Source organism: Tachypleus tridentatus, chromosome 3, assembly GCF_004210375.1.
Source record: "Tachypleus tridentatus isolate NWPU-2018 chromosome 3, ASM421037v1, whole genome shotgun sequence".
Lineage (NCBI taxonomy): Eukaryota > Metazoa > Arthropoda > Merostomata > Xiphosura > Limulidae > Tachypleus > Tachypleus tridentatus.
Window position 1 is genome coordinate 27,154,243 of NC_134827.1, and position 104,351 is coordinate 27,258,593.

General features: G+C 34.2%; 2 protein-coding genes and 1 pseudogene across 10 annotated transcripts; all 3 read left to right on the forward strand.

Moving 5' to 3' along the window:
- The first annotated feature begins 48,819 nt into the window (after positions 1-48,819).
- Positions 48,820-52,682, forward strand: LOC143247952 (histone-lysine N-methyltransferase SETMAR pseudogene; annotated as a pseudogene).
- Positions 52,683-57,260: 4,578 nt separating this feature from the next.
- LOC143246589 (uncharacterized) lies at positions 57,261-68,094 on the forward strand. 2 transcript variants are annotated; one of them, XM_076493554.1, is made up of 2 exons: positions 57,261-57,380; positions 64,757-68,094. In XM_076493554.1, the coding sequence occupies exon 2, from the start codon at positions 64,924-64,926 to the stop codon at positions 66,472-66,474; it is 1,551 nt and encodes a 516-aa protein (XP_076349669.1). In that variant the 5' UTR covers positions 57,261-57,380; positions 64,757-64,923; the 3' UTR covers positions 66,475-68,094. The 2 variants fall into 2 exon arrangements, with proteins under 2 accessions (XP_076349669.1, XP_076349670.1); XM_076493555.1 differs by having other exon boundaries at positions 57,343-57,431.
- A 5,402-nt stretch (positions 68,095-73,496) lies between these two features.
- LOC143246590 (pyrroline-5-carboxylate reductase 3-like) lies at positions 73,497-97,513 on the forward strand. 8 transcript variants are annotated; one of them, XM_076493556.1, is made up of 8 exons: positions 73,512-73,743; positions 76,189-76,313; positions 79,180-79,286; positions 81,730-81,794; positions 84,253-84,438; positions 87,671-87,883; positions 90,557-90,649; positions 94,641-97,513. In XM_076493556.1, the coding sequence occupies exons 1-8, from the start codon at positions 73,729-73,731 to the stop codon at positions 94,839-94,841; spliced, it is 1,005 nt and encodes a 334-aa protein (XP_076349671.1). In that variant the 5' UTR covers positions 73,512-73,728; the 3' UTR covers positions 94,842-97,513. The 8 variants fall into 8 exon arrangements, with proteins under 8 accessions (XP_076349678.1, XP_076349671.1, XP_076349676.1 ...); XM_076493559.1 differs by having other exon boundaries at positions 73,526-73,743; positions 76,268-76,313; XM_076493557.1 differs by having other exon boundaries at positions 73,529-73,726.
- The last annotated feature ends 6,838 nt before the right edge of the window (positions 97,514-104,351 follow it).

Below are 104,351 nucleotides of genomic sequence, written 5' to 3' on the forward strand. Positions count from 1 at the left end.
ATAAAGCGAAAATAGCTTTTTACGTATCGTTTCCCTAAAACATATAAATAAATAAACTTAAGTATTTTAATGCCTTTTGTTTCTCTATAACATTTGTTTCAAGTTTATCAGATTGAATTTATTGTTTATATTCTTCATAATTTACTGTTCAGTCCCCTGTTTCTTTGTTTTAATTTCGTGCAGAGCTACTAGAGGGCTATCTGTGCTAGCTGTCCCTAATTTAGTAGTGTAAGCCTAGAGGGAAGGCAGCTAGTCATCACCACCCACCGCCAACTCTTGGGCTACTCTTTTATCAACGAATAGTGGGATTGACAGTGATCACCATCACTGATTTTGTTGCGTTACCTATGTTCGACGTAAGTGTCTCAAATTCCGCTAGGGGTCCAGTGTCCTATAGTGAAAGTGCGTAACAGGAAAGCCGGAGTAGCACGTTGACCCATGGGGGAGAACGTACAAGCGAGAAAGAAAGTGGCTTTTTTTATATATATACCAGTTCGACTCAGTTTCTACGAAAACCTGAGCCATTCTATCTTCAATATTTATAAGCCACTAAAACAAAATGACAACAACTCAGTTGGATTTTTGTTCTATAATTTTAAGCAGTTTGGTTGCAAGTTCCTTTATGTGGCACTTAAATTTTGATAAAACAGTAATTGGCGGTTGGTAAAGCATAACGAATACGGGCATGAAAAAAAAAATCCACTATATCATTATTTCATGAATAATATTAGTAACACTGGTTTTACTGTTTTAACCTGTTTTTCGTGTGTGTAACACTAGGTTTCTTACAGCTTACACAATACCATTTCAAGTGGACTTTAAGACTTCTATCACGTTCCAGTCCTGTTGACAAATACTCTGTACAAGTCTTCCTGAGTAGCCATTTGAGGTAGACGAAACGCAGGTATCCGAAATGGATTAGTAAAGAGAAATATTGGGGGAAAAAATAACATGCTGTCTGGAGTGATTTTTAACATTAAGTGTTAACAGTCTCTCACCGATCTTTTTGAAATAACAAATACTAGCAACATTTTAACGGTTACTGTCATAATAAATATGTTGCATAGATGTTGTTTAAAATGGCTTGCCAGAAACAGTAGAAATATAACTGTAATATAACAATTAAAGGGATCATCTAGAATTCTAGGTTCAATTCCCTTTGGTTTATAAAGCGAAAATAGCTTTTTACGTATCGTTTCCCTAAAACATATAAATAAATAAACTTAAGTATTTTAATGCCTTTTGTTTCTCTATAACATTTGTTTCAAGTTTATCAGATTGAATTTATTGTTTATATTCTTCATAATTTACTGTTCAGTCCCCTGTTTCTTTGTTTTAATTTCGTGCAGAGCTACTAGAGGGCTATCTGTGCTAGCTGTCCCTAATTTAGTAGTGTAAGCCTAGAGGGAAGGCAGCTAGTCATCACCACCCACCGCCAACTCTTGGGCTACTCTTTTATCAACGAATAGTGGGATTGACAGTCACATTATGATGCCCCACAGCTGAAAGGGCGAGCGTGTTTGGTGCGACGGGGATTCGAACTCGCGACCCTCAGATTACGCGTCTTTTTTACTCCTGCTATTTTTCTTTCACACGAAAACATTTATCTGACTTCTTGTCATATTTAAATCATTCACAAATATTTTTCACTGGAAGAAAGTGAAACAAACAATAAGTTAAAATTAACTAGGTTTTTGCTACGCTAGTCATTAAGAAACCCCATATTTTTTTTAAAGATATTAAAGGCCTATTCAAAGGTCAATATCGTGTTCAAAGTTAAACAACGGTTAAAGATGAACAAGAAAAGTCTTTGTTTGTTCTTTACGAACTGTCGGTTGTTCTGTCCTTAGACCAAAGATGGTCAGTAGGCTAAAATGTAGCTTTTGAATCTCTAGGCAAAGACAATAAAATTCGTGCGCATTACAAGTGAACGAACTTAGCTTGACTAGTAAGACCTGTTCTATTATGTTTAAAACAGCTGGCGACGTCTTGCCTATTGCCAAATGTAGGCTTATGGGTTATTACTGTCTATAGATATGTAACGTACAAATCTTTGTAACCTTAATGGGTGGGGTCTTCGCATTGCCAATGGTAGTAACGAAATAAACAAATATAGTGTGTTGTAAGCAAAAAATAATAATAATAATAAAAAAATCCACGAATCTCTCACTTTGTAAAACAGTTTCAAAACTTCACATAACATTCTTTACTGTCGTGTGTTCTTATAACACAGCCACATGGAGCTCTATCTACCGAGTCCACCGAGGGGAGCTTTATTGTACGAAAAACAACAACAAAACGACGATACAATGAATACTAGTGAATAAAAATAAACTTATTATTCTAATCTTCAAGCTATTTACGTTTATCGCGTTGGGAAGAATAGCTGAGGTTTACATGAAAAGCGAGTACCAGACGGTGAGCTTCAGGGCTAACAACGTCAACATTCAAGGTTTAGGTTCTTGTAAGGAGCGCGACACAGACAGCCAGCGGTGCAAGTTTGTTCTTAGAAATTCTAACACTCAGTACTAGGCAAGAGGGTATTTGCATTATACTAACAGAAATAAGCATCTCTCTTAAAACGCTTTGGTTGTTTTAAGTTAGTAATTTCTCCGTGGTCACTGAACTGGCAAAACTTACTTGTTTAGTGAATAATTCATAGAGTCGTTAACACTTGTCCGCCTGTGGAACTGTGGTAAGTATACGCCCTTATAACGCTAAATCCGAAATTCGATGGCTTTTGGAGGTTGCAGCATGTAACTCAATGTGGCTATACTTTATAAACACAAACAAACTTTCGTATAGTATAGCTGTATTTTATATAGTTGTTTAAATCAAGACACAAGGTAGTGTATAGTACGGCCACTAGAGGACCCTCCATCATATTCCAAGTTGAACAAAAAACTCATTAGGGTTAACTAGTGAATGAATGTTTGCTGTAACATTTTTTATCAGTGTTATAAGTGTAACTATCAGTTTTGCCACCAGCTTTGATTTCATTCCTTTAACTCGCACGTTTAATTTTTTTTGGTCGCATCTTTTTCTATACCTAAGGTATTTTTCATTATACATACATACATATCGGTAAAATTCGTTATGAATTACACTTTTTTCTCAGAATATATTTTGCCAAAAACTTTATGCTTGACAGTTAATTTAATATAGAAATAAATAAATAAAATGAGAATTTAAAAACCTGTAAATAGGAATCGCAAAAAGAATATAATAAAACAAGGCTGAAAAAAAACCGTATACATCATTTATTCAAACTACAAACTATTCTGACTCTATGCTGGTACCTAGAATTATACTTTTTATGCTCAACTACTGGCAAAAAAAATTACTTGATATGATAGCTAACCTTATACATTGTAATAATAATAAACATAGCTAGTAGCTTATACGGTTCATGATGATTTACTGTATCTATTGGCTATTTGATCACATTATTTCGAGATGTAAAGTGTTAAGTTGCATTTAAAGATTTGTTTGAGAACAGCGAGTATTTATAGTTTCTGTGTAATTAAATTATCTCTATATAATGCATAGCAATGGGTAAATGTATGCCTAAACTAGCATACAGCCTCCACTAAGTGAGTAAAATTTTACCGGTAGAAAAGCAGTCTTTTCAAATAAGATATACAAGTCTGAAACATCAGTTTGAATAAACCTTTGTCTTCCAAAGTACTTATCCTTTGAATGTGCGTACAAGAATTTAACATTATGTGTATTAGTTTTTTTTCCACTCCTTCACTTCGTACATAATATAGGGGTCGGCTCCTTAAAGACACTGATTGTATAGTGTACAAAGCATTAAATGTTTGTTTGTTATTCATCTCACGCACATCTATTGTCGGTTGGTAATTCTCGTTTCACCCTGCACGGAAACCTTTTACAACAACACCAAATATTTGTCAGAAAGCTGACTTCAAGGGGCAGTGATAACACTGTTTTACATTACAATTGTGATTTGTTTTAGCTTATCTGAAATACAGAAGAACAAATCGACTTTTCAATACCTTTACGACCTTCACAGTGTGTTGTTTAGTATTTTACAAAATGTTTAAGTGCAATGCAACAAGTTGTTTTTGTTGTAGGCTGGCAAGTGTTTGTTTGTTTTTCTTATAGCAAAGCCACATCGGCTATCTGCTCAGCCCACCGAGGGGAATCGAACCCCTGATTTTAGCGTTATAAATTCGTAGACATACCGCTGTACTAGCGGGGGTCACTGGCAAGTGAATTATAATAATTACAAACTGGTCATTTTCAGCGGATTTTCTTTTCCTTGTATATTTAGCCCATATGCTTTTTTGTGCATTTTTTATATACAGCTTTATTAGTCAATAGTAAAGGTTTTAAAATGTTGTTTGAACTAAATCTTTACCGTTTAATGTGCTTTTTTGTCCGAACGTTCTATTACAGTGTTATACAATTCCTTCCAATCCTTATTATGAACCACTATATATAAATATTATTTATATACACCCTTATAACCTCTTGTGGACCAGCAGTAAGTTGAAGGTCTTAAAATATTAAAATCTAGAGTTCGATTCTCCAATGTGGCTTTGCTCTATAACAAATACACACTTACAATATATATCATATATTACATTTTAAATGCTCAAAATAGTTCCGTTTCAAATAATCTTTATTTAAAACCAGCATTTTTAATCCATATATAATGGTTTCATTTAATAATAATAAAATATTAATGACAGTTTTTGTTTTTGTTTGTTGCTTACGAGAAATTGATTAGCTCGTGTTCGAAGACATGAAAACCCTCTTTTCGTGATATGCTGCAAAAAAAGAAATTAGAAGTGTTACGTTCTTTAGAAACTTTATTATTTTCGACAATAAAGTTTGAAGGAAACGATTTTGCTCACTAGATAATAATAACAAAACTTCTTATTTCAGCCACCAGGGCGGGGTCATAAAATCTAGTAGTGTTCTCCCCTCTTTTTTTCTTTTTTTTTGCAGGACCTGGATGTTCAAATTATCTTTAAAAAAAAAACTCACATTTCTTTCCACACCCCTCAACAGGAATCCAGAACTTTCTTTTTCGACACTTTCTTAGAGTTTCACTAAGAGCTTCTATTTGTTGTTCCTCTTAAAGATAAAATTAGAAACAAAAACGTTCTAGTACTGTTTAATCTTAAAGCTCTCAGTAATAAATCTTCCACTAAACCCTCACAAAGGTGCTGTTCATAACCAAATCTGGTGAAATATTTTACCATTTAGAATAATTAAGATATCTCAACACGAGAGGAGCTTTGTACAGAAGTGCACGATTTATTGTAATACCCGACAATGTTGTTTACGTTCCATCTAAACGCTTGGTCCTTGGTGGTCACTCTCCGACTTTCACCTGTTCGACCAACAGAGCATTAGTTTCTAACCAGTGGACCTCAGGGTGAAACTGAACAGTTCAAGTCGCCGCTAGGTGTCTCCCGGAGCGTATAACAAAAACGGTCATTGAACTCGGCTGATGAATCTGAGCACCGAGGCCGGTAACAAATGTTTTAATTAACTAAATAACAGTTTTCAAAGAAGCACTTCAGTAGTTAGGTGTAAATTACATAGACGCTTCTTCGCCTACAAGTAAAAGTAGTCATCTTAATTAAACGTTTCGTGAAGTAAGCTCAACCTCTCTCAGTATCATTACAAAAAGAAACGGTACTGTGTTTACAGCTAAAAATACCAAGTGTAACGAATGTGGTAATTTTATTCTTGTTGTTGCAAGCACACATGTGTAAACTGTATCTGTGAATATCTACATAGTGTGTGTATACATATTTCGATCCCTAGTTTAGCAGTTTCTTAAGTATGTGTATGTATGTACAAATCTGATCAGCATAACTGTGTAAATTTACGTTCCTAGTACAGAATCTCTTATGTGTGTGTATTTAAGTATATTAATAGTTAAGAATATTTCTGAAAATAAGTTCCTTCACTGATTTAAATGTTGTTTGTTTTAGTCTACACAAAAATGTTGTTTGTTTCTTTTCGAATTTTGCACAAAGCTACTCGAGAGCTATCTGTGCTAGCCGTCCCTAATTTAGTAGTGTAAGACTAGAGGGAAGGCAGCTACTCATCACCACCCACCGCCAACTCTTGGGCTACTATTTTACCAATGAATACGGAGATTGACCATCACAATATAGCGCCCTCACAACTGAAAGGGTGAGCATGTTTGATGTGATGGAGATTCGAACCCACGACCTGCAGATTACAAGTCGAGTGCCTTAGCCACCTGGTCATGCCTGGCCTGGTTTCAGAAACTATCAGTTCAATAATTGTTGAATTTCCCGTAAAACTAGACGAGGGCTATCTATGCTAGCCATCCCTAATTTAGCAGTGTAAAACTAGAGGGAAGGCATCTAGTCATCACCACCCACCGCCAGCTCTTGGGCTACTCTGTTACTAACGAATAGTTGAATTGACCGTTAGGTCATAACGCCCGCATCGCTGAAAAAGCGAGCATGTTTGGTGTGATAGGGATTCTAACCCGCGACCCTCAGATTACGATTTGAGTGCCTTAACTACCTGGCCATGCCGCGCTACACAGAAATAACGTGAACATTTTCACACAAAAGAAGTTATATTATTATTTTAAGATTTCTGCACAGCAACAGCAGAAAGGTCGTTACTGGGAGAAAATTACATAATTTCCCTGTGGTTTTCAGAACAGCAATAACGAGATGAATATAATAAAGAAATAATTATTTTCGTACATTTCTAGTTTTCGCTTTGTCCACCATTCAACTGAAGTATTCTTTAGTTTAGAATAATGTTTGTAGGGGCGTAATTTTTTTTGTCAACTATAAAGAATTAATAATTTTTCGTCGTCTGTTTGTTTATAAATAAGCACAAAACTGCATTATGAGATATCTGTGCTCTGCCCACCTCAGATGTCGAAACTCGGTTTTTACTGTTTTAAGTCCGCAGACATTCCGCTGAGCCACGGGGGTATTAATAACAAAGAAATTAACATTATTTTTTATATATATACAACACTAAGAAGTTAATTACCGGCGAGATTAACTGATGAGTTTGAATTGTTGCTTGTGTAACTTGTTTATTTGTTTGAAGCTAAGAACAAAAGCAAAACAACGTGCGATCTGTGTTCTGCCAACCACATTTACGACCGCAGACATCCCGTTGTGCCGCTAGGGGCGCTTTTCCTCTATCAAAAAAAAAATTGTTTGTTTAAAATTAAGCACAAAGCTACACAATGGACTATCTGTGCTCTACCTCCCACGGGTATCGAAACCCGGTTTCTAGAGGTGTTAATCCGTAGACATACTGCTGTGCTACTGGGGAGGGGAGAGGCTATGATTATACAAGATGCATACAATTTCTTTTTAACAATTCACAGTTATGCAACATTCAAGAAGTTTCCATTTTTCCTAGTTTCAGAACTTTCTAGACACTTTTGTTGCATGAGACGCCGATAGCTTTTGAAAATGATTTTGGATTACTTTCCTGAAGGAGCAGAATTTGAGCTAGAAAATATAGTCCCAACTTATTGATTGTTTCGTATATTTCTATAATCTCTCGGGGGGTCAACAGTATATTTCCGTATTTAAAACGCCAAATCCGGAGTTCGATTCCCAATGATAGAAAAAGTGCAAAAAAAGGTTTGTAAAATAAAACAAAAAAGAACAAATCATATTTTATGTAAGGGTGTAACCTACAACGCATGAGCAGTAATTTTATGTAAGAGTGTAACCTACAACGCATGAGCAGTAATTTTATGTTATCTTTATGCGAAGTGTTTCTTACCAGTTCTTTGACTTAAAAAATGTTTCAATGATTGAGTATAATTATAAAATACGAATTTGAAGTTCTTTTGAGTTGTATTGCTAATGACAGAGTTACCTAAGCTCCCTCATGCAGTGCTAGTTTTATTTAAGCCTAAATTGTTATAATTTTATCTGCTTTTTAAAATGATATGCTGAGTTCACATATTCATAAATATGTTTGTCAAATTTTGTATATTTTTTCCCATTTGTAAAAACGATACATATTGATATATCGGGAAAACAAAACTTCCAAAAAAAAACTACTTTTAAAATTACGAAACCACCAGCACCTGATATCGTGCTTCTTATTATGATGACGTTACTGTTCATGTGATAAGATTCAACCTTGTATATTTTTAAACAGCGCCACACCTAGGCTAATAACATCAGAATTTACTTGAATTTTACACAAATTTAGCTGGAAGCGTTTCGTTTAAGTTCCACCCATTTAATATTCTGTAACCTTCGTTTCGTGATCTGGAGGAGTCATTTAACCGCTTAATGCTCTATAACCTACGTTTCGTGGTCTGGAGTAGTCATGTAACCACTTAATGCTCTATAACCTTCGTTTCGTGGTCTGGAGGAGTCATTTAACCGCTTAATACTCCATAACCTTCGTTTCGTGATCTGGAGGAGTCATGTAACCCCTTAATGCTCTATAGCCTTCGTTTCGTGGTCTGGTGGAGTCATTTAACCACTTCATGCTCTATAACCTTCGTTTCGTGGACTGGAGAGTCATTTAACCACTTCATGCTCTGTAACCTTCGTTTCGTGGTCTGGAGGAGTCATGTAACCACTTAATTTACTCATCTCATTGCTTTGTTTATCCTCTCCAATTCTGCTGGTTAGATAGTACTATAACGTGATACCTGGTATTTAAGATAACTCTTTTTCAATCACATTACTTCGGTCAGTAATAACAGAACAAACAGAGACTAACTTTGTATTGTCACGTTAAGTATGGAATAATTCTACTACAAAAAAATAGTTTGTTTCCCAGGGTAATAGCAGCTGGATCAGTTTAGTTACAACTGGAATTAAAAGCTTAAGTTGTTGTATAAATAAACAGAACGTTACAATAGAAAACACCCAAATACCAAATAAAGAAACAAACATAAACAAACGCAAAATTAAAGAAGCCTTACTTATACAACTCAAGCCCAAAATAAACCAATACAAAGGAACACCTTTATACCTATATTAATAAATATAATCAAACATCTAAGCACTCCCTCTACATTCTTGCACTCAAGTACACAACCGCCTTCAAACATGTGGTCAGCTACCGGTCAGTAACCCTTTCTTTCTTTTTAACCTGACGATAGCCGAAGAAGGTCGAAACGTTGTTCGCTCCTCCACATACATATTTCGCTATCCATACCAGTTGTTTTTACACATATAATGCCTGTATCACTTTCACCACTAAACGAATTATAAACGAATCAGATTACAAGTTCTTTGAGATTTTGAAAATTTTTCTTCTAGTTATAAAAGTTCTTCATATTAACTGCGAAATTTTGGGAGCATCTTCACGCAAGCATTCGTAATATATCTACACTCGTCTTCATAAACCGCGTTTAATAAACTTATGAAAGCACGTTACCCTAATGTAGACTGATGCAATAACTGAACATCTGATTATTTAATAATAATTGAACTTTTAACACCGTGAAGTCTTTTCAATGTGCATATTAATGTTTTTTTTTTTGTTTTGTTTGTTTGTTTTGAATTTTGCACAAAGCTACTCGAGGGCTATCTGCGCTAGCCGTCCCTAATTTAGCAGTGTAAGACTAGAGGAAAGGCAGCTAGTCATCACCACCCACCGCTAACTATTGGGCTACTCTTTTATCAACGAATAGTGGGATTGACCGTCACATTATAACGCCCCCACGGCTGAAAGGGTGAGCATGTTTGGTGTGACGGGAATTCGATCCCACGATCCTCAGATTACGAGTCCTTAACCCACCTGGCTATGCGGGGCCTGTGTATATTAATAAATGTACGCTGTGACTATACATGGTCCAAAACGTCCGTCACTTCTCTCTGATTCTAATGAAACATCAAATATCGTTTTACCAATAGGTAACGTATTTCTTATTGTCCTATGGACTGACTTCAGTAGAAACTTTAAAAATAAAACATTAAGATCACCGATACATGTGGTGTAGGAATATTGGTATAATAAAATATTTTCCATTCTGAGAAGCGTCTAATGAACAAGTCTATACCATCTGGGTTCTTTTTAGTGTGAAAAAATAATATGTTTATTAGAAGGCAATAAAACCCATGACCTCGTTTCACCTTTACGAAAATAACCAACCACGAAGTAGCTTTTTAATTTTTTTTCTAAATGTAATAAAGTTCCAAATTATTAGGTAAGATAAAAATGTTTAATTATTAGTTCATAATGTTTTTTTATGGGATATAATCCTACAACTGTTGCTCTCTATGTTTTATTCTTTCTTTCGTGTGTGTTTACAGTAATCGATCAGATATCGACAACACTTATTATTGTTGTTGTTGTCTTCATTGTGGAAATCTGTATAATGGGCTACATCTCCACCGTGTTTACCACGGAGAATCGAGTCCTGAGTTTTATCGTTGTAAGTCTGTAAACTTACCGGTCAACCACCAGGTGACAGCAAAATATTCTTTGAAAAGCGCGAGCACAAACTTGGGTATCGAGTTCTTCTTACAAAGAACGTTTTGCAAGCCAAATTTCGAACGCCTTTGGCTGCTTCAGTTTACTATTATTCTGGGACTCTTTCAAATGGATTGAATGAAAAATATCCCAGTCCAATGAGCTGTAAAAAACACTAATCTACCTTTTGTACCCCTAGCACAAAATAGAAAATGTTGAGCAGGGGTTGAGAATTCCGCGACTTTCATTTTTTTTTCCATGACCCATTTGTTCAACGTTTGAGTAAACATCGCTTTTCCTTTCATCTGAGGACGCTCAACTCTCCACTGAAAAATAACTAAACACTTTTACTTACTGAGAAGAAATAAGGAAACTGATCAAAACTTGAAGTTCGTTATTGTGTTGCATAAAAACTCCACAGGGAGGCTGACAATGTCAGATATGACATCTCTATAACGTGTAAATCATTTATTTCAAACTTAAATGGCTGAAACAATCAATGATATGTTTGTATCTCGAAAAAAACACCCCCCCCCCAAATGCATGAGAAATTAAAAAGCAAAACGTTTTTGCTGCTCTGTTAAATGAAGGAAATACAAATTTTACATCGAAAAGTCAAACAAGTTGTTTGACAAAACCTAGACTAATAATAACCACAAGGCCCGGCATGGCCAGGTGGTTAGGGATTTCGACTCGTTATCTGAGGGTTACGGGTTCGAATCCCCGTGACAAACATGCACGACCTTTCAGCCGTGAAAGCGTTATAATGTGACGGTCAAAGTCGCTATTCGATGGTAAAAGAGTAGCCCAAGAATTGGCGGTGAGCGGTGATGACTAGCTGTCTTCCCTCTAGTCTTACATTGCTAAACTAGGAACAGATAGTCCTCGTGCATCTTTGCGCCAGAATAAAAGAAAACAACAAAGAGTTAATAACTGTAACCATATTTAATGGTTTCTGGTCTGTAACGAAAACGCTGAAGGCTTAACCACAAAGTTAACCATTCATGATGTGCCCAACATAAACGTTACGTAATTTGTTATATAGACGATTACGAGCACGCAAAATGTTTGTTTAATCTTAATACTAGATTATTTATACTGTGCTCATCAAGAGTATCTAACCCCAAATTTTTTTGCCTCATAGGTACAAGGAAGTCCCGCAGAGAGGTCACGTAAAATTAACCACGCTACCGCTATCATATTTTACTCTATAAAGTGTATTAAAATGTTTTATGAAACTACAAACATTGTAAGCATGTACATATTAACTATAATTTGAAATGTTTTATAAAGGCCCGGCATGGCCAAGCGTGTTAAGGCGTGCGACTCGTCTTGCACTACTAAATTAGGGACGGCTAACACAGATAGCCCTCGAGTAGCTTTGTGCGAAATTCAAAAACAAACAAACAAAAACAGTGTTTTAAGACACTTAAAATGAACAACTCTGTTCGTTTTGGAGAAATGTGTTCAGCGATATTTGTGTTAAGAATAAACATTTCATAAAATAAACATAGCAATTTGTACTAAAATACTTAAAGAATGACTTAAACATTTGATGCGTTACATCTACGTACTGATCATGCGCGTTAAAAAGAACGTTACTTTGAAGTTCCCTTTCAAATATTACTAGGCAGGGTGTGACCCGGTAATTAGCGTTTCCAGACTGTGAAGCCAAGGATACGTAGTTCACGACCCGTTATCACAAAACTGAGAGTGCGCTATAAGTGTGACAGTTAGTTCCGTTATTTATTCTGGCAAGAAGAGACCACGAACTGGCAGTGGGTACTACTGGCTAAGTACTCTACCTCTAATCAAGTACTGTCCACTTTTATGCAAATTACGGGTCACGTGGTACTCACGGTTTTATTCAAGTTTATTAGCATTCAATGGCTAAGGAATACAACAGTACCTAGAAAATATATTTAGAAATTAAGTAAGAGAGTGAAAGAAGACATGGAAGCGAACCCAATGTTTTGTTTTTATTCATTAATTTATTTATTGTCGCTTTTTCGTGGGGGGAGCTCCAATTGATCACCCCAGTACTTATTTCTTGCTGCGGATGAAGCTATACAATAAACTGTCTGTACTATGCCCACCACGGGTATCAAAACCCAGTTTTTTTAATCGTTGTAAACCTTAAGTCTTTCTGCTAAACCACAAGGAAACATCCCAGTACTAGTCTATTATAAGTCCGAAATTTTAGACGGCCACACGCAGATAGCTCTCGTGTAGGGCCCGGCATGGCCAAGCGTGTTAAGGCGTTCGACTCGTAATCCGAGGGTCGCGGGTTCGAATCCCGGTCGCATCAAACATGTTCGCCCTCCCAGCTGTGGGTGCGTTATAATGTGACGGTCAATCCCACTAATCGTTGGTAAAAGAGTAGTCCAAGGGTTGGCGGTGGGTGGTGATGACTAGCTGCCTTCCCTCTAGTCTTACGCTGCTAAATTAGGGACGGCTAGCGCAGATAGCCCTCGAGTAGCTTTGTGCGAAATTCAAAACAAACAAACAAGCTCTCGTGTAGCTTCGCGTAAATTTCAAAGCAAGTCAAATATTTTCTTTCTAGAATCAAAAGCGCTTTAATACATAGACCGCTTTCCTACCAAGTTGATCGCTTTCCAGCCCTCCTCTCCCTCCATACGTCACACAGCTTGATCCCTTTAGCTAGAAGTGGCATCACTATTATGATAATGTGAAACACTAATTAGCGTGGGTTTGAAAACACAAAACGTTCTGAAGTTTCAGTCTTTGGTTATATTGATTAACTAATATACTGTCAATCAGAGTTTGAATCTTGACTCGAGAAAAAAGTAGGCCCGGCATGACCAGGTGGGTCAAGGCGTTCGACTCGTAATCAAACCGTCGCGGATTCGCATCCCCGTCGCACTAAACATGCTCGCCTTTTCAGCCGTGGGGCGTTTATAATGTTACGGTCAATCCCACTATTCGTTGGTAAAAGAGTAGCTTAAGAGTTGGTGGGGGTGGTGACGACTAGCTGCTTTCCCTCTAGTCTTACACTGCTAAATTAGGGACGTCTAGCGCAGATAGCCCTCGAGTAGCTTTGTGCGGTCCCCAGTGGCACAGTGGTATGTCTGCGGACTTACACACTAAAAACCGGGTTTCGATACCCGTGGTGGGCAGAGCACAGATAGCCCATTGTGTAGCTTTGTGCTTAATTCAAAACAAACAAAAGCTTTGTACGAAATTTAAAAAAAATAAACAGAATTTCTAAATAAAAATAAAAAAAAAGTCTGTAAACATAATATATTTTATTCGGTACTGTTAGTCTATGTTGCTTGTTTGGAGGGGTGGAAGATATTAAGATAAAAATATTATTTCAAACTACACATTATTTAAAGTCTTAAACATTATCACGGTAAAATAAATTGAGACTGAGAGACTAATATGAAAGATCTTAACACACGGAGAAGTAAAGAAACCTAATCTAATACTCTACCTAACATGTGAGACGTTAATACTTCGAGTATCGTGTTATTTTTCTGTCCATGCCATTCGTATTATACGAAATTTCCTATAAATCTATTAAAACTTTCGTGCAGCTAAAACACGGTTGTGAAAGCTAAAGTTACTTCATGGAGTAGGTTTAGTCATTCTGGTTAATTCTGAGTTAATATCTTTTCGGGTGCGGCTTTGGGAGACATACCGATTTTTGTTTTTCTTAGAATTTGAATCGCACAAACACAGTGTACTTTCCACACCAATCACATTACATAACCGCCGAAATAATATGCTAGCAAAATGAGGCTTAGGATTCCTGTAAAATGTGAAATATCACACGAAAGCGTTTCCGAAAAAAACCAGATGTGCCCTTGTCTCTACAATCACGTTACACTCGTGAATCAAATAAGTAGAAACAAGGTGTTAGGAAAACAAGTCTCAATACCAGAACCCTCCACTCCTTGTGTTACACAACTTTGCACAACTTGCTTTCCGTTCAAGTGTTGAGTTAAATCACGTTTACGCTTTAGAATCCCTACGTTCAGAAGCAAGTGTAAAGGCTTACAACGTTAAAAGTCAGGTTTCGACACCAATTATTGAAGGTCGAATTAAGCCTACTGAGGGTTAAAGGTGTAATTTATGTTTAGAAGCCTATCGATAGGAATGTTTGTGTATTTTAAAACTCTTTCATAATTGGTAACATTCTCAAAGCTTTAAGTCCTTCCCGTTGTGGGTAGAGCACAGATAGCCCATTGTGTAAATTTGTGCTTAAAAATAACTAACTAGAACAATTTCTAATGGAAAAAAGGAAAAAGCGTGAAGCATATTTTGAGATTGTTTGTTTTAGAACGAAACCGGATTGGGATATCTGCCTTGTCCACCGTAAGGAATCAAACTTCGGATTTTATTGTTACAAGTCCGTCATATTTGCCGCTGTTCACCAAAAGAATATATTTTATGTATTTTAATGGCATTGACGTTCAGATTTTTTGAAAATTCATGAGGGCAAACATCGACGGGTACAAACGAACTCGATTTCTCCCCCAAAACTGAGTCGTTACAAACTTTATCTTTGTTTTTAAGTCACGAACCGAAGTCGAAAAATTAAACCTTTCCGAAACTATCCGACATATTCCATCATTTAGTTTTGTTTCGTTCATTTAAATTACTTAGCAGAGACAACTCAAATAACTTTTAAGTTTGTTATTGTACTCCACATTAAATTAACTGGTATAAAATGCCAATATTTTGTATTATTCCGTTACCCCAAGGCCCGGCATGGCCAGGTGGGTTAAGGCATTTGACTGATGTTAAGGAAAATGTGTTAATGTGGAGGCGCAACAAGTTACAACGCTAAAAACCGGGTTTCGATGCCCGTGGTGGACACAGCACAGAGAGCCCATTGAGTAGCTTTGTGCTAAATTCAGAACAACAACAACAACAAATTGTTTGTAATTAAGCACAGAACTAGACAATGTGCTATCTATACATGTAGAAACGGCTTGTTTTTATGTTTGTGTTACGACCCCTTTCAAACATGTGGTCAGCTTCCGGTCAGTTACCTCTCTCTTTCTTTATGAACCTGACGATGACCGAAGAAGGTCGAAACGTTCTTCACTCCTCTACGTAAAATATTTTCTCAACCCAAACGACTGTTTTTACATAAATATATCTCTACAAGTGGGTTTCTCGACATCACTAATGTGCTATCTGTGCTGTTCCCACTACGGGTATCGAAATCAGGTTTCTTACATCTGATAAGACAATAGTGTTAGCGTTATTATATTATTTAATCACCACGTTCGTTATTCTATTTAAGATTTTTCGGGTAAGAGAAGTGTATGACAGAATTTCAACCACACAACCCCACCCCAAATATCACATTTTTATGTCTGCGAACTTGCACTGCTAGAAACTGGGTTTAGATACCCGTGATGGACAGAGCACAGATTGTGTAGCTTTATAAATAACAGAAACACAATCAAAACACACTATATCTGTCATATCCATTTCCAACAAAGAATTTCGCTCACTTACAGAGTTTATCAGGTCGGTTGGTTTATAACAAATATGTTAGTGTTAGGACTGCTATTTACACAAGCCATGGATTTGGTATACATAGTGTGGTTGAAATACTGTTATGTGCTCTTCTTCATGGAAGCACCTTAAGAGAACAAATAAAGATTGTATTTGAAACAATACGATAAGCCGAATACAATTATTGTCTTCTGACAAATATAATCATTATTGTAGATTTTTTTCACTGTATATAAATGAATTGGATTAAATGTATAACATCTTTGGAATTATAAGCATTCTATTTCTTATGACAACTGATGACTTGACCTCCCAACATTTACAGAGAAATTTTGACGCATCACAACTTAACCCATTAGAGTCGATGACAGTTAGCCCTTCTTTGAAGGTTAATATATTTTGTCAACTTAATAAACAGTAACAAGGAAAAATATTTAATTGGAAAAAAAAAGTCACATTTTAAATAAATAAATATTTCTACATTTAGGGACAAAACTTTGCTAGAGGAGTTACAAGGCACACTATATAATTTATAATGCTAGAGGAGTTACAAGGCACACTATATAATTTATAATTCTAGAGGAGTTACAAGGCACACTATATAATTTATAATGCTAGAGGAGTTACAAGGCACACTATATAATTTATAATGCTAGAGGAGTTACAGACACACTATATAATTTATAATGCTAGAGGAGTTACAAGGCACACTATATAATTTATAATGCTAGAGGAGTTACAAGACACACTATATAATTTATAATGCTAGAGGAGTTACAAGGCACACTATATAACTTATAATGCTAGAGGAGTTACAAGGCACACTATATAATTTATAATGCTAGAGGAGTTACAAGACACACTATATAATTTATAATGCTAGAGGAGTTACAAGGCACACTATATAACTTATAATGCTAGAGGAGTTACAAGGCACACTATATAATTTATAATGCTAGAGGAGTTACAAGGCACACTATATAATTTATAATGCTAGGAGTTACAAGGCACACTATATAATTTATAATGCTAGAGGAGTTACAAGGCACACTATATAATTTATAATGCTAGAGGAGTTACAAGGCACACTATATAATTTATAAGACCTTGTGAGTGAAATCAAATGATATAAAATATAAACTACATCTGCCATTTGCAATGCCGATAAGACTTTTCGCCCAATGCCAAGATTCGTTAGAGCAACTGGTATACTGCAGACGTAATGGTAGTCTATGCACTATTTACGTGAAAATAAACTTATGGTATAAAATAGATTAGGTGAATGAATTGTAATTATCAATTTTAAGTAGTTTTCAAGTCTGATTTTAGGGTAAGTATTGGTCACAGAATATCAATAATTTATTTTACTTAAATTCAAGTTTCTTTTTACAATTCATTCAGAAAAGTTAAGCCTTTTATTCATTAGATTTTATTAAGTTCATAAACCGAATTCTCCGACAAACAAAATCCCCTTATTATGTACTTTTTCTAGAAAGAAGTCATCCTTGCTTAAAATATTCTTTGTGGATTCTGTGTGGCGCTGGCGTCGCTGTTGCGCTCAGACAACCCAAAAAAGGATACATAATACCATCAGCTAGAAGACATATTTCAACTAGTCACTGCCACTGTTCTCCATGGTGCTTCAATAGCAACATTGTATTATCTAGTATTGCAACTGACCGTTACAGAATCGGTTTATTAGCTACATGTAAAGTGTGCAGACAAAAATAGTATTTTATTATAAATATTTTTTTTAAAGTAGCAAATTCACTACGGCTTGTATACGAAATGTCTACAGTGAATAATTTTGAGAACTGTATGTCCTTCATCAAGTAAACTACATCTGTACCAAAAATAACTACAGGTTTACAACAACTCCATTACAATAAACGTGGGACAAACAGTTTATAGATGTATTCGTATAGTGTTATGTATGTTTGTGTAGTTTTAATATTTTAATATAATACATTAAACACCGTAATTGTCTTAAATCATAAGACACTGAAATTTATTTTCTTACTAATGATTGCAAGTTACACCTTCCAAACTAGCAGGCATGCACGCCCTTGTGACCTAACGCAGGCTGACCATGTAGGCTATTTGTCTAGATAAACATCGACCACGTGATAACGAAGGAACGTCTTCATGTATGAAAGAGTTTTGTTTTTGGAAATGCAATCGGATTATTTAGACTCCAGAAAATCAAGTAGAATTAAATATATGGAATTTCAGAGAATAAAAACAAATGACTTACAACAAGTATGAATATTTAATGATAACTGAAATGAAGCCAATTGATAAATAATCAGAAAACAACAGTTATAGTTCACTTGTGTAACCACTTTACAAGTTAGTTTGTTTGGTTTTTTTTTTATTTCACGCAAACCTACACGGGGCTCTCTGCGCTAGCCGTTCCTAATTTAGCAATGTAAGACTAGAGGGAAGGCAGCTAGTCATCACCACCCACCGCCAACTCTTGGACTACTTTTTTTACCAACGAATAGTGAGATTGACCGTCACATTATAACGCCCCCACGGCTGAAAGGGCGAGCATCTTTGGTGCGATTGCGACCCTCAGATTACGAATCGAACGCCTTAACCCACCTGGCCATGCCGGGCCTACAAGTTAGTACACACGTCAGGATACATATAATACAAGTTAATTTGTTCGGTTCTTATTAAGTACAAGACTCCACAATTGGCTATCTGTGCTGTACCCACCACGGGTATCAAAACCCAATTTTTAGTAGCATTAGAAACTTTCTGCATTATCACATCACCGAACCACAGAAGGAAGATATATCTTTCCACTATCCTCTGGTTGTGAATTTACACGTTTCTGACGAACGAGTTTCACACTACAAATATTTTTTTCATTCGTTGACAGAATAAATTTTAACCTCAGAGCTCATAAGTTAGTCTCGTAATTTTTAAACCGGTTTGAAAACATTTTTTCAAAATATCGTTGATAGAATAAATTTTAACCTCAGAGCTCATGAGTTAGTCTCGTAATTTTTAAACCGGTTTGAAAACCTTTTTTCAAAATAGCTGAATACATTCCCTAAAGTATCTTATTTAATTATTTAGTAATTAAAACATGTAAAATGTTGCGCTTAGAACTAATTTAATATGTATTTATTATTTAATAATCATATCGCCAACAGACGGAAAAACATTAAGTTATTGTTACTGTCAAGCTCATCTCGAAATTTATTTTGTTAAAACAATGAATGAAAACAATGTTAAGGTTTTATTGTATTTTATACAACAATCATCTTGGTTATTCGCCAGTGTTTGGCCTAACACCAAACATGCTCGCCGTTTCAGCTGTTGGCCGTTACAATGTGACGGTCAATGCAACTATTTGTTGCTAAAAGAGTAACCCAAGAGTCGGCGATGCGTGGTAATGACAGGCTTCCTTTCCTCCAGTCTTTCCTCGTCACACCAAACATGCTCGTCCTTTCACTCGTGGGGGTGTTATAATGTTACGATCAATCCCACTATTCCTTGGTAAAAGTAGCCCAAGAGTTCGCGCTGGATGGTGATGACTAGTTGCCTTCCCTCTTGTCTTACACTGCTAAATTAGGGACGGCTAGTGCTGATAGTCCTCGTGCAGCTTTGAGTGAAATTAAAAGAAACCCAACATGAAACAATAAGCTAAAGAAATACTTCGGTTAAGCCTTCCGTGATTTGTCTTCTTAATTGTCACAGACAAAACACTTCTCGTTTTCTTCAATAATTTGCAAATTTACGTTATCGTAGTTCTAGTTATATGTAAATAAGAAAGTTAAGTACGCTATTAATGTACTATTAATAAACCAACGTTGGTCTATACTAATGTACTATTAATAAACCAACGTTGGTCCATACTAATGTACTATTAATAAACCAACGTTGGTCCATATTAATGTACTGCTAATAAACCAACGTTGGTCCATACTAATGTACTATTAATAAACCAACGTTGGTCCATACTAATGTACTATTAATAAACCAACGTTGGTCCATATTAATGTACTGTTAATAAACCAACGTTGGTCCATACTATTGTACTGTCCATATCAATGTACTGTTAATAAACCAACGTTGGTCCATATTGATTTAGGAATAACATCAGACAACCCTATACATTGGTTTATCGCTTTATTTTCTGCAAATTACAAAATTCTGTATTTATTTTGTGATCTTGTATTGTGATAAGACAGCAATCTTGAAATATTTAGTTGCAAAGATTTGTTCGTTTTCTGTTAAGTGTAAACCTACACAGTGCATTGTCAAAACTGCCTTCCGCAGCTGTTGAAATCCATGTTTCTTAGTGTTATGTGCCTTCTAGACTTACTGCTGGGCTACCGACAAGTTAGCTGCAAGGAATATTTTAGAATATATGCATCATAAATAGTATTTTCAACCTGAGCAACATCTCGTGTAAAACACGGATAAAACCATGCATATTTCAGAGCTGCTGATCAGAGCGAGGTAAACCGGTCGATAACATCTGGTCAATCATTCAGTAGCATTTCCCATCTATTATACAACTATCTTTAACCAAATAGATTAATTTGCTGTCATGGTTATAAAGCTCGTTTCCCTTAGCTAAAAGTGCGAGACTCGATCAGTAGCATACCGAGAATCGAATCTTGGACCTCTCGGCATACTGACACGCCCAACCCGGTTTATTCTTGTTAAGTATGGCAGACTGAAGGAATCACCATAAAGGGTGATACGGCCCGGCATGGCCAGGTGGGTTAAGGCGTTCGACTCGTAATCTGAGGGTCGCTGGTTCGAATCCCCGTCACACCAAACATGCTCGCCCTTTCAGCAGTGGGGGCGTTATAACGTTACGGTCATTCCCACTATTCGTTGGTAAAAAGAGTAGCCCAAGAGTTGGCGGTGGATGGTGATGACTAGCTGCCTTTCCTCTAGTCTTACACTGCTAAGTTAGGGACGGCTAACGCAGATAGCTCTCGTGTAGCTTTGCACCAAATTTAAAACAAACAAACAAACAAGGTTGATACAAATTACTTTCCATTTTTGGTAGAAATTCGCGTTCGTCAGATGACGCTAGTTCATTTGACTATCGATAACAAAATAACGTAATTAATAATATTCGCATCTGTTTGATTACAGTACTGAAAGAGGATAATTATCTTATCTTCACGACGTTAGGAATTCCAAAAACTGCCACAAAGTTATAGTGTGAAAACTCTAAACGTAATCGTATTTCGAGCAATCTTTTGGTGCTGTTTTTGTTATATATGTCGATAGATTTGACGTCATAGTGTGACGTGTCTCAGTAGAATTTCAACAGTTACATTCCCTCATGACTCTTCCAACTTTCATCCCAGCTTTCGTGCTCTAACCCTCGTGAAGGCAGAACAAAGTTCAAACTATTAACAATGTCTGCGAGATACTTACGCACTTAATTCAGAGCTTGAACCTGACCTTTCAAATGGTCCTATTGCCAGACACGTGGGAGAATAACCACTTTTTCTTTGTCCGAGAAGTCAAACAAATGCGAACTGTTTAAAAGGTAAAATCAGACGAACTTGTTTTCAAGTCTTACTTTTCTCAGAATGACACGCACACGTGCGTTTCTCGAATTTTAAACTCAACGTAATTTATTAAAGTTAACATTTCAGTATGATTACACGTACCACGAAAACGTTTCAAACTTTGTAGAATAATTAAAGTGTTAGTATAGTGTTAACCGTTCTGGTAAATAACATTATTTTAACGCATTTTTATATTTGCTAACATTTTTTTTTTCATCACTGCTGAATGGCGTAGCTAGGGTTTTCAGTGCCCGGGGAGAAGAAAGTCAGTTTTCGCGCCCCCTCGTGACAAAATGTAAGCCATAATTCCTAGTTATGTAACATCAATTTGGCGTCCCCCCACCTCCGATGCTGCGCCCGGGAACAGATGTACCCCCTTGCCCCTTCCCCTAGCTACGCCACTGCTGAATGGAATTATTTGGATAATTATTACTCGGTTAAATGTTAAATCACAGGACATGTCTGTGTGTATGTATCTGTGGAAAACAATATTTTGTCACTCTTTTCGAGATGTTAACATCTGAATGAACCAAGCTGAGAATACTTGTTTTTTAGAACTCCCATACACTTGTACCAAGGACATATCAAAGATTCTGCTTGAATGAACGTACTGAGCAAATTTAGAGTCCGAAATAACTGTCATGGTTCCCCATGCAGTTTCTTAAGTATACAGAAAAAAAGCTAGCAAGGAGCAGATATATGGTACCGGTATATAACAGAAGAAATCAAGTTAATAGCACTCCACAAGTAAGCCTTGAAAAAAAAAGTACAGTATATAACGCTGTGCCAGGGTCCAAGAAGCATAGAAAACTGTCAATAGAACAGAGAGTTTGTATAAAAGCTTTATGTGATGCTGGTTGGACTTCAAATGTGTAACAATTTGAAATGTTCCCCAAACACTGTTAAGTACACCCTAGATCATGAGACCGAGAAGGTAAAATTGAAAATAGGAAAGGAAGAGGCAGAACACCTGAACTGAATGGTACTGATGTTAAGCCTGTTTATACAGCTTTTTGGACAGAAGGAAGACTGCCACTGATCTCAAGCATGAGATAAACAACCATGTATCAAATACCAGAAAAGTGTTCAAATCTAAAGTACCAAAAGAATCAATAAAAATGGAATATTTTGTTGTGTAGCAGTTAAAAACTTTACTTCAATCTACAGATATTGTCAAAAGGTACTAAAACTGAACTGTTGATGACTGGAAAAGAGTGTTATTGATGAATGAGTCCAAGTTTGAAATATTTGGTTCAAAGTGTAAGTTGCAAGTCTGGTAAAAGAAAGGTACAAAATGGTTACCTCAATACATAGCATCTACCATGAGGAGGACAGCACAATGGCTTGGAGGTGTTTTATTGCGCAGGAGAAGGAGATATTTGTAAGATAGATGGTATAATGGACCAGCGCAAGTACCATCAGAAACTGACCCATTATGGAACTGGTATATCCACTGGTTTAATGTATTACTGGAAAGGATTCTACTACCAAGAAGATAATGACCCTAAACATTTATCTAACCTATACAGAAATAACTTAGCTAAGAAAGAAGCTGCTGGAGTCATTCAAACGATGCAATGACCACCACAGAGTCCTGATGTCAACCCAATTGAGCAGATCTGCAATTTGATAGACCAATAACTTGACAAATTAAAAGTTACTTCCAAAGACACTTTATGGGAGTGTATTAGGAGCATTTGGACACTTTGATTAAATATGTCACAACAATACCTAAAAGACTGACTACAGTTATTAGTTTGGTTTGCTAACATACTAGGTTTTGATCACATCTTGTTACTTCTACCCCTAAAGCTTTGAATATTATTTCGTGTTCTTTAAACTGTTATTTTCTTTTTTTTAAATTCTGATTTAATTCAGTGTAGTTCTCCTTTAAAAAATACTATTCTGGAAAATAGATCCGTTTTGTTTTATTTTCATTTGTACGCCCAAAGTGTTTGTTTATTTATTTAAAATTTTCTTGCAAAGCTACACATGGGCTAACTCAGCACAGACGTCCGTAATTTCAAACGTATAAGCCTGAAAGACAACAATTATTTAGCAAAAATATATCGCAAAGTTCACGGCTTCTCTTGTTCGATTCACGATATTATAGTACCCTGTGCATTTCTGCGACAACGGGACACGAACAAAAAACTATCAGATTCACAAACAGGTCACATCTGAAAATTCCTGAAACTATAATTGTGAAGTGACTTTGTTTAAGAGTATATGCATATCGTACAAGTTTATATGAACTATACACTAAGTCATCTCAAAAATATTCTGAAAAATAATCTCCATCTTTACCGATTTATTGAAACAAGTCAATCAAGAGTAGTTTGTATAAAACTGGAGTTTTGTGAGTATCTCTCTCTCTCCAAAACAAAAACAGTCTTATATTTTATATTGATCAAATGAAAGGTACACATAGTTGACGTCACCATAAGACAAATATTTCCTCCATGTTTGTCGATATGATAACCAGTGTTCGAGACCCACCCAAGGCAGCTATGAAAGGTCGAGCATGTTATCTTGTTCACTCCACAACTGTATTGTTTTTGACGAGTATTAAACCAACTAGCCACACCCTTTAGACATTTCACATTCTCAAGAGGGAGTTTTCCCTGGCAGAGATGATGCGGAATGGCAGATGTCAAATATAAAATCGAGATATATTTTATAAACACCATAAAAATCCAAAGAAACTCAAGAAGTTTACTGATCACATGCCTAACGCGTAGTTATTGTTTTGGTTTTCAATCCTTCTGCTGTTGTTGTTGTTCTTTTAGTTGTTGTTTTTTTACTTATTCACCCATAACTCACTTGCAGCTCTGTAATTCATTATAAATGTAAGGTACTTGGTTTCATGGGCAGGAGAAACAAATGACAGTTCGTACACCCGAAAAATTTGTTTTTGAATTTCGCGCAAAGCTACACGAGGGCTAACTGCGCTAACCGTCGCTGATTCAGCAGTGTAAGACTAAAGGGAAGGCAGCTATTCATTACCACCCACCACCAACTATTGGGCTACTCTTTTACCATCGAATAGTGGGATTGTCCGTCACAATATAACGTCCCCACGGCTGAAAGGGAGAGCATATTAGTTGATGGGGATTCGAACCCACGACCTTCAGATTGCGAGTCGAACGTCTTAGCCACCATTTGTTCAAAGGGCACAGAAGTATTTTAACATCTGGACAGTTATATGTGTATTCCAATAAATGTATTGAATACAACATAACCCTTAAATAAGGAATATTATCCGAAACTAAAATTGTTAAAATGACGAACAATATCTACACAATAAAAAGCATCACATACAGGGTGATCTCTTGTAACACAGTATCTACACAATAAAGGTCACCATGCAGAAAAAAAACACACCTGTTTTAATACAGATGTTTTGTAACTGTAACCAAGCAACATAAAATAACCTGTTGTAACACGGATACACAAGTATGTTTTTCTACAACATGGCCTTGTGTAACGTAGATGATTTATTTTAATCTAAGTCAAGAAAAAAATTAGAATTTTAACGTTTAATTAGATCTCCGTGTGTGTGTGTGTGGACACACATGTAATATGTTTATCGAATGGGTTAACTACTAGAAACAGTAGCACCGCAGCAACGGTTGGTAATATGTGGTTGAAAGACATTTCGGATTATACAAATTTCATCATCAACACAATGAAACAGATCTCTGAAACGAATTAACTAATTTTAAATAAAATCCTTTTATTACACTCCTAAATTCAAACTGCTTTCCGTTCTGCGGATGTACAATTTCAGTAGTTTATTGGAAATTTTATCTCTGTTATGTATGTAATAAGAAACTGCATTTTTATTCTAGCGTTATAAGCCATTAATCTTATCACTAAGCAACCAGGTGAACTTCGAGAAGTATCCACAGGCCAGACACCACTGTCAGCATCTTTACTGCCATCTAGTAGTAGTTGTACAAACTAGCAAAATACGCTTACCAACCTAAAATATATTAATATTTTAGTGTAAACTTCTGAAAAAAGGTTTTATTCAGCTACGTTTTGGGCAGTTTATCTTCTTCAAATCAATGGACAACGGTACTAAACAATTTATTTTTTCTTTTATTATTCGTTCAATCGTATTGTTTTCATTACATTTTAACTAAAATTGTACCATCATTCGTGACTTTTTTTTTTCCTTTTTTGCATAATGAAATTCATTCGATATAACAAAGCAATACGTTAAGTATAAAAATACAGCTTCACTGTTTCCTTAAATAGACGTTTTTCTTTGTACCCAATTCAGTTAACCTTTAAAAATATTTAATAACGTGCAACTTACGAAACGCGGCATCTGTCGTCTTGTAGGATAACTATTCCAGTATATTAAGAGCGGTTGGTATTGCCCTCTAGTGGTTTATATACGAAACTTTGTAAAGTATTTCAATACTTTGTTGCAAATTAGTAAAGACAATTCATAATAGTTTTTTAATTAACTGAAGCAATTTGCAGTCTTATTTTTTCCATGAAACATTTATATTTTGTAAAATCATAAAACTAAAAGTTACATTTCTCGTTTTTAAAAAAATATAACGAGTCCCGAAAGATTTTAAATAAAATACAGAATTAATTAGTAAACTATGCGATCACATAAGTAATTATCAATTTGAATGTCGAGAGCAAACAGTGGCTAATTTCCTTTCTCTGTTGTTAAGCGTAAAGCTACATAAAGGCTATCTGCGTCGTGTGCACCACAGGTATCGAAACCTGGCTTTTAATGCTGCAAATGTAATGGATTCTGAAATGTGTAGTTCCATGGTTCGCATCCCCGTCCACCCTACACACACATACAGAGAGCGAGAGAGAGACAAAATCACGCTCCTCACTTTAGGGTCTTGGTTTGTGTTTTTTTAAGATTATGGTCAAATTCCGCTATTCGATTAGGTTAACCCAGAAAATGGCGGTGAACGGTATTTACTTTTTTATCACTTTAAAATTAGGAATAGCTTTTGTAGATATCCGTCGAATATCTTTGAGAGACATTCAACAACTTATTAATTTGTCTATTATTTCATTATTAATCTATTACAGTGTTCTAGGAACTCTTAATATTGGTTAAAAGCTCGTTTCATATATCATTATAAGTTCAAACCGAAAGGTGTCTATATATATTGTACTTCCTCTACGTTTTCTCAAACCTGGAACTGAATCAAACAACACAAGTGAACTCCCATAAATTCGCAGTTTGATGCTAGAGAGCGTTTTGTATTTTAACCCTTTTACAATAAAGGTAATACCATCAACATCAGTCCTGCCCTTTTCTGCAAACAAACAAAACAAAGCTGTCTGCACGATAGCGTCAAATCTCACAACTTGGGTAGAAAAGAGTAACTTAAGGGTTTTTATGGGTACAGTTCACTATTAATTTAAAATTAAAGTGGGCTCTGTGCATATAGCCCATATGAAGTTTTCCACAAAACACTAAATAAGCTAAACAATCGCATACAGGCTGTAGTAATTTAAAAATGATTTGATTAAAATATTAGATAATTAACGAAATCCTCTAAAGGAAACAAATTATCAGTACAAGGAAATTAATCGCATTGCTTGGATGGGGTTTTATGGCTTAAGGCACTTTGTATGAAAGATAGGCTCATAAATCTTCTATCAACAACTCAGTTAACAAGATAGGCTTAAATATAATACATTCCTAACTTCTATTAGAGTTTGGGGAGCTATGACATCTACAAGACCTAAAGGCCAGAGAGAGCCAGATGGTTAGGGAGATTTGATCGTAACCTGAGGGTCACAGGTTCAAAATCCCATCCCACCAAACATGCTTCGCCCTTTTAGCCGTGGGGGAGCGTTATAATGTTACGATCCATCCCACTATTCGTTGGTAAAAGAATAGCCCAAGAATTGGCAGCGGGTGGTGACGACTAGCTGCTTTTCCTCTAGTCTTACACTGCTAAATCAGGGATGGTTAGCGCAGATAGCCCTCGTGTAGCTTTGCGCGAGTACTCAGTACAGTAGCCAAGACAAGAAAAAGTCTTCAAATGCCGCCAGCAAACAGTAATGCTCCCCTTTTATAGCAAGAGACCAATAGTAAATACTCAATCTCCCCACATAGACCTTAAACGCAAGGGGGGGGAATATACCCGCCCAACCCTGAGCATTAAATGATACCAGCATCTTAGTCCCAAGGTGTAAACGTGGTTTGTTTCTGCAAGGCGATCAGAAACAAGCCGGGTCAATCCTCAATGGGTAATTGAAAATTATCATATTGCAAAGACGCTGATGACTATTTTGACGACAAAAAATACCACATTGAATCCTATTGATTTACGAAGTTGCAGGAGACTACATGGAACTATCTCGCAGTCATCAAGTAAGAGACTTCTTATGGGCTTACCTGTGAATTGTGAACAACAAAGGAAGAAAACCTCCATGGCAGATCATCAACCATAGGTCGACTGACTGTATCAGGAGAACTAGTCGAAAAACAATGTGTTGTTTTTTGTGAAATATAAAATTACACAATGGGCTATCTGCACTGTGTCTAACAATGGGCTATCTGCACTGTGTCCAGCAATGGGCTATCTGCACTGTGTCCAACACGAGTATTGAAACCAGATTTTTAGCGTCATAACCCTGTACATCTACCGTTGAACCAACAGAGGGATTTTTTTTCTCCATTTAGTTGGGTTTCATATCGCAGTTATATTTGAAAAACTTAAGGCGATATACAGAGTTGGAAAACTGAAGAAGATACTTGTTAACATTCATGTCTCACAAAGGCTTCGTCAGAGAGGAAAAGGCTGAAAAACTAGAGACAGTTGAAACAAACGATGACATAGTGAATTATGCTACTGCTCTCTCAGTACATATAACATGAGTTCGCCATCGTTCGGTGCTCGTAAGTGTTTTGCAAACGAGCAACAGAAGCGTAGTCAAGCAGAGGCCCAAGGGGGACAGGCCCCCTGAACATCTTAGGTATATTGGTCACATATTATTTTCATATTTTGTATATAATAAACTAATTTTGTATCATTTAATAAAAAATATAAACTTCTATAAACACCATTATATTTGATCTGTTTTAAAATTTCAAAATTTATGTTAATTTCAGCTTTTTAAATTTATTTCCCTCCTTATTTTCTACCACAATCTGAGGGGAAAATCTCGCTAGCTTCTGTCACCAGGGGAAATTATACTTTATTATTCAATAAAGTACTACACCGTCTACAGAAAGTTGTAATATTAGGGTAAACTTTACGGCCCCTGCAAGTGGATTTTGCCAGTTTTGTTTGATAGCTTAAGTTGAGATGTCATTTTCGAAATGATACGAAGTTCTGACAAACAGTTCTGGAGCAGTTATCCAATAAAGCCTGGACCTGCCATACGAACATGAAAAAAAAAAACTTGCATTTCTGAAGCAAGTTGATTTGTGATACAGAAAGCTCAAGTTAGACGAAAGGATCAAACTTTAAATGTATCATCATCCATGATCTCCATCACCTCCCAAAAGAAGCCCGAGTCAGAAGGAGAGAAAATGACCTGATCTAGAAAGTTAATATAAATGAAGTAATCGCACCTAATGTTCTTTTAATTTTTAATTTCTACCCACGCCTTTATTTTCAAAACTGTACACTATAGTGCGCATAGGATTCATATGGCCCTTTGATTTAATGTTAAAATCTCGACATATTTTAACAGAGTATAGTAGCTTTTAAGTGTCAAACATTAGCGATAAAAGAGAAAGTTGAATAATATATTTAATAATACCTGATTGTCGAATCGAGTCTTTGTGTTAACTGTTTCTGGAAGCATCACCCCATTCGTGACACAGGATTTAGAAACTTAAAGACTTAAATAAATCTTATTAAATAGTCAACCATCTCAGTTTTATCTGTTTGTTTTGTAATTACACACAAAGCTACATAATGGGCTATTTATTATGTTCTGCCCAACATAGGTATCGAAAACTAGTTTCTAGCATTGCAAGTCCGCAGACGTGCCGTTGTGCCACTTGGGAATGTACTATTCCGGCAACCACTTCATATACGAGTAAAATACAATAAAAATTTAAATACTTTGATGTCCGGTTTAGTCCTAGCTTATGAAACAACATATGCTTATTTCTACTCCTTTTAAACATACAAATAAATTTTGGAAACACGGAAGCACACACACTACAGTAGATTATCAAGTATCTGCAATTCCGAGACTTCACATTTCTAATGTTTTCTTGAAGACATTAAAAAAAAAAACATTGAAGCATAACTTCACTTTGTCTCTGTTAATCCTCTATTGTTACGAACAGAGAGATTAAGTTAAAGAATGATGTTTAGCAGTCTACAGAAAATTCATCTGATACACTCAAGGCGTTTTCACTTTGTTTATTCAAGGATTAAAACAACTTTATTTTCCTTTTCCTTTAGATAATTCTGACCTCTGACCCCTGTTTAACAAGAACAATGGAATATTTATTTAAAAGCTCTCATTGTAAGTAGGTTTTAAAAATATATACATAATTAAGGTATTAAATTCTCTTTAGTATCTTTAACCATTATACCTAGCCAACCAGCTCTAATATCACTCATGTTTTTGTGTAATGCCCTTTCGATGAAAAATATTGTTGCACTACAGTTTCACTAGTTTAAACGTTATTTGTATTCTTTATTCTTCGAGTTGGCGGACTGTAACATCTTGCCACTGTTTATCAACTTTCCTGATCAATGATAGGTTCTTGACTCAGTACCTCCTTGTCCAGTTTTTCTATCTCTCTTCCGTTTATCTCAACCAAGAAGTATCAATCTCTCTGATGGTTCAGAAGTACATTTCTCTTTCTGTCCTTCTAGGAACTCCTTCGTCAAATAGTCTCATAGAAAACTGTGTCTCCTTCACATTTCTTCTTTATTAGTTTTTGTTGTTGTTGTTTTCAACACCATCCCGAGTCATTCCTCGTTACATATGAACCGTTCAAATCAGACGAGTTTTTCAATACTTTGTCATATTTACATATCAAAGCTCTATAATCTTTTGTCTGCTGTATTTAACGTCACACCCCAAACTAGTTTTTATCACTAGTTTGACATATAGGTCACGTATATATAACTTTGAGGCTTGTGGCATGTTTGTTTTAGAGTTTCGAACAAAGCTACACGAGGGTTATCTGCGCTACCCGTCTCTGATCTAGCTACTCTTTTAGTATCAAAAACTGGGATTGACAAAAACGTCACATAATAATGAAAGCGAGAGACATTGATTCTGGCCGATAGAATGATGATTTAGAACAGAAACAGCAGTGCCACCTGGAAAGTTTTGAAACACTATCCGTAGAATAATTTCTCAGGAAGGGGACTGAAGGAGCCTAGAGGGACCACGTGTTTTAACCACTGACACCATTAGACAGCAATTTGTCGAAGAGTGACCAGTATCACGTAAAACAACTTAAGCGAATTGTCTGCTTTACTGACACTTATCAACGTGGCCCTGGCATGACAACAAAACTTAATATACATCATTCAGACCCTAAATTTGATAAGCAAGTTAATTCAAGCACAATTCTTATGACACACCCTTGATACACGTATATGGGAATTATAACGAATGATAAGTATTCTCACCCTGGCTCATTCAGTTGTCAACATGGATCAGTGAAGTATTATCATAGTATTGAAATACTATGAAATGTAATGTAATGAAATGTAAGAATTAGCCCCATAAAATAGAACAATAAAATATATTGTCCTAACACTTTTGTACAGTACTGTTTTTAATTATTGTGCAGTTAGAAAAGTTAAAATCCAATTCATGGCTTAAGATTGACGGTTAGCCTTCTATACATTATCTCAGCGGTAACCTCGAGAGTTTATAAGACTAAAGATTCTGGTTCGATCCATTCGGTGAGCGCACGAAAACGAAACAAAAACCCAAAATAGCTCCATATACTTACACAACTTATAGTTCAATTTTATCACAAATAAATTACGAGTAAAATAATTGGCATGTAATTTATTTAATGATTATTTTAAACTGATAAGCATATTACCATCAATACCTTTCTACAATAATTAAAAAAATATTCGAACTGACCATCAATAGCTTCGAAATATTAATTCCATTCGGTCCCCTGGTGGAACAGCGGTTTGTATAAGGATTTAAATGTTAAAACCTAGGGTTTAGTTTACCAGGGTGGACAAGACAGTCAGCCCAAAGTGGCTTTGCTCTAAAACAAATTAAATTTCATCAGCTGGTTTGCATTCACAGTTAAGTCTCGAGTTATTTAAAATCCATTCTCTTCCAACAATTTATGTAACGTCTGTTGCACACAAAACTTAGTTGTGTCACTTTGTGTGGTTATTTAAAGGTCACTCTTCCTCAACTAAGTTAAGGGAGAAAAGATATTAAACTATAATTAATAAATCCAGCTTAGTTAAGCCTATATTCATCTAATTGTCTAGGTGCCACCCTATGCACCTGAGTTTCAGTAGTTAGTGTCGCTTGCAGCCAAAAAAATAATAATACTGATAAATGAAAATCTCACTACTGTGTTTGGGATGCGTTATTAGAGTAGCAACTAACAGCCTCAGTATCCGGTGTAATAAAACTAACCCAAGGGTTGTGAGGTTGGTTTGGTTTGTTTTGAATTTTGCGCAAAGCTACTCTGCACCAGCCGTCCCTAATTTAGCAGTGCAAGACTGGAGGAAAAGCAGCTAGTCATCACCACCCACCGCCAACTCTTGGGCTACTCTTTCACCAACGAATAGTGGGATTGACAGTAACATTATACCATCCCCACGGCTGAAAGGGTGAGCATGTTTGATATAATGTGGATTCGAACCTCGAATTACGAGTCGAGTGTCTTAACCACTTGGCCATGTGTGGCCCAGTTATAGGGACGGTTAATGCGGATAGCCCTCAAGTACCTTGGCGCGATATTCAAAAAACAGCCACATTTAGTACAAGTATGAATCTATTTGATGCAGCTACATAGTCCCCAGTTATATATTCGGTATTTGGGTCTCAAAATATCTTCTCTCGTCCATAACAGTAAACTCAGTCATTTAAACTAGAACCCAACCCTTTTGTTCTTCAGTCATGTCCAACCGATTAGTTTTCAACTGTTGTATTATTGATGGCGAATTCCCTTTTCTTTTCACTTACAAAAACACTGGTAATTTCATTACAAAATACGTATAACTGAAAAAAAATACGGATTTACAAGTCATGTCACAACGGTATTGACATACACTTAGTGATAATTTATTTTCTCGCGAAAATTCAGTTTTCTTATCTCTTCGATTATTATAGGTGTCTTCTTCCCTCCGAGAAAAAAAAAAAGGCTTACCAAAGAAATTCTTAATCGTTTACTTAATGAAGAACCAATTTTTTTTCACATTTCATTTTGTTTTCAGTGTCACCAGGTACCCACCTTAATAACCCGGAAGAACATCTCAACCCATGTAAGTTAAATACCAGGAATTGATTTACCAGCTTTCACTTCAGAACGTTTCGTGTTCTATAGTAGAATTAATAATATGCTACTAATGTTTCTCTTCGTATTTTGATTTCTGGGACCTATTACATACAGTCCAACAAATCAAAGCTACTAATAAAGCATGATTATATAAAACAGTAAATATATGTTCGTTCGTGTGCGGCGTTGTAGGCTTGAGCTCTCCTAATTTCTAGTCTAATTGTGTCTATTTCTTATGCGAGACTAGCGAATTGGAGATTGAGACTGATAGACGATGTATCCCCACTGTAATGTTGGTCCTACTTCCGCAGTCACCTCCAAAACCGAGTATACACTTTATAATCCCGCATTGTAGCTTGTACCCTAGGATCTTTTATTTAAAATGCAGCGTATTTTGTTTAATTTTAATGTGTTTTGTTTTGGCCTTTAAAAGAATTATGTTTATAATACCTATATATATATATATTTCTTTATTGATGTATATTCATTGTTTTAGAAACGTACTCGACAGCATAAAATGAACGGAATATGAATGAACGGAATATGCGAAATAGACTAAAATAAAAGAGATAAGTGTAAAGGAACATTGAAGTGCATCTGTAAAAGTTTTTTTATGTCTGTGGTACTTTCACACAAGTTCCTATAGGGGGCTACAGACACTAACCTACACCAGGGAGAAGGCAACTGATCAACATTACTCACTCCTAGCTTAATTTCGCCCAAAGCTACACGAGGGCTATCTGCGCTAGCCACCCCTAAGTTAGCAACGTAAGAATAGCGGGAAGGCAACTAGTCATCACTACCCACCGCCGACTGTTGGGCTACTATTTTACCAACGAATAGTGGAATTGCCCTTCACATAATATCGCTCCCATGGCTGAAAGGGCGAACACGTTTTGTTATGATTTTCGATTCTGTGGCCGGTAGATTGCAAATCGAGCAACCCTAATCATTAGGCCACGATAGACAATGAAGAAAAAAATGGGACACACGCACACATATCTGAGAATACCGATATATGTACCCCAGCTACTGAAGCTTCCCACACACATTTTTGAGCTAATTTCCCTACCGGTAGCAGAGCTAATAAGATATCAAACTTGCACTATAATCAATACTTGTGTGCTCATAAGATCGAAAATACTTAACAAAATCACCAACAAATTCGAAAGTCTGTAGACAACAATATATTATCTTTCTCTGTAGTTCAGCGGTAAGACTAAGGACTGAAAACGCTTGAACTCGAATTTCGATACACGCGATGGGCAAAGCACAGATAATCCATTATGTAGCTTTACGTTAAACAACAAAGAATCAGTATTTCATCTTTGTTGCATGGCAACGTATCTCGCTAATGTGAATAGTTTATTCAAAGATCGTGTATTTTAAGCATGAGGTTATTTAAAGTTAAGAAAAAATACAAGCCATTAAAACAAATTATCACAAAAATAAATGATTTCAGGAAATATGTAAAACAAACACTGATTCCAGCGAAGGAAACTAAACACCTACATTTTTATACAACTAAGTAATAAAACTAGTTAAGAGTTTTGTAGCCTAAAACATTCAAATGGTGTTTCAGCTACTAACACCATAAATGTTATCTTGGTCGCACCAAACATGCTCGCCCTTTCAGCCGTGGAGGCATTATAATGTGACGGTCAATCCCACTATTCGTTGGTAAAATAGTAGCCCAACAGTCGGCGGTGGGTAGTGATGACTAGCTGCCTTCCCGCTATTCTTACGTTGCTAACTCTCGTTGCAGATACCCCTCGTGTAGCTTTGAGCGAAATTCCAAATAAACCAAACCATTAATATATTTTACTTGTAGTTTAGATGGTTAGGAGGTCTACTGAAGGTATTTCATTTACTGACGACATAACTATGATTATCCGTAATGATAGCCTGTTTGGATTTGTTTTGCTTTCAAGATTTATAATATTGTTTGATTGGTTGATTGGTATTAAGCACAAAGCTACACATTGAGTTCTCTGCCCACCATGGGAATCGAAATCCAATTTTGCCTGAATAATCAAGGAACCTACTTCACGCTGTCTGTTATGTAACTAAGCAACACTGGACAATTTTGTTACAAACTAATTGTACGAAACATGAAAACAATGGAATCATTGTACTAAAATCATTGTTTAAAATCTAGTTTACTTCAGGAGCTTCATTTCACAAAAGGTTTAAGTGACGTCAGAGAAGACTGAGCCCCCAACTTAGCTGGGGGCTTTACACTATAAAATGTAATTTGCTTATGTATGTTGATCCAGCTTGATTGGAAACGTATTACATTTCCGAGTCCAGAAGAACGACCACCCCTCCACATTAAAATGCACCCCTCGCTTAATCCAATTGCATTTTACATTGCCTTGCATAACAAGTCTACACTTGTACATCACTCATCTTTTGTTATATTCTAACAGTATTTTAAATTTTGTACAAAATGTAACAATAAAGAATGACGGACACATTTTATTTTTTAGCCGCGTCAAATCGGCTCATAAAATAAGTTGTGTATGTTTTAATCAAGTAAAAATTTTTAGCCTACAGCTCAGTCATTTCTTGGCCGATTTGATATCCTAATTACAGTTTTTGACTCAGAAGGTTAAACCTTTTCAACTGATGTATTAGCCCACGTCCAAGGTATCATGGATTACTTCACTCTAATCCTGCTTAAAAGAATTTCAATTTCACGGTAAGCTGCGAGAGAACCTGAAAAGTAAAAACTGAATTTGGTATACATGTGCTTCACACTTAGTAACAAACGGTCTCATAGATTACTCTAATCTAACCCTTCCTATAAAAATTTCAAGTGTCGCTGCTATTGAGAATTCCCTCTTGTTTACCTAAATACGTCAGAAAGCTGTAGAAGAAACTTTTGTTCCCCATAAAATGTGAAATAAACGGAAACTGAACACAAGTTTTGGGGCGTCGGTACATCACTGTCGTATCCACACACACACACACTTAATTTACCTTATGCCTCAGAAACATTAAAAATTATACTAGTTACCAAATCTCTAAATCCTGACTTATGAAGACCTTTTGTGATCATGTTCAAAACGGGAAACGGTGTGGCTTGAATTTCGCGCCAAGCTACACAAGGGCTATCCCTAATTTAGCAGTGTAAGACTAAAGGCTAGATTGAAGACAGCTTGTCATCACCACTTTCCACTAACTCTTGGACTACTCTTACCCAATGAATAGTGAGATTGACCGTCACTTTATAACGCTCTCCTAGCGCTCTAACCACCTGGCCATGCCGGGCCCAAAATGGGGAGGCTGAAGAAATTTTCTTTTAGCCCAATGACCCGAAGAAGACTGGTGAAAGCAAGTGGGGTGTTGATTGGGAGATGGGGTTCAGCCATTTCTTCTCCTGAGCACAGGAACGGTCTCGACGGTACTGATGACGATGCGTTAATAAGAATACTGTTGTTTTCGCAAACATTTAATCTCCATAAGTATCACATCAGTAATTTCACAATGAAGAGACCACGTTTCAGAAAATAAAACGTGAAGACGGCTTGAACGGGTAGTGTACGCAACTGTATTAGAAATGCACGTTTAAATAACCTAAACTCTAGCATTTCCAGGTCGTTTGTCTGAAGTTAAGCACAGGGCTCCACAATGGGCTAACTATGCTCTGCCCAGCACAGATATCGTACCCTTGTTTCTAGAGCTGCACTTCTGTGCTGCTGGAGAGGATTTCAAGGTCGAACAAAGTGTAAAACTAATGTAAATTTTTGTACATTTGTATTAACCTAAATATCAATTTAAGTTAATAAAATAAAGAAGTTAAAGAGCTACATCAACACGAAACTCGGGCTTTAAACTAATTGTAACATATTGTGAGCTACATCTACACGAAACTCGGTCTTTAAACTAATTGTAACATATTGTGAGCTACATCTACACGAAACTCGGTCTTTAAACTAATTGTAACATATTGTGAGCTACATCAATACGAAACTCGGTCTTTAAACTAATTGTAACATATTGTGAGCTACATCAACACCAAACTCGGTCTTTAAACTGATTGTAACATATTGTGAGCTACATCAATACGAAACTCGGTCTTTAAACTAATTGTAACATATTGTGAGCTACATCTACATGAAACTCGGTCTTTAAACTAATTGTAACATATTGTGAGCTACATCAATACAAAACTCGGTCTTTAAACTAATTGTAACATATTGTGAGCTACATCAACACCAAACTCGGTCTTTAAACTAATTGTAACATATTGTGAGCTACATCAATACGAAACTCGGTCTTTAAACTAATTGTAACATATTGTGAGCTACATCTACACGAAACTCGGTCTTTAAACTAATTGTAACATATTGTGAGCTACATCAACACAAAACTCGGTCTTTAAACTAATTGTAACATATTGTGAGCTACATCAACACCAAACTCGGTCTTTAAACTAATTGTAAACATATTGTGAGCTACATCAATACGAAACTCGGTCTTTAAACTAATTGTAACATATTGTGAGCTACATCTACATGAAACTCGGTCTTTAAACTAATTGTAACATATTGTGAGCTACATCAATACAAAACTCGGTCTTTAAACTAATTGTAACATATTGTGAGCTACATCAATACAAAACTCGGTCTTTAAACTAATTGTAACATATTATAGCGTAAAATTATTATTTTTTGCCTTTTTTGTGAAAAGCTACACAATAATGAGTTACCAGAGCTGCGTCCACCGTGGGGAGTAAACCCTAAATTCTAGCCTTATAACTTCACCTTTTGCCCCCAGTGGCTCAGCGCTATGTCTGCGGACTTACAACGCTAAACACCGGGTTTCGATATCCGTGGTGGGCAAAGCACAGACAACCCATTGTGTAGCTTTGTGCTCAATTAAAAAACAACACCGTCGCGCTAAACATGCTCGCCCTTTCAGCCGTTGGGGCGTTATAATGTGAGGTCAATCCCACTATTCGTTGGTGAAAGAGTGGCCCAAGGGTTGGCGGTGGGTGATGATGACTAGCTGCCTTCCCTCTAGTCTTACACTGCTAAATTAGGGACAGCTAGAACAGATAGCCCTCGAGTAGCTTTGTGCAAAATTCAAAAAAAAAAAAAAAAAAATAACAACTTCACCTTTTCACTGAGCAACTAGATGACATGTATGGATACAAACACTCACTACAAACGCAATGTAAAAACAACTTAAATAGCTTCTATTCATCGTGTACAAGACTTTATACTAATTTCAATCAACAAAACGTTGTTTATATCTAATAAGTGGATATTCGCTATTTGAGTTATTTCTACATCTCCGTGTCTCAGTCTATGCTATCCAATAACACACAGAGGTATGTCTATGCATTTACATGTTTTTTTTTGAAAAGCAAATTTCGATACCGACAGAATAGAATCCCCAATTTAAACAGTTTAAATCCGAAGACTCAGCGATGTCCCAGTAAGAAACGTATTTGTAATACGAAAAGTATACAATTTGAAGTTGTTGTTTTTTGTAAATTATTGTTTATTTTTAAAGCCCTTCGTTAGTACAGCGGTGTGCCTCCGGATTTAAAACGCTAAAATAGGGGTTCGATTCCCCTCGGTGAGCTCAGAGATAGCCCTATGTGGGTTTGCTATAAGCACACACGCACACACTTATTTTTAAAGTTCGTTGCTTAGGGAAAAGAAGTCAAACTTTCACAGAAAAACCGAAAACTGTTTTTTTTAATTTTTACTGTGGATGTTTTAATATTATGATCAGCTACGAACCTTAAAAAGTAAAATAATGTAATATTGTCACTAAAACCGTACACACAAAAACGTAACACGTACCTTTAAATAACCGATTTTTTTACGTTATTGTTTCGATTGTGACTGAGAAAAATTTCGTGATCTCGAAGATCGGATTGAAACGGATTTTAATTAAAGTTGTATTAAATAAAAAAAAAGATCGGACATGAAGTTTTGTTTATCTACAAATTATTATTCTACAAGTACAATACAGCGATTGCAAAACATACCGATGCAAGCTTGGTTTGTTTGTTGTTAGCGCGACGCGGGCGCGAAGCCGCGACCCTCGGATTACGAGTCGCACGCCTTTTTATTTCGCACAAAGCAACTCGAGGGCTATCTGTGCTAGCCGTCCCTAATTTAGCAGTGTAAGACTACAGGGAAGGCAGCTAGTCATCACTACCCACCGCCAACTCTTGGGCTACTCTTTTGCCAACGAATAGTGGGATTGACCGTTTCATTATAACGCCCCCACGGCTGAAAGGGCGAGCATGTTTGGTGCAACCGGGATTCGAACCCGCGACCCTCGGATTACGAGTCGAACGCCTCAACACGCTTGGCCATGCCGGGCCTACAAGCTTGGTTGTCCGTGATTAAGCGCACAGTTATTCAATGGGCTATTTGCGCATTGCCCATCACTGGTATCGAAACCCGGTTTTTAAAGCTCCTAAAATTTACTGTTGAGATACTGGGAGACATTTTAGGTGTGAATGTGAAAGAAATTACCATTTAAGTTTTTTTGTGTTTTTCTTACGTACAGTATAAAATATTATTACGTGAAAATGTCAGACATAAAACGATTCAAAGTGGTTCAGTATTACTCACTTTGAACTCTACTTCAAGAAGTGTTCTATTCTCAGTTAACTTCGAAGGTCATATTCGTGGCCTTGTTACCAATCTGGTGACCACTTAAGAGCTTCAACCTTTGTTGCTAATAATATTACCTTTTCAAAGACCTACCCCTTTCTCGGTACGAGGGACAAAATAGCCATTTCTTTATCTGACCATGACCTACAATTATAAGCATCTAAACCAGATGTGGAGATGTGTTGAGGTAAGTGAACAGAAGACCAAACTTGAGATTTCCCAAGAACTATGTAGTAAAGTACGAAATGGGGTCATGGACAGACGTCCAAGATAATGTTCATAAGCACATACTGACCAAAGATATTTTCAGTATGTGCGATGGTTTATACGACGTGGTTTAGCGTAATTCATCATACTGAATCGTTGGTGAAAAGTGAACAGTTCACACTATCTCTTTTACTCATGATGATAACAATCAAAAACAAAGGTTTCGAAATTATATATTTACAATACTTTAATCGTTATTGTCGGTTAGGTGCTTAGGTTTGTTTTCTTTATTTGAGAATTTAACAATTTTCTCCAATTTTCATGGATAAGATTTGTTCTTAAATTTCCGTGCAAAACTGCACAGGGATTATCCTAATTATAGTGCTCCTAACTTTAAAATAGCATACTGGACTAGATTGAAAGCACTAGTCAATAGCATCCACCGCCAACTCTTGAGCTACCATTATCTGAACGAGTGTTTTGTTTTGAATTTCGCGCAAAGCTACACGAGGGCTATCTGCGCTAGCCGTCCCTAATTTAGCAGTGTAGGATTAGAGGGAAGGCAGCTAGTCATCACCACCCACCGCCTACTCTTGATCTACTCTTTTTTATCAACGAATAGTGGGATTAACCGTCACATTATGACGCCCCCATGGCTGAAAGGGCGAGCATGTTTGGTGTGTAACTTACCAGTTAAGCGTTTCCTTTATTTTCATAGCTTCTATACCTACCCCGATGTACGAATCATTTAATTGGTTTGCCATTTGCCGAACTCAGTTTAACGTTTTCTAATTTAGCTGGCCCGGCATGGCCAAGTGTGTTAAGGCGTTCGAGAGTCGCAGGTTTGAATCCCGCTAGAAACCAAACATGCTCGCTCTTTCAGCCGTGGGGGCGTTATATTGTAACGATCAATCCCACTATTCGTTGGTAAAAGAATAGCCCAAGAGTTGGCGGTGAGTGGTTATGACTATCTGCCTTCCCTTTAGCTTTGCACTGCTAAATTAGGGACGATTAACACAGATAGCCCTCGTGTAGCTTTGCGCGAAATTCAAAATAAACCAAACAAATTAATTAATTTAGCTTCTCCTATTCCATTTTTCCTTCCTGTGTTTTTAGTTGAATTATTTTCCTTCTCGTTATTTATTGTAATTTCCCAAACGTCGTTAAGTTTAACTTTTCCATTTTCGAAAAAAATTTATTTTTTTGTAAGCCCATACTGCTTTACCATTTAGTTTTGTAAAATAAGTATTTCACAGAAAACCTAAACATGTTGTTTATTCAGCAAGTGAGAATTTAGAAGAAAAAGAAAAGAAAAGACACTTTTCTAGATACCTTCAGAAAGTAGAATTATGGGGCTTAAGGATTACAGGAAGAAAACAAAAAAGTCAAAATTGTTCAAGTAAGAGCTTAAAAAAATAACACCCACACACGCAAAATCCTCTTAGTATGTAAGTAAAGTTTCTATAGTTTATTTCCTTGAAAATCTATAGCAGTCACATCCAAAGGCTCTCTTTTAACTACGAATTTAAAAATGCTTTTTTAAAACTGATCTGTTCCTTTCAGAATTTTGCGTGAAACTATAGACGGGCTATCTGCGTATAACGTCATTAATTCTGAACTCGCAGTCTATAGAAAAGGCAGCTAGAAATAGTATCCACCTACAACGTTTGAGCTGCTTTTGATTATTTGAATAGAGAGATTTTACCTTCACTCTTATAACGCACCCACAGACCCAAGCAGTGGAACGCGATGTTGCAACAACAAATTAATTTGATCTACTTTAACATAATCATTTTGCCAGTTTCAATAAAGTATTAAATATTATAAAAATACAAAACCAGTTTTTTGTACGTGTTGAGAAGAAACCCCAACAGTTTCACCACCCACGTAATAGCGCCAAACAGACGTCATTTGGACGGAGAGAAACGGGTAACATAGCGTATTCACAAAGAGATGTGCGAGAAACTAATTATAAACGCATGCAAAAAAAATTTTGAAAGCACAGAATTTGTCATCAGATTTAAGTTTGTTTATTGTTAGGCAAAAAGCTACACAATGGGCTATCTATGCTGGACCCACTCCAAAGTATCTAAACCTGAATTTTAGTTCAGATTGGCAGACGAGCCACGTTTAATATGAACAAAACTTACAAAGGAATAGAATCATTGAAGTTTTAATTTACTTAAGACGCAGGTTTTGTAAGATGCGCTTCAAATATTATTAGAAGCAATAAATACAAGGCAGGACAGAAACTTATTGTTAAAATTTCATGGAAGAAAAACAAAATAATAACGGAGCATTTAAGACAGTTTTTTTTTTTATGAAGTTCCTTGTTAGATTCCTTTTTCAAATCTTTCGTATTTCGAACTTAACATGTGTATTTTAACAACAGATTATTAACCACAAAAATTCAAATAACACTTTCAAATACTACTTTATGTATCTTAAGTTTTATTCAATGTTGACTGGAGAACTTTAATATTAATGCTTTTCTTCCTCGACCGGGGAAATGTTACAATTAACTTACCACCACTTTTCTTCTAGGACCTCGGCATAAAGATTAGATGGAAGCTCCGGCTGAAGAAAATATTTTACCATTCTAATTGCAGGCGATTCCATAATTATTTTAGTATTTATTTCCCAGCAAATCTTTGCTGACTTATTTATACGACAATAGTTAGTTTATTAGCGAAACGAAATCTTTTTTTCAATATCGCGATGAATGGCAATACGATATTTTATGAGAACTGATATTAGCTTACAATCCAGGAGAATATATGAATAGTTCGTAGTCGATTCACCTGAAGTACGTGACCTATTGTCGTCAACACAAGCGGTTAAATCAGTTACACGTCAGTGCACTGATTTGCCTGTCCTCGCTTCCTTTGGAAGCTATTATATACCTCTTTCTGTCCCCTCTAGGTTGTAGTCGTAATGTTGCTAGAATAGTTACTGCAGTTATTAAATGAAACGATCTCCAAGTGTTAGAGACTGAAATATCTTTTATATGTTTATATTTGTGACAATGGCTAATAAATGTTTCTAGACAGAAAATCAAATAAATAAAACTAATTATAAACGTACTTTTGTTTTATAAAATCATTCGTCTCCCAGTGTCTCAGGACTTAAAACAGTAAAATTCGGAGTTAGAATCACAGTTAACACATCATGCAATATTGCGTTTATCAACATATACTTTTTTTTAACCAGTGGTTTGGCGCAGGTAAGCCTAGTTGCTTTGGCCAATAAACAAACAAGATTTTGACAGAAGTCCGAGTTTTTTTGTTGTTGTTTTTTTATAACAAAGGAAGGCCAGTAAAGTCAAATTTCTTTCAATTATTACTGGTATTATAAATCACTATTCATGAGCTGGTGCGTTCACGCACGTACGCAAGTTATAAGCCAGTCCTGGATTAACCATTGAGCAAAATAAGCACAAAATAAGCACCAACGGAAGGGGCCACCACAAAGTTTTCCCCTCGTTATCATGCCTGTAACTCTTTCACTGCCACACTCAGCTTTAGTCGATTTTTTTATAATTGTTCTTACCTACTATGTTCGACTTTACTCTGCATTGTTAAAAAAACGTTTTCTTTGGCTCGGTGAGTGACTAAAGTTTCGATAAACTACTAAACGATGTATCTGAAGCAAGAAGTATTTGATTTGCGAAAGATTACTGTAAAGTGCAGTAAAAAATGTTGATAAAACTTTAGGTAAAAGATGATCGTATGTTAAGATGTTTGACCTTGAAGATGAAATATTTATCTCAATCACTCCTTCTGTTGTGGTTATTTATAAGAAGTTACAGGCAGTGGAACTGTTTTATTTTATCTTTTACTGCTTTATTCAGTCACATCTACAGAAATATAAAGAGTATAATACCACAGGAACATAAGTCAAACGAAATGGTAACAGGCATGTACAGAGACAATGCTAGTTTTATGGGTTTTTTCGGCTTCTGTTTTCGTACGTTATATTTGGGTTATTGTCTCGTTTGTTTTAGTTTTATTTCATGTTAGTATTGCATTATTCATGTGTATTTTGTAATGTTTTTAAAATGTGTTTCTTACTGAAGCTTTTCTGAGCCGTAATTTTTTTCGGCTCCAAACAACTTGCTGTAAAAAAAAAAAAAAAAAAAAACTCCTTTGTATCTGAGTGCATGTTTTGAAATTTATCACACCAAGAAAAAATTTAGAAATGAATACCGCTGTAGCAATACTACCGTTCATAGGTTACAAGTAACCTATAAGAGTATTAGGGCTTGTTTGTATTCCCTTGTGATCATGTAATAATATAAACATATCTGAAGCTGTGATTTACTTGGGGATGAATACAAGGGTGCCTGGTTTTAAATCACATTTAAGACCGGACACCCTTGTTTTTACCCCGATTTATAAATAGCCAACAAAATTTCGTGAGGTATGCCATTTTTAGAGCCAGAAATGGAGATCACAATTATATTCTCCTTACTTCTTCCTTGATCCTATCATGACGTCATAATGCCCCGACCCGGCCCGACCCTCTGATGATATTTTGCATGAAACGAACGAACAATCCAAGACAGAAACACAGAGAAAACAACAACATACTTTTAGGTGTAGTTCAACTATTTTGTGACTATAAATTCAGATCAGTATGTGTTCTATTACATTTCTGAAAAGCTGGGAAAACAAATGAATGATCGGAGCAGTCTAAAGGCGATAATTCAACCTTTCAGGTCAAATTGCGTAAGACTTCGACATGTACGACATTATTCTAAACGTTGTTATATATACACTATGCTACTAGTAGTAGTAACAGAAATGTGGCACCATGGTCGTACAAAGATACTGTAAAGAACCGACAAATCAACAAAATCAAATTAGAATTGTCTGAAAAAGTGCATGAATTAAACAAGTTAGTGCTGAGTACTAGGCTTAACGTCAGTGGACTAAATTGCATGTATTAGCATTAGGCCTAACGTTAGTGTTGTTATCTGAGAACTGAGTGACAATAACGTTAAGCTTAAATACTGTGACTAGTTTAGTGTGAGTGCGCTGGAAATGCTACTGTAGCCTGGAATAATGAAGTGGACGATTCGTAATTTAAGGCTGTCGTTTAGAATTTGCCTTCGCATCCAGGTATGCATATAAAGTTTTAGAAATATGCCTATTTTACTGATGTATGACTTGTTGGCTCATCTAAAGCCCCCAGGTCAAAACCGAGCTCAACGTTGAGGTTACAACTCATTCTTCAGATGTTTGATTAGGATTAAGGTACTCTAGCCTAGGCCTAACCCAGTAGTTAGGAGTTCAATGTGCAGTACAGTTTACAATTGATTATATGTTATGTATGTGCACCAGTACAGAACGATCACTGTGTATATAGGCTACTACACTATGTGTTCTTGATCACAAATTGTTTTGTAATACTTTTTGGCCCACAATGGATTTGCATATTACCATTAACATTGTTTCTTGCATACAGCTACCATAGCAACAACCTTAATGAAACTTTTGCAATGACTGAAAACTATTCTCATAAAATAGATTGGAGCCATTTTCGAATGGTTTTCAACCAATCAGAATGCAGCAAATCAATAAAGGTATTTATGAATTTAAGTTTATGTGCTGATGGACCTAGGTCCTTTATCTTAATGTAGGCCTAGAGTTTAGTATGTTTGACTGTCTTACCAAGGTTTTTCTTTATGAATTTCAGTGTTTTCCTGATCATTATAACTATATACGATTCATATTCTTTTGTTTTTGTATTTTTCTGTGTTTTTTCAGACTGCAAGATGAAACGTGTTCAATTAAGTAGTGCACAAAAGAGAAAACTGGCAAAAAAGAACCAATAAAAAGCTTTGGATTTAGTGGCCAAGACTGGAAAGCTGACTAATATTTTCATTCAACTTCAGTCTGTCTTGTAGTGCAATTTGCATCAACATTAACACTGGAGATATCAGGAGAATTTACTGGCAAAGTGAGATCAATTGTGAGACTTGTGCCACTTGAGCCAGCCTGTGACACCTCAACGTCATCATGATGTCCTGACCTTAAAGTGGGCAAAGCGATACTTGTAAGTGTGGAACTTGGTTCAACTTCAATCTTGTTAGAGTCAGATGCAGTACATGTTATTTCTGATGACAGAGATGGGTTACGATTTGGAAGATCATGTTGTGTAAGTTGAGTTCAGTCTACAAAAAATGAAGAAACAAAAACAAAAGATCCAGGGTTGTGGTTCGAGTTCTTTGCTGATGATGTGGCTTATTGGATTGCTTGTGTACCCACTAACTGTCAACACCACAATAGGCCATTTGACAGATCTTGCCGGACTTTCAGTAGTAGCAAACCAACAAGATACTGTGTGCAAAAACCTTTCTTTGGGGTAAAAGCTAATGGCGAGCAATATAAGAGAGAGTGGTTATTGTATTCACCAAAAACAGGGTCAGTTTACAACTTTGTTTGTAAACGTTTTTGCCCCTGAATTTTCCTCGCGTTTTGTTGAAAGAGAATGAAGGGTTCAGTGACTGACGAAATACTGTTGTAATTGATCTTCATGAAAGAAACACTACTCACCGAGACTCTATGCTAACATACTTAACTCGCAGATAAAGTTTAAGCTTGCGACAAGAGTTGGAAAAACAAATTAAAGAAGAGTGCAATTACTGGTAACGTGTCTTGGAGTGTGTAATAGACTTTTATTCGTGCATTAGCCGAATGTGGCCTGGGTTTTCGAGGAGCAGATGAAAAATTTGGTTCACTGCAGAATGGGCATTTTTTAGGTTTGCTTGAACTCATAAGTCAGTTTGATCCATTTTTAGCACGGTACATTTCGAAATATGGAAATTCTGGAAATGAGATCCTTCCTACTTGTCCAAACCCACCTGTGAAGAATTCATTGAACCAATGGCTCAGAAGATTCACATGTTTATTGTTGATGCAGTAAATTCTTCTTGTTATTTTAGCCTGTCAGTTGACTCGACACCAGATCCATAACATGTAGATCAGTTAAGTGTTGTATTTCGACACTTAAAAGATGGGCAGCCTATTGAACGCTTTTTTAATCTTTCTGGAACTGAAAAGCCATACCGATAAGGAAATGGCAAACCAGGTATTGCAGTACTTACGTGAAGTTTGTGAACTTGATTTTTCAAAATCTAGGGGTCAGTCTTACGACAATGTTGCTAACATGTCTGAGCGTTATAAGGGGATGCAGCAAAAGATTTTAGAAGAAAACAAGTTTGCCGTATATGTGCCCTGAGCAACCCATACACTAAATCTAGTAGGTGGAAGTGCTGTTGACTGCTGTCAAGTGGCAGTTAATTTTTTCTGTACAATACATTTGCTCTATACATTTTTTTTCAACCTCGACCAGCAGGTAGAAAATTCTTAAAGCTTGTCTTGGAAATGAAAGTGTGTTAAAATACTTCTCTGATACCAGATGGGAAGCACATGCTATGGGAAGAACAGCAATTTTGAAGTCTGTCTTTAAGATTTTGGAAGCTTCAGAATGTCTAGTTGAAGACCAGTCACAAAAGGGAGACACTAGAAGAGAAGCAGACAATATTGCAATAAGATGAAAGAGCTAGAAGTTGTTTTTATGTTGATCATGTGGGATGAGATTTTGTAAAAGTTACGTAAAGCAAGTCAAGTTCTGCAAAATGAGGATGTGAACTTAAAAAACATGCAGATCCGTACAGGTCAGTAGCTGACCATCTACGCAGTTTAAGGGATGACTTTGGAAAGTTTGAAACAGTTGCAAAGGAAATACTACCAGATGTTGATTACAATGCAGCTCAAACTCGCAAACATGTCAGAAAGAAGGTACTCAATGATGGAGATGCACAAGAAGTAGATCTGAATGTCAGAGATAAATTTCGTATCACCACCTTCCGCACAATTGTTGACAAACTAGAAACCCAGATGAGAAGAAGAGGAGAGATGTGACACTTCATCTGCTGAAACTGAAAGGTACTCTAAGTGTTCCCAAAGGCTAATTGATGCTTACCCAGAGGACTTGGACACTAATCTGTCTTCCGAGCTTCAACAGTTTCACTCACATATGTGCCATAAGTTCATGCAACAAAAACTGTAAAAAGCAGATTCAGTCATACCGAACTTTATAAAATAATTTCAGAAGACAAAATTGAGTGTGCGTTTTCAAACATAGACATTGCATTGCGTATATTTTTAACATTAATGGTCACAAATTGCACGGCTGAGCGTTCATTTTCTCAACTCAAGCATATTAAAAAATCCCGACAGAACAACAATGCGACAAGACAGGCTGGATGCATTGTCTCTGCTAAGAATAGAAGCAGATTTGTTATGTGAAATTAGTTTTGAGGACTTGATCAAAGACTTTGCAATTAAAAAATCTAGAAGAGAACTTTTTTAAAACGTAGATAAATATAAGGTATAAGTAAATAATTTGCTTACAGGGTTTTAAGCTCAAAGTGAGAATTTTTTGAATAAATGGGTTTTGAGAAAACTTTTCGTTTCTGTTAACATCACATTGAGAAGAGTTAACTCAACGTGAAAACAAATATACAGTAAAAATAATTAGTTTTAATTATCATTAAACAAAGAAGTGATTTCCCTCATCAGTTCTAATTAAAAGGCCTCAGTCATTGCTTGATTTTGATCTATGTCCAATCTGTTAAATAAATAAAATAAAAACGTTTTTATTTAATATACGTATGGGGTCTGGACTGGAAGAAAACTGAAGAAGGGTTATACAATTTCAAACTTTTATTTCACTTTCAGCACTTATTGAGTCTTAATGTCTTTTCAGTTAAGCAATGGAGGAGCCGAGGGGGGCACCATTGTTGGGCTGTGCTTTTGGCATCAGTTTTCCTTAATCCGGCCTTAGGATAAGCGATCAGGTTGTTAGGCCTGTTTTTGTGATGTAAAAAAAATACTACCACTAAGTTAATGTGAACGTTTGGCATCTGTTCTTCCTCTGTTAAATAATTGCCTGAGGCTTATAGAAACCGAAGAAAGACGGAATGCTCTAACTTTAACACATAATCATTATGGCTCTGTTGTCAACATTGAAAGTGTTGGTAAGTTATTTATAGACCAGAAGAATGGACTGTTTGTTTGTTTTAGAATTTTGCGAAAAGCTACACAAAGAACTGTCGGCTCAAGCCGTCCCTAATTTAGCAGTATAAAACTAGAGAGAAAGCAACTAATCATCACCACCCACCGCTAACTTTTGGGCTACATTTTTACTAACGAATAGTGGGATTGATCGTAACATTTTAACGCCCCAACGGCTAAAAGGGCGAACATGTTTGATGTGACGGGGATTCGAACCCGCGACCCTCAGATTACGAGCCGCACGCCTTAACACGCTTGGCCATGCCGGGCCATTCTATACTTGCTTTCGCTTCTTAAATTTACCCAGTTAGTGTAAAGTTTATATATTTTTTTTCTTTTATCATTAGCGAAAAGTCTAGGAATTACAAAATTATATTAATAAATTTGTCTTCCAACAAATTAATACAGACTCATTACAGAGCCCACCTTCACAGGATAGTGTTTGCACGTGCGATCTGCAGCTGGTGGTTTGTGTATACTTTCATTCATTTAACAGTGAGTCATTGATGGGCCCGGCATGGCCAAGCGTATTAAGGCGTTCGAGTCGTAATCCGAGGGTCGCGGGTTCGAATCCAGGTCGCACCAAACATGCTCGCCCTCCCAGCCGTGGGGAAGAGTTATAATGTGACGGTCAATCTCACTATGCGTTGGTAAAAGAGTAGCCCAAGAGTTGGCGGTGGGTGGTGATGACTAGCTGCCTTCCCTCTAGTCTTACACTGCTAAATTAGGGACGGGTAGCGCAGATAGCCCTCGAGTAGTTTTGCCCAAAATTCAAAACAAACAAATAGTCATTGATAATGTTTGGTCATCAACGGGTATTCAAGCTTTCTAAACATGTATGTGCAAATACACTTTGATGGATAGTGTATACTCGGAATCAGTAAGCAGTGTTCATGAGATAGATGATACTGTGATATATATTATGTTGACATGTGAGAAATGACAAGTTTCATGCACTAAAATTCTTTGTTCATTTAAAAACAAGAGTAAAGAAGCATTATTTAAGTAATATATGGCTAGGATTTGGTAAAATAACAGCAAAGTGTACACAAACACCTTTAAATTATTGCATTTTGTGCTGAAAACACGACGACTGTACGTGTGTGTATTTTTCTTATGTAGCAAATCCACATTAGGCTACCTGCTGAGCTCACCGAGGAGAATCGAACCGCTGATTTTAGCGTTATGAGTTCGTAGACTTACCGCTGTACTAGCAGGGAACAACACACGAACATAAAAACCTCTTAATCTGTAGTCCAATCTCCTGAATAACATTTTTGAAACCTCCTGATTTTGAGCGGTAGCTTTGTCTTATGTATGGAAGACTTATTTCAAAACTACTGGTTGATGTGTCTCAAACTTTTCTGACGATTTTTAAAAGCCCGTGGGTAGAAACCGCAAAATTTTTTATGGTACAATTACTGACGTAATTGATTGCAATGCGTAAGTAAGTAAGCGCTTCCATTACTAGCATGTTATGAGTGTTGGATCCTAACTGACTAGTGTCAAGTATGATTTTAAACTTTTGAAACTAAAGTGGGTAAATAATCTGAATGACTTTCATGTTTTAACTACGATAATAAGATCAGGATTAATTGAGTTGAATCAGGCATTAACTTAAATTACAGTTCAACAAACCTAAGTTAAAGTCCCGAAGCTACCGGGTACTGGGCAAGTAGTGGGTCTAGAGTGATAACTTGACTTAACTTTTAAAGTTTTAAGTCTTACAGTTGTTAACTTGTAGAGGTATCGGCAGTCGGTTTCAACATGTTTGAATAATGTTAAAGTTACAATAGACAATGTTAGATTATATTGCATAAGTTATTATTATATTTCCGTTAGTAATCATTTTTATTCAATGGCACATTACTGTTACTGAAGTGTTAGAAGTTATAACCTAGAGTGTAAGTGTTAAACTTTAAAGTTGATAGTTTTATTTTTGTGACATTAACACTACAAAGTAACTTACAGTTAAACTTATAAAATGTACTGCTGTCGATAGAACTTAGAACTTGAAAGTCTTTACTATACTTTGTTTTGACAAATAAAAGTCACTCTCTTTCTGTTGTATCTAACCAAAATTAAACAGAAAACACACACTTAAAAATCTAATATTAGAATTGTCATAAATATTTTAATTTGTTTTTACAGATTCTACAAAATGCGGGTAGTAATAATAACGTATTAAATGCCTTGTTACACTTGTAAGTTGTAATATGTAACCATAAGATAGTTACTTGAAGAAGAGTATTGGTGTTGGAGCGCCCTGGAGCAGTTGTCTAACACCTGAAATTGGATTAAGTTCTGACACTTAAGAAAACTAAAAAAACAAAGAGACATATACACGTAAAAGAAAAACATAATCATCTTGCACCCGAAATTGAGTGTTTCATAACCAAGCATTCACAAAATTAGAGAAAAGTATAGCTATTTGTGATCTCCAGTGTCCATTGATAGAGTTCTCTCAGTCTGCCCAAGTCACACACGCTGTCACTTTCTCTCAGGTGTTTGCATCAGGCACAATGCGACCATCCTGGCTGATGAGTAGGTATCTACACATTGAAGTGGTGAAATGTTTTTCATTGTATGTCCGATTGTCAGTAAGAAACATGAATATAGTATTAATGGACATACTAAAGTACATTTTACTGGGCTTAAAATGAAGGCTTAAAATGAACACATTTTTAAAGGGCTTATTATTTACAAAAGATGTAGTGAAGGTTGAGACAACCCTTAAAAATATTGTTAGATACTGAGCATTATGACATACTGTGTAAAATATAAGATGTGATAATTAGTCTTCTAACAAAACATTCAAATCCACAAAGTTTAGAAAGAAGTGATTCCATCAGTCTCTTCCCAGTTGAAAATAATTCATCGTATTTCTTGTCGTCTCTCTACAGCAGGCAGCCAACTTCTAAAGACAGTTCCTGTTGTGAAGCGAACAGTACAAGAGAGGCTGACTTGTCGAGCTGTACAAACGATGCTGTTAACTCTGCTTGTCACAGCTTTGAAGGAAAAAATCTATAAGTTACTGAAAGTAGAAACACTTTTTGCAGTAATGCTAGAGAAGAAGATTTTCTTGGAATTGACTGTCACATAACAATAAAACAAGAACAAAATGAATTTGTAAACAACTTCAGTTCAAAATGTAACGGAAACAGTAACAAAAATTTCAAACGTAACATCCAGTCCTTTCCAATTTTTCATGGTAATAAAAAGGAAAGGTATGGAGAAAAAACATTATCACTGAACCAGAATGAAAGCTCCTCAGGAAGCTCCAACGTAAGCTGGGAAAGCTTGCCTTTGATCTGAAAAGAAGCATCGGAAAAACTGCTTCAAAATGTTGACTTCATTATTTCTATTGTAAGCCCTTCTTATTTGCAGAAAATTGAACGTGTTTAATTCATTTTTTTTACAGTATTCATTATCAATATTCTAGAGCCCTTTTGTCAAGATGGAAAAAATGCATTTAAGAGTAATTTTTCTGGGTGAATTCAAACTTGGTCAAAGTGCTGCTCAGACAACTCACAACATAAAGCAAGCATGGGGAGATGAAGTCACTTCTGAAAGAGTTCAAAGTTGGTTTTCAAAGTTCACAAAAGGAGACATCAGTCTCCAAGATGAGAAGCGTAGAGGGCAGCATTCTGCTGTCGACAACGAGAACTTGAAGGCGTCAGTTGAAGAAAAGTCACAAGTTAAAGTTCGAGAAATGGCACAAGAATTGGGTGTTTCAATTTCCATAATATCAAGCTATCATAAAGAAATTGGAAAAGAGAAAAAGTTGGGCAGATGAAGAGCAGAAAAGTGGTAGTTTTACACTGAGCGAGACACTTCTTGCATGCAACAAAAACGACCCATTTTTTAGGTGCTTATTTTGACTGATAAACTTGCTGTTATTCTTCTGTTTTATTTATTGAGATAAAGTCCAAAAATCTGCCATTATTTTTTCCGAACAACGTAATATTTTTAACAAAGAGCTGTGTTAAATCAGTGCATACATAGATAATACTTATGTAAATATGTATATTTATATGTATATAAATTTCCTTCCACGAGCTGAAAATGTACTGTTTTTGTGCATGTGTAGTTTGGGTACACTTATTAACCTTTAAACAGCGAGAATGTTGTAGATAGTAGCATCAATCAATGAAGACCAGTGGTTCTTAACCTGGGAGTCATTTGAAGTTTTTCGCGGGGTCACGGAAGGTTTGAGAATTACTGGGGAAATCACGGAACAGTTTGTAGTTTTTGTGGCAAGTGCCTGTAACTGCCCACCAATGAGAAACACGCTGAAGTGCAGCAGTTGAACCGCGTCGAGACCACCTGTCTAATTTTGAGTAAAAATTTTCATATATTACAACGTTTTGAATTACCTAATTTTTTTTAACTATATAATATTAATACATCGAACTTAAAATTTAATTATCAAAGTTTCCATCGTATTTAGTGTATTTTCTCATTGTATAAATATATATATATATATAATATATATACATTATATCAACCCTCACACTGAGTGAATAAGCAGGTTTTGTATTATGTTCAGTAATTCCATGGATTTTGCATTTGTTTAGCACTTGTAGCATTTCTCAAGGTAATTTATTTGTAACATTTTCAATAAATTAAGATCTTTATATAGTTTTGTTTTATTCTACCTTTACGCAAAGTTCACCATTACAAAAATTATTATAGGGGTCACGGTAATATCCTGGAGAGTCTCAGGGGGTAAGACGATGAAAAGGTCAAGAACCACTGGCTGAGGGTTAGGGCCCTTATATGTATATGTGTGCTGGTTTTCTATACATCACTGGAAAGTTTAAGAATAAGACATTTGTAAATTAGTTGTGGTATTGTAATAAATGTATCACTACTGTTGCATGTTTTATTTCTGTTATTGAATTGGAATTGTCATTTTATCAACAATATTTTGAAGAAGCAGGACAACATTTAACAGGCCCGGCATGGCCAGGTGGTTAAGACACTTGACTCGTAATTCGGGGTTGCGGGTTCAAATCCCCGTCACACCAAACATGCTCCCCTTTAGCCGTGGGGGCTTTATAACTTAACGGTTAATCCCACTATTCGTTGATAAAAGAGTAGCCCAAGAGTTGGCGGTGGGTGGTGATGATTAGCTGCCTTCCCTCTAGTCTTACACTGCTAAATTTGGTACGAGTAGCGCAGATTGCTCTCGTGTAGCTTTGCTCGAAATTCAAACCAAGCAACATTTAACTAAGTAGATCTTCATGTTACTTTGATAACATCATCAAAAGCCATTAACATTTAATTTATTGCTGGATATGTTGTAATGTTGTTGAAGGAGAGATTGTTTTAAATGTTGTTAACAAAATACATTTATTTCATTTTTTATTATACTTCTAAGTGTTTGCTTCAGTACATCATGTATGTCTTGAGAATGTTTTCAATACGTGGAACAAATATATTATACTTAGAAGAAAATATAATGTTTTTAAACTTCAGTGTTTTATTCAATATTAATTTAATAAGTATGTTCATTATCAAGTAAACTTGCTTCTTTCATTTTTAGCAAATACCATCACAACATTTAATACAATGCTGCAAGCACAATAATTAATAACATTTTTCATATTCATTTGTTACATTTTTTGTAATTATACTATATTACGAAATATATTGGGACATTAATAAACAAGCCCTCCCTCCGACAGGTTTCGATACCTGTGGTGGGCAGAGCATTGATAGTCCGTTGTGTAGCTTTGTGGTTAATTCTAAACAAACAAACAAAATTAATAAACAAAAAAGCTAGTTCATAATCGTTTATCTCATTTCTAATTGGGCGTTGGTCTGCCTTTTGGCCATCACAGTTTGGACCAGGTTTTGGTGAGTAGATGTAATATTCTACCATTCCTCTTTCAGTTCAAGAGCCAGTTCAGCAGTGTGTCATATCCTGTCAAATTTGGCCCTTTGAAAATTTTCAAAACATTCACAGAATGATTCGATTTGTTTTTAGTCTTAAGGCTGATCACTTCAAACTTAAATTGTTGTTCCCAAACCAATTCCATTCACACACTGTACATTGTTATGCTTTCAAATGTAAGTGGCCTTATTGTAGGTTTGCATCGAAGTTGACTGTTAATATGAGATGAGGCATTCTGTATCCTCCTCATTGAAATCACAGAATGGAATCCATATCATGAAAAACTGACCCAAACCATTATGCTTCTTCCATCATTAGCAATGGATTCATGATGGTAAGAAATAAAGATGGTTGTCAAAGCACAATATTTTTATTTACAGAAGGTTTGAATGTTTTGAAACACTTATTCTGTCTTCAGCAAAATCTGATAATAATGTTCCAATGATCTTTATTAACCAATGATATAGTATCAATCAATAGTTTACTTGGATATTCAGTAAAGTGGTAAACTTTATGGAATATGTTATGAAGGTATTTAGGTAGTCCCAGTGATCGAGATGACTCAATTTGTGACATTATGAGCTAGCCTATAAAGTTAGTGAAGTTTAATTTTCATTAGTTTGCTAGAAGATAGACACTAGAATAACATACAAACCAAAAGACATACACTATATTGCGCAGGTACACTGTATGTTTTCTACTTTCTTTTAATAATACAGGAATTTATTAAATTTATTTAGTTTGGTTATACGCAGTTTCTACACGAACACGCCAAAAAATTGAGTCACTTCCATTCTAGTTATCTTTGCTTTTGTTACTTTCTAGTGGGTAAAACCTACTTTGCTGACAGATATTTTGCCAATACTTTGCATACTGTGAAGAATAGGTCAAGAGGAGTGATGTATTTTAGTGACAAAATATATAACAACTAAAAATGATATATTTGTCCCTGTGTTGAAGGACAATGCAATACCAATCCATTGGAGCAACAACTGATCTGCCATTCTCGTTATAACAGATGTTGGCTGGTCTTCCTGGGTATGTAGTTGTAGAGAGTTCAATAATAAGCACATTTGGTTATTGATTAACGACCAGTTTCCAGGAGAACACTTTCTTTAGACTCAACATCTATTTCATACAACAATCGTTTTGGAATGGCAAACTTTCTTCTAACGGTCATAAGTATTTCTGCTTGCTTAATATGTCATTCTTTAAGTTAGAAGCACTCCCTTAAATTTGTATAACACAAAAGTTCATGAAAAACAATAAGTGCCAGAAAATAATAGAAAATTTGACAATGAAGTCCTGTAATTTTGGCTCAGAAATATCTCTTTCCTACCTATTGGGTGATATTTTCTCATCAAACTGATTCTCACGTTTGTAATTTGGTAGCCTCGCTTTATAATGGTAGGATAGGTGTTGCATTAATGTTACATTTAACTAAAGTCGATTTTATGTAAGTTAATAGACAGCTTCGACACAATGTGTGTCACAAACTCATTCTTTATTCAGACTGAGGACAAAAACTGTGTTTATGTATTGCATTTTTGATGTTGTATAGTTGCCTTTAACTGAAATAGTGAATGTATTAACTGGCTTTCGTCTCTCGAGATGTTTTCCTGCCAGTCGACTTTTGTTTGTTTAGAATTAAGCACAAAGCTACTCAATGGGCTATCTGTGCTCTGCCCACCATGGGTATCGAAACCCGGTTTTTAGTGTGTAAGTCCGCAGACATTCCACTGTGCCACTGGAGGGCAGCCAGTCGACCGACTTAAAATCAGGCAGAATAATGTTTATCAAAATCTATTCCAAAATGTTTACAACTAACTTTTTACTTAGTGAGAAATGTTACAATTTACCGTGGAAACTAGTGCTATCGCGTGATTGGTCATTCTAATTCAACATAGGAAAAGGTGAAATTTCGAGATTTGCTTTAACTAAACATTGATAGAAACCGGTTAACGACATTCTTTCACGACATACAGAATTATAGTCATTCTGCTCCTGAGCAGAACAGGCGATACCATAGCTGTCATTGTTAGATTGCGTAGAATTATACTTTTTTTTTTAATATATAATTCTGCACTGAAATAAGGAAGTGGAAAACGCATGGTATGACTGCATGCTACAATATGAAATGCCTAATGTAATGGGCGCCTTTCAATAATTTTCTCATAATACGTTTGTTTACGTAATATTCAATGCATGTCGATGGTACGTACCAGTACATTTTAAAAGCAAGTAATGAATATAATGTAAGGATTATATTAAGCAACGATAGTGTTTTTCTATGTAAACTTTGGTAATTGCCTGCGCTGTGTAATTTCAAAAATATTCTAAATAAATGTGTATGTATTTGAATTCCATTTATAATAACTTTTTGGCTTCATTAGTACAAGTAAAAAGCGACCATTTCTCAATATAAGTAGTAATATGCTGATTTAAAAATTACCTTTTAATTTTATTATAACAGAAAATGGAATTTTTCCGAAATAAATTACTTTATTTCAACGGAAATAGAAATTTCATTTCACAGATAGTTCCAGAGGTCGAGACCATGTGATGTGTGACGTTATGAGCTAGCCTATTATGTTGGTAAGTTTAATTTTCGTCAGTATTATTTATTTACGACACACCAAAATTAGGGTAAGAACTTTGATTACAACATTATTGTAGTTGTTAATTTTTATTGAATTATTCTATTAATCATTGAGAAACATTGGTGAACCAGACAGTAAGCCAATCATAATATTGCGCCATCGCTATTACCAAATTGTTGTTGACGCCTATTGATAATTATAATTAAAGTTGGAATGAAACGGCGTTGGTGTTATTTGGCATGTCAAGATTATAACTAATTATTTACATCACTACATATTAATGAATTTCAAGAGCTTCATTATAACAGTTTTTGTTTCTGATATATATTACTTCCAGAAAACCTAAAGTAAAACTTGAAAAGAGGCGTGAAACACTGAATGAGTGAATCTCAATGCAAGTTGTAACTGAGAAAGTTGTATTCGGCATGGTAGGCGATATCAATACCCGTACCTGTTGCGTACCATACTTCACGAAGAATAAGTGTAATTGAAATAATACACTTTCGTTTCCAAGCTAGGATAACAAGAGGCCATTCATTTTGATTTAGACTGACTCATCTGCTACTTGTACGTACCAAAACAGTATAAGTGGACTTAGAGGAACTCCTTTTCCTGATGTCCAAATTACAGTTTACAGTGTAGCCCAAAATTATTTTTCCTATTTAAAAAAAAAAAATTAATAATTAAATAACTAAAGAAATACAACCATGCAGCTTACGTTTTGTATCCAAACTAAATTTTTATTTTCATATTTGTTCTGTTGTTGTTTTTTTTACTCCAGTGAGTGATGTTACTCCTTAAAATGTAACTATGTAAGGAAAGGCTAATGCAGTGGATTGGTCAGGGTGGTCTAGTTATGTGAATGCTGCATTTGTTAGATATCACTCCACTAAACTTCTATCTTTGGGGCTATGTTAACAAAATCAGGAATTGTATATCTATAGCAAACATCATGGAGCTAAAGTCAGTGAAAATGAAAATACTGAATACCATCACTACTAATTTAGAAATGGCAGTGAACATGAGCTAATGTACCAAGAGCAACTAATGGTGCATGTAGAAATTTACTAACATGTCAATAAAAACTCACGTGGTTAGGTTACATGGTGTTGAAAACTGAATTACAGTATTTCTACAGTTATTTGATTATTAAATATTTTAAAATAAAAAAGAAAATTTTGGGCCACCATGTACTTAACCAGTCCTGTTTGAAGTTCACTGGTACAGATTAACACACAGACAATAAGTTCAATTCAAATTATTAACATAGGCCTTAGGTATTAGAGTACACACTGATATTTGACAGATAGTTAAAAAATACAAGAATGCTGATTAAGAAAAATTAAACAGAACAAACTGAATATGAAGAGTAGAGGATAAAGATGCAATCGGGTCGGGTAAATGAACAAATGTTTATTCACAATAAGTATAGTTTTTTATATTTACTACAACATCTAGCTTAGAGTTATCGCTTTGACTTCATCTGGCTGCTGAAATGAAGTGGAATGTTTCTAAATATCTGTTTGCATTACAAGGACACAGAAAGTATCACTTATTGTACTTTCAAATCAGATAAAACTCCATATGCCTATCTCATAACCTATAGATGTGCACATCAATAGCTATTCCAAATAACTTATAAAGGGAAAAATAAAACAGCTTGTATCAACTTGGACAGGTGTGAGTGTCACCACTTGAAATGTATGGAATATTTATTATTATTATACTTCCCCAGGGAGTAACCACAGGACCATAGTAAAATAAGCTGCTTCTTGTTTCCCTGTTGTGTCTTTTACTTTAGTAAAAGGATAAATACATCTACAACCTTTTGACATTCATTGAGCAAGAATGCCACAACTACATGCAGAACCCGTGAAAGAAAATATAGAAAGACAACCTGAATATATATGAATGTATTTTAATTAACTATAGAAGGATGGAATTACTTATTACCACATGCCAATCAAACTTTTAGAAAGGTAGAATTGTTTTTATTGGTGTTGTGTCTTGCACTATTGGAAGTTTTACCTTACCAAATCTAAGCAATCATTGTGGCTAGAAGTGATATAACTCAGTGTCAGATGAGGGTCCTAATAATGTGGTTAGGCAGTGTTATGTTGACCATTCTTTTTAAGTGTGTGTTGTATTGATAAACATTATGAAAGGGAATATAAAATGTTTAAAGTGATGTCCTAGATGTATGTAATTGTTTTTGACAGTTACTTTGTGTTGGTGTTTCTTATTCAGTTTATTATATATTCTAAGTATGTCTCATTAAAACTGGAAATATATAGATACAGGACTGCAAAAATTGAGTGCCTAAAATGTAAGAATCTTGCTTCTTTTTATTCTGAACCCTATGATATAAAAAACACAGAATTTATACACGTAGCATGAGTTACTGGTTAAAGTTATGGTATGCATCTAGAAACAGAAATTAAAATTTGAAACATAATTAGCATTATTGTACAACATGTATTATTTTGAGTGATGAGAGTTGAAAGGCAGAAATTATGGTAGAAAATATTAATAAATAAAACTAGTGTATTTAACTGTGTTACAAAAAATGAAATACATGCAAACAGTGGTATTATATATATAATGTGTAAAAACTACTGAAGGCTTGGCATGGCCAGGTGGTTAAGGTATTTAGCTCATAATTTGAGGGTCGCGGGTTCAAATCCCCGGTCGCACCAAACATGTCCACCCTTTCAGCCATAGGGGCGTTATAATGTGACGGTCAATCTCACTATTTGTTGGTAAAAGAGTAGCCCAAGAATTGGCGGTGGGTGGTGATGACTAGCTGCCTTCCCTCTAGTCTTACACTGCTAAGTTACACTGAAATGTTGTTAGATAACTTTATAAGACATCTTTCATCAGGCTTTCAGAAACAATTTCCACAACTGATGCAAGACTAATGACTTGGATAATTTTTATCACCTCCAAAAATATTTAAACCTTTTTGGAGATGTGTTGCATTGTAAGAATAAGTTTTTCTTGTTTATTTTAAATGCATTACTTGTTCTCTAAGTGGGTTAGTGTTCCAAAACAGTTTTAAATATCAAGTTTGTAAATAAGGTGAAAAGAAATATCTGCTTGACAGTTTACATACTAATGAGACTTGTTTACATAAAAATGTAAGAAATATTCATTAAATCTATGTTCACATAATGCCTAGATTTTGTACAGATTGTCATTCAATATGGTGTCAGAGTTGTAAACTTTTCATGTTACCCTGCATTACAGATTTCAATACAACTCATGCCAGCAAAAATACCAGATATGTACACAAATAATGGAAAAGTGTTAGATATGGTTTTATAAGTTATGAATATGCAAATTAACAAACTGTATTATGAACAAAAACATATTTTATTCTGCACATGAATACCACCTTACATTCCAGTAAGATTTATTTTGAGATTTCACAGATATATCTTTAGTACAGAAACTTTAACACATCTGAGAATTTTTGTACAACAGACTCGTATTGTTGACTGAAAGATATAATTTGTAAAGTCTGGACTGTAGTCAACATTCCTTCTCTGGTACAGGATCAGTCTGTTGGATCAACTTCATGCATATATTGTTTTGAAGCTTGGGTTCTTAACTAGTTGTCATGAAGGAACTTCAGAGGGTCTGTAAAACGGAGGCAAAAAAAATTGATTTTTTCATCAATTTGTATGTATGTGTGTGTGTGCATATCTGTTTCTGTGCATTTTCCTGGTGATGAGAATACATAGCTTTTGAATTAGATTCTCAAGGGGGGGGGGGTCCATGAGGTTAATAAACTGATCTAAAGGAAATTCTGACTGAAGCAGAATAGTTGCTTTCAGTTATAAAATGTTTGTTTCTCTCAACCATTGTTAATATGTATATATATGGTGGACTTAGTTTAGTAAAACTTTTAACACCATTATTATATCAGTGTTGTCTGATTTTATGAAACCTTCAAATTTTTTTGAGTAATGTGTTGAATCAACTAATGTGGGATTTCTTCAGCTTAACATATGTATACTTCAAGTTACAGTAGCTACACACAAATGTTTTGGGTTGAACTGTAATAGCTGTAGTGTTTAAGAAATGATAACTGTGGTTACATCTAAATACTTTTCAGATGTTACAGAAAAAGTTTAATTCATCTTCATATAAATCTGACATGTTCAGAGATTGTTTTGAACTAGTGGTGCATGTCTGTTTTAGAGATTTATACTTTCTAAAAATAACTGAAAACAATAACATTGTAATATATATGTAAAAACAGCTTGTTTGGGTTGAGAAAATATTTTACGTAGAGGGGCGAACAACATTTCAACGATGACCGAAGAAGGTCGAAATGTTCTTCTCTCCTCTACGTAAAATATTTTCTCAACCCAAACGAGCCGTTTTTACATATATATTTCTCTACAAGTGGGTTTTCTCGACATCACTGAATAACATGGGAATGTTCCAAAATTGAATTGTTCAATATTTCAGTGGACCTGACTATGTTTAATAACTGCTAACCTTCTTTCTCTTCCTTGTTTGAAACATAACCTTTAGTTATCTGTAGAGATCATATAATTCTTAATGCTGAAAGTTGATAATAACTTTATAAAAACTTAGCAACCTCTTTCTGGAATGTAGAGCTTTACATGCTACTTGTTTACTATCAAAGTACAAACATTTCAGGTCTCAGCTTGTGAAAGAGCAAAATATATTTTGTATATGGAAGCTTTGATCCTTTCTGTGGTCTTCAACAAATTAGATTGAATGGTAAAGTCAATTCTCTTAGGACACATATACCAGACTTAATAGGGGTCTTTAGTATGTTCTTTCACTTACATTATCAATATTTCAGTAGAACCAGTTTAGCCTTACTGACAGCAAAAACAGATAAACATATAACTATAGGGTGACCTGTAAGTCCCTATCTATCCATATGTTATCATGTTATATTCAATTACACACGTATTTTTTTCAGAGAAATATGGCTGATTTAAGCCCATTTACACTTGAAAATGGCTCACAGAACATTGCATTGCATAATATTATGCAGAAGAGAATGAGGGACAGCACACAAATACACTGGATACATAAGATATATGGATGGGTAGGGATTTATGGGCCACCCTGTACAAATGATGATATTAAAACAACAATTTGTTCCTTAAATCTTAAAAAAAATACACTGTAGGTGACAGTTGAGTTTAAATGCACATCTGAACCGTACTTGAAGATACACACACTTAATATTTTTTAATTGAGTTTTTGTTACATCAAAATATTTAACTGTATAGGGAAACTGATAATTACGGGGTACTTAAATATTTCAAATATATTTGGTTTATTAACACTGCAGTTGTTTAGCTAATTATAAAGTATTTTATCATTAACAAGAATGGAAGTCATTGTCACATAAAAATTCTTTAATATTGTCAAATTTCTTATGTAACAATTTGTGTTTATTTGATATTTTATAAATACAATGAACCAATATTTTAACTGGTTTACCTAAAACAAATTAGGAATTAAAAGTCACAAAATGAAAATACAGGGTCCAAAGGTCAATGTTAATGACCTTCCTGATATTCACATGTAAACTTTATACTTCTATGCCTATTATTCAAATATTGAATACACCAGAATTCTCAAAAATGGAGAAAGTATGCCATCAACATACCTGTAATAGTAAAGAGTTTTGAACTGTTATGGGCAATTTTGAAGTCACATTTTTCATATAAATGCAAGAAAAGATTGGTCAGATGTAGTGCCAATCATGAACCCGTAACAGCACCATCAGTATGACAGTAAGACTTTCCATTCAGAAAAAAGTGATATGCCTTAACTTGAAAGTTCATTTAAGTTCAGCAAAAGTGATTTGCAAATGGTCATGTTGTTGGGAACATGTAACTCAAGTTGGTGCTTAACTGCAATGGTCTTGAAAATAATAAGAGTTGAACTACTACTGTTAGGACTAATATTACTAAATTATTAACCAGATTTACAACAGGTAGTTTGAATAGATAATAATACCACAGATGTTTAACCCATACAAACATATTAGGAATACTAAATTATAAACTGTGAGCTAACACTTTTTTCAACATCATTCAAAACATAATTGGAGTATTTAAAAAGTTAAGTTATCAAAACAATCACTGTGCAAATTTAGACCTTGCTATCATGTTAAATTATTTAACTTAAGAATTTTTTTCCCAGGTTTCAAGAGTTCTATTTAGTGATTTAATAAGAGTTTTTTTTTTTTTTTTCCGGTAACTTAAATGTTTCTATGGAAAATTGTGATAACTGTAAAATTTCAAAATTCAGTAATTAAATTTGAGAATTTTTGTATTGTCTATATCATCAAAAATGAAAAACTTTAACTCAAGAAGTGAAAGAAACATACTGACCCAGGATCCCTTATTAAGTCTGTTATAGTTGAATATGCTTTGAAAGAATGTAAAGCTATTGTCCAATCTACAGTAGAAGAAAGAACCAGTGGTGAATAAAGCTTCTGAATAAAGGATGTGCTCATTCTCAAGCTGAAGCCTGAAATCAAAATTAAAGAAACTGATAATAAACTGATTCTGATCTTATAGAAATGTTATTGTTCAGAATACCAAGTTATATCAAAGTTTTTACTGTCAGACAAGTTAAAAGTATTAACTCCTAGTTTTGCCTAGAAGTTCAAAATGACACTTGAGACTGCCAACCTACTAACTTACAAAGCTCATAGTTGCTCAAAACATATAGTGGTTAAGGTCGTGAAACATTCAACATTTTGTATTACTTCAGTTTTTCAGGTGATAAATGCATTTTGTTCTTTTTTGTACAACTGGAATGAAACTGAATTTGGACAAGCTGACAAAACTATAATTACAGAATTTAGATTTTAACCTCAAATGATTGAAATGGTTCATGATCCAAAGGTCCTTTGGAGGAACTTACAAGAGAATGATTTAAAGTATCAATTATAAAAGTGACCATGAATTTTTTACACTTAATCCAGTCTCACATCAAATCCCTGCATATTGTGTGTCAAGATGTGTTAATTTTTATGTCATTTATTACAAGTACCTTTGATAATAATGTCTTAATTAGTTTTAAATTGCATCTAATAGTTTTATTTAGCACATAAACTTTAATTGTATAAGCATGAAACCTTACATTCACAGTTGTAAATAATCATGTGTCATATGTTTTTATGATAGTCTGTTTCACATAATTTTGTAACTCCCTGCATTTTGGAAGGTTTTATCTTTTTAAAACTACGAACTTACGAAAATATATTTTAGTCTTCCAAATTTTACTTGACTCTGTGTATCTTTGTGATTAGATTTTGTGTTAGATTTTCAATTTAAGATTTTAACAAAGTCTTGTATTTTGCAGGAATAGGTTTTAATTTGTACACGAAGAAATGACCTTAAATATGCCTTATGGAGTTAATCATAGGCTCCATGGAGAAAATGCAGAAATTGACAAGATACTTAATGGAGTTATGAATGAGGTGGAAGAAGAAATCTACTTATTGATCTCTTTTTTATAAAGATGCTTTGATGAAAATAGGAAATTGTAAATATGAAGATGTGCCCCACAGTATATTTAAACAAATAGCAGAAACGGTAGAGGCAAGATCAGATGATGACTGGAAGGATATTGCAAGCAAACTTGGTGTTGGAAATATAGGAGAACTTAAGATTATTGAAAAACGTTCACGTAATTTGAACGAATGGCCTTTGTACACTCTCTTTGTATCAAAGTTATCAAAAGGTTCTGGAACATTGGGACAACTCTTAAGAATATTGTTAGATATCGAGCGTTATGACATACTGCGTAAAATACAAGGTGAGATAATCAGTCTTTTAACAAAATATTCAAATCCACAAAGTTCAGAAAGAAGTGATTCCATCAGTCTGTTACCAGTTGAAGATGATTCATCGTATTTCTTGTCGTCCCTCTGCAGCAGGCAGCCAACTTCTAAAGACAGTCCTTGTTGTGAAGTAAACAGCACAACAAGAGAGGCTGACTTGTCCAGCTGTACAAACAATCTTGTTTACTCTGCAAATGACAGCTTTGAAGGAAACAATCTAGAAGGTACTAAAAGTAGAAGTGATATTTGCAATAATGCTAGAGAAGATTATCTTCTTGGAACTAACTGTTACATAACAATAAAACCAGAGGAAAATGAATTTGTAAACAACTTCAGTTTAAAATATAACGGAAACAGTAATAAAAATTTCAAACGTAACATTCAGTCCACTCCAGTTTTTGATGCTAACGGAGAAGAGAGCATTAACATTGAACCAAATGAAAGCTCTTCAGGAAGCTCCAATTTAAGCTGGGAAAGTAATGGCTCCATTATCCAGTCAGAAAGCATTTCTAGTTGCAGCAGTGAAGAAGCTGATAACAATGGCTTGTATACATGTGATGGAAATGGCTTTTCCAGCAGAGGTCCAGTACAAATATCGCAAGAAGTAGCTGTCACACTGTATAACTTTTGGGATGATGAAGGAAGTGTTTCGGGTCAGTTAAAGGGAATACCAAAACTTGTGTGTCGAAAAGCTGATGGTCAGGTATGCATAGGACCCGAGAGAATGTGTGAAACTGTATATTGGCCTTTAAGCCATAAATTTGCATCAGTGTTCATCACTCATACTTCAGAAGACATAGAAGTTGCCGTGAAACTCAAGGAAAAGATGAATTTGCAGTTTAATGTCATTTTTGCAAGGGAGTTAGACGTTGAGCTTGCTTTTGATCCATACAGAAACATCAGAAAACTGCTTGAAAGTGTTGACTTCATCGTTCCTATTGTAAGCCCTTCTTATTTGCAGGAAATTGAACCTGTTGATGTCCAGACAAGGACTACAGATAGCCTCCACGTCCGTTACATTTTCCAGTATTATCAAAATGAGTATGCTAATAAAGCTTGTCTAAATTATAAAATACGGCCAGTAATGGTGAGTGGCATGAAACAAGCTGATCTAGGAAATCATTTAGAGCTAAGAAGCTGTTTAAGGTTATGGGAAGAAGTTCCAAGACTGTGTAATATTTTAAAGAAGACAAAAGAAAAATATCCTCATATGTATCTAAGACAGAAGAATAACTAAAGATAAATTCATCAGACCACCTTTGCCTACTCAAGTGCAATATTGAAAGGGTAGAAGGTGCAGGATCACTGATAAATAGGATTTTTATGTAAATTATAAATGGAAATGACCTCAAACAGTTTTTCCATGTTGCATTAAGTCATCAGTGTGGCATTAAAATAATAATATTGCTCAAGATAGGGGAGTGGTTCTTTTAATTTCAAGATTGCCTGGATCAAATCATCAGTTTTTTCACTGTGTAATAATAAATTATCCTGTTCCTGAAGATCTGCTTAGCAATTGTTTCCACTCAATTTTCATGCTGTCAAGACAATTCACATCAAATTTAAAGTTCAGGAGTTTATTTGGCTGGTCCTGTAATCATTAATGCACTTTAATCCTAATTCATCAATGGAATAAGTTTTACTTAGACAATTAGTTTTATAAAAATTGGATCACAGGAATATATATTTATTAATAAATGGTCTTTATTAATATTTTGTTATATTAACCTGTTGACTGCCAAGTATTTCAGCTGCTACAATACAACTCTAATGCTTCTTCATTTTGTGATGCCATTTTGGATAGAAAGTGAAACAATTTGTAAGTAGGTCAAATCCATGTATGGTACTGACATCTAGCATTGAAGTTAGGTATTATTGAGAATTAACTCGTCTGTGGCACTGTGTTACCGATTGGCTTGGATGAGTTATCTCGTCTACGGCACTGAACAGGTTAATGTCGTACATTTTAATTTGCTTACATACATGACAAGATCTGTACTGTTTTTTTTTAAGAAACAAGTGAGTTATAATAAACTTGCCATTCTTATCTGACACGTTTTAGTTATGACGTTTATGATAATGAGACATTATAACATCTGTCTTTATGTTTCATCTGCACAAAATATAGTAAGTTTCAGAAGAAAGTTACATGAGGTGAAGATTATGAGGTTTCATCCTTTTTTTTTTGAAGAAGTGAATACAAACCAAATGGTATTCAAGTTCAAAATATTTTAGTAGACTAAGATACCACATCATAGATGTGTTAAATCTCAGTTTTAATATCACTATTTATTAAAGAAGATAATTCAAAAGAAGGTTTAATGTGTTGGATACTGCAAGGTTCATGTAGACTAAAAGTAGGAAAATGGAGTGACACATTGGCCTCTGATGTTTATTGTTCACCAGTAATTATTTAGTTTGATCTGTTTTCAAGATATTAAAATATGCATTTTGTGTTTGTGTGTCATTAATTACAAATAGCAATCTAATATTGATTATTTGTTGTCACTTTATTGGTTTTGAACTTTAAGAAACTTGGTCATGATGCTACACACTTGTAGGATATAAATACTACTTGGTTGGTGAACCTAATTATAATGATGTGGTACATCCTCAGTTTTTACTTTATTATTGTATAGATTATAATGTGCTTGTGGAATTTTTGATTTAATCTGTTTTCATTGTTTGTTTATTATATCATTCTGTATGTTTCTAACAAATACTGTATTTCAGTACTACAAAGTCATTTCTGTTCCCTAGAAAAGATGAAAAATATGTTAATTTTAAGTAATTTTTTTCACTGTTTGTTTTAAACTTTAGTTTTATTAAATGGTAAATAAACAAATCTTGGATTGCCCTTTGTTAGTGTCACAGACGTTTCTTTCTTACTGGCAATTATGTCACAGAATATTTATATTAAACATCTCTCAGAAAGTTAAATATGCTAAACTAATACCAATAAAAGTTGTCAACCAGTGACAAAGTAAATATTAGCTCCATGTAAGAATCATTATGGTATGTAACCTTTGTTGAAACAAAAGTAGTAATGTAATTTTATTACAATTGTATATCAGGTTTACTACTTGTAAAACACATCATACAACTATTTAGGAATTTTTACTTTTATATTTGTAAATATATGCTTATCCTTCATTAGTTACAAAATTTGTCGTGTAAAAATCTCAATACTCTGACCATTACTCTCTCTTATGGGCCTTCCTGTGCTTAAACTTATTGTTAAGCATAAGGTCAAAGTTGTAATAAAGCATCCTTATGTTACGTGTAGAACATTGATAGTTTCACTAAGTCAACGGGATCTGTACTATAACGCAAAGACTCCAACAGCCATTTAAGATGAGTGCATAACAACAGTTTTGACACAATTAAATATAAATTCTTTATTAGTTATATTAGCTAACTGGTTATGAAAACACAGTTACCATCATCAGAAATAGGGTCACTGATACTAGTTTTACTGAATTAGCTAAAGGTCATATTATTTTCAAATTTCAATTGTGTCCAGTTTTTATTCTAAGCAATACCACAATGTGCCTGAAAGAAATGTAAACCAGTTAAAACCTCGAAAGAAAATTAACGTAAGTTGAAAATTTAATAGAAAATAATACTTAATTTTTGTATTTATAATTATATTAGTTAGTTAAGTTACTAATAACAGCACAAAATGATAAAATTTCCAGCTACAGAATAGTAAGTGTTCATCACATATAATCAGTAAGTGTAGGTGTGTATTTTCATGATCAAGTCTTAATTCACTATCTCTTGTTATGACCACAGTAGATACATTTGCCTAAGTAATTGGTGTATCCAACACTTAAAGATGTTTTGGAGATTACTGTGATGATCAAAACAAGGTTATAGTTTATGGAATGTTGAGCAGCGGGTCTTAAAATTTCCGGCTACTTGAAATCGTAAGACGTAAGTTACATAACATAATCAATCGGATACTCATCCGAGACAAATTATGATACCTATTATAATGTTTTGCAGAACAAAAGAAATAAATTAATTATTTGATCTCAACTGAATTTGAAAAAAAACAAAAACACGATGGAAAACAAAGTGTTGCAATCTGTATTTCAACACAAACATAATCAAAAGAGCCTAGCCCTTTCCCATAATTTGAAAATGGTTGATATAATTTTAAAATACTTTAACTTTATATATCTTTAGTTTATTGCATTGTTTTTTAAATAATTTGAACAACTGTTTTGGTGATAGACACAAAACAACTGAGCAAAAATAGTCCAATCATACATCCAAGAAATCTCCAATTAGTTACTTTACTACATTTGCTAATTCATCATACTTAGATTTATTTTAAAATCCACAACATTTTGTCCTGCATGGTCACGTGGGTTAAGGTGCTTGACTCATAATTCGAGGGTTGCAGGTTCGACTCCCCGTTGCACCAAACACGCTCGCCCTTTTGGCCGTGGGGGCGTTATAATGTTACAGTCAATCCCACTATTCGTTGGTAAAAGAGTTGGCAGTGGGTGGTGATGACTAGCTGACTTCCCTCTGCTAAATTACGGATGACTAGCACAGATAGCCCTTAAGTAGCTTTGCGCGAAATTACAAACAAACGACATTTTGCTCCGCATGGCCAGGTGGGTGAAGGCATTCGACATCTGAGGGTCGCGAGTTCGAATCCTCATCGCATCCAACATGCTAGCCCTTTCAGTCGTGGGGACATTATAATATACGGTTAATTCCACTATTCGTTGTGGTGGGTGGTGATGACTAGCTGCCTTCCCTCTAGTCTTACACTGCTAAATTAGGGACGGCTAGCGCAGATAGCCCTCGAGTAGCTTTGCGCAAATTAAAAAAAACAAACAAACATAACATTTTAAAATACACTACGTTTAGATTTTAAAATTACTTTCAATCTTTTAGACATATTTCTGTGAAGAATGAATGAGACATAACGATCATAAGTTTTAATGAAATAGTCATAAATTTCAGTACATGACTGTGTAAACAGTATTTTGACAATAAGCACCGCCTTAAATATTTCTTCATCCAGACCCGCATATGCGTAGGCTTTCACCACGCGCAAACTGAAGTTTAGAGAGTAGCAAGTGAAGTAGGCCAGTTACTTTCGTTATATCCATGTGACTCACAGTTTCATGTCTTCGTCATAAAACCGGGTGTTCTGTTCGTCCTTAGGGACTGCCCCGGCAAAACTAGAACGTATGGTCACCCTAGCGAAAACTGGATTGACATACAAATTAATGGAGAATATATCTTTGTTCCGTTATATTAATAACATTTTTTATATAAATTTTCATGCAGATTTTGCATGTATTTAATCATGTCAACGTTGGCTGGATTTCATCTCGTGACAACATATCTCAAGGTCAGTGATGTCGAGAAAACCCACTTGTAGAGAAATATATATGCAAAACGGCTCGTTTGGGTTGAGAAAATATTTTACATAGAAGAGCGAACAACGTTTCGACCTTCTTCGGTCATCGTCAGGTTCACAAAGAAAGAGGTAACTGACCAGTAGCTGACCACATGTTTGGAAGGGGTTGTGTAACTGAGTGTCGGAATGTAGAGGGCGGTGTTAGATGTTTGAATATATAATTTTATTTATTTTACTATATTAATATAGGTATAAAGGCGTTCCTTTATATTGGTTTATTTTGGGTTTAAGTTGTTGTATAAGTAAAGCTTCTTTAACTTTGCTTTTGTTTATGTTTGTTTCTTTATTTAGTATTTGAGTGTTTCCTATGGTTATGTTGTGTTTATTTGACTAACAGTGTTCGAAAACGTGTGAAGGTGACTTTTTATGCTCTTTGAATCTGGTTTCCATTTTTCTACTTGTTTCTCCAATATAGAAGTCGTGGCAGTTATCACACTGTATTTTATAAATAATGTTGGTGTGGTGTTTGTCAGTGTAGTTTTTACATAGTATAGACTTCAGTTTTGTGCCTGGTTTTTGAATAAATTTGGTATTAACTGGAATGTCATATTTTGTTACTAGTTTTTGCCAAATGTTGGTTATTTGTCTGCTGATGTCAGGAATATATGGTATGCAGCAGTATATGGTTTCGTGATTTTTTGATTCGTGAGATATATTTACTTTTGTTGGTTGATTTTGCTTTCTGTCTAGGTGTGTGCATATAATGTTTTCTGCGGTTTGTGGAGGAAACTTATTGATGTTGATGAAGTATTGTTTTATTTTGTCTAATCCATCGTTAATTTTATCTGGTGAGCATAGGTTTATGGCTATGTTTATTTGGTTTCTTAGTATGTTGAGTTTTTGTTTTGTTTCATGTGCTGAGTCCCAAGAAATGTATAGTCCAGTATGGGTGATATTTTCGGTGTATTTCTGTTTTGAATTGTGTGTCAGTTCTTGTAATTTTGAGGTTAAGAAATGATATTTGATTGATTTCTTCCTGTTAACATGTGAAGTTAATGTTGGGATGTATAGAGTTAATGTGATTGAAAAAAATTAAGTGTGTGTTCTGTAGATTTGAATCCCGCAACCGTGTCATCTACATATCTGTACCAGTATAGTGGTGGATGTAATGCTGTGTTAATTGCTTGTGTTTCAACTTGTGTCATGAAAATATTGGCTAGAACTGGTGATACTGGGTTGCCCATGCTTAGGCCATTTGTTTGTATATAGTTGTGGTTGTTGAACATGAAGTTTATCTTCATCGTGGTGAATTCTATGAGGGTTGCTAATTAGTTGCTGGGAACGTCTATAGTTGGGTTAGAGTCTCGGATATAGAGTTCTAAGGCTATCTTGCAGGCTTCAGTGGTTGGAACTTCTGTAAAGAGGGATATAACATCGAAACTGGCCATTAAGGCTTTATGATTAAGTTGATTTAGATTAGACTTGAAATTAAAAGAGTCTTTGATGAATGAGCTGGCTGATGTTACATATTTGGAGAATGTCTATGCTATGTATTTACCAAGATTGTAATTAAACGATTCATATGTGGACATTATTGGTAAAACCGACTTACGCACACCACAAATATACGGCATGCCCAAACCTCATAAACCAGATTGTCCATTACGACCAATAAACCATATTTTCGCAGGAATTAAAGAATTTCTTTGCTGGTGTTACCAAACTTCTGATTGCACACTGTCCTGTTATTTTACAATATTTTGCTTTTTGTAGATATACCACAAAGTACTTTGTTTGCCAATAGTCTCATACTCTCTTAATATTGATAAAGATTTTTCTGATAATAAAACATACTTTTATAATTTTGCCGACATATTGTGGTTTGGTTGTTACAAAGCACAAAACTATACAATGAACTACCGTATTTTCCGCCTAATAAGCCGAATTTCTGGCCCTAAATTTTGGACCTGATTTTTGGGGGTCGGCTTATTGGCCGATCACTCCTTTCGGAAATTTCTTCTTCTTAGGAAATGTTTTTCTTTTGAAAATTACCATAGGCGGTAATTTTGTCCCATCAGCAAAGCACGTTAAGACTACAGTGAAACGTTGTTTCTGGAATTTCATTGGTTACCTAATTACAGTGAGTGGAGCCAATAACGAATGACATATTGATTACATCTCTGTCTCAATACGACACGTTCTGCTTTACCACAGAACGCCAATGATCACACACAACATGCATGCTGACGCTGAAACGAGACTAAGAAATCATTTTGAAGAAACTTGTCACTTCTTAAAAATGGCTTCGGCTTATTAACCGGAAAATACGGTATCTGTGTTTCGCACACCACATCGAAACTCGAGTCTTCCGCTGGTACAGTAGTAAGTTTACGGATTTACAACGCTAAAATGAGGGGTTCGATTTTCTTCGGTGGAGTCAATAGATTGCCCGATGTGACTTTGTTATAAGAAAATACACACACATTCGAAAATCGATGTTTTGCGTCTTAAACTTGAGACGTACCTCTGAGCTACAAGGGGACAACTAGTGGTAAAAACAATTACAATATTATATTTTTGGTAAGTAATACAAACACATAATTAATTTGCATATTAGTAGTGCAAAATTACACAAAGTATATGCTCTATTACAACATAAAGAGACTAGTACATTTGAACATTATTACCGTACAGATCATTCCTAACTGCCTTTGTATTTGTATTTGTACAATAACTTCTTTAAACGGTCTCTTCTTTTACATAGGGTGGGACAGCGGTAAAAGTACGGACTTACAACGCTAAAATCCAGGGTTCGATTCCTTGCAACTGGTACAAAAAAAACAAACCAATGTGACGTTGATCTAAAATAACATTAAGAAGTTCAAATGACACCATCCCATTTGTTTCCAATTTAAGACTAACTTCATTCCCATAGATAATTTTGTGTATATTTTCTGGCACTTCTGCACATGTCTGACTGTACCGAACTTGATACAGATTGTGTTCATGAAATAGTTACGTTACAGCTTGTGTAATATTTAATACTGAGGCTCAAGGGTTCGTCTTCGTACTACGTGTCATCTTGAAAATAAGCTGCTGAAGTGTATGTTTGTGTTAGAGGTGTGATCTGTTTAATATACTTTAATATTTAACATTTCTTGAAACATTAAAAAATATTGTAAATTATTCGTCGCACATGTCTGAATAGGGCACGTGTAACTTGTATTATAGATTGTAAGTGTTACTGTTGCTACTAGAATGTGATAGGAATTTTATTTGCAACTTGGTAATCTGTTCAGCAAAAAAACAAATTCGTACTATGGAAAATGTTTCATATGTAAATAGGGTTACTAGATTTCGAAAGTAGATAATTGAGTTTGTTTGTTTTTTTAGTTTGCATGGGGAATTGTACTGCAACTGCTTTAAATTACTATAGCATACTTATTACAATTTTCTAATAAGTTGATACTTATTAAAAAAGAAAAGATTTTAAAATCTTATCTGGTTCAAAAATGAAAATGCGCCTAAAGCATCAAGTTGCATTTAACACGTTCACAAGAGAATTGCTGCTGTGTTATTTGTGTCTGGGTATGTTTTCGAATCACAATTTTTGCAGCTTTACTACAACAGGTTATATTAAGGAAATGTAATTGAAAGGGGTTGGAAGGCATAACGTGTGTTCCATCTTTGTTAGGTGATTCGTCAAGTAAAATTTAAAGGAGTTCTGTATAATGACAAACTGTACACAATAAACTTGCAATGAAGGACAGAGAAACTAGGATAACTTAATTTTTTAACTGTTTCTGATTGGGACATGAAAAAAATGACACTAAAAATTGAGGTGATCTTAGGTTTAGTGGGAGCTTTGATAAATTTGTACCTGTAAGTGTAAATGACACCAAACTTGTCTGTGCTGTTGGCATGTCTTTAGTTTTAACTTGAGTATTCAACCCATGAAGGCTGTCTTGTGCAGTTTTGCCCAGTTTAAGATGTTTTGTTTTTTCTTTCACATGGCCAGGTATTTGACTTATAATCTGAGGGTCATGGGTTTTAATCTCTGTCTTACCAAACATGCTCACCCTTTCAATCATGGGGGACAATTCTACTACTGGTTGGTAAATGATTAACTCAAGAATTGAAGGTGGGTTATGATGATTAGCTGCATTCCCTGTAGTCTTACACTGCTAAATTAAGGACAACTAGCACAGGTAGCCCTCGTGTACCTTGCATTTAATTCAAAGCAAGCCAAATCTTTACCTCCATGGTCTAGTATATTTAATATAAATACTTTCTCTAAACAACTTTAGTATGTGGTTATCATTATAAAAGGTAGTAACTATAAATTTTAACATTATATTATGTTGGTAAAATGTTTCCAAGGGAGTAAAATATTTATTGATTTTATTTACATTACAATTTGTTTTTGGTTTTGCACCTCATTTAAAACACGTAACAGCTGTTCATTATTCTCATCTGTAAGTGAAAAGAGAACTGAAGATTTGGATGTGTTTGAAGTGTAAACTTCAGCAGAAAAGTGTGCAAAATTGGAATTAAGGGTAATATTATGTGCAAATTAACCAAAATAACCTAATCTGTGCTACATACTGTAAAAAAAGAGTAGAAGGTATGTTTTAAAGATTTTAGTGGCTGTTTAGTGATACTGAAGTAATTTGTTATAAAATGTTATAAATAAGATGATTATATTTTATTAAGATATGCTGGCCACTTTATCATAGGGACTATTGAAATGTTATTTCTTTGTTATTTTGTATATGGGCAGGTCTTCATATCTCATTCCTTTAGCTTTTCAATCATAGTTAGAATTTAAAAACTATAAATGGAGGGGACAATGTACCGTATGATCTGCCATATATTCAAGTGCTTACATATTTTGTTTTATGGTGCTAAAAGTAACAACTGAACAAATATACACATTAAAAATTACATCATCTGGTGAAAATGAAAACTTTCATGTTTGTAGAGTCAGTACTATTTGATCATGTTGTGAACTGAATAATCTGTAAGGCTTACACTGAAGTAATTTTACTGTTAGTAAGTCATTATTCAGTCATTCCAAAGGAGCACAGAAGTAACATATCCATGTAAAGTGTGGATCTACAGGGCAAAGTTTTATATATTAGGATTATATTGTGGTGAACCAAGAAGGTTTTTCAAAAGGCAGTACCATTTATATCAAATTCTAACATCAGTGCTGTTATTTCAAACATTTTGTATCTAATGATCCTCTTCAGATGACAGTGAATCTCCACTTTCCACTCCTGATTCATTCTTAAACAAGGCTGAAAATCAGATATAGAGACTGTTTTCAACTGACGATCCACATGAAGTATGGACTCAAGTCATCTGTACTGAGATCCAGTGTTGCAAAAGTCACCTGGTCAAAACAAGTTTAAATTTGACATGTGACAAGCGATAGGTGAAAAATCTATATCGGTTTTTACACAATGTATGTAATTGATCCCTCCAATTTTGAAATTTCAGGATTACTTTCTTTTTAATGTTTTGCAAAGATATTCAAATAACCTTGAAGTAAATACATTACAGGTTTGGATCCACTACATTAAAATATTCCATACAACCATTCACGTTCTTAAAGTTATTTACTTTTTGCTCACCCATTCAGACGTTTCTTCACATTTACAGAAAACTGTATTAAAGAAGACAAAAATGTAAGTGAATGTTTATGTAATAGATATTTATTCAATGTTTTTTTAATAGTGTTTACATGTAATGTTCAAAAACCCATCACACGAGAACCTCAAGCACTTGTGAAAGGTGACTAATGTTCATGACACTGAAATATAGTGTTGGAAAAAACTTGCTATTTCAGTAATGGAACAAAGTAAAAGCACAAGGGATGTATAAATACAAGACTTTATGCGAAAATATTAGTAACTCGGTAAAGTTATTCCATAAAATGTTGTTGTTTTTCTAACCCTTTCAGCAAAATGACATTGATAGATTTTTGAGATAAAGATTACTTCATTAGTGATGAATTATCAAAGTAGATTTGCAAATTAGTTCTCGAGAATATACAGCTTAAGTTGTTCTATCAGGTTACGGTATTACTGGCTAAGTTGTTTTTTATTCTGTAATGAATCGGAAACCTGGAGAAGTTATAAAACAACTAATAAGTTCATAATATTCTTCATTTAGGATAAATCAATTTTTATTTTGTTATGATCTTTCTTTTTTGTAAAAATTCTGTTAATTCCCTAGAGGAACAATGAAAACTCAGTTTCGAGTGTTAGTTAAAATCACCTGAAATTGTAGTAGTTTGTATCACTAACAGGGAACAAAAAAACAATGAGATTGTTTTTGATATATCCTAAATACAGTTAATATCTAAATAAAAGATACAGAACTATCCAGGCAGTTCTTCTTTCAAATAAAACTACTATTTCCAAAGTTCTGCAATATCTTTTACAAAGGTTAAGATTTTATTCCAAAATTTGGTGTCTGTATTTTGTTTTCTGCACTGTTTTTTCTTAACCAACAATATATGATTCTTAAGTGTGAAACTGTCTATTGTCATTTTACTTATTTCATTTGAAAAATAACAGTTTATGGCTTAAGAATAGAAATTTGCTCAATTTTCAAGTTAATTCTACATGTATATGGTGTTGACCTCACACCACAAATGTTGGAAACTGTAAAAATCCCTCCAAACTTGCATTCAATTTTGTTTTGAATTTATTCATATCAATGACACATTTCACATACTAAGGATGTTAAGTATTCATACCCATCTCCAGTTAGTGTCCAATTCCTTAAAGATGTCATAGATGATTACTGCAGCATCTTAAACATCATCAGGTGTGGAAGCTGACATTGTGAACCTGTGTTCCTTATGCCATTTGAGCCCCTGGATTTGTGATACCGACAATATAATGTTCACGAATACCACTAACTGTCTATATACAGGCAACACCAAGCTGAAAAAAAAGCTGATCGCTCTGACTAACATGACGAACTAAGACAAGGTACACCTTACACGAAACATGACAAGATTGAATTTTCATACCAGTGAGACGTGATCTTTAACTTCTTATCTAAATAACATATAACTGTCTTCAGGCTGATGTTCTTATGTTTTTAATAACACTTACTTCAGCTGGTACTTACAAAGTGTTGTTGATCACAGAAATTATTCAGAAGAATGTGGAAACTTCAAAGCTTCATAAACTGTTTTTTATTTTCTCTTTTTGAAATCTAACTGTTTCATGCTAAGTCTCTGGACTCAACAACCCACTGGATGTATTTCACCAGCTCGAAAATGTACTGCATAACAGTATCAGCTTCACTTTTCTGTTTTGCCAATGGCAGCTGCAACATGCCAGCCAATTTTCACAACCCCCTTATAAAAGTTGTTAAGTAACCTATTCAGAATTTTCTGTTGTTTCATATATGTCCACTCAATGCTTCTAGCACCAAATTCACTTTTGTAACTTTTTTTTATGATGCTGGTTTCATCGTTTTCCTAATTCCCACAACAGCTATGTCACAGAGTTGCATCTAAGAATGAATACTTTCAATGTAAGTGATGAGCAACTGCTACAATAATTAGTTGAGACACCAGTGAGACGTGGGCTGGGATGGACACAATGCACCAACAAATGGATACATTCATCATTAGAATACATATCTGGCACTCTTCTGCATACACACACAGTGTCATCAAAAACTAGCATGACAACATTAATGTTACTTTCTGCCCAATGCAAGATGACAAGTGTGGGTACGTTTAAATTCTTGTCACATATACTTACGTCAAATATAAAAAGGAATGTCACTCGCCAAAGCAAAATGTTTCACATGTATTATCATTTTTACAGCAAAAGCATCTTTTTAAAACAAGGACTAGAAACAGATTTCTATTGGATAAACCAGTATGTGTTACTAATATATTCCTCTAGTCAACACTAAGTATTCACATATTGTTGGATCAAGCTTGAATTTTTTTTTTGCTTTGTCTTTTTATTAATATAAACCATTTTAAGTTGTTCTCTTTCAAATTATATGCATCAGAGTTATGCTACTGTCTTAAAAGTCTGGTCAGAGGTACACAACGTTTTTTGGCTTGAAACCACTATTTTGGTGTATTCACATCAGATTAATTCAAAAGGATACCAAGTTATTTGTAAAGTTTACCTAGTATTAATTCTACTCTATAATCTGTAGTTAATTTTATTTTGAAATTTAAGAAACGTTTGCATTTTATTCAGTAAATCTAGTTGTGACCTCACAGTTAACATGCACAAATTGTGAATTTGAGTGGGAACTTTGAGATGGTACCTGTTTACTAATCTTTCTGCTCAGAATTAGGGATGACTGTGCATATATGTAGCAACCAGAACCTTGGAATCTACCCTTACATGTATTAAATATGTAATATGATAGCATGCTGTCACAAACTATGCCATGCACTGGAATCCACCCTTACATGTATTAAATATGTACTATGATAGGATGCTGGCACAAACTATGCCATGCACATGATCAGTTAATCTTTTGCTTTTTCCTATTATTTTTCAGACTTTTGCTAAAAGACAAGATGTCAATAGACCTGAACAAGACTAGTGTTGGGTTCATTGGTGCAGGCCACATGGCCCAAGCATTAGCAAATGGGATGCTAAAAGCAGGTTTGTTTTAAACTGTGTGTTTATTTTATGTGGCAGGTTTCATCTATAGTTTCTATATACTGATCTTCAGGTTTCCTTTAACTCTTAACGCTTATTTACTAAAATGTCCTTCGTTTAAATATGCAACATTATTTTGTAAAGAACCAGATTCAGAAAATTGGCTGCTAATCCTTAATAAATATTTAATTACAGATCTTTAATTGCCTACTCTGTTTTTACTTTATTAAGTTTTTGCCAAGTTTTCATAAAATTATTGTCATCAGTTATTATTCCTGATGATCCATGGTATCAATGCTGGCTGTGTCAGTAATTTTTAATCTTACAAATGAGGCTTGTCTTTGTAAAGCATATAATATTAATAATTTGGTAATTAAAGATTACCATTTGTTTAAAATTTGGAATTGCCCTGTGAATATTCTAATTCATGTCTTAGCCCATTTAAAGGAGATGCTTGAAGTTTACCTTTAGTTAACTGTTCAAAGTGTATCACATGGCTTTAATGATGTCATAAAATTACCCATATAATAATTAATTATACAATATGGTTGAAAGTAATATAGTATGCAACTTGTAATAATTGTGGCATTGAAAAACGTATGTAACTGGGTATGATAGCTCAGTACAGCAAGGAATAGCCTAATAAATATTATAAAGGGTGTCCACATTGAAATCAAACAATTTTAAAGACATATACATTTTTATTGAATAAATTTGAAAGTGTTGAAATTTGCACATTTACCATGTCATATATCTAAGTTTCTGTGCTTGGTTGTTTTTTGCGTTTCAGAGTGAATTGTAATGTCTTCACAAAAAAAAACAAAATGTTTCATGAATGGCTGGATTACTACACTTTTTTTTTGGGGGGGGGATGTGAAGTCCAAAGGACACTCCACAAAAGTGCCAAACATAGTTCCTCTGAAAGAGTGGCTATAGCCTGTGTAGCCTCTAGAGATGTTAGAAAAATTTGTGGAGGGAAATTGAGTATCATTGTGACCTAGTTTGTGCTTCAAATGGAGCACATGTTGATTGTCTACTGTAATGTACCCTGCAGTACCCAAATAATATGTATCATATATCAAATGAAGCTTTGTGAATATTCCTCTATTTACATTATTTAATAAGAGTATATAAGGTTTCAAAGTTTTTGTTTTAATGTGAACATTATTTTTATTGCCTTTACTGTACAGGGTGGCCCATAAGTTCCTACCCATCCATATATCTTATGTATCCAGTGTATCTGTGTGCTGTTCCTTATTCATGTACCCATGCACTTGTCACAATATGCTCTTCAAGTGTAAATTGGCCATATTTTTCTGAAAAAAAAGAAACAAATTTATAATACATGCATAATTGAACATAACATAAAAACATATGGATGGGTAAGGACTTACGGGCCACCCTGTACATATAATCTTTCAATATCATGAGAAGATAGTCTAATTGTTAGTCTTAACCAAAGCATTTTTGGAATCAGAATACATATCTTGTGTATTTGTTTTTCCTCTGTTGTCTGCATTCAGTTTATTCTCTAAATAACACTTCTGGAGTCTGCTGTATTATGGAAACTGTTGGGTATTGTTTACTATGCCACTCATGTAATCCAAATTGTGTTGTTATTTAGGCTATTATGCTAGTGTGGAATTTGAATATACCTTGTGTTTCTATGTTCTTATAGTATTTGTTGTAAATTTATTCTTTATTCTGTATATGCACAGGTAATATGATTGAGAAAGCCGTTAAGTTTCTCTCAATTTAAACTGTCTTTGTTCCTTTGCAGTTCTCAGTAGAGGGTGATACATGTTACCACTTAGGGAAAACATTGTGATACCTAGAGGTTATGGGCCCACCTATTTAGTAATGAGAATGATCAGTCATATGAGTAGCACAAGTCCACCTCTGTAAAGGCAAAGGTTTTTGAAGAAGCTAAGGGACATTATGTTTAGCTAGTTTTGTTACTATAATCTAGAATTTAGTCTTCAATAGTGAGGTCAGGTACGTAGTAAAGACAACTATCCATTGTGAGTAAAAGCAGGTGCACACACTTTGCTCATATTTAGTGTTTAATGTAGACTGATTATTGTGTTTTAGAGATTGTATCCAATTTTATTACTTCATCTTACATTAACTAAGTTTGTAAGAAATTTATTATTACTCTGTAATCAGTATCTTGAACAAATCTCCTTCTTGTTAATTATGTTTCACCTGAAAATGTCACACAAGTTACAAACTCTTGAAGAATAGTTTCCATGATTATGTGTTATGTACTGTTAGTTTCAGATCATTTAACTCACTTTTACAAAATGGAAATTTTGTGTGAAAATTGTTTTTTATATAACAATAAATCAATAACATCTCAATAAAATCACATCTTCTCTTAATTTGTAGTGTGTGTGTGTGTGTGTGTGCAATGATCTGATTTATTTTAAATTTTATTACTCAACAGGTTTACTCAAACCAAATCAAATCTGGGCTAGTGCACCTACCACGACCAATTTAGAAACATTCAAGGTTTGTGTAAAATGTGACAAAAATGAAAGCAGCAAAATAGTTGGGAACCACCTTAACATTCTACAATATTTTTAATTAATACAAGTTTTTTTGTTAACGATGTACAGTCATCTCTATTACTTCATCAACTGATAGCTGTAAACTCAGACATCTTTCTGTATTGCTAGTGTTTTCTTGAAAGAGTGGTGGTAAATGTGTAGTTATGATTTAGCCATTTTTCTTGAAAGTAACACTCATTACAGACTGTTTAAACTACTCAGTAATGATTATTAATCAATTAAAATTAAATTACTTGAAACTAATATTTAGCATTATGAATAATACTTAATGTAAGTTTCATAAAGTACTGAAAACAGTGTTATTTGTGTATTGTTTTTCTCTTCTAAACAAATACAGATTAGTTAATTGAGATGGTTACTTTATGAATTTCAAAATAAGAACTTTGTCAGCTAAAATATCAAAGAGAAAGCTCAACTTTAAAATATTTTAGCTTATTAAAAACGAAAGATACAAATACATATGCGTATGTACGATTTTATATTTTCAACAGTATTACACCATTTTTAAGTCCAAAATGACTTGCAGAATGAAATTTAACTTTGGGAGGAAATGTTTGGTATTCATATTTATGTAACAAATTAAAATTATTTGAAAGTTACATTGTGTGAAAACAGTAATATTGGTACAGTAGTTGTAAAGATTTGTTTTCTGATACATGGTTTAACATAGAATAATTTTTCTTCATGTTCAGAATTAAAAATCAGTTTTGAAAATTTAGTAAAATGTTTGTCCCAATATCTTAATGTACACATATATATATATATTAATAGAGAGATATTGTTTCTGTATAATAAGAAAAGCTTTAGTAACTTGTTAACTTTAAGAGTCTTAAAGAGCACATTCATACCAAAATAAAGCTGTACAGTGATGGTCATTTTTGTATTTCTTCAATGCTAGAATAATATGTAAATAATTAGTGTGTAATAATAATAATAAAGAAAGATTCTTTGTGAGAAAGATCGTGCCACCAACACTTGTGTAAATATAAATGGGAATGTTACTTTAAGGATAGTAAGATATACATTTGCCTGAAGTAAAATCAGTTGATGTGCAGTTGCTCAAAAACCACTGCTGAGAAGAGGTAACCAGAAAGTTGGATTAGCCATTAAAACTACAAAGCTAGTGACGTCCGTTTTAACTGGTGAAACTAAGTTCATAATGTTTGGCAACATTTGATTGCATTCAGTGAAAGACAAGAAAGGAATCATAGTCAGTGTACACAATTTCCCCCAGAAAACATGGTGAGTTACCAATAAATGCTTAGATATGCATTACATGTAGCAGTGTCAATGATCTACACAAGATTGGTGGCAATCTGACTGTTGACCAATACAAGCAAATTTTACTTTATCATGTCATTTCCTCTGTAGCATGACTTATCTGGGACTGTGTAAGATGTTTAGGCATGTTTAATTGTCTAGGAAAGGATTTTGCTTACCCTTCATTATAGTATAAATATATATAAAGTCTTGTTGTTGTTAGGCTTAGGATTCTTCTACAGTATGTGTCTGTTACTTGGTAGTGGTAAATTGAACAATGAATGAACAACATACACTCCACTTGTTTTCAAAATAATATATATATTTGACACTAGTTTAACGTACGTACAATAAATTCTGTACGCTATTAGTGTCCATAAGGATATCATAAACATGACATATATAATTTTTGTCAAAAGTCCACTTAAGCCTATTCAGTTACTTCAGAATTTCAGTTGGCAGCCCTACTACCTTTCCCTATTTCTATCACATTAGTGTTCTGTGTATAATTCACTTATAATTGTGATACAACTTACCACAGCCATATATTGATCATTTAGTAATTGTTTGGTCTTCCTTTTTCTAAATATCCTCTGAATGTTTTGTCAAAGTGCTCTCAGGCTGATTCAGTTACCTTAAAATCACACTTTGATGAAATTAATTAATTTTTTTCTGTCTTCTTTTCTACTTTTAGTCTTTCCCTGTCGCACCAAACATGCTCACCCTTTCAACTGTGGGAGCATTATAATGTTATGGACAATCCAACTATTTGTTAGTAAATGAGTAGCCCAAGAGTTGGTGGTGGGTGGTGATAACTAGCTGTCTTCCCTCTAGTCTTACACTGCTAAATTAGGGATGGCTAGTGCAGATAGCCCTTGAGTAGCTTTGTGTGAAATTCCAAAAACAAACAAACAAGTCCTAGATCTTAAAACTGTTTTAAGGAACTGAAGGTATAAATATTTTGCATCAGAAAGGGCTGTTGTTTACCCATTGCAGCTGTTTCTTGCACCTCTGTGTTAATTGTTTGCCAGCCTTTAAATGTGCATACTTATTTGTAAGTTCTATAGAACAATTCTAGCATTGGTATTAACCACAGATTTCTAGTTGCATTTTTAATATTTTTTTTTATACGTATTTAGGATATGACATGTCACATAACGCATGCAAATGAAGACGTTCTTTCGGCATGCACAGTGATATTCCTCTGTGTCAAACCTCATCTAGTATGTCAAGTTCTGAAGAAACTAACAAAGAAAAATGCCATAAAATCGCACCATCTTATCGTGTCTGTTGCTGCAGGAATTTCAATTCAATTTATGGAAAAAGTAATTTTTTTTATCAAATATTATTTAAAGATTTTAATTCATTGTACACTAGATGAAGTTTAGATGGTATTGTTACTTGTTCGACAAAAAAAGTACCACTAACCTTCAAAAAACTGTACATGGAGTAATAAACTGATTGACCATAATAAAACTTACTGCTAACTATATATAGTTATGTGTGCATTAAAAAAAAAATAGGTTTTAGGATAAACTTTTGTCACATATTTTAAATGGGTATTGATTTAAATGTTTACAAACTTTAAGTGAACTGCAAAGTTAAATGATGCATTTAATGATAGAAAATAATCATATGAAAAAGTCTCTTCAGAAAAGCCACTGTGTATATTATATTTGATATTACTTGAAAATCTTTTTAAATAAAATTATTGTGAAAAACATTAGGCACTGATTTATAATGTTAAAAAATACTCGTGACATATATCTATGGTATACTTATTTAGTACGTATCTATAAAGACTGGAACATTCCTTTATTCTCTGAGGCCAAATCCTATTGAATCAATTGGAGATCCATCATTTAGGTCGAAATTATTCATAATGAATGCAACAGTTTTCTAATATTTCTAGTATGGTACATATTTTAACAATATTATAGTTTCAAATCCACTTCAATTTTTGCAAACTGCTTATGTGTAAAAAGAGGCAGAGGTGAAAAACAAACAATAGAGGTTGCAATAAATTATCATGCTTTATCATTTTTATCTTTAGCTATCAGGCTTCATTAATTCTACAGACAGTGGAAGGAAATAGAAAAATTACATCATGTAGTGGTTTTGGTTCGTTATACTAAAATTATTTTCGATCCTCACCATGTTGGTACAGTCTTTCATAGTGTCCAGTCATGCTCTTCCTGACTGTACATCTTGACAATAGCTCTACAGTGTAGTATTTATTGCAAAATGTTCTATCCTAAGGCCCTCATGTCCAAAGCACAACCAAACATGACCTGTGGCTTTCCATAATCTGTTTAGTGTAGGAGGACACTGGTTTTCCAATGGCCATTTGAGCAGTTCAGTTGAACAGTGCTTTCCATAATCTGTTTAGTGTAGGAGGACACTGGTTTTCCAATGGCCATTTAAGCAGTCCAGTTGAACAGTAATCCATAGGTATTGTTCTTAGTCGCTTCATTGGTATGTTTTCTTATAAATAACAACATGAATGCCAGTTTAATTCCTCACCTGATTGAGACATGTTAAGGTTTAATGGATATGTTGTGGAAACAACTTGTGTATATGTAGCTTGTATCACTTTTCCAAATGGGAATATTTCTTTATTATGTTGCTTGGTACTCAAGGCAGCTTTTACCATTGACTTTTGCTTACCATGGGTGGGGTAAGAAAGGATTTGTTGCAAATCTCTATCTGGCTGATCCTGATTGTCAAAGCTCATCCATATTCCTTTGTTTTCTAATACCATTATATATAATGGATATACTTGTCTTGGAAAATCGAAATCCATTATGTTAACCTTATCAACACAGATTATGGGTGAAAGGCCATGTGATCACATTTGTTGACCTTTATTCAACATTTTAGTGAATAACTCATTTAATTTGGCTACAAGTTTATTATCAAATTTTAGAATTGTATGTTAGTTAAATTTGAAAGCTTCTGAGTCTTGACATTGTTATTAATCATAATATAAAAATTTCTTTGAACATGTGAAAAAATAAGAAGTATCAGATTTAAAAAAAGTCTTTTAAAACTTAATTTTAAAATCTGATATTTTGTGGATGAAATCCTTGTAATGTTTCATGTGCAAAATTTCATGAAAACACATGTACTATATTAAGAGTTACAGCATGAAAACTGTAACAAGTACAAAAGGGTTACGAGGTCAGTCCCAGGGACCGAGCCATGCTTAAAGTGTTATTCCCTCACAAAATTAGCTATTCTCATTCAGTGTTGCTCTGTACATGCAGGCTTTTTATTTATGCACGCCACAAGCCTTGTGCTCTCCTTTCATTAGAATAACACGTTCCAAAGTATCTCTCTTGCATCATCTGTTAACCAAAAGCAGCACAGTATGCACACATGATACATGCGACTTCATCTACCAAACCTTTACTTCTCATATGGCAGCATTTGTGTTTGGATACTTTATTTATTTATTGTAACATGTTTGACTTTGTTTTCTTTATGATGCATTTTTAACTTTTGTAGTTATCCACCCAGTTTTTATCAGTTAAATCAAGTCTCCTTATTTTTGTTTTGAGAAACTTTCATGTACAACATCTTCTGAAGTTAACCATAACACACTGGGAGGATTCCACCAGTACTAACATTTTTCATGGGCCTTGGATGCAGGCTCCCCATTGATGAATTTATCTGCTGTCATGTGTCAAGATGTCAAACGTTACAGGATTCATCCTTTGTCCCTATACTTTGGCACAGTTCCTGCTGCAACTGCTTAGCCATTGCTGTCTGATGAGGACTTTTTCTTTTCCCAATTCTCATGTTTTCTGATAATTTCCATTCTTGACCTTGGGATTCTTCTAGGCCTAATTCAGTCGTTTTTGGTGTTTCTGTCTTAAGTTTGGGTTCTTTTATTCCTATAAGCTACTTCTTTTTCATGTCATTATCAATTATTACATGTACCATTTTTCCATCTTTTGTTTTCCACTAATATTTGGTCTACTGCTATTCTGTTCATGTTGTATTTATCCTGAGAGATTAACTAGTCTCACCCCCTGTGGCCTTCTGATCAGTTCACCCTTTCTTACCATCAGGCAGTCTATGAAGGTTAGGGGATGGATCTTATTATTTGTCTTCCACTTAACCTTCTGTAATATCTTTTTTCCTTTTATTGGCTCTCAGAAGTTCTCCACAGATATTATGATATTTCTCCCCTTTCTGTTACTTTTAAATAATATCTTTGTTTTTGTATGTTTCTCAGGCAGTAAATTATTCTAGAATATTCTTATACTGTCTAACCAAGATACTTGAGAACATTTAGTAGTTTTTTGTGTTTTTTTTTTGTCCAGCCATTGGACCCAGAAATATCACTGATAAATGAACAATTCATTTTAGTGGCTTTCATTTCTTGATTAATGGAACATAAAACCATGATGAAAAAAGGTACAAAACAAACACTAAAGGATATTATTTCCTGTGAATATTTTAATTTTACTTAATACTCACAGTTTAATATCTGTATTCTGATAAAAAAAAAAAGTGTTCGATTAATTTTTTATGTATTTTTAATTTTTCTAGTTACTGCCAGAAAAAACACGTGTAATTCGTTCCATGCCAAATACTCCATCATTGGTTCAGGCAGGTGTCTGTGGGTATGTTCGAGGGACACACGCTACTGAAGAGGATGGAATAATGGTTAGCCATTTGATTGGATCAGTTGCAATGTGTGAACTTGTTCCAGAAAATCTCATTGATACTGTGACAGGCCTCAGTGGAAGTGGTCCAGCATATGTAAGAAACATTCCTTCTTTAAAGATTCTATACAAGCATGCACCAACTTTGTCCTTCATATTTCAGATATGATGACAGACCTGTAAGAAGTACAAATTTTAACAGTTGTTGGATGTGTAAGCCTTTTTTTTTTCATATGAGTTGTTATTTAATTTGTTTAGTGATTTATTATTTAATATTTATTTAGTTTTCATCATAAGAGTGCTAGAACTTAGTGATTTTAAAAGTGATAATTATGACAAATTTAGTTATGTAATGAGGTAAGAGTCATACATTGTGTATGCAGTTCAGTTGTTGTGAATTGGCATTTCATTACTTGAACTTTCTGTGTTTTTCTCGTTGCCTGAACTGAGTATTGTTCCATCATAGCCCCTGATGGTTTGTAGAAAGTTTTACACCTCAGTTGGACAATATATGTACATATATTTATTTATACACCACTGAGTGCAAGTTAAATTCAGAAAAAAGGTAGTTAGTGAAAAAAAACAAACTTATTTAAAGTTAGCCAACATGTGAGTGATTAACCTTAAGAGATGATTTATATAGCATGTTTTACAGCTGTGTATTAATTTGTCTTGTCAGTTGGGTTCTAAAGTAACTAAACTGGCTTGTGTGGACTTTTGGCATAAAAGAGAATTATTTCAAAGCTCTGTATACAACTGTAGTAACCCATAGAGTAACATATGTGAATTCATCACTACTCACTTTGTGATAACAGAAGAAAAGAGAATTATTTAGAGTTACAAATTCTTTTTATAATTTTATCTTTGGTGAAAATAAAATCAAGAATACATATAAATGATCATTAGACATTTGGTCCACTGTGCATCAACTAATTAATTAGGGTTAATGTAATATTATTTACCTGCTTAAATTAACTTAGGTTGATATATGATGATTTAAAAAGTCTTAAACCCCATAGATATTATATACATCTGTAATATATATAATCATTAAACAGTTGGTTTCCTATATAATATTGAATAATAAATTAGGTGTATTTCACAATCTTAAACCAGATGTACTTGAGTAGGGTCCCCTAAATAAAGCCAAAATTAAGAGTAACAAATATTTTTCTTTCATACTTCTCTAGTTCATATGTCATGCTGTGTTATGGCCTGCAGAGTGCAATAATTATTCTCATGATTCATGACACATGCACATTTTACTGACATAAGTAAAACTTTCAACCTTAAGTGTCTTTTATGTTATGTAATGTCATTTTAGTGTACTAAGTGGCTAATATACCACACAGTAGTAGTTAAAACAGGTGACATCCGGGTGGTCTTCAGCTCCCTTTAGAGAAATTAATTTTGTTTACTGTACAACATTTTAGAAGACTCAGAAACCCAAAAAAGACTATTGGATAACAAAGATGACTATCTTTATTTTGTAGAGGACTAGTATAGCCTGATGGTTAGGGTGCCTAACTTTCAACCTGTGGGTTGCAGATTCAAATCCTTGTCACCAAACATATTCACTCTTTCAGCTGTAGTGGTGTTATAATGTGATAGTCAGTCAAATTGTTTGTTAGTAAAAGAGTAACCCAAGAGTTGGCAGTTGATTGTGTGATGCCATTCCTCTAATTTATTTCTGCTAAATTAGGAACAGCTAGTGCAGATAGGTCTTGAATAATTTTGCTTGAAATTCAAAACCAACCAACCTTACTTTATATTGACGTATCCCTAGATATCTTATCTTTAAGTGATGTGTACAATGAAACATCTAAACTGACAAATTTGAGATCATTGACAGTTTCAGAATAAATATTTTAAATTGTGTACTCCAAAGTATTGCTGGGTTGAGTACACAAGTTAATTATTTACATGTGTTTCTTGAAATTTAGCTTTTTAATATTATGACTCTTCCATTAAAGTGCAACATACAACTTTGTTTTCATGTTGGTGTTTTCATTCTATGCTTATCTCTATTGCCTTACGAACAGAAGAGAACAATTTTTATTTATTGGATTAGTTGATTCTTGATGTGTTTAAGTCTTTCTTTCTCCTAAAGTATGTTTAGAGAATGTAATATTTATTTTCAAATTCGTTAAGTTTTGGAAATATCAGTTCTCATGTCATGATCTTTCATTCATTCAAGAAAAGAAAGTAGGAGAATTATTTTTAATATTTAAAACTTAGTGTGATACTTGTAATGAGCTCAGAACAAGTGGTCTGCTGTGTAGCTTTACACTTAACCACAAACAAACAAATGAAAAAAAAAGCTTTCTGTTTGTAATCATGTTTTTTTTAGCCTACAGTGATTAACAAAAAAAATTCATTTAATGGAGTTTTGCTATTCAGACAGTAATGTTAACTTTGAAGACAGAGTTTCGAGTTTTTCAGCTTCTCAACTGACTTCTGTACTATAAATTAAAAAAAAAAGTTCCGCAGACGTTGCTGCCCAAAGCTTTGAATCTTTGAAGCGATGTTGCTTAAAGCTCAATAGTAAAGCCTCTCTTCTTCTCTTTCAAAGTTGACTTGGTAATTTTGGAATCAAATTCCTATGTACAGATTTGTCACAATTTATCTGTCAGTATATTTGATGCAAAAACTTGTAGTTGTTACCACACTTAAATGCTCAGTTTAGAGTAGAGGGTAGAACATATAGTAATCTGTTATTTGGAAACTATTTTTTTATTCTCAGCTTTGTTTTTATTTATGTGTACTTCAGGTCTATACAGTTATACAAGCTATGGCTGATGGAGCTGTTAAGATGGGTCTTCCACGATCATTAGCTGTTAAGTTTGCTGCTCAAACTGTTCTGGTAAGTTAAAAAAAACAACAACAAAAAAACTGATAAATACCAAATTGTAAGAAATCTCAGTTTTATTTTTTACCCAGAACTCGCATGTAAAACATATTATATGAGTAAATTTTCAGGGTTATAAAAACACCCACAGCTGAAGACTTGTCATCTAAGTATTTCAAGCACTGTTTATTTGTACAATTGTTCTTTGAAGTATTGAGGTCTAATACTTGTAACAATTAACAGCTTGTACTTAATCATTCTGATCAGATTCTATAATAAACTTAAGTTCACAGTACATCTGGTCCAGTAAGATTGTATAATAAACTTAAGTTCACAGTACATCTGGTCCAGTGAGATTGTATAATAAACTTAAGTTCACAGTACATCTGGTCCAGTGAGATTGTATAATAAACTTAAGTTCACAGTACATCTGGTCCAGTAAGATTTTATAATAAACTTAAGTTCACAGTACATCTGGTCCAGTAAGATTGTATAATAAACTTAAGTTCACAGTACATCTGGTTCAGTAAGATTGTATAATAAACTTAAGTTCACAGTACATCTGGTTCAGTAAGATTGTATAATAAACTTAAGTTCACAGTACATCTGGTTCCAGTAAGATTGTATAATAAACTTAAGTTCACAGTACATCTGGTCCAGTAAGATTGTATAATAAACTTAAGTTCACAGTACATCTGGTCCAGTAAGATTGTATAATAAACTTAAGTTCACAGTACATCTGGTCCAGTAAGATTGTATAATAAACTTAAACTTAAGTTCACAGTACATCTGGTCCAGTAAGATTGTATAATAAACTTAAGTTGACAGTACATCTGGTCCAGTAAGATTGTATAATAAACTTAAGTTGACAGTACATCTGGTCCAGTAAGATTGTATAATAAACTTAAGTTGACAGTACATCTGGTCCAGTGAGATTGTATAATAAACTTAAGTTCACAGTACATCTGGTCCAGTAAGATTCTATAATAAACTTAGGTTCACAGTACATCTGGTCCAGTGAGATTATATAATAAACTTAAGTTCACAGTACATCTGGTCCAGTAAGATTGTATAATAAACTTAAGTTCACAGTACATCTGGTCCAGTAAGATTATATAATAAACTTAAGTTCACAGTACATCTGGTCCAGTAAGATTGTATAATAAACTTAAGTTGACAGTACATCTGGTCCAGTAAGATTGTATAATAAACTTAAGTTGACAGTACATCTGGTCCAGTAAGATTGTATAATAAACTTAAGTTGACAGTACATCTGGTCCAGTAAGATTGTATAATAAACTTAAGTTCACAGTACATCTGGTCCAGTAAGATTGTATAATAAACTTAAGTTCACAGTACATCTGGTCCAGTGAGATTATATAATAAACTTAAGTTCACAGTACATCTGGTCCAGTAAGATTGTATAATAAACTTAAGTTCACAGTACATCTGGTCCAGTAAGATTGTATAATAAACTTAAGTTCACAGTACATCTGGTCCAGTAAGATTGTATAATAAACTTAAGTTCACAGTACATCTGGTCCAGTAAGATTGTATAATAAACTTAAGTTGACAGTACATCTGGTCCAGTAAGATTGTATAATAAACTTAAGTTCACAGTACATCTGGTCCAGTAAGATTCTATAATAAACTTAAGTTCACAGTACATCTGGTCCAGTAAGATTATATAATAAACTTAAGTTCACAGTACATCTGGTCCAGTAAGATTATATAATAAACTTAAGTTCACAGTACATCTGGTCCAGTAAGATTGTATAATAAACTTAAGTTCACAGTACATCTGGTCCAGTAAGATTGTATAATAAACTTAAGTTCACAGTACATCTGGTTCAGTAAGATTGTATAATAAACTTAAGTTCACAGTACACAGTAAGATTGTATAATAAACTTAAGTTCACAGTACATCTGGTCCAGTAAGATTGTATAATAAACTTAAGTTCACAGTACATCTGGTCCAGTAAGATTGTATAATAAACTTAAGTTCACAGTACATCTGGTCCAGTAAGATTGTATAATAAACTTAAGTTCACAGTACATCTGGTCCAGTAAGATTGTATAATAAACTTAAGTTCACAGTACATCTGGTCCAGTAAGATTGTATAATAAACTTAAGTTCACAGTACATCTGGTCCAGTGAGATTGTATAATAAACTTAAGTTCACAGTACATCTGGTCCAGTGAGATTGTATAATAAACTTAAGTTCACAGTGCATCTGGTCCAGTAAGATTCTATAATAAACTTAAGTTCACAGTACATCTGGTCCAATAAGATTCTATAATAAACTTAAGTTCACAGTACATCTGGTCCAGTAAGATTGTATAATAAACTTAAGTTCACAGTACTTCTGGTCCAGTAAGATTGTATAATAAACTTAAGTTCACAGTACATCTGGTCCAGTAAGATTGTATAATAAACTTAAGTTCACAGTACATCTGGTCCAGTAAGATTATATAATAAACTTAAGTTCACAGTACATCTGGTCCAGTAAGATTGTATAATAAACTTAAGTTCACAGTACATTTGGTCCAGTAAGATTGTATAATAAACTTAAGTTCACAGCACATCTGGTCCAGTAAGATTGTATAATAAAGTTAAGTTCACAGTACATCTGGTCCAGTAAGATTCTATAATAAACTTAAGTTCACAGTACATCTGGTCCAGTAAGATTCTATAATAAACTTAAGTTCACAGTACATCTGGTCCAGTAAGATTGTATAATAAACTTAAGTTGACAGTACATCTGGTCCAGTAAGATTGTATAATAAACTTAAGTTCACAGTACATCTGGTCCAGTAAGATTGTATAATAAACTTAAGTTCACAGTACATCTGGTCCAGTGAGATTGTATAATAAACTTAAGTTCACAGTACATTTGGTCCAGTGAGATTGTATAATAAACTTAAGTTCACAGTACATCTGGTCCAGTAAGAAAAGAAGATCAAACTGTATGATATGAATTTTCTTTGTTCACGTAACCAAAAAATAAAAAGGAAATATGATAAACTTTAGGAAAAGGTAACACACTAAACATGAATGAGCTCATCATGGTCAGGTGGTCAGGGTGCTTGACTTGCAATCTGAGAGTCATGGATTTGAATTCCTGTTCCACAAAACATGCTCCCTCTTTCAGTCATGGGAGAATTATAGTGTGATGGTCAATTTCACTATTCATTGATGAAAGAGTAGCCAAGGAGTTGATGGTGATGACTGTAACTAGGTGCCTTTCCTCTAGTCTTACGCTGCTAAATTAAGGATGGCTAGCACAGATAACCCTCGTATAGCTTTGCATGAAATTCAACAACAAAAAAATGAACATGAAATAAACAGAGTGAGGCACAAAGTTTAGGGTTACTTAGCTTGGGAAGTTTTGCTGAGATAGGTGCAAGGATGTGATTTGTTCTGTTTTGACAATTTTAGTTGGAAATTTTCTGTTTATTTTTAAGAAATACTTTGCAGAAAGTTTGGTATTTCTTTCTTTGCTTACAAATTTTGCCTAGTTAAGTATGTTTAAAGTTTTTTCTCTTATTGTTTATTTTCTTTTGACAAATGTCACAGTCATACTGTTCTGATTTTGATTTTTTTTAAATAAAGTTTCTTGCCAACTTGCCTAAATTAATATGAAAGAGAACTTGATACTACTGGTGTTGCCCATAATCAGTAGTTTATCTTTTGTGTTAGTAACATTCATTCTTGGTATTTTTTAATTCATTTTTCTTATTGAAAAACATTTATTTTCAGTTAAGTTGCATACAACTCTTGACAATAGTGCAATATAAGAGATAAGTGGTGTTTATGAAGCATGATTTGAAATATGTTAAACTTTTATGACATAAAATTTTTAAATAATAGTGGTTTATTTGTTATTTGCAGTGATTTTTATGAATGTTAATTTGGTGTTAGGTATTATTTAATTTTGTTTAACATTAAATTTTAATATATTTCTTTTGACATCTGTGGAATTTGAGTGTGTTTGAACATTTCTAGGGTGGGGCAAAAATGGTGTTAGAAACTGGTCAACAGCCTACTGTGTTGCGAGATGAAGTTTGTTCGCCAGGTGGCACTACCATTTATGGTGTCTGTGCTTTGGAAGAGGCAGGCTTAAGAACAGGTTTGCTTCGAGCAGTTGAGGCAGCTACCTTGAGAGCTAAAGAGTTGGGAAATGTATCTACTAATACAGAAAAGTAAATTGTTATGAAACCATCTAATATTATTTTGCAAACTGAATTAATATAGCTTGTGTGTGTGTGTGTGTGAAAATCTTTACAATTAGAAGGATAAAGTTTTTTATGTCAGAATTATGAACTTAGGATCCTAACTTACTCTAAAATAATGTTAAATTAATTTTCAAAAATGCTTCAAAATGTATTCCTGTGTGGTTATGGGATAATCATATAGAATTATCAAAATAATTTTTTTACAAATTAAATGTTATTCCTCTCTGTATCTGATATTATTATGATTATTTTCTCTAAGTAATTAAGATATATATATATTCCTAGATGAGTATTAATGTCTTATTCTTAATTATAGGATAAATTTCTATAAATACAAACTGTCAATTACTTGACTGAAAGTAGCCAATGAAGGAACTTGTATATGCAACATTGTTTTCTGTAAGTTTTATATCCATTTATAAATTGCAGGATGAAAAAAAAAAAAAAGGTCTTACTGCAAAGCAAAACATTACTAAAATCGTTAATTGGAAAATTATTGGAAAAAAGCAAATGTTAACTTTGAAAAACTGTTTGATTTATATATATATATATTTCCACAAAATGTAGTCCTTATGGAACTTTATATTGAAACCAAAAAGTAATTATTTCATTTAAAACATCATTATTACAATTGTAAATAATTACAAGTGGAAAATTACTTCTTTTAACAATAATTTGATATAAATGTAACTTATATACATAATTGAACTATGTATATATGCATTCCAGCATTCTTGTTTACATAAATATTTTATTAATTTTGTTCCTATGTTTTGTTCCTGTGTTGACTTATCCATTGATCAATGGTCTTTGTTTACCATTAATCTTCACTGGAGAGCTGTGCATTTAGAGTGAAAGTTCCAGGAATATTGGGAGTGTTTTTATCCTAATTATCAAAAACAAACCATCTCGGAATTTAACTTCCTCCACCTAAATAGAATTTAATATACACATAGATCAATCAGCACAGAAAGACAAAACCAGTCTACAACTGTCTGCAAGAATTATTATATTATTTCGAGGATTATAGTGTTTGTCAGTGGCACCATCCTTTGAATAAGGATTTGAGTTTTGGTTAGATATTGAATACTCCAGATAGTTTTAAAGTATTATAATACTAACTTGGCTGACCTTACGATTTTGGTACATGGTTTCTGGAATAACATCAGGTCAAAGCAACCTATTTACATAGAACACAACTACAAATTAAGCAACTGAATAACGTAATTTAACGTACCATTCTAAATAGTAGTATACACAAAACAGAATTATAGTACATTTGTAAATTTATCTAATATGCTATGGTCTGTAACATAAATTTAACCAATAACCTAAAACCTGTGTTTCAGAGAATCAGAAAGTTTCTAGTATCTGTATGAGCGAACAAGGTTTAAAGGTCATTATGAACTTTGAACTACAAATGATCTCAATGAGAGCTTCTTACAAAAGATATATTTGTGTATAACTCTTGCAGACCTATTGACCTATACAGTGATGAAGTTTATTTGTTGAGGAGAGATTTTTATCATAATTTTTTAAAATATTTTTTGTCCTTTTCACTCATGTACAACTTTATTTTTTAAAAGAATATAATAGCTCAAACTTTCTTTTTATCAAAAAATGTGTTTAAAGTTAAAAATTTTGTATATGTGAATCATATGAAAATATATAAACGAGATTTGTAATTGGTTAATTTTGGTACCTGTGCCTAATATTTAGTGTATCACTAATCACGTGTTGGCTGGATGAAATAATTTCAGTTGTATGGTCACCTAGACCTGAGACCTGATTATTCTTTGCTTAATAATTTGTTAATGACAGACATAGCACAGATTGTTTATTGTGTATGTATGTACTTAAAAATCCAATTATCAGTTATTTACAAATAAGTTTATTTTTGATTTATTGTTTAATCACTAACTTTTTTTATCCTACATTTTGGGTTGTAATCAAAACCTGCTGTTGTATTCAATGAAGTCATAAGAAGGACTGTTTCTCTGGTGGTAGCAGTTAAGGTTCAAACCAGAGTCACCTTGTTAGAAATAATAGTGCACTATCCATTCTTCAAAGTTTATCAACTTTACAAGTTTGAATCAACCTGCTTATCTGAAAGTTTTAAAAGGGGTATTTAAGTTTGCTGATATCTCTGCTTGGCTGGTTTAATATATCATCAATTAGACAAATATAGATAAAATTGCATAGGCAACGAAAATAACAATTAAATAACAGGTTGAACAATTGCCAACTTGTGTCATTTTTTTTATGATTTAAAGAAAGGTGACATAAACATAAAGGTTATAAACGATCTGACAAACAGAACTCACTCGAAACATCTTCCAACTTTTAATAAAAATATAAATAACTTGACGATTGTTCAACTTGTTATTTAGTTGTGTATTATGAATTAGGTTCAGTTAGGTGGATATAGAAGGCTTATTTTACCTTTCTTTTCCCAAGAATGATTCATATATTATTATTCCAATATAATGTGTGCTCTTCTTTGGCAATAATAACCTATTGTGCTAGATTAGTATACAGTCTTGTGTGTCTATTATGCTCCTGAACTGTTCTTTTTTTTCTGTAAATGTAAACAGTGTAACTTAATACATGTAGGACTTGTAATTAAAATACCTATCAACATGATGTGTTGTTAAAGACAGGAACTTAAAGCCATGATTCACAATTGCATCAAATATCACCTTTTAAATAAATACAAGACAAGGAATAATATTAACAATCTAAATCAGAAGGTGATACATAATACTACAATCCACATAAACCATATCGAAATATGCACAGCTATTAAAACTTCATACAAATACACATTTATGTATTAAAGAAAGTCACTTAAACTAAAACTCATCATTGATTCTAAAAGAAGAATTATTCTACCTCAACAGACATCTAAACACACACTGTTAAACTATAGCAAGCAATCATTAAACAGAAACTAAAGAAAATGTATTAAGTAAAAGACAGAAGTTTGTCCTAATACATAAAATAACTCATAGAATCAGTTATTGATTTGACATTCTACTTTGAAATAGTTGCACACTTCATATCTACCATTTTTATTCGTTTATAAGACGATTCGCTTATAAGACGGGTCACAACTTCACCTGAGAGATTGTCGATATTCTGTTTAGACTCGTTTATAAGACGAAGGAAGGAAAGCAGGTAACGAGAGAAAAGTGAAAAAAATGGAAATTAATAGAAACCTAATTTTGGGTTTGATATACGATATTTCGATTTCAGATTAGAAGGAGAAAAATAGAAGAGATAGAAAAGTGAAAATAAATGAATAAATCCAAACTCGGTGTTCAAGCGTTTAATGGAATTTCATCAACTATTTTATTTACTGTATGATAAATATTCATATTTAAAACACATAACAAAGAACAATCTAACGCACAAAACTTATCACAACATATTTCAGTATCAAAGTACGTTTATGCTAACTCTTAAACCACATTTCTTCAAAGTATTAAAAGAGTTTACGCAAACTGCACTTTAATAGAACACAGCAAATCAGTATGCAAGTTATGAAATTCAAAAGCCTTCAAATTATTCGTTGCAAACAGTTCATAAAACTGCTCCTCGGACAATCCATCATCGTAGAGGTCACATTCCTCCGTGTTCTCCTCCTGCTCTACGTCATCTCTGCGCCGATAAACTCACTGAAAAGTTCATCATCCTCACTGCCGTCAATGGAATTCGAAATTCGCATTTGAGGAACGATGTGATAAACTGAGTGAACTAAATTTATTTTCTATGTCTGTAGACCTCGCCTATAAGACGGGCCCCCCAATTTGAGCCCGAAATCTCGAGGAAAAATCCCCGTCTTATAAGCGAGTAAACACGGTACCTTATATTTATAATCTAGCTTTGAATGTATGACAGAATGTTGATGTCAACTTAGAACCTTCTAGACATTCCAGAGTTATCTTGAAATAGTCTTTTAGCTAACATGAATTGCACATTGCAGCACTGTCCCCTTCCTGATTTATGAAGTACCTTGAATGATCCTAATAAAAGAGATGATGCATAACTACACTAATTTGTTTATTCACAAAGTCTTTTGATGGTTTTCCTCTTCTGAGGCCCATAGTATGTGGATGGGATAGGATATTGTTCCTTGTTGTCACTTGCATAGTTCTTTTGGGTAGGTGATTGTGTAATCTAACTGGCAACACCAACCTTTGTGATCCTCTGGAAATAATGTTTACGGATACTCCAGGCTTCCCAGAGGTTGAATTACCACTGACAAGTTATTCTTTGGAGTTATCATTTTAGCAATTCTCTCATCAACATACTTTCAAAGAATGATTGTGATGAATGACTTTTGGCTTTGACTGCCTTTCCACAGTGCACCTAGCTAACATTGGAGTTTGTTCTCTCTTGTGACAAGAATTGTTCAGCCATACCATGTCATCTTGATTGACTCTAGTTTTATCAGCTCTTGCAACATAACTACTTTTTAATTTACAGGAACTGGTTTAAGTTTCTCTTGGTAAATGTCATATATGAACTATATATCTTCACGTCCAGAAGAGTTCTTCCAACCATGAACTCCTCCTGGAAAGCTGGAGTGTTTGGTTCTACTGTGCCTCGGCCATTAAATGAAGAATTATTACAAAAAGCTCCTAGTCTTATTATTTTACTTCTTTGTTGCATCATGACCACTTACTTTCACCAAAAAGTTAACTTCTTTTTTTTGTGTAAATGGTATTGATTTAGAACAATGATATAGATAGCTCTGACATGCAAGTGGATCATTTTGGGACTATATTCTGCTACATTCATCTGCATCAAACTTTAGAACAAGAAAAACAGCAAAATATAGGAAGTAAAGACCATCTGAACTGGGAGAAGAACTAAAGAAGAAACAAAACTATGAGGACAAAAAAGGAATTGGTAAATCAATATGATTAATTTTTATTAGTGTTCAAAGTGAGATGGGTCATAATAGTTCAGAAAGCTTTTGAAGTCATGTTATGAAGCAAAACAGTCAATACTCAGTGAAAATTCTTTAATTCCTCAATGTTTCACCTACAACTTTATCAAGAAGTAGACACCCTACAGATTATAAGCACAGTCTACCCCTTGGTAAAACATTAAAGATTTTCACTGGATACTGGCTGTTTGTGTTCGTAAAACATGTTCACACTCTGGCATGGACTACGCTACCTGGAAAGCTTTGACATTGTTAACTATTTGTAGTAATGTGTTAAATAACTTAATGTTATTTGAAAAATGTCTATTTATGTGCTATACATAAGAACTGATGCTGGACCAACCAGTTACTCAAATTTGGCTAGACATCAGGTTCTACAAGTTGGCTTCTAGTAACTGGTGTAATAGTGAACTTAACCTTTATGTTAGAATTTTCATAAGCTAGTAAAGAGGCTAACAAATGATGCAATAATATTAAGATCTCTAGCTTTGCTGTACAGTTGAATATATGAAAGTGTGACAATAGAAAAATATGAAAATGGGTAACAGAGTAAAAACACACCTGACAGAATCACTAATGATACCACCATTGTTTGGAAGCTCTTTTAATTTAGATGAGCATACATCATGTTGTAGCTAGAGCAGAATTAGTTCGATGTCGACTTATCTGTTCCAAACGTTTTTAAATTTATATCTATTGGAAGAAATGGTTAATTTACATCAGTAAAGCTAATAACTCGGGCCATTTGTACAAAATATTTTAGATTTGATGGTCTACACAAGCATTTTACAAAAATATGAAGAAATGTTTGATTAAATATTTTTCATTATTAAAGAAAGTCAAGTTACGGTATCGTTACACAGTATCACTATTCAGAAAGGTACACAAGTTATACTTAGCACCTCTGTTTCACGAAGTTTTTTTATCATTTGCATCTTCATGTACTTTTTGGAACAATACTGTCTGAAACACTGATCTCACTAATGTGAAAACTACTATCAGGTGATGAAGACATTCATTACACAATCCACTTGACTGTATTAAACTAGTATATAACTGTTTTTCTTAAGTAATTGCAACTAAAATGCCTTCTTGATGATGAGAAACCCACTTGAAATAAAAATGTATCTCAGAATGGCTGGTATGGGTATTAACACTGTTATTGATAAGCAGAGAACAACGTTTCGACCTTCCTAGGTCATCTTCAGGTTAAGAAAACCTAAATATGACCTAGGAAGGTCAAAATGTTGTTCTCTCCTTATGAGTAAAAAGTGTTAATACCCATACCAGTCATTCTGAGAAACAAGGAAAAGTATAGAAGTAGCTTCAAGGGTGAGCTAAACTATAATTATTGTAGTGCTAAAAGTATAAGGAATAAAATGAGACTTCAGAGCATTAATGGTTACAAGGGGTTTTGTGTAATGGTAATGACTCAAACTTTGTGAAATGCAGACAGGTTTAATATATGTAAAAATGGCTGGTTTTTACATGTATATTTTTCTTTATAAGTGGGTTTTCTCGTCATCATTGGCAGACAGGTTTTGGTGACAGGAATTTATTCTGGTTCTTTAGTATGAATAAAAAAACTAATACTAAATATCAGGGAGGTTAGACCTTATATACATATAATATGATATCATTGCAAATAACAAATAGATTGCATGTATTTGGTTTTCTCTTAGTGGTTATAAGGAGAAAAGGCTTTTAGTTGGAACCAGTTGCAGACTAACTGATGAAATTAATTAGAGACTATAGAGAGAGAATTCAACTTTTAATGAAGTTGTAATTATGGAGAATTTTAATTTCAGACACATAAATTGGGAAAGTGGATTTTAGAAATAATTCAGGATGATTTCTTTTCCAATTTATCTGGGGACCAAGTAGAAACAGTAGTATTTTAGATTTTTTGTTAACTTCTTATATATAAATTGTTGACCAAGTGGAGATTGGGTGTAAATAATCATTGCTGAAATAGGTTTGATGTCTTAATGCATAAGGAGACAAGGAATAACGAAATTTTGTTACAAATTTCAAAAGGTTATGAAAATAATTATCTATTGTGAGTTTGGCAACTGAGTTAAGTGGAGATGATAATAAAATGCATAAAAGTTTTAATGATAAATTTTCAAATATTCAAGAAATTTTCCTTTTAAAAAATGGGTGGCAGCAGATAAGAAAACAAGATGGTTGAAAAAGTACAAAAGATGAAATAATTTCAAATTCAGAAGTTTTAAATTGACTACTACGATGAAGGTTAAGAGAATAAAAGATCATGGGAGTTAGTTGAACAGGAAATCCAAAAAGTTATATGGAAAGGAGGTTGAGAATTTCTGTAAAACGTTTGCAGTAAGAAAAATGTTATGGTAAGAGTAGAACCTTTGAGGAATGGCTCACATCTGATGATTATGAGACAGCTGACTTATTTAATTGTAAGTATGCAAGAGTTCAGGCAGGATAGAAGTAATCTTCAGCAAAGACAGTTTTACTTTTCTAACAGGGTGGCTGACTTAAAATTAGAAGCAATAAAATTGAGGGAAGGCTTAATAAATATTTGTATGATAAGGGTTGGCTTTGTGCTTCAAGATTAGGCTGTACCACTTGCAAGGCCAGGTCATTCTTGTACACTCTCAGTGGTTATTTGGTCAGAAAGACGCTTGGAAGGCTAATTCTCATGGAACACTGGTGTAGAATTCTCATGGTAATTACTTGTGATCCTACTGACTCAGAAACCCATTTCTAATTAGATGGTTATTTGTATCAGCCTTTTTCTAAAGTATTATGTGTGTGCAGTGCTAATGCATAATGAAGTTTTTCTATCATTATCTTAGACGTTTTTTTTTTTGTAGTTTAAACAGACGTTTTCATTCATAAGTACATTGTTACTCCAACTGAATAAATATTGCATTTGTAAACAGGAGAGATGTTTTACAAATTTCAGTACTTATTTATGAGCTTCCCTTTTTTTTATTTCTAAACCTTAATCGCAGTAGACTGTACATGTAAAAGCACAGGAACTGGAATAACTGTTGAATTCTCTAACAACTGTATTGTTTAATAATTATTTTTTATGAATGTATGAAAAATAATAATAAAGGTTGTTCACAAATTTTACGTTTGTATGATATTAAAATATGTGCATTATTTCTCGCTAATCTACGCATAATCAGTTAGTAAATCAGCTATTTTATGTATTAATCAATGCTCCTTTTATTACTTATCCACACGAATAATATTTTCATGAGTATAAACAGTATTGGTAACACCAATAAATAAATTTTTATTTTTAATTATATATATTTTTATATACAAAATAAAAGATATTTTATTACTAATTTCTTTGACATATCGATATTATGACTTATACGAATTACAGTACTCATGTAATGTACCACGTAATAAAATCTAAAGGGAACCTTTTAAAAAAAATCTAATTAGTTATTAGTTATTTAATCCAAAATTGCAGGCCAGGTGGTTAAGGCGCTAGACTCGTAATCTGAGAGGCCCCCTGCTAGTACAGCGGTATGTCTCCGGATTTACAACGCTAAAATCAGGGATTCGATTCCCCTCGGTGGGATGAGCAGATAGCTCTATGTGGCTTTGCTATAAGAAAAACACACACACGTAATCTGAGAGTCGCGGGTTCGAACCCTCGTCAAACCAAACATGAACGTGGCACGTTATAATGGCACTCGTTGGTAAAAAGAGTAGCCCAAACGTTGGCGGTGATGACTACTTGCCTTCCCTCTAGTCTTAAACTGCTAAATTAGTGGCGACTAGCGCAGATAGCCATCGTGTAGCTTTGCTCAAAATTCAAACCAAAATTGCGAAGTGTAATTACCTTTTATTATAAAGTATTTTTATTTTTTAGTCTATGATTTTAATTTAAAAGGAATAAAGTTCGTTAAAAAGCTATTATACAACACTATCTTTTCTGTTTGGCGGGTTGGGTTTAGTGACATGGCAGAACCGTGGCATCATTAGTCTCAAATTATTTATGTTGCTTTGAATTAAGCACAAAGCTACACAATGGGCTATCTGTGCTCCACCCACCACGGGTATAGAAACCCGGTTTTTAGCGTTGTTAGTCCACAGACATACCGCTGAGCCACTGGGGGGCCAAATTATTTGTGTAATGAGTAGCATACTGTTAATATTTTTGGTGGATAGTTCCAATTCGTTGATGTAGTCCGTTTCCCATCGTCAGAAAAAGTTTCAGTAGTTTTTATTTAATCTCAGAAAAAACCTGTCAGCCGGTATTGTTTCATTTTTGTACACAATTAACACTTGCCAGACAACATTTATTAATTAAAACTAATACTTCTCTAAACTGTGATTTTTTCTTTTCAATAACTAGTACAAGTACCACTACATAGGCATTTCCTGGCCATTCTCATGGTATGTGAGCCTATTTGAAATTAACCTGACATCATATCCTGTTGAACATTTCTCTTACTTGCTAAACATTTTTATACAGTTATTAATTCTAACTTTTCATCTGATTGACCTGCCAGTGGCAAAGTGGCATGT

Coding starts and splice junctions, on each gene's coding strand:
- LOC143246589 (XM_076493554.1), top strand. CDS start 64,924: ATGAAAATAGGAAATTGTAAATATGAAGATGTGCCCCACAGTATATTT.
- LOC143246590 (XM_076493556.1), top strand. Junction 79,287..81,729: donor AAATGGGATGCTAAAAGCAG/GTTTGTTTTAAA, acceptor ATTACTCAACAG/GTTTACTCAAACCAAATCAA. Junction 81,795..84,252: donor CCAATTTAGAAACATTCAAG/GTTTGTGTAAAA, acceptor ATACGTATTTAG/GATATGACATGTCACATAAC.